General features: G+C 32.1%; 1 protein-coding gene across 1 annotated transcript; it reads right to left on the bottom strand.

The window, feature by feature from the left end:
* Window positions 1-9,646: 9,646 nt before the first annotated feature.
* Window positions 9,647-99,816, bottom strand: LOC118181489 (uncharacterized). Its single transcript, XM_035350644.2, has 7 exons — window positions 99,626-99,816; window positions 49,098-49,164; window positions 36,327-36,364; window positions 23,797-24,065; window positions 20,185-20,442; window positions 17,293-17,890; window positions 9,647-10,748 (listed from the first exon to the last, which is right to left on the bottom strand). The coding sequence occupies exons 2-7, from the start codon at window positions 49,144-49,146 to the stop codon at window positions 10,425-10,427; spliced, it is 1,536 nt and encodes a 511-aa protein (XP_035206535.2). The 5' UTR covers window positions 49,147-49,164; window positions 99,626-99,816; the 3' UTR covers window positions 9,647-10,424.
* Window positions 99,817-108,223: the final 8,407 nt, after the last annotated feature.

Here is a 108,223-nt window from a genome sequence, read left to right as displayed (position 1 = left end):
TTTTTTTTTTCTTTTTTTCTTTTCTTTTTGAAGCATGTCAGCTTGTGTTGTATATGGATGCACAAACAGATTTTCGAAAAAGATTCCTGGGATTATTTTACACGCGTAAGTATTGATTTTTTTTATGTAATTTGATAGCTATGTTAAAAAATATCACAATGTCATGTTTTCTTTCCAGATGTGAAAAAAAAGACTTCATAATAATCAAAATATGTTAAATACATTTTAATGTTTCTGTTTATAGCTGGCATCTTAGTTCCCTAACATACAATGATGTATCCTAGGATTTAAACAGTATAATTTGAACGTTTTAGGTAATTCGTTTGATAATTTCCATGAAAAGTAAGACACCAGTTGTTACTATTTCTATGGGCTCTAGTGTATAATTGGTTGCCTCTTCGATTAACGACAATTTTTTAAAAATTTTGGCGATGAACCCTCACTTCTGGTTACCATGATAATTTTAACTTAGTTTTAGCTTCCTGATTTTATTTAAATGAAAATAGATTAATGTGTACATGGACAAATTTAAGGCAGTGCGCAATGCCTAGTTTGTGCAACTCTAGGATGTTTTTTTAAATGAAAACAGATCGATGTGTACATGGACATAGAGTTTGTGCAATTCTTTGACTTCTTATTTTGATTTTGTGTAGCGGCCATCTTGAAATTGTGCCTTCTTTGCGCCGATCTTGACGTCGGAAAAAAATCGAAAAAAAAAAAGGGGGGGTGCACCCAATTGAAAAATTTTACCTTTTTATAAATGGTAAAGGTATTAAATAAAGTAATGCTTGTCTTTATGTATTAATTATTATTCATTTTTAAGTTTTGTGAACTATTACGAATATAATTTGTGCATTTGATTAAGATAAACTGTTCCGCTGTTAAATTTTTTTTTTTTTTGCATAAACTTAAAAATTTCTGTCCAGTATAGCGATAAAAGAAAGTAAAATATTTACACAATTGAACACATGGAAAGATGTATCCAAAAATTTATACAGGTATATTTTTGTAATTCAGGTTAATTCATGGCAATTTCTTTGAGATTCATAAATATGAAATATGATGATATTTTTTCACTGTTGCATTTTTTATTCAATATCACACAAAGACATTTTCCCATTATGCGTAGAAATTTTCTGATCAGAAAAGCATTAGAAATAAGTCAGAATAGAATTTAAATAAGTTTTTAATTTTTTTAACTTGGAGATGCACTGAGCTGAACAACCATATATACCCACCATCCCTTAATGAGCTGTCGCTTTTGACATGCATAATGCAAATCTATTTCGTGTTTATTTTTATCTCTATTTGTTTAGCATTTTAGATATTTCTGATTCCATGAAGTTATTTCATTTACTGTAGCTTAATCAAAATTAACACTTTTCTCAGGTTTCCACAAAAACAATCTTCCCCTCCCCTAAAATACTTCTAAAAATTGATAAATGGATAAAAGATACAACGTGTTTTTTAATTGAAATTAAGAATTATTTAAATTTTTTAAAGTATGCCAATAAAGCTTTAAAAATGAAATATTATGCATCAAGTACCAGTCTCCTGAAATTAGCTATCACAACAACTGCTATAACTAATAAATAATATTTGAATTTCTGTTTTAGTGTATTACAACTTAAATCTGAAGTATTTAAGCAAACTAAAATAACTTTCTTTTCCCCTAAATAACTTTCTTTTCTTTCCTAGCTCTTAAATTTTGTATATGAAATGATTCTTTAATAAATTATAATAATATTGTGAATAAAACAGAAATATCACTTCTTAAAAGAACAATTGGAAAGTACACTCAACAGGTTGCTAATAAAACCTAAACAAATTCTTGAAATATGGAGAAAACATAATTTTTAAAGGCTTTAATGTTATGCACATGCATTTAGATTTCGAACTATTTCTTAATGAGTTTCTCTACGTAGTAAATTACGAATATTATCTTTACAACTTTAAAACAAAAAATTAACAATAGCGAAGCATTTCATTATAAATTTAACATATTTTTACTGGAAAATACATGCAGGGAACAGCTTAGAAACATGTTCGTTTCACTGCCGTAATGCAATGTTTTGAAGTTACAAACATGGACGCCGCTTGTTCGGTAGAGTTTCATTCCCCGATAGTGGAGGTAACTGCGAACCCTTCCTTCTTCTATTCTAACCTCTTCGAGCGGCGGCGAATGGGGGGGGTGAGTTCAGTGACGTTACAAGATGAAGCAGTGGGTGAAACTGCAAAGTCAATTAACAGTGTGTGATGTTGCGAGGCCCCAACTTGTCCGCAACAGTAGTAGTGACTGCTATGAACTGGAAATTACACAGACTCTTAAGAAGGGTTTAACTCCCATTTTATTTCACTTTAGAAGTCACAGTTGCGTTAACTCGACGCTGACAAACTACACCGACCCGGCAGTTAAACAAAAATAGGAAAGAACAACTAAAAATGAATGACAGGATGAATAACTAACGAAGTCACTATCTACGAGGCTCTATAATTGTAACTATCTTAACCGCGTTCTAAGATACAGCTGAGATTCAGCAAACTTTCTGATTAAGAAGTTGAAAGATTCAACTAACTGCCGAAGTAGGCACACAGGCCGAAATGCGCGGTTCTTAAATTTCTACCAAGCAACCTTCACGCTCGTGAATCAAGAAGCACACTTACAAATCTCGTTTCCCTTCTATTTAACTCAAATTACTTCTGCTAAAATTTGAATACTCTGCGCGTTCTACTAAAATTTACATACTCTGACATTGGCAATTCCAAGGAAAAGTAAAGGCTTGACAGGAAAGATAGCTTAAAATAAATGTTAGTTAAAATAAATATAAACCCTACAAGTGAATAAGTCAATATTGGTTGCATTTCTTATGCGGGTAGGATGTCACAGGGATAACGATGTTTTTCCCTGGGGTGCGGGGAGTGTATGAGAGTGCTAATAAGGCTATTCCTGTGGGACTGTACAGAGTGAAAGAAGTTGACTGCTAAGCGTTTAATATAGTTTTGTATAGGTTCTGTTTGTATGTCTCTATGAATGTGTTTAGAATATATCAAGGGGCAAAAAGTGCAAGATGAACAGAAGGGTCTTTAGTGATGTCTTGAGTATAAATATTAAAAAAAATACCGCGAAAGTGTCGACCCCTGTTTCGTGTGGAATGGGGTAGTGATTTAGGAAAATCTGTATGAAAGTTAAAAGCCCCAAAAAACCGCATAAGATTCAATGAGATTTTAACGTTTTGTGTGATACCTTCATTTATTAAGTACCATGTTCTTCGCACTTAAACCACATAAAATTCCACAGCAATATCAGGAAAAATTTTAAAACAGCATAACTTTAGAATTTCCGATATATATATAATATCGCGCGCTATGATTTTTCCGCACAATGTTGCCGTTGCTGTCTTTCAGATCGTTGAGTGTGTTAATCAGAATTTATTAACGTTTTACAAAATATAAAATAGACAATAAAACAAATTCGAAAATCAAGTGCCCATTTTCCGGTGGAGGATTAAATTATTCAAAATTGGATGGCTTTAGGTACTGTCTTTCTTTCACAATGCGGGAAACATAAAAATTTCATGCAGATTTTCTTTATTTGATATCTTTCCCTTTGGGATAATAAGAACCGCAAAACAGTGCGATGTGTGTTCGCTGAAGTAAAATGAGAACAGCAAAATAATTAGAAAAGAGACTCGATATTTTTTTCTGTGTTGTGTCTCTCGCTGTATTTTAAGTTATATCACATCAAACCTGACCTTTTAAAAATGATTAAGTACAATTGTAGTAATTTTAATTGAACATAATTTTAAAGTGAATGTGTTTTTTATATCTGCAACGTAAATGTAACTTCCCTGTTAGGTTTTCATGTAAGAAGAAAAGACCACTTTCCAGGGAAAATATTATTATTTTATTTGATAAAAAAGTTTATGGATAAGACGACATTTTTGAGTTTATGGGTTTCTGGCCGTAGGGAGTTAAGAAAAAATTAGAGTAGTAGACGAAAATGCCAGTAACAGCAGCTTACTGAGTTTGAAATGGGTCACTTAATAGAGCTATAAGAAGGTGGATGTTCTTTTCGCTATACTGCACAAAGACTCGGAATGGATGTATCCACTCTACATAAATATTGATTATACATTAATACAGTGTTTACTGCGTCAAAAAGGCCGAACTCCAGCCACTCACGTACCACTAGTTACGGAAATCCTCTGTATTCGCCGAATGTAAGTTGCACATCTCATTGAATCTGCAGGAGACATTTTAGCATTTCGCAGCACCAGAGTGACACAGAGAAATGTAACAAATCAATTAACTGAGGTACAGTTTCGAGCCAGACGCCCTGTAGAGGGCGGCCATACCACAAAACTCCAAATCGCTGCCATCTGCGACGTAAACCTATTCGCATGATGACAGAGTATTTAGTTTCCTTTTTGTTTTACCTCAAAGGGCGTTAGCCTAGAAGGGCTATTAATTTTGTTTTGGCATTTTTCGTTGATTCACTATGAATATTGGTTCATTTTTCAAATTGTTGCCATCAAATATTATCTCCCTGTATTATATTTAAAGAAAATAAATCATAAAGAATCTGCATAAATATATCTATGTTTCTCGCATTGTGATAAAACAACGATACCTAGAACTGCCAAATTTTGAATAAAGTACGTTTCAATCCGAATATGGGCATATGAAAGCCCAAATTTGGTATTTAGAATTTGTTTTACTATCTATTTCATATTTTCTAAAACTTTAACAAATTTTTGACTAACAAAATCAACAATTTCAAAGCGAGCAAGTTTAAAACTGTACGGAGAAAAAAAGAAAAGAAAATATATATATATATATATTCAGAGCGCGAGACTGTGTATCGAAAATTATAAAGATATGCTCATTTAAAAATTATTTTGCGATATTGCTGTTGAATTGAATTTTATGGTTTAAGGGGGAAGAACATGATATTTAATAAATAAAGTTAGCACGCAAAACGTTAAAAAAGTCCATTTGTGTGTAATGTAAAATCTGAAAGCTTTCAGATTTTTATAATTATTATTATTATTTCTTTTTTTTATTTCAGACTTGAAATACGAAGTCACAGTCGTCACAATCTATACATTATTTTGCATACTAATGTCTTCTAGCTAGAAAGGTCACATATGCATACGGTTTCTTTCCTTTCTTTCTTTCTTTTTCTTCTTTTAAATAATATATGTAAGAATCCTTTCTCGTTTTTAGAGAAAATTCCCAATTTGGTAAGCGAAACGTAACTCATCGGTTTTGAATATTTTAGACTCTATAGGCAGGACCTGCACCACAAGCAAGCACCACCCAAAAAGGGGCGCTATTTAACATTACTCTGATAAGCATCACTTTTTTAAATATTACATTCAGAATCTGTATGATTCAATGCCAAGACATAAACAGGCTCTCATAACTCAGCGTGACGGACACACAAATTTCTGGTGTTCATTTTTTTGGGGGGTAGGTGGGGGCGTCTTATAAATTTGATCATTTATTTGTATCACTGTCAGTAATACTATGTGGAAAAAATTTCATTCATTTCCGACAATTCCTTTATGGTGTTGCATTTTTCACAAACATTTAGTGTATATATATATATATGCAATATAACGGATGTGAGATATAAAATATGGAAGAAAACTACTAACTTTAATTTAACAATAGTGTTTTATTTCCTCATTTTAATGTGGCTATGTTTCCTTCCTATCTGCGTCATCTGAAAATTAATTCCCATTGCGCCATTATATAAGACTAACATTGGGGATAATTCTTGTCGAATCACCGTTCAAAATTTAAAGAAAGATATCAACTCTATAAATACTGCTTTGCTCAAATACGCACTAACCTTTTCTGCTTTCCTCTGGCTCTGCTAACGTTTGTTGCTTACTTCTCTGTTTCCTTCAGTGTCTCGAGATGAGATCAGATTTACCTACGTATTCAGGGTAAATAATAAGTGGCCCCTGCACTTATACCCAACCTGGCCTATATTAATTTGTAGAGTGCTTGTTGCACCCATAGTGATGTGTAAACAAGAATATGTGTCCTAAAAAATTAGTTTCCAAGGAATGGAATTGTGTCTTGTTATCTATGCCACGTCTGAAAGTTTTTCTTCTCCGTTATAAATCTTAGAAATCTACGCAACGATATTCTCTATGTTCAGTAAAGAAACATCAGATATGTTCAGAATTTACATCGGGAAAAGAGGCTGCGAAGTTAGTAAACAGCGGTATTTGTAGATTTGATTCCTTTGTTTAAATGTTGCAATGCGATTAGATAAAAAAGTATCCACAGTGTTACTCTTTCGTAGTGGAGTAATGCGGATTAATTTTTATATGGCGCACTTTAGATTTATGTATTAGTATTTTTAAGAGGGGAAGGGAACGTAGCCAAATTAAAATGAGTGATTAAAAGGACTATTGCTAAATTAGTTATTAGTTAGTAGTGTTCTTCATGTGTTTCATCACTGCAACAATATGACAGCACCGAGAAGAGTGACGTGAAGAGGTTTTCGTATTTAGACGTCTTTCATTAACTTTAGAAAGGTTTTGACAAACGTTGCAGATAAACTATAATTTATTTCCATTTGCACCAAAATAAAGCAATAACTGCAGAAACAGGGACTGCTCTAACTAATTACCAAACGACATTTTGCATAACTCCAGTTATCCAATGGCAGAATAAATGCAAACAACTTTATGATAAATGGTTTAGTACCAAATAGTTGGTAAGACTCATTAATATGCTGAAACATCTTTTTAAGCGATTTCGACGTTCAATTTAATGCAAGGAAAGAAGTAGTTCAAAAAAATTTTTATTATTAATTTATTTGGCTGAAATTTATTTGCCATCTATAAACCATACAGCGTTTACTAACGCTCTTGGATTAAGATCAGCTGTAGATAAGTCTAGAAAAATATCTAACTTTCCTTATTTTCAAGATCGAAATGCTCATCCTGCAGTCTTAAAACCAGGTTTTATTATATTTCTATATTTTAAAACAAGCTTTCGGTTTTAGGATTCAGTTTAGTTTCAGTTATGTGCAGAATTGTGCAATTTAAAGACTTTCTTCCCCTTGTAGTATTACCTGCATTGCAGTCTCTGTTCGGCACATATGTCAAGTGATTAGTCTTTGTGTGAATGCTAAAAAAACCTCCCTTTAATTAAATAACCGAACACCTGCTTTGTTTTGCCTAATTTTATACTTCAGGGCTCGAAAACGCTTTTTCTCCATATTTTTAATTTGAATGCAGCCATGTTCATATTCTATACTACTTCTTTTTACAGAATAGAAAAGGCTATCTACTCTTACGTTAAGCTTTGAGGTATATGCATTTATGCATATCTCCTTATTTTTTCTAAAAGTATGAGAATGAGTTGTATAGTGCTGAAGTCAAGGAAAGAGAGAGTTGGTGTTTTTTGGAAACCGGTCCCACGATAAAAATTATTTCGGCTTAATAAATTTTAGGTTAAGTTGTAAAGACGTTAGATAATTTTTAAAGCAGGAGCGATGAAAAATATGCAACGGCTTCACCGGAACCGGTGACCTCTGGAATACGCGCCCAGCATGCAGACCACCACACCATGAAGGCACGCGAAGAAGGCGGGAGAAATACCTTATATACTACTCCTTTTAAAGGGCGATTGGGGTTTTTAGGGGACCCAATCGCCAAATCCTGGGTGTGGAGAATCGTCATCCAACACCCTTATAAAGTATTATATCCAAATTTGGAAGAGATCATAAGAAGATTGGACGTATCATATCCATATCTGGGCTGTCGCAAACGCACTTTTTGCATTACAAAAATAATGCAATCGTAGCAGAAACAAAGAGACTCACAGCAATCTTTACGAACAGTTGAATACCAGAATCACCGAGGACTGCTTTGGTGAAATTTTAGCTTGTTGTGAACGCTCGTAATATCCTCAATTTCCTTCATTAGGTTTTAATCTTTCAAATTAAAAATATGCGTAAGAGTTATAAGGTATTTCTCCCACCTTCTTGGCGTGCCTTCGTGGTGTGGTGGTCCACACACTGCGCCGGTATTCCAGAGGTCCGCGGTTCGATTCCCGGCGAAGACTTTGATAATTTTTCATCTTTCCTGCTTCCAAAAAATACCTTATGTCTCTACAGAGTATTTAATTGAAAATATATTGAAAATGGCGTTTTGAATTACTTGGTAATATTTCATTTGATTTCAGTTCCATTTGTTGCGGTGTTATTTACTTACTTTAATAAAAATATACTTCCTTTTCTAAATAGCTTTATTCAAGTCGAATTGTAAAAGCTCACCAAACAAAAATTACTGTTAACTCTTGACTCCAATATATATATATATATATATATATATATACTATATTGGTACTGCTATGTACAAGAGATGGCCATGTAGGTTATAAGCATTATGTTTTTCAGTTTTGTGTGGAAACAGATGAAGTAGTTTGACAGTTAGATTTTGCGTAAGCCACCAAGCTAATTTGGGATAATATTTTACAGGAAGCAGACATGCTTATCTGTGAACAAAACAGATGTTATTATAGATTGTAAATTTTTTAATTTCATGTAATGCTTTTATTCTGTTTATTCTTTTGATAATTTGTTGGAAGAAACATCTTCAAAGCAATATATACATTTCTTTCAAAATACATATTGGTAAACATATGTATTGCTTTCAAAGAGAAAGGAAACTTTCTCTTAGTATTTATTGATAGATTTAAAACTACTAATTTCCAAGATTAAGAAGCGGAATATCTTTAAAAATCATTCGAGGCAATTCTTAATTTCTGCGAAATTTTTGGTACCGATGATAATGATTACCTCTCAAGAAAAAAACACTGAACCAGAAAATTTGTTTTGATAATTATATTCAGCATTTATAAGCGTTTATGTTACAAGCGTTTGTAAAGATCAGTGACTTAGCTCTTCAAACTGCGAATCAGTCTTCTAATAGATCAGGTACTAAAAGTATTCTGAAAACTCCCACATGCTGGCTTAGAATTTGTACCATTACGACACCATTAATTGCTCCAGGTATGATATGAAACTAGAAGTAAAACAGCTGTCGGAATTTATGAGATTTGTAGTTTGCTTTTGAGAAACTATGCAAGAAAATATTGAAATATAAAACATTATTGATATTGTGAAAAATACTGAAAGGCCACTTGCGATAAGTGTTTGTATTCCGCATGTCTTTCAAAGGTAGTAGAAACGTATAACATTAAATAGAAATATATCAGCTTTTATAATCTGTCTACGATCACCATTTCAAATTATATTTATTATATATCACGTAGTATATTTGCTTAAACAAATGATTATATTTTATCTTTAAATAAAAAAGCTCAAGGACATACAGATAACTTCTTATTCATTAAAATTAGTAAATATTTGGTGGAAAGAGTAATAATTTTTGAAAAAAAATTGAATCTTATAATTGAATGAGAAGTTTGCAAATAATGAGACTTCGGCTTCAGAGGGTTCGGCACGTGTTGATTAGAATAAAAAAATGCTCTAAGCTTAAGATACAGGCAAATAGTATCCGTTTATTGGTATAAGGGCTAAATTTGTGTTATATTTTGTATTTTTTTAAAGTAGTCTTATACGACGCTGTGTGATTAAAATAAGAAATAAAAGCCGTTGTTAGCCAACAAAATATTTATTTTCTTTCACAAAAATGTCTCTTTCACAAAACAAATTTTAAAATATCAGAACATTTTTAAAGAAACCTACTGAGGGGATCAGCAAATTCGGTTTTGGCTTCACTTTATTTACATTTATTTTGCAAATTTTCTCCAAAACCTAAAAATATTCAAACAAATAATCAATTTTTAATTCATTTTAGTGTTCTATCCACATATAATGACATCATTTATGTCTTTAAACACAAAAAACAAAATTTTTTATTTCTGCGTACTAATAAATGTCCAAATATAGCACTATATAATTTCCCCATTATGCAATAAAAATATCATTAAATTTGCAATACTTATGCCTGAGATATTAGTAAACGAGAAGTAAATAAGGAATAAAAATAAAGACTTGTTAATTCTTAAAAATGCTTCAGTATTAATAGTATTTCAATGCCAAAATTTCATTATGCTTCAATTCTATTATTCAGAAAAGAAAAAAAAAGAAAAGTGTGCAGATAAACACGTACATTCTTTTGCTTCGTGAAGTGCTATCGTGTTCTAAATTTCGCTTCCACTTTTAGCAAAAGAATTCAAAAATTATTTACAAGGAAGGATCTTACATTCGACTGGCGAATAGCAGTCATTTGGCAACAAATTTTTAACAACGAAATAAACATCGAACTGTTCTTTCGAAGTCCGATACTAATCACTACATTTTAAAGAAAACGTTTCATTAAAATGCAGCGAAACATTTCAACGGTATCGTTAAAATACGCACAGATGCTTTATTCCTCAGCAGGCTTCCGTCTGTTTTTCCTCCTGTTACGTCTCCTCCTATTCCTTCTTCGTTCTTCCTCGTAGTCCTCATCATAATCATACTCATCATCGTAATCGTCATCCTTCGGCGTTGTCCTTCTCTTCTTCGTCGTTGTTTCGGGAGCAAGAGTTGTTGTTTCTTTCCAAAGATCATCATTTCTGTAGTAATATTTCTCGGAGCTTGGACAGTCAACGTTGTTGGCAAATCGGCAAGTGAATGTCGTTTGATCGTACAGAGTATAATTGGCGCATAAGAAATCATACCGAGCTCCAGCAAAACAGTAGTGGAAAAGCTAAAACCAAAAGATTTATTTAATAACATTAGAAGAAAAGTTAAATTTGAAATATTGAAATAATTTTTTAAATATTACAACAATGGGCAAATATACAAATGCAGATATAAAAGCTAATGATATATAAACTATATGGCCTATAAAATAATATATATATATAAACCAATAATTTACAATTAGAATACTTTTATATACCATCTCCAAGAAACAGAAATTTAAAAAAAATTCAGTCAGTATTTTAATTAATATTTAAATTGTTATTTTCTAAACCTCTATTACTTTAAAAACATTAAAAAATTAGTCAGTATTTTAATTAGTATATATGTATATATATAGAATAGCCATAAAAAATTCCGATATATGACCTCCAGCAGCCTATCCTTGCAACCAACAGAAATGATATTTCAGATATTGTTATTTGAAGGTATGTCTCGAGATTGTACTGATTTAAAACATTAGAGCTCTCACAGTTATGGCTACAGTGAAAACATTTCGAGATTTACGACTGGCAGCACCCTTTAATTCCTGAGCAAATTGTTTAGCGTATTGAAAAGTCATAAATGACTTTGGAACGATACACGTATGAAGAAAATTGCAGCGAGAAATCTTTTCAAAAAGACCATTGTAAAGAACGAATGACAACACAGAAAGGAGGTGCACTGACGCATTTTATATAAATCATATGGGCAAACAGTAGAAGCACCAATTACAGAATACCATGTGCAAAGCATTGCTTGGGGAAAACCTTTAATAAGCAGTGTGGGAAGATTGTTTCTTCTAGCAGGTTTTCAAAGTGCTAACAAGATAACTCTTACGGGGAAACAACAAAGTGAATTGATAAAGCTGCTTTTCCGAAAGAGGAAAATGCTGCCGAAGCAGTACGAGTTTGTGGGCAAAAAAAGTGTCGGCTTTGTGAAGTTTTTTTCTCATCAGATATTATAAAGACAGCAGGTGACCGCTGCGGATATTGTGGACATATAAGATGCATTTCTCTTTAATCGGGAACGTAAATTCCAAGAACTGCGTTCATGGGATTGACGAAAATCCTCACGATGTGGCACCAACGCCTTAACGCGAAATTAAAGTGACTGTGTGATGCGGCATTGTAAGCTCGATATCTGAGAATGTTGCAGAATTACACAATTCCAAAATTCCAGCAGCGAAATATCGTTAATAACATTGTATTGATGCAAGATGGTACTCCTACACGCGTCGCCATATGTATTCCGAAAATGTAGCAACAGCACTTTCATCTCCCGTTACATTGCAGTTTCGAGACCACCGGCCTCAATTCGATAGATTTCTGGTTCTGGTATTACTTGAAATCTGAGGCGTACACATTAAATCTAAGAGATTTTTCAGAATTAAAAGATGCCTCAAACGGGAAGTTATGCAGATTCTTCTTGAGATGTTATGTTCGTTGTTGTTGTCAACAATCTGTCACGTGCAATGCGTTATGTCTGAGAATGTAGGCACGTTTGAAAACTTGTAATTCCAATAAAAATTTTTTTCCTCTCCTCTCTTGTGCTGTCGTTGGTCCTTTCCAATGCTGTTTGCAAATGTTTTACACCAGAAATTTTCATCACACATTTATCATTCCAAGGCCATTTATGACTTTTCAATATGCTGAACAATTTTCGCAGGAATGAAAGTGTGTTGCCATTCATAAATAATGTTTTCATTGCAACCGTAACCTTGAGAGGTCTATTGCTTTGAATCATCACAATCTCGAGCACATATCTTTAAATATGAATATCTGAAATTCTATTTTGATTGGTTGAGCGTATAGGCCACTAGAGATTCATACATCAGGGATATTTTTATAACCCCACTGTGTTTTGTTTTACACATAAGTAATCATCTTTCATGCATAACAAAAAGTGTAAACAGTTTTATAAAACAGGAGGATTTTCAATCTTGAATAGAATAATTCATATGCATATTGTGCGGATTTTAATCTTTCGTAACATATTAAGGTTACTCAACTGCTATAAATCGTTTATTTCCAAATATCTTCTGAAAGTCCTTAAAAATTCAGATTCTTTTGAACGAATGGTACTAAATTTTATAATAGTTACATAAGACGAATCAGTATTGTAAAACTCGTAAATGTACTCGAAAGTTTGGTTTAATCTCTTACAGTTATTTTACCTGAAATAAGTTAATGCAAACAAATTTTTAAAATGAACCGATTTTTAATATTAATGTATTTTTTCGATTCTAGGAATCGCTTAGATTCTAGGTATACAATAAAAACGCAAAAAGCTTAGATTCTAGGTATACAACGCACATGAAATAAAAAGCTAAAATATAACTAAGAATTTTTTTTAACAGTAGACTTTGATTCATCAAGAAAAATAGTACATCTATTTAAATTATTAATTTGGCAAGTTGATTGTCTCGGAATAATAAAGAATTCAGGAAACTTTTCAATTCTAGGTTTTAGCTGCTTCTAAGAACCTGCATCGCATTGCATCAGCATATTTATATGAGAAAAGAGGTTTGTCTTAAAATCAAGGAAGTACGGCAATTTCATTATATAAATTTTATAGAGATTTCCTTTAAACTGCGAGGCATTAGTATAAAACAACTCATTTAAACATAAAGATATACATTAAATATTTATTAAACTGTGAAATAGTTAACTTTGTAGAGGCATTAGGTTATTTCGAAGCAGGCGTCATGAAACATGAGCAATGCCCTCGGCGGGACTAGAAACATGGACCTCTCGAATACGCGTCGAGTATGCTGACCATTACACCACGAAAGCATGCTAAGAAGATGGGCGAAATATCTTATATATTTCTTCTTTTAAAGAGCGACTGGGGATTAGGGAACACAATAGCCAAATCCTGGTGGTGGAGAATCATCATCCACTATCCTTTTTAGTTCGGGCGCCACTGTAGAGGCATTACGTATTTTTTTGTTTAAAGCAGAAGAAGTGAAAAATGAGCAATGCTCTCGCCGAGAATCGAACCACGGACCTCTAGAATACACGCCGAGCGTGCTGACTACTACACCACGAAGGTGGGTGAAATACCTTATAACTTATGATAATGAAACATGATTTCAACTGTCAAAACTATTTCAAACTGAGTCAAAACTATTTCAATAATGAGCTTGTTTTGCTGAAATTCGCAAAATCAAAACTACTTCAATAATAAGCTTGTTTTGCTGAAAATACCACTTTTAATAAAAATTAATGATAAAAATTAAGTTGCTTGTGAGAATGCACTATATTTTATAACGGGAAGCTCATTAAGAAAGAAATTCTTGAGAAATAGATTAAATGAGACAATACATATTTATGCTTAAGAACATTTATTTCAAGTTCTTTTTACAAGTTTGTTTCTTAAGACTAGAAAAACTGAAAAATCTTGTTCAATCTAGTTCAAATGAGAAATTGAAAACAAATGGAAAACCGTAATTGTGTTACTAAAACATACAATTACGGTTTTCCATTTGTATACTACATCAATTTAAAAAGAATATTTTTAGGAAAACTGGTGTGTGTGTGATTATGGCAACGCCTCGAGGGCTATCTGCCTAAGAGGAGGAATGCCTTCGTGGAGGACGTTCTAAGGGAACTGGCTCGTATACACGTTACACATGTGGAAAACCACGAAAACGCCCATGCAGCCAGCCCGTTCGCGGGATTCGAACCTCGGACCGAACTACCAGTGTTCAGCGACTTTACCGCTCGGCCGCTGGTGGGCTTTAGGAAAACTGGAAACAGAATATGCGAAGTAGGTGTCGATTATTAAAATTTTTAATGAAAAAGAGTTTTAAAACTCGATGGACTAAATATTCCTTGAACCTAGACCCGTAGCTTCAAGAAAAAATTACGAAAACTTTAATCGAAATTAGGAAAATTAATTTTTCAAATTATGAAATTTTTTTTTTTATCATGTGATGCATCACAAAAGAATATACAAAGTTTGTTGTAGGCATGTATGTCAAATAAGAACATCGTTTCTCGATTAAAATTTGTTTTCAGAATCATATATAAATATTTTTAAAGGTGTTTATACATGTTCATTATTCAATCATGAGTTACTAAAACACACTTTTTACGTTAGAAAAACACTACATACTTTCAAATTTACATTTCTAGAAATTCAAAGTTTCCGAATTTGCAGTTAATATAATTCAGTTTCACGAGATCTTAATAAATCATTCTTTTCGCCAAGTAAATTGTTTTAATTTATACAATTCTGACAATTTTACTGAAGTAGAAATATCTGCATTCTGTTAAAATTTTAAGATTTCTTTAGTAGAACGGAAAACAATTTACGAACTGAAAATTTTGTCACAGAAAGCTCGTATAGAAAATCTGAATACCTTTTATTTTTAATAAAAAATCACATAACCAAAATTTTCATACTAAGAAAGCCTGCTTTATTTCATTCGCTTCTTAAGCTGGGATCATGTGTCTCTGACCGTATGTTATAATAATTGGTCATGTGATCTTTTCAACACACTCTTTAAGTCACGGGTAATATTTCATCTATTTTTAAATAAACTGCTCTAATTATTTTAAGCATGAATCTTTTGCATGCTGATATGCTGCAATCGATTGTGTACGTGAAAGCTAAAGAATATGGGTAAATGAAAATCAAGGCATGTTAGCGCCCACGGGCAGCTTTTAAGAAATGCTGATCATGCATATATTTTACAGATCCTACGAAATACGCTCATTTTAAAATCTTTTATTTCAGATTTTTAATTAATGGAATCATAGGTCAACAAGTTTATAATTCTCATGTAATAGTTTCCGCTCAGTTATTAAATATTACAAAGTAATAATGGGAGTAGTGAAACACGATTTTACAGTTTGAAGAGATATAGTGCCAATTCTTTTTCACTATACAGAATTAAGTACTGAAGACACTTATTCTGTACAGTTAAAAGTTGATTATTAAAACCAACAGATGGCATAAGACCTGCTTTAAAAGAATTTTTTGAGGAGATCTGCTTGCTATCTTTGTTAGAACTTGCTATTTTACCTGCGGTTACATATTTTTGCATTTCCGAGTGTGAATTAGACAATGTAGGCTAAAATCTTTTAAAAATTGAATTCGAAGAAAACGTAAAATAATTTGAAAGTTAAATGCCACTAATCCAGTGGATAGCAAAGTTGAATTTCCGCATGTTATTAGTGATTTAGATTTCTCTTTCTTGTTCTTATTTTAAATTCCACATGGAAAAAATTACACTGTGGGTAAGATTTGGTTATGCAACATCATAATCGGTAAATTTAAATGGAATCATCTATATTTGATAATGAAAGTAATCATATAGTTACAAACATACATTCCACGCTAGCATTCACTTAAGGTTTGGGACAAAGATCAGGCAAGAACAAACGCACACTGGAGGGGGAAAAAAAAAAGACCATAGTTCTCCACATTTTTTTTTTTTTTTTTTTTTTTCATTCTACAGGGCCGATTGACGAAATTCAAATTGCGTTTTTCACGTCTGGAAAGAGCGACTTAGGATATATTTTAAATTGTATATGCAGCATTGATCTAATATAGGATCGGACTTTTTTATGAAATGACATGCTATTTTTTTTTCCATATTTCTATCCTACGACTCAAATTATGCCAAGCTGCAAAGTTTTGTAAAAATTCTCACGATTAGTTTTTAAAAAATTAGCTCGGAAAATTTTAGCTCATCAATGTTAATTTAATTTGATATATATTTATTAATATCTCTTTTTTTATTAAACTTATTTCATTCTTCCTTTCACATTCCGAAATTTAGGTTCATTCCAAATAAAATTCACCCTTATTTATTATTTACCTTTAAAATTTGTATTTTTAAGTAATTTTAATAAATTTTTGGGAAAAAAAATTTGAATTATAACCTAAAAAATTTTTACCGTCATCTTAAAGTAGACGTTTTTCTAAGCATACCAGCAAAAATTAGAGTTTTTTTTATTTAAAATTTCCTAAGGTATACATTAATTTACATCTCTTAACTACAGTAATGCTGAAAAATATTACATTTGAAAAACTAGAATTATTTTTCAAATAAAAGAAGCATGGTTAAAAATCAGGTCATATTTACCGATTGCTTAAAATTAACGGAAGGAATTATAATTTCTTTCTTCTTATGTCAGAAAGTTAAAACTTTCCGAAAATATTTTACATAATTGCTCGTAATCCCTACGTTTTGACATAGTTTACAATCATTTCTTTAATAAAAGTATTTGAAGTATTACATTAGTTTGTAAACGTGATATCAAACTGTGATAAAAATTTAGAAATATAACGCCTCCGAATATTTTCAGAAAAAAAAACATTTTTGTATCATAACATCGTATACAATATTTTAAGAATTTTAGTATGCTGTTTAAGAACACTTTTATGTTTATTACAAATTGAGATTTGATTTTTCAGTCCAATAGACATTCAGCCTTTCTTCCACAAGTATGAAGAATGTAGAACTATAAACAATTATAGTACCTTTTTACTTTGTAGAAATACATAAACATATAAGGAAGAAATTTCTGTTGTAAAACTGTATTTGAGGTACATACCTGACACTTATGTGGCACACTTGCATAGTATCCATCTTTCATGTTTTCGCAGTCGAAATCGATGTCTTCAGGTACTTTAATGTAGAAAGGATAGTCCGTTAAATCAAATCCTTTAAGTTCTCTTGGACGATTTGGGTCTCTCAAGAAGTCAATGAATCGACCATCAGTACGCGGCTTGTATTTGTTCCTCAGGTGTGGAGGTATACCTCCCGGGGGCGCTGCGGTGGTGGTACTAGTAGTGAATTTTTTGGTAGATGAGGGTTCCGAAATGATGTCAATGACATCCTCCGGTGGTGGTGCAAATTGAGATTCAGGGTCGAACTTGATGACAGGCCGAGATGTCGATCTGCTTTTGCCATTTGAAGGACGTCGAGCAAAGGTTGGCCGTTTTGAAAATGCTGGACGGGCAGTAGTTGTCGTAGTGGTGGTAGATGTTGTGGTTGCAATTGGTTCATTTGGATCTTCCTCACTTTCATAATAATAGTAATATTCTTCTTCTAATGGTTTCTCTGTCGTTGTTGTCGTCGTCGTAGTAGTTGTAGTGCTGCTAGTTCTTAATCTAGGCCTTCCTCTGGCTCTCCCACGAGTGTTAGAACTCCTGTGAAAAAGAAAGCCAATCCATGGATTTACAAAATAAATATTTTCGCTCACTAAAAATTTACCATAATGAAAAGGTATACATTAAAAATAGGTTCCGTAAATAATATTTAAAGATCCATCCGAAGCCTTTAAATAATGTCAGTAAATGAGAACTTGCTTTGTTTCAAATTTCAGCATGCACCAAAGTTAAAACTTCGAAAACAGACCACAGATCTTCGAAAATCCAAAAGATTCTCAGATAAAAGTTTCGCTCAGTAAGTTAAATAATAAAAAGACAAAGAAGATTAAATTTAAACACAGAAGAAACATATTTGACGTTAGCAACTGAAATATTAAAATGAATATTAGAATTTCAGATTGCAGCTTAGCATACAAAAACAAAACTTACAATTAGTTGAACAGAGTCTGTTATGTGCATATAAATGGAGACTAACTTACTAGTAAGTTTCTAGGGGTGAATTATAAACAAAAGATTATATCATGTAGATGAAATCAGTATTCATATTGAGGAATCGATAAAATAATTAGAGAACATGATATGATTTATTCAATTTTTTTGCCTGTTATGCAGAAAACTTAATATATAATACAACTTGTACCAGCTTAAGTAAATGAAGTAGTGCACTGCTCTCAAACTCAGATTGAACTTGGATCAAATGTACGATCTGAAAGTAGCTGAAGGGAAGCAATTGTAAGAAAAAAAAGAGAAAAAAATAACAAAATAAAATTTATTATAAATTTTAAAAGTTCGTAATATATATATGTCAAAACATACAAATAAAAATGACGCAAAAAAATTGAAATTTATACTTATTTTCTGCTGAAATTTGAAAGAAAATTTGTGCGCAGTTTGTAATTCAAACGGACTGACAGCTAAATATCAACATTTTCAGACTGACTTCTGTTCAAATAATTAAAATAATGAAGTAATCACTAAATAACTTACTTTTAGCCTAAAACTAAAAGGAAATATAAGAAAATTTCCCAAGGGAAACAAAACTTGAGAATAAATAACTGCAAGCATTCTCTTTCTTTTATTTATTAGATTTTTCTATGACGTATTCAGAAAAAATACATACTCGTATATAAATGATTATAAACCTTTTTGTTTCTACGCATTTCAGCTACAACATCTCATCGTACTGTGATTTTTGTAAAGTTTGTAATTTTCGAGGAAACTTATTAGAAAGTATCTTAATCACAAAATGCTGATATTCATCGACAATCTGTTCTTTTGTAGACTTATTAACTTTCAACTACGGAAAAGAACTGTTTATACGTAAATGTTTTTCCAAACAAAGCGGTTTTTCTTACTGCAAAAATTCTTAATTAAGGATATTTATCTATTAACAAGTATAATAAAAGCTAATGAAATTGCGTTTTGAAATCTTTGAATAAGCTTTATATGGAATGTAAATTAAATAACTTCATTTCTAGTTTTTCCGAAGTGTACTCAAGTTCGATTTCGATAATGAGAATAATGCAAAATTATATACCAAGCCATTACAATCTTATTTTTTTTACCAATTCTTGCCACAATAATGCTAATTGATTTATGGGAAATGTATTCGCGGGCCCCATAACATTGCTTTGAGCCGCATGAGGCACCCTTGCAGATGCTAACTAATTTAACGTCCACGCTCCTAGCAAATAAATTTAATTTTTTCTTGGTACATTTCTATTTGAGTAAATTTAGTAAATACAAGAATTTAGTTCATGTGAAAACTGGCTATTTATATTATTTTCTGTCCCTTTAGACTAAAGACGTTTTACTTTATCTAGGTCAATTTAAATTTATTTATGATCTTTATTATTCTGTAGAAAATAAGTTTTTACTATTGATTTTACAAACCCAAGTTATATTGAAAACAAGTTTAATTGATATCAAATCTGAAAGCCTGTTGATTTTGGCTTATAACGGTAACTCTTTAAAAGATATAAATTAAAATTTTGTATCGTTGAGAGGGAATTATCTGCTTACAATATTAATATAAAAAAATCTTATGGTAATCATTCAGATTTAGCTTAAATAAATTAAATTTAAATTTTTACTTTTCAATGTGTTTAAATTAAAGTCAAATTTTGTATCATATTAATTTATTTGTTGTAATTTGATAACTTTTATTAAAAACTCAAAAATTAAAATCAAAATAAACTTATACTTCCTTAAATTCATTATGAAATACATCAAAAATAAATAAAGTGTTTAATGTAGGCCATGTTCCATTTTGTAAATAGTGTGTTTTATTGTAACTGCTTTATAATAAATCTCTATTTTTAATTATACTTTACCTCCTGGTCGCTGTATCACTGGTTTCAGCTGCTGGCTTCTTGTCTTCGTTCTCGGTTCTTGTAGCAACGACGGTCCGTGCAGACGGTCGAGGAGGTGGAGGCTTGTTAAGAATGTTAGCGACCACATCAAAGCGTTGGCTTTGAGCGGGTGTCGCTGCTCTGAAACGAGGCCTTGATGAGAATGCAGGGGACATTTTAGGTGTTTGAGTTGTGGTAGTGGTAGAGCTTTGAGATCCAAACCTAGGTCTTCCGGCAAATCTATAAAGCAAAATGCAAGTTAAAGAGATAGCTTTTCATTCTATATCACCGTAATAATACTTAAATACAGAGCTGTTCAAAATGATTTATCTTCTTTTAGATACATGTTATTCCTTACCTATTTAAAGTGTTTGAAATTAATATGTATGAAATGAAAAAATTTACGTGTTTTAGAATACCATTAAAAATAACTCTACTACTTCACTATTGATGTATATGGAAGAATCTTTTTAAGAAAATGGCGACTCCACAGCTGAAGTCATCTTCCATACGGTAATATTTTAGATTTAATTTAATAATTATAATTTAACCTCAGTTATATATACAATGCGAAGCTGATCAATATTTCATTAAGAGAATTTACAGATAATATTGTCACTGCGAGTGAAAATACACTGAATACATGAACACCTTGAGTTGTTAACAAAAAATTAAAAGAATAGGACACATTTCCTTTCCAAGGAAAAAAAGCAGATTGTTATAGTCGGAAACAAGGAATTCCGCAGTCGTTATCTGGCATGTTTTGAAAAGCAAATTGCAAATAAAGCGAAGTCAAATATCAGATGCAAGACTAGCAGAAAAACTGAAACAAATTAAATTTCTAGCATTTCATGCGAAATGCTGTGATTTATGCGGAACCTGTTCTTCGAATAAATCCTAAGTTTCAGTTATCACGGATGTACATTTGAAAGAAAATTAATTTGAATGGTCAGATACAAATTTAATCAGGATGTGCTTTGCGGTAATCTAATAAATCCAATACAAATTCAAATAACACTAGTAGAAACTAATAAGACAGAAACTGAATCAATCAGGCGTTTGTAATACGAACTATCAGATCTATATATCATATCAGATCTATATAACTGAAAATAATAATAGAAACTAGTAACAAAGAAATTTAACTATGTTCTTACATATAATTTGATGAGTTGGAAATGATAAGCATACTTTCTCTACAAATCGAACAAAAGAATAGGAATATAATTGTTTGCTAGATAATTCACCAATGACTTAGAGAAAAACGTTGAGGGCGTAATTTACAGCAAATCATATTTCAATCGATGCATTACATACTACATACTTTTCAATTCTTATCAAGCTTATCAGAAAAAGTAATTAATTTATATATTGTCTGATTGTGTGTGCAAATTGTGCCTCATCTGAGATAAGTAAAACAGCGCAAATAAGGCATAAGTTACATATTATTAATAAATATGATATACAGCATTAATATGGCATACAGTCTAGAAACCAAATGTTCCGCATCAGTCTCTCTTATAATGTATTAAATTTGTTCTACAAACCCAGCATCAATATAATGTTGATTTTTTTGTCTAATTTTAAACCCAGCTTCCTTATTGTTATTAATATACCATTCATATGAATTACATTTCTGTATCTGCAGATATTTTTCAAATTGTGTACTTAGTGTTACCATAGTAAAGTGTGTATATACACTGCAAGTTACAGAGATGTAAATAGCATTACAAAGAAGGGACATTCCTGCACGCTCGATGGATGAAAGCAAAGGTGGGCAAACTAAGGAGCAGTTCCTCTTTCTTTTCTCCAAGGCAAGATGGTAGGCGTTGCCCAAGGATGGTTCAATGTACTAGCTTTCGATACTTCTAAGAAGGGCAGAATGAACCAGTTCTTTATTTACCATCTGATAATTCCTTTGGATAGCTATAATATTGTCCAATAAAATATAGTATTAATATCAAAGTATCCTGTCTCGTTTCGTCTTCATGTTAAATTTATTCATGAAAGGTCTTTTAAAAAGTGACTAATTAATCGTCTTGATTTCTTTTGCTAATTATTTCTTAGAATTATGTTACTATATAAGTGAAATACTCCAAAGCCTAGTTATTTCATTTTTAAATTTGTAACTTTGAAGTTCTCTACTTCCTTATCTAATAGTTAAGCTCAAAAAAACGACTTCCATGTCTTATGATACCATTATACTCTTTACTTCGTTACTCAGAATAATGCTTATTATTATTTTTTGCTGGTTGTTTCCATTAAAATACATAACATTATTCTTTAAGCTACAGATAAAGAATAATGTATATGGATAATGTATATAATTAGATATAGATAAAGAATAATGTATATAATTAGTAGTATTTTTTCGCATTAAAATATACGTATGAATTAATATCAAATAAAACTAAAATATTATTGCCAAAATACCATATGAAGCCTGTAAATAGAATGGCTGCTTTTTTATGGGAAGTCAAATAAGTTTTCTTTTTAATTACAAATGCATTTACTTGTGGGATTCTAATGTCCATACATATGAAGATTTTTGATTCCTGCTGTTCAGTAAGAAATTTGCACGATTAAATCTTTTTTCTCCGTTTTAACATGATGTTTTATGCTTGTGAACGAAACAAAAATGGCATAAGAATCACGTGAGAAATGCCATTCTAAGTTCATATCTCAAAGACATTAAAGTTAACAAAATATTAAATACACATAGCTCTGTAGTTGGAAATACTTAAAAAGGATACATCATAACGAAAATAAATCATTCATAAGAATCTTCTCTATATAGGTGTGTACCTACGTAGTATGTATATATAATATCTTTAATGAAAGGAAACGAAGCTTAAGTGTATCTTCAGAAGCTCTTCTGCTTTTTAGGAATTCAAAAATGAAAATTTTTAATTTCAATGCATTTTTTATTTAATAATGTAAGACTTTTCATGAGCGAGTTTGTCATTCGTTCTGACTTTCAAACTTAACGCTAGTGGAAAGTGTAATGGCTATCAAGATACAAGCATAGGATAGGAAATAACAGGAAAAATCAAATCTTTTTAATCCGTGAACTTCTGCTCTTGTCTCGATGATAAAAAAAGCTCGTGGCAGATAATAACAGCTGATATTACGCTTGAAGCAACTAGCTGGTTTGATTTACTAATTGTAGCATTAGATTTGGGTGAAAAGGTTCAGTTTAAATTAACCATCCTGTTTACTGAAAACTGAATGCGTTAATATTTGACATTGTCTGTTAATAAATTTGCAATTAGTATTTCAGTCAATTTTCAAATGAAAGTTAAGAAGCTACTCGGTTTTTGTTAAAATAACTATTAATATTATTATTGTTAAATATAATTTCAGTAAATAGTTTATTTAGTTCGTTACTATATCTTTTCTTACTATTAATATTTAAATGAATAATAAATCACCGCCTTTAAGCAAGGTCAACCTAAGCAGGTTAGCTAGATAGCTGGCTTTATTAAAAATTACCTACAAAACTTCATATGAAATTTCAGCTTTCTTGAAGTTATATGAATACTTAAATAAATAAATATAAAACAGTAAGTTATGCAAAAGGTATATAATCATCACCTATTATTAAAGACTACTGTTCTTGAAGTCGGTCTCTGTGGTGTCGGGGTAGTCGTTTTAGGAGCTTCCGTGAAAGAAAATTCTTCAGAATAGTCTTCTTCGGGTGGAGGTTGCCTTCCACGGAAATGCGAGACTGGTCTTTTCTCTTCTTCTTCACTGTTATCATATTCTTCAATTTCTTCTAATTCTTCAGGAGGGGGAAACTGCCGGCGCCTGGACAGAGGGAATCCTAGTTGTCCCCCTGATCTAGCGGGGACTTGGCGTTTGACCTATGAGAGAGATGATGGAGGTTTCAACCAATTAATAAATAGTAAGAGATCTGATGTAAAATTTTAGATTTTTTATGGAAATTTGTAATATTCTTATCACATAGGCAAAAGTGTATTTAAATGTATCAATGCAGTGAAGTTATTAAAATTTTCTGGCTAGATAGCTGGCTTATTAATATACCATACTTCTGGCCTTATAGAGTGAATATGTTTTTCAAAGAAGAAAAACATGCAATGCTTTCATCAGGACTTGAACTCCGAACATCACACTGCTAACGGGGAGTGCTTCCAGTTACGCCACAAAAATCATACGGCAAGAAGGAAGAAATAGTTTACATACTATTGCAAGAAACGCCAATATAGGCTACTTAGAGAAAGAACTTTTAGACTACTCAATATTTTGAGCCATCCTGAAGAAAGCTAATTAAAATACAGCGTGAAGAGAAAAGGTTTTAAATACAGAGGCCCTTTCATAGGCTGTATTACAAAATTATATAAAATTTCAAAATAATTTTCAGGTACCAAAGAACCTTTGAACAATATCTATTAATTCTTCCGGTAACGGAAAAGTAAGTGTTGATTTAATAACACAAATTGTAGTCGGCAGTTCATCTTTTGAACAGAAAATGTTATGCGAATCTGCTTATTGAAGTCAATGTTTAAATCACATGTTTTTGTAAGAATCTTTAGTCCTTATGTTTTATCGTACCCACCTTAGTAGAAGTCGCCAAATTTTCGGAATCTGACGAACTCTGGCAACCATAATGCCATAATGCGCATAATAATCCTTCAGTGAAGCAACGTTTGCATTTTTGCATATGTTCTTTCTGTTGTATTCCAACGGCTTTTATAAACAAATCGTGATAATTTATGCCTTAATTTTAAAATATGCAAATACGGGAATATTTCGGTGATAGAAGAAACTGCGGTAAATTTCTTCAGAAAAGCAGAATTTTGACGGAAAATCTCTAAAGAGAACAATGAGGAGATACGTTTTGTAGATAGCCAATGGTACCGGAGTTAACGCGATGTTCCGCAGTTCTCTGACTTTTTAAAATGTAAACAGATCGCTGTGTACTTGGGGAGAAGAATAGTACAAAACATTACAGAAATTTTGGGGGAAAATGTATTTTATTTTTTAATGTACAACGAAATATTTATTTAATAGTTAAAATTAACACTTTAAATTACTGAAGGGTGTTTCCTTTTCAAATGTTGATAATTTGCACACGTGCAATACATATCGAAAGTTTGTGAATCTTTTGTAAAAAAAAAAGTAGCGAAAACTACCAACTTGCACTCGGTAAGTAACTTTTACCTTTTCATTAGTAAAAATTCTCCGAACTGCGCTAAGGTGGTTGCGTTAATACGTAAGTACCGACTCTTTTCACTCGCACGAAATATCAAGTGTGAAACAAAATACAAGTGTCTAGAAAATTTCCAATTTTGTTTCTTCCTTTAGAATTTAGAATTCCTTTCATAAAAATATTTTCCTAATTCCTAATAAAATTCCTTTAATGTAGTATTTATACTTTGATAGAGTATAAATTGATAAGGTAGAAATTTGTGAGCCTAAGTATTCACTATAAACTATACGTTCACGGTAAGGTAATATTTAGGCTAAAAAGCTTCATACACTCGGTGGTAATAAAGCTAATAATGGTCAGAATAAGCAAATGTAGTTTTATCATATAAAATTTCAAATGAATACTCCCGATTTAAATATTAGTTTTTAATCATATGACAACTCACTGAACTTTGAAAGGCCTCTCTCGAGACTTCTGGCATCGTAAAATCCGCTGAGAAACATTGGCTTAGGAGGCAAGAAAATATGTATAATTTCATAAATTCAAGTTTTAACAAAATGCATTATTGCTTCCCGATCCACACCACTTGCGCTTTTAAATTTCATGAAATTTCATTAATCATTATCTTGAAAAAATAGAAATTGATTATTTCATTGTCACGTGATTTAGGAATTATGTAACTAATTACAATTAGATAAGTTTTGGAATTCCGAATTATCAAATTATCTCACTTAAATAACAGGTAATTTAAAACTGCAGTAAGTAAGCTGATGGGATTGGAACTCATAATATCAATGGAAAAGTGTAGGCAAAATGCTGGAACATCAGGAAAAGGAAGTTATCATAAAGCAACGTATTTTGCTTTGGAATAATTGACATAAGCTATTCTTTTATAACAAAAGCAGAAACTCATTAAAGAAAGCAGCAGCACATGGTTGCATATAGACATATCGAAATTTGTATAAGAAATATGTCAAAATCCAAGATTAGTGAAGTATCAAAGTGACCTTCCGTGGATCATGTAGAGTTAATATTAGTGACCTCTTCAAAAAAGCGCTAGAATCCTTCAAATAATAATTTGTACTGTAGAGTCATTAAGTTATTTTAAAGAAAACGGGATGTAAAAAAAAAAAACGGGAAATGACCTCGCCGGGACTCAAACCTGGACCTCTCGAATACGCCCGAGTGTGCTAGCGTTTCACCACGAAGGCATGTTAGAAGGAGGAAGAAAATACAAGTGCTAACTAAAAATTTTATGGATAGTTTAAAAAGTAGTGTGTGGGAAAAGCATATAAGAACTATGAATAAAGTTACCAAACTTAGTGTTCATAGCAACAGATTATTTGCCAACCATTTAATTAGGTGAAATTTTGCTGAAATATTACATTTCGAGGTTAATGTATCAAATAATATTCTAGGTTCCATATAACACTTCTGATGTATCATAAAAGTTCACTGAACTGAATGACAAAAGATCCTTTTTGTTGTGGACATAAAGAAAATCATAGTGTCGGTTTTTGGAAAAATCTAAGATGAGAAAACATCTTGAAAATTAGTGTCAATGAATTTAAATTTTATAGCAGTTTATCTCAGACTAAGTGCAGCTAGATCACATATAATCTATAATTTTAAGCAAGGATAAGCTGCGAATTCGTAAAGGTGTGTAAATGAATCAACGAATGCAATTTTTAGATAAGAACATGTGATTTCAGCTCTATTGGCAATCTGAAATAGAAAATTCTCGTCTGATACGTTTTTACTATTGCAATAAATATCAACTGGGTAACAAAACTAAAAAAAAATTATGTGTACACTACATGACTTCCTTGTACAGAATATTTAATTATGCGTATTTTTGCTGCATTTCATTTAAACTTATTTCCTCGAATTTCATTAGAGATATACTTCTCATTCAATTAATTCAATTCTCCCTTTGCGGCAAGGCAAAGATACATAAAACCTCAGAATATCTTTATTAAAAATTGAAAAAAATAGAAAAATCTGAAAAAGCAAATACAGTTAAAACAATTAGAAAATAAAAAAAAAAAAAATCTGAACGCTTTCAGATTTTTTATTACGCCTAAAGAGGCTTTTTTTAACGTTTTGTTTTATTTATTAAATAAAGGTAACACAATACTTCACACAAAACGTTCTTCTAACTTGACACAAAACATTCTTCGAACTTAAACCATAAAATTCATTTCAACAACAATATCAGAAAAAAAAAAAAAAAAAAAAAACCTGAAATTTTTCAGATTTTAAATTACGTCCAAAGGGACGTTTTTTTAACGTTTTGAGTGTTACCTTTATTTATTAAATATCATGTTCTTTGCACTTAAACCATAAAATTCAGTTCAAGAGCAATATCGCAAAATAATGTTAAATTAAGCATATCTTTAGAATTTCCGATATACACAGTCTCGCGAGCTGAAGATAAAAGTATTTTTTTCTATATAACGTTGCCATTTCTCGCTTTTAAAGCATTGAGTTTGTAAATCAAAAATTCGTTAAAGTTTTACAAAATATAAAATCTATAATAAAACAAATTCCAAATTTGGGATTTCAAATGCCCATATTCGCAGTAGGATTTCGTCATTCAAAATTCGATGGCTCTATGTACCATTGTTTTATCACAATGCGAGAAATAGACAATCATTTATGCATATTTTTCATTATTTAATTTCTTCAAATATAATGCAGGACTCTAACATTTTGTGGCAACAGTTTGAAAAGTGAACCGACGTTTATGAGTCCGACGCAAAATGCCAAAACGAAAGCAATAGTCCTTCGGGACTGAAATCTCTTTGGACTAAAAAAATATTATATCACAGTTAAAGAATAACTGTGATTACACAGTTAAAGAATAACCATGTTGTCCAAGTTTTGCTTCCAAGTTTTGCATTTATTCACATCTCATACATAAACATATTAGACTGAAATATAATCTAATTAATCGAGTAATATGAGAAAAAGAATAAAGAGTAAACTAACCTAGTAAGCAAAAAATACTCGTTACATTCCGAATTCTAAATATTAGTTTACATAAACATTTATCGCAAGGCCTGTCGGGAAAAACATATCACACGATTGCGAATGAACGATCACCAGAGATCACATGATCGTTTTATTTTCAATAGTTTCAAAAGTGAATCGACGGAAAATGCCAAAACGAAATTAGTAGCCCTTCTGGGCAAATTGCCCCTTTGGGATAATAATTTTAACAATTAAAATTAGAGTTTCTACGCAAAAAAAGAAGCAATTAGGCCGCCGTGCAAAAAGGCAGATTTTTCGGTGCACAAAACTGAAAGTTTATTTTTGGTCCCATTCGGCAAAAAGACAATGAATGTGCAGAAACTAAACTGCTCTATTACTAACTAAACTATTCTGCTAAATTTCAAATGTAAGCAAATATGGCTGTTATGGTAAAAAAATTAGGCTTAATCTCCCTTAAATAACTTTTAAATTGTTGATAACTCTACAACTATTGCACGCAGATAAAGTAAAGGCATGAAAACCTTAACCTGAAGATAAAAACAACATAATTCAATCACTTTTAATGTACAAAATGCACAATTTACCAACATGTAAGAATAAAATAACTGAGCTCACGGAGCCAAGTAACAGGGTGGGTATATATATATATATATACATATATATGTATATATATGTATATTTTTGGTGCATCTGATTGCAACCAAAAAGGGGGGTTCACAACTACATATTACAGCAGTCCTATGTACAAATTTCAACGTTCTGAACGAAGCAGTATTAGTGAGTTATATACTACTGAAATCTAGGAAAAATCTTAAGCCAAAATTTCATATGAATCTTCATTTTCACATTAAGAAACATTTACTGCCTATAACAAGTATCTTCTTTTGTTCGTTTTTAAAACTGCGTAAAAGAATAATGGCTAAGGATTTCGGAAAATGCGCGTATGAAAATATACAAGAAACAGACGATATCAGTCAAGGAAATGAGTACTTCTCCAATGATAATTGTTTTTCCTATACTGCACTGTATTAATTATAACATAAGATTCTTGACTGTCTTATGTTAGCTATCATTAGCTATCACTAACTGAGACATATTTAAGTACCTCAATTTTTTAAAAAGTAATAAATTAAAACGGATTAAATATAGCAATGGAAGATTTCTTTGAGGAAAATGAGATCGAAGCAGTATCTGAAGCTACTCGTTTTTGAATTATGCGAGATACATACATACATATGTACAAACGTAAAAAAAATCTCTTTTGAATTCATTTAAATCCTTTTTGTTCATTTTTTTGTTTTCATTTTGGAAAAAAAGAGCCTTTTTTTTTTTTTGTCCTTATGTACAGATGTCACAATAAAACATTTTTTCGATTTCGTTCAAAATACAAAAATTTCGATTTCGTACAAAATTTCGTTCGATAACGGTTAAAATGGATATTTTTGTTGAAGTATGATACCCGAAAGTTTTCGCAATTACAATACTCCTTTACATGTACAAGGAAGTAAAAATGAGTGCTGAATTTTTCTCACAGCTTGGTAAGAATTCTTGAACTCTCTTTAGTTTTGAAATGATAATAAATTATTGCTCTATAGGCATTGCTTTGAAATTGAATACGGTAAGCTAAAGATTTTTATTTACTTTGTTTACGACTGTTTCCTAGGAGGTAATTTAATCTTAAGATTTAAACATTTTTAATGAGAAAAATATAAAATTGAAATGAGTTTATGAACATTTATTTCTCTAAAAATGAGGTGATTTTAGTAACTATGATCTCTCATTGAAATAATAATTAATAAATAAGCTAGCATAGTATAAAATTTGTGTTAAAAAGGCAACAATATTTGTAAATGAGTGAGTTTGAAATATTTGCAAATTATTTTTTAACTTGTGCAAATATAAGTATGAAAAGCAAAAGCTCATTTACCAGACTTCGAAAGCCATTAATTAATGAGACATTCATAGTTAGTTACAGATAGAAATATAAAAGCATAGGAACTGAAAGAAAACAAACTGGAAGTAAGAGACGAGTTTAGTAAAATTTTCATTAATATAAATAAAAACTGAAAAAAAAAATACGACAGTGGGTTTAACTAATATTTGCATATCCTCATTAGGCAAATTTGAACAGAACTCAACCTATTAAATTCCATTCCAGAGACTAATACATTTTGGCCAAAAATGGTTAGTGAATGGACTACTTGATGTTTATCTGAAAACTTTCCGGTGAGCGATACAAACTTTCAATATGTTCCGTATGGGCAATCAAGAGGAACAATGAACTGCAAATTATTGAAACAAACATGCTCTGAGCTGGTTAATACTGAAACTTATGTATGCATTATTCAACAATATTTTTCCCTTTTGACAGTTATAGTAAGTTTTCAGGGAAACGTAGAAATAAATGCCACATAAAATTGGATAGCCTTATCATTTCTTTTGTACAGAATAGTCTATGAAAGTAAAAATTTTGACTCTTTTTCTAGTGAGTTATATACTACTGAAATCTAGGAAAAATCTTAAGCCAAAATTTCATATGAATCTTCATTTTCACATTAAGAAACATTTACTGCCTATAACAAGTATCTTCTTTTGTTCGTTTTTAAAACTGCGTAAAAGAATAATGGCTAAGGATTTCGGAAAATGCGCGTATGAAAATATACAAGAAACAGACGATATCAGTCAAGGAAATGAGTACTTCTCCAATGATAATTGTTTTTCCTATACTGCACTGTATTAATTATAACATAAGATTCTTGACTGTCTTATGTTAGCTATCATTAGCTATCACTAACTGAGACATATTTAAGTACCTCAATTTTTTAAAAAGTAATAAATTAAAACGGATTAAATATAGCAATGGAAGATTTCTTTGAGGAAAATGAGATCGAAGCAGTATGTCCTAGTCTGAATTTCTATAACTGATAAATTTAAACACTTGCTTAGGGTTCATTTGAAATGGAAAGGTTAAATGTATTTATTACACTTATTATATGTGATCTCTATTTTTGTTCAGAAGAAAATCATTCTTCGCACTGAATACGTTCACTAAAGTCAGTCATAAAACAGCTGTCTATTCAATATTTCATATCCAGTACGTTTTTAAATATATAAATGAATTGTTTTAAGAACATTTAACGACATTGAATACCTTTCTTTTTTTTTCATAAATTCGTTTACGGAATGAAATCGTTATACTAATTTTACAATTCTAGTCGAGGGTTTTCCTAATTTCTTATCCCTGATGCTGAATATCTTCCTTTTCTTAATCCATTACGGCAAAATGTGCATTTATTTTTGCTTGATTTCTTGAGGGATACCCACCTATGAAAGAGATGCCTTCGTGTAGAATGTTAAGGCAAAGTGACTCCATATTCACGTAAACTTACTTCCAAGGTATTTTAAATTTGCAGCAACTGCAGTAAAATTTGCGTAACATCGAGCATTACGTTAAACAAAAAAATCTGATGTGTACACCACATGACTTCCTTGTACGGAATATTAAATTATACGCATTTTTTCTTGCATTTTATTTAAACTTATTAGATTGAATTAAACTTACTTCGCCGACAGCGCATAAACCACAATAGAATAAATGCATTCTTTAAAATTCACTTTGTTTACCATAGCGACACTCTGGCGCTAGGTTTACTTAATAGTATTATATTTCCTTCATATTATAACTCAGAATGCACAAAATGTATATCATTTAAAGAATTATCTAATCGTTGCCACATGTTCTATTCAAATACTATAATAAAGCTAGAACTAAGTATGAAAGAAATTAAGCAAACAAAACAGAAACAGTTTTTCACAGACGATTGAGTATTTCTCATTTAATTAATTCAGTTCTCACTTTGCGAGAAGGCAAAAATACATAAAAATTCAAAATATCTATATTAAAAATTACGAAGTAAATCTCAAACGCTTATTTCCTTGAAAAAATTACAGAAAGAATTATGCATGATTTAATTGGCAATAATAAATGAATGCGTTATCTTTGTTGCTGCGAAGCTAAGTTTCTCTAGATTGGCAACAAATTCACTAGTCTCCTGTTTCAAACGTAAACATCAATGGCCGCCATTAAAAACAGGCTTAGCGGCAATTAAACAACTTTAAAATTGGTGATAATTCTAAAAATATTGCATACAGAGTTACTAAAGGCATAAAATCCTTAACCGGAAGATAAAAACAACATAATTCAATCATTTTTAAAGCAAAAAATGTACAATTTACAAACATATAAGAGTAAAGAAACTGAGATCACTGAGCCAGGTAATAGAGTGGATATATATATAAATATATTTATATACGTTTGATGCTGCCGATTGCAACTAAAATACGAGGTGCACATCTACATGTTATAGCAGTCCTATATACAAAATTTTAACGTTCTAAGGCTACTCGTTTTTGAGTTATGCGAGATACGTACGTACATACGTTCGTACAGACGCCACGAAAAGTTCTCTTCAGAATTAATTTTAAAGCAGTTTTATAATTTTTTTGAAGGAAAAGAGTATTTTATTCTGTCCTTACGTACAGATATGACGCAAAAACATCGTTAAATTGCATTCGATAGCGGTCAAAATGGATATTTTCGTTGAAATATGCTGCCTGAAACTTTTCGCGATTACAATATTTCCTTTTTACTTCGTACAAGGAAGTAAAAACATCACTGATTTGAAGTGACAGAATGGAAGAATAACTTTTCATTCGAACTTCCATTAACATATACTCTACTTAAGCGGCTATTCCCCATTTAACGGACGTCAAAGGATAAATATACAAAGGATTACTGGACTAAATTTCCTGGTCTCGAAGGTGAGGCTACTGCAGTTCTATTTAGCGAATACTCCGTGGTAATAGATAAAAAGCAGATCCAGCAAATATTCGTTAACAGAAAATTCGACTGCATATCAATGCAGTTCAACAAGGTTCAAAATTATTTCTTATTACATTTATTTATATTTCGAATTCCATAAAAATATTATTTAACATAATTCTTCGAACAAATTTTTATTTCTTGATTTTTTAGTTATATTAACATCTTGTGAAAAAAATAGCATCATTGCCAATGTTTTAAAATTATCCTTTTGTTAGCTGAAGCAAAAATTTTTGTGAGTTTATAAATCATCATTAAAATCACAATTCTTATATTTTTGCTAATATCTGTGCTTACTATATATGTATAATATAAATATGCAATTAAGTTGCGAATTTCAGCTGATTCCTGCTTATATTACCCTTAGATTTTATTAGATGACTGTTGAATACAACAAATAGTTTGATAATTGATAATGGCTAAGAATAAGAGAATCACCTAGGAAGAAATAAAGACGAGATTTTTCGACCACTCAATTCGTATAATATTGTTTTTCCCGCAAAATCAAATGCTGTGAATCAGAGTTTATAGTAAATGATAGATTGTAGACAATTTCATTGCAGTTACAAGTACTGAGCTATTTCAGTATTCATTAACTTACGCCTGATATTGTTCAGTCAGGCATTGCGGCTGTGAATATAATAATTAAGCGATAGAATATCGCCGAATTGCAGAAATTGTAACTGCACAGAAGCGAAAAATCTGAAGAACTCACAGTCCCTCAGTTGGAATTGTCCGCTAAAAGGGATACTAGTTGTACATCTGTATAAGAGTTTGTCAACTACTAATGACATAAATTAATATAAGCTTTTAGTTAACATCATGAAAAATGGTCTTTTGTCTTCTACATCTATAATCTATAGTAGAATAATTTCTTATTCTTCTTAACAATTTCGATACATTCATTTATAGGCATTTCTGTATGATTAAACTAATTACGAAATAATAATAATAAGCCCAACACATACGAACTGACAGCAGATTAAAAATCTTATTTATTTTATAAATGGTAAAAGTCTAAATGTCTTATAAATGGTAAAAGTCTGCATAATAATAATAATTATCATAACGTTAATAATAATAATATTAATAATAATAGTCTTTTTTGTCGAAAACAAAGATTTGAAATATGCAATAACTTCCTGAAACTTCTATATGCAGATTAAGGACATACTCAGTTATTTCGCAATCATATATCTCACCTATATAAATGCAAAATTACTGCTAAAAATTTAAATTCGTGCAAAATTGAATTAGATTTTTTAAGACTAAAAAGAATTGAATTAGATTTCATTGAATCTAATAGAATTGAATTTTTAAGACAATTGAAATTTTAAGAAGAATTGAATTTTTAAGTGTGTGTGTGTGATTATGGCAAAGCCTCGAGGGCTATCTGCCTAAGAGGAGGGATGCCTTCGTGGAGGACTTTCTAAGGGAAACTGGCTCGTATACACGTTACACATGGGGAAAACCACGAAAACGCCCATGCAGCCAGCCCGTTCGCGGGATTCGAACCTCGGACCGAACTACCAGTGTTCAGCGACTTTACCGCTCGGCCGCTGGTGGGCCTGAATTTTTAAGACTCTACTAAAAAGAATTGAATTATAACACTATTAAATTAGATTTTTTAAGACTCTACTGCTACTTTTTATTTTTAAGACTCTGCTAAAAAGAATCCTCATACGTGATTTGATTTGAAAAGATTAACTACAATAGATAATTATTATTCTAAGCGCAAATAACTGAAGGTAAAATTAACTGGTTTTATACATTTCATGACCTTGTATTTGAAACTGATTTACTGTTATTGCTTTCTCATTTTCCTTATGATATCATTTTCAAAACAAAACAAAAAAAAGCCCCATATCACATAAATTTCTTCGAATTTAAGTGTTCGGTTTTAGTGTTTTTAACTTCTATTTATTTCCAAAATTTAGGAGTTACTTAAAAATGCCAGTCACTAATTCAAGATTTTCCCTTTCGTTTAATATTTTATTAAAATTCATCAAAATAGTAATATATCACATTTTTTAAAATTTATGTATTCAATAAAAATTAATAATTATTAATAATTCACATAATTAATTCTCAAACCCGCTATTTATTTATTGTAATAAAATAAAAAAATCTTTAAAGAATTAGTAATGCTATTAATTTTATCTACTGTTTATTACATACATAATTCATAAAATATTAGCTCTGCTTATTTTATGTCATTTCAGTGATAAATTAACGATATTTTACCACAAATAGTAAAAAGGTTGAATTTTTCAAAAATAATTATACAGTTATTTTTGCAAGCGATTTTGTAGTTATCGAAACATGTATATTACTAATATCTTTCTGACATTTAGCATCATTATTAACGAAATTGCTTTTAGTTATAATTAATGGAAGAACATAATTAGTCCAAAGTGGCTTTGTCCCTGAAGGACTATTGTTTTCGTTTTGCGATTTTGCGTTGAATCACTATAAATGTCCGTTTCACTTTTCAAACTGTTGCCACCAAATGTTAGAGTCCTGCATTATATTTGAAGAAATTAAATAATGAAAAATCTGCGTAAATATATGTGTATTTCTCGCATTGTGATAAAAAAAATGGTACATAGAGCCATCGAATTTCGAATGACGTAATCCTCCTACGAATATGGGCATGTGGAAGACCAAATTTGAAATTTGGAATTTGTTTTATTACCGATTTCATATTTTATAAAACTTCAACGAATTTTTAATTAACAAACTCAAGAACTTCAAAGCGGGAAAAATGGCAACACTTTACGGAGGAAAAAAAAAAATCTTTTTATCTCCAGCGCGCGGAACTGTGCATCGGAAATTGTAAAGATATGCTCGTTTTAAAATTATTTTGCGACATTGCTATTGAACTTAATTTTATGGTTTAAGTACAAAGAACATGATATTTAATAAATAAAGGTAACACACAAAACGTTTAAAAAACACCCCTTTAGACGTAATTTAAAATCTGAAACCTTTCAGATTTTTTTTTTTTTTTTTTTTAATATTTATCTCTTATCTACAAAAATTAAAACTCCGTAAATGCGTCAAAAATAAAATTCTTACCCTTTTAAGTGTTCCAGTTTTGTCATCTGCCAAACATGCTGTAAAAAAGGAAAAAAGGTCACTAGTAATAAAAAAACACAATCTTTAAATTCTCCATAACACTGTTAAATAAATTACCTTTTAAAATGAAACATTGTAATTAAGAATCCTTAGCATTTCAGCACTTATTAAACTCAAATAGTGAACAATTACTTCCGAGTTTTAAAATAATAATTTTTTAATTTCCTAAATATACAGAAATTTATTTATATTCCAAATATATATACATTAAATTTGCATAAAAATGTTCTCAGTTATATTTTAGTTGTCTCCCTCTTCCTCCAACCAATTCATGTAATATGTTTTAGAAAAAACTGAAATAGTGATTTATCTATTTTCAGAACATATATTTGCTCAAATTATACTGTTATTTACATTCCTGATGCATTATCAACATACTGATTTATGTTATTGGAATACTATTAGCAATTCTGTGAAGTAATTTCACTAAAGATGCTAAAAACGCTGAGAAATAACTTCATACACCGAAGGAGGACAAAATAAGTTTTTCCATTTGCTATAAAACTTACGCGGCTTAAAAATAGACTTGAAACATATAAGTTCCGATATTTGTTTCTGGTATATTCTGTTCATAAAATGCGTAAGACAAAGAATACTAGGGAATAAAACTAATTTAATGTAAATTCGACCTAAAATTGCTTCAGCATGTTATGCGAAGTTGTTTCCGCATTTTTCTCAAACATAACTACGAATGCCATTCTCTTCTAAGATTCTCAAAGGAAGAAATAATAACTTTATAAACGCTTTCTGCATCTAAATCCCTTACAAATATTTCGATTATCATGGAAAAGTAATTATTTTGCACTGCAATTTTATACCGCAGTTAAAGAAGTTCTGTTCTCTTCTTCCTATGCTGGTTACAGAAATCTAAATAAGTAGCAAAACTGCGATAGCTGATTGGTTGAAAAATATACAAATTGCAATGCTTTTTAAAAAGTAAGAAAAAATGAGCGTTTTCTTGTTCCGGAGATGATTACATGAAGTAGCTACTTGTCTGTCCTGAGTGTGATAAGGACTCGCAAGATTAGTTTCATTTGTGGAATTCAGTTATGGTCCATTTGAGCCAATTAATCAAAAATAAACACATCCAGAACAAATCATAGAATTATAATACTCCTATATTGTATATAGCAGAATATTTCAAATTTCATAATTATAAGCTTTATGGCTGTCAATAATAAAGTAATAAAGCATATTTTTAATCACATTTTCAATGATATTTATTTTATATTTATTACTAATTTTATAGGTATTAGAATCATAAAGTTATTTTAACACATGAAAAATGAGCAATGCCCTCTCAAAGATGCCTCTGGACTCGAACTTGGACCTCTCGAAGTATATTTCCAATTACATCACGAAGGCATGCGAAAAGCAGGGAGAAAATACCTTATATGGTTTAATTTATTTTCGAACGCATATATTTATTGAGGTCTCAGATTGCAGTTATTATTATTCAAATATTTTATTAATTTTTTAACTGTATTTTCTCGAAGATATTTGAATTTTAGATATATTGCATCTTTATTACGCTTATTGGTCTTATTACGTCTTAAGTATTACAGGCAGTTTAATCGAGTATTCAGTCTATTTGTTCTTCCAGAGTTAGAGGTCCAGTTACAATATGGGTAATAGATGTGATGATAGTGCACCGAACAATGCATTAAGAAAATTACATTGTGATAGGAAATATTTTTTTTCTGTTTTAAATCGAAACCTTCTTTTCAAAGTGTAAATTGGATGTTTGTTTGTTTCTTAGCTGTTGATGCAATCATACAAAGCAGAAGCGTGGACTAAGGAAAAGCAGTGGCACAATATCAGTATTTAAAACTTGTTCCCTGGAAAACAATGGCCCAGAATGCTCGTAGAACCTTAGAACCTTGAACTGCGCTCATAAAGTTCTGTCAGCTGCGACATATGAGAGCGGTTCCCATTTTAAAGATGGGGCTCACCATGACCTGATTTCGACAAGACATTTCATATGCGAAAGCTTCATTTTGTATGCGCATCAGTGATCTCTCAGCGAAATGAATTCCGCTTTCAGCGAAATGTCTGTTTGAAATACTCGACTAAAAGAAAACGGGGAGGAATGTGCCGATTAAAAAACGAGTTCCGTTAATTCTCGCAGGGTCTGCCCCAGCACTGTTGTTTTCCAACTTTTAAATGTGTGACCCAAATAAAGTGAGCGGTCCAACCAAATGTCCGAGGGTCATGACTTTCGTTAGGGAATGAATTTCTGCTCACATAATTTTTCCATTAATTCTGTTAATCCTGAGGCCTTCCCAGAGTTGTAATCTTACCAAGGTCTGTTGCAACAATATGATTTAATTAGTTAATAACAACTGAAATTTATTGATAATTATTTTCATGGATATTTAATTTTAGTATAAAATGAATTTAACATGGTAAAGGACGATTAGTTTGTTTATTTTGATTTAAAACTTAGAAATTAAAGGAAAATCCTAATTTAAAAACATATGAAATATCAAATGTGTAATACATGTTTAGTTCACAATAATAAATTGGATACTATAGACGAGAGATGGACTATTAATTATGATATACACACATATATCTATGGACTTACATCTCATGGTAATTATTTATACAAATTGGTAAACGTTTTCCAAATAAAAGTACAGTTAAGATACAACAACACGCTGAACAAATATTAATTTAGAAGTCAAACAACAAAATCAGCGTTACATTTTCAAATTCTAAAAGCACAGTTATTACATAACATTTATACGAATATTCACAGTATATTACATAACATTTATACGAATATTCAAGTCAAAATAAGAACAATTTAGAGGGCAAGTGTTTTTTGAATAACGATATTTTGAAATGTGTTTTCCTCCTTTTATATGCGGCCCACCAAGACTGAGTGGATAAGACAACTAAATAGCAAATAGTTCAGCCGAGATTTGAAACAGGTGAACGGATTGTTTGCACCAACATTTCAGAAGTTTTCTCCATGTATAAAGTGAATGCGGGCCAGTTTCCTCTGGTAAGTTTTCTACGAAGGCAACCCATTCTTGACAAGTCTTACGTGCGTTGCCTTATTAAAAATCAACAATCCAGTTTTTATACACATTTATCTTCATACAGACGCTAAAAATTTTAGAGTTTGCTATAACTTGAAAAATTTACAAACGAACTACATATTTGAAAATGCTGAAAAAGTTACAGAAAAATCTGTTAAAATATAGGTAGATATTAATTAGTTTTATTATTTACCGCCATAAAATATGCTCAAATCTACTACTACAATTCTTCATTTTGATGCCTATACTCTTCATTTGATGTCAAGTATTAGTAATACCTATAAACAGCTACAGAGTTTTGTATCATATTTGATTATGTTAATGTAGGAATTGAGAGATAGACGATCCATTTTATAAGCACAGAACACAAATTAAATTTCGATAATTATACTATTGCATTTTTTGGTGTATTTCGTTTTTCTTATAAATTTATTAACATGTTTACAGTCTTGCAAATGCACATTTTTCTTTTTTATGCATTAATAAAAAGTAAGCTAGAGAAAAGAAATGTTGTGACAATTTAATTCTTACATTTTACTAACAGTTAACTTTTCCATTTAAACCCTGCTCGGTCTTTACTGGCTCATTTCCCATATGTCACTCAAATCGGAAAGTCACACAAATTTAACAACATGCGGTATAGTTTGAAAGTAGGAGGTTAAGCTTAAATGTGCTCTACTGATCGTCCACCGCTGTCTCTTTAAGAATTAGCTCTCGCGGATTTTGTTGAAGGACAAAACATTAATAATAGCTGTGAAGCTGGCATGTGGTTTATGAGATTATCTGTAGTGTAGATCAACCAAGTTTTTATATTTTTAATGATAACTTTGTTTTGTAAATATTTGAAATTTAGTCTCAGGGTACAGCAGCCTATTCGGTACCATACGTTTAATGTAAATTTTGGTTTTAGTTTATGCTGGAATTTTAATTGGAAACCACCAAGAGTAACTTAATAAATATATATTCGGATTTTAATGCGATTTGTTTTTCTGTTTCTGTTCAGGTTATCAGCCTTAACGCAGCTATAAACTTTTAATATATAGGTTTTCAGCCACATTATTAATTTTAATATACAGCTTGTAGCGACTTAATGATATTAGACTAATCAAATTTATTTTCCTTTTCTTTAAGCTAATAAAAAATGCATACAGTAATTTTGAAATTTGAAATATAAAGTACGTACGAAAGATATATATATATATATAACTATCATACACGTTTGAATTTTAATGCAGTGTAATCTTGTCCTTAAAAGAAATTTCCAAACAGAAGCTGGAAAGTTTTCAACCAAAGTCTCAAAGAAACTTTTGCATTGTTTTACACAAAATCTTCTCTTTTCTTCTTATTTTCTATGCACTGTCGATTATCTTTTTCTGATGAACATCCACTGGAACAGAGGAGAATGTTGATATTGCAAATCTCACAGATCCTTTTACGTTATATAATTCACATCTGTGAATACAAATGTAAGACCATATTTTACATATGTCCTGCTTAGTTTTTCTTGTATTAAAATTGAAGCTGAAAGCAAATTATTATTTTTACTACTTTTATTCTACTGCAGACATTTTCTTAGTTCATAGTTCCCAAACAGTTTGCAACATAGAAGAAAGTATTTTCGTACAAAGCGCAGAAGAAATATTTTTGTAGCATTTTATGCGCTGTTTGGTTTTATGTAAGCAAGCGCAGCCAATTTCCATACAGATGGGCTTAGGTTCAAGTCTCAAGTAAGGATAAAAAATCTCTGACGCTTTTGCCCTCTTCTAAGGGCAAAGTCAGTACCAAGGAACACATCTCGGTAACGTTCTCAGAACCTAAAAGGAAAAGTGTCCAACATTAACAGCTGCTTGGACGACCTATCCCGGTTTAAATGCCTAACCACCAAGTTTCAAGCTGTAAAGCTGAGGGAAATTCTATGCATTTTTTGTGGGGTTTGGGTGAGGGTACTTGAATTTCGGTTCTGTTCATAGTTTCTAATTAATTATGTTAGATCAACTTGCAATGGGGATTATTCTAGCCTCATTTTCATACAAATGATAAAATAGCAAACTCTAAATATATCGTATCTGTTTTTAATATTTTAAATATATTAAACATAGTTTTATATGAAATTCTTTTGTTATGAGCTAAGGAAGTTTGCTAACTGCATAAAGTTTTTTGTTGTTTCTTAATTTCTTAGTTATAGCTGTGCTTTGTTTTAATTAAAATTATCCGCTGACAATATATTAAACTACGATTGGTAAAAGTAATATAATTTAACTTGAAACTAAGTTTCTTAATTTTTCTTTGAAAGCAACAAAATAAAAATTTCTTTGAAGAAAAGAGAATGAAAGTGTTACAATTTACTCCAAACTAATAAATACTCTGCCGTTTAAGGAAAACTAGTAAAAAAGTTATTCACGCTCCAGATAACTCTAAATGGATCCTGTACCGATTAATTTTAAATACAAAAGAAAATAAGGGACAAAAATATTTCTCAATAAAAATATTTAAGTACGGAAAAAAGCTTATTCTTCCTTTTCAAATACAATATTTGTAATTTTTTTATTGAAGCAGGTTAAAATCATAATTTGCATTTAAGTATGAAGCTAAACAAGAAAAATATTTGAAAAAGGTGGAAAGTCATCGGCAATATATATTCCTTACACAAGAAAAGTTGGAAATCAGGTTTATAAGGATATATTTATAATTTTAAAGCGCTAAATTAATTTATCGTTTAAACTTTAACCTCAGTTTTCGTTTTCAATTCTCCACCAACCACGTTTAACTAAAAAGAAGGCAAATTTTGTTCAATCATTAAAGAAAATTTTCAGAAACACCCTTCCGCATTCAGGATCTATTCTTATATAATAATAACTGAAGACTTTTTCACCTTTCATTTCTTGTGCAATGCAGCCGGTTATTTTGAAGTTAAACAGGTTGATGTCAACAATTTCAAGTCTTGCTTTCTTTTTGAGTTTACCTGAGTTTCTTTCCTATTGCTGGCGTTTGAAGTAATTGCATTACATCACCTTTCAATCTGAAATATGTTATGCTTCAATTTTTATCGAGTAAAGCCAAGAAAATTCGGAACTTACAGAATATTTTTTAACAGTTTCTCCCTCACTCTCCTTTTTTTTTTTTACAAAAAATCTGTTTTGATATTAGCTGTAAAAATATTTTTAAACTTACTGGGAGAGTAATATTGTTTTCTTTTGTAACGTTAAAAGCATTTTCCATTAACTGAAAAAACTGTGCATGAAAGAAAATTTAAAACCTATTAATAATATTCTCTACCAATAGCTGTATTATTCAAAGTTTTCAAATCAGATTTAGTCTCGCCCTTCTCTAGCTTTTATGCATAGCTTAAAATACTATCAGTGATAGCATTTCTCTAGTTTTTACACTCAGATTAAAAAACTAATATTAACCGCTCTCCACGTATCTTTTTATCCAAATTTAAAAATTTATTATTGATGGAGTTATTCTAATCCTTCCATTCAATTGCAGTTAGCATTTTGTTTATGCAAAAAACGTCACAGAAATTTTTATTGTTATTACTAAACAAACAAGGATAGGAAAATAGTTGTATAGAATTACAAATTTTTCTAGCTGAATACTTCAATTTCGTTTCAAAAAATTGTTCGGTAGAATTGTAGGTTCTATTTTCTACTCAGTCTGAAATCTTTAGATTTTTTGCATTGATTTAGAATAACTACTCAAATTTGAGGATAAAAGCTATCCATACACATTCTGCTTTCATTTCTGCCTTTAAAACAATAGATGGATTTATTTACGTTCGCAGCAATTTATTGAAACGCATAGTTTTTTTTTTTTAACTAGTTTCAAATCTCGGCGAAAGATTCCCACAGAGAACGCTTCTCGAAGGCGTCCCTCCCCTTAGGCAGATACCCCTAGTATGTTTTAATGCAATCCAATATTTACAGAATTTTTTAAACATAAAGTTTAAAGATGTTTTCTCATTCTGAAATTTTGGAGATAATTCTTTATTTTTGTTACTCCATGCTTTTCTCACTACAACAGCCGCATAAGCCTTTGATGATATTTGACATTTGCACGTTACAAATCAAGAGATTAAGCTTTTGTGATTAGTCCCGAGAGCCGCTTTAACAAAGAAGAACCTTTCCGTTTCCATGATTCGCCCATTCGTATGACGCATTAATCTTTTAATAATATTAGAAACAATTAGAAACTATCGAAAGTGTAATACATATATTTTATAAAAAATAATCTTTAACGATTATTTAAATTATTAGTAACTGTGAGTTCAAATTTGCATTTGCTTGTAATTTAAATAAGAGGTTTTTTCCCTTTTGAATCGATACTAATTTTTTTTAAATTCTGTTGCGCCGATTTCACTGCATCCTCGTGTTAACGAAATATGAAAGAATGAAGTGTCCATTTTCGCTTCAATCGTAGGTCACGAATTTCTTCTTTAAATTAAGAAAAATATCTTTTTTTTTTTTTTTTTTTTTTTTTCAAGAAACAAACAACTAATTCTCTTTCCTTCATATTGTTCGCATAATGGATTTAAAAAATGAAATCATATTCTAATCGTGTCAAACGTTTACCGCTCTTAAGATTTCTGTTCTTGTAAATCTGCTAATTAAAAAAACCATTACATTGCATTGTTCGCTAGTGTATTTTCCCACTAGAGAAAATAACAGGAAGCAAATTAGCGTTTCGGTGGCTTCACAGTGGAATATCCAAATAAATTCCGTGTAAATCTATCTTTTCGAAAGAGCTGCTTTTGTTCACTAAAAATATATCTTATTGAAACAAACAAAATACAAAAAATAGTTTGATTCTATGAGCTTATTTAAACAAAGCTTTGTAATAGTGCACTCTTTTCCTGATGAAGTACTCAAGAATTTTACCAAAAGGTGTGTTTATCTGTTTTTTAAAAGATAAATTTTATAAGCTTAATGTGTTATTTTTAATGGCGTCATAGCAGAGTAGTAATTTCTTTCCTTATATGCATTTACACATATAATTGTAGGTATTAATTTCATACTGAATACAAAACAACCCAATATAGCCGAGCTTTTCTTATAACTGAAAGAATGGAGAAAAATAGAATTGAATCTTCGAACTCGAAACCCAGTCATCTCCAGTTTTTCGATTTGCCATTAATGCCTTCTTTAGAATTAAATACGTAGCTTGTTAACGAATGCAAGAGCTATCATTATACTGCATATAAAAATTACCAATAAATCTTTGCTTCTGGTTGAATGAAGTATGCATGGCAGGGGAAAATCTTAAAGATAACCACTTTTATTTTAAATTATGTAAATAAGTATGTGTGATAAGGTATAATAAAATCCTGTAATAAAATAATATAGTTAAAGAAACATTGAGGGCATGTGATGTAACCTATGAGGTGTTATTGCATGGTTACGTGTAAAAATGCCTTAGTAGCGCTACCAGATAAATATTGCATGTTTTTTAACCGAGTATTTTAACATATGTGAATATATTTTAAAATAGGTACGAAAATATTCTGTAATATGGATAGTTCAAATACCGTCTATAGGACTAGCTAGTTACGGTAATCAAAAATTTTATTTTACTAGACAAATTATAAAATTATTATGAAAATTTGATGTGTATTAAAAATAGTTGTTTTTGCTGTTATTATCATTAGTATAGTGCGTGTTTTATTTACTGTATACTGTTCGCATTGCTGTCACTTGAGTAGGCCAGAATTATAACAATTTTTGCATAATTCGTATTATTTTACGTCGTTTTTCTCAGCTGTGGTCTATTTTGGTATAACATGTGCAATTATGTTTTCGTCTGCATTACTTAAATTGTTTGCGAACAGTAAAAGAATGTAAGTTTTAATCATGAACAAGAAAATTAAAATAGTAACATCGAGTCACATTTGTCGTAAACTATTGGCAACGTCAGCTTGATGAAACACCGGAAAAACAATACAAATGTACTAGGAATTTTTGAAAAATAATTTGTTACTCAAATTTATAAAGCGCATATGTAATGACGTGGTCCTCGGCTCGGGTTCTCATTTTTCCCAATTGGTGCTCCTCGAACAGAGATAATCTGAGCCGTTAATATTTCCTGGAAATTTCTACTGTGTTGTACTACCATAAACAATAAACTTCTACAATTTGACTTTAGCTGAATGATTTAACTGTCACATATATTGTCATACCTTTTAATATCCACCAGAATATACTATTTCCTTTTATTTTACAATTTGCACAGTATCTGCTAATAGCCGAGAAATTAAATCATTGAACAGTCCTATCTGAGTACAAATATCGGCTAACTGACTATCTACATGGATGTTTACGTGGTTTTATTAATGTGGCGTATGGTTATAAGACAGTTTCTCTCAGAAAGCTCTTCGAAGAATCTTTCTCTTTTGGAAGATAAAGCTGAAGTTATATGTCTTAATCAATTAAAAATCAGTATAATGTGCAATGGGGATCGTAATATATCTATTTTTTATTTTCAAGTAAAATAAACATACTTCTATAGCATTATAAGATAAAAATTATATACTGATTTTTCAATGTTCAATAATTATGTCTGTCTTTTACTAAGATAAGCTTGCACGAAAATATTATTTTTATTTTCATTACTAGTCTTAAAAATTGCTTTGAGTTATTTAAAATTACTAGCTATCTTGCACAGACATTAGGATTTTTTGAAGCAGGAAAGATAAAAAATGAGCAACGCCTTCGCCGGAACTCGACCCACGGACCTCTCAAATACGCGCCGAGCGTGCTGACCACTACACTACGAAGGCACGCTAAGAAGGCGGGAAAAATACCTTATATACGGCCCCTTTTAAAGGGCGACTGGGGATTAGGGGACTTAATCCCAAATACTGGTGGTGGAGAATCATGATCCACCACCTTTTTTTTAGTTCGGGCGCCACTCCAGACAAATTAAGTTATTTCGAAGCACGAGATGAAAAATGAGCAACGCCTTCGCGGGACTCGAACCACGGACCTCTCGAATACTCGCCGAACCTGTTGACCACTACACTACGAAGTCATGCTAAGAAGGCGGGAGAAATACCTTATAACCTTATTAGCATTCAGTCTATTTACATCGCATAACTAAGATTTTACTGCATACAAATATATTGTGATCTAAGTATATAAATAGATTGTAATGTATATTACTTATGTTTAACAATAATATTATGAGCACTTAGGACTTCAGTTAATGAAAAAATAATTTTTGCAAGTTATCCGGGGGCGAGAACTCTTACTCGAAATGGCATCTCCTCTTTAGTTAGTATTAATGAAGTTCTATTTCCTTTCTAAAATTTTGCTTTGTTTTTAGAATCAAACATCAACGGAGTTATTCCAAAACTAGCTCTTAATGTTTCTGCGAAAAACAGTTTCCGATATTAATTGAAATAGGTCATGGATAGCTAGTTGGGCGTTAGATAGAAACCTATTTTCTTTAGCCCTAAAGAAAACACAAATCTTTTTTATGTTGATCGAATGGAATTCATGGTTTCTTCATTCTAACATATTGCTTGTTTAGAATAACAATGCAGTCTAAGCAATAAAAAGTGCAAAATTTGAAAGCACTGATCCTACATTTTAGAAGTAAAGCAGCGTAGAATACCAAAAAATGGTAAATGTTCTTAAACGAAAAAATATTACTGCCATTGACATCCAACGTTTTTCTTTTTATATTCAACATTTCTTTCTAAAATTCAAGAATTTGCAATTTTTCCTTCCACTTCGTCTCACCAGTAGTCCAGTAGGCTAGATGAATGAACTCTGATCAATTGTCCAAGCCACAGTTTCTAGCAACTGTACTGGATAATTGAATTGAATCGAGGATTACCTGTTTCAAAAGAAATTAACAAAAAAGTTGTTTTCTATATTTTTTTTTATTCTGAAGAAATCATCTGGGCTTTTGACATTTTCTTTGATTAACAGAAACAAAACCTATGAGGATTGGCAACTGTATATTCACAATTCTCTAAGAGTAAAACCCCTTTATTTAGAATTGACACCAAAGATATACTTCGGTGAAACCTTTACTGCTATTCATCGCAGTCATCAGTATTATATACAGAGTATTATCAGCAGTGCTGAAGTCGTAGTATACCTGTAGCAAAAACTGTGGTTCAAATAAAGTGGTCTACTCCTTTACGTATGTCTGATACAGTTTGAGACCAAATGTGATGAAGAGATTCATGCATCTTATTAATTAAATTATAGTCACAGATACTTAAGTGTAGGAAATACTGTGTATGATAGAGCACTTCTCCGCCCTTCTATAGGACAAATGAACCATTAGCTACACTTCATACACTACAGCGTTATTCTGCAAAATAAAGGGAGGATTCTGCAGAAATTGTTGTGACTTATTTTGCAACGCTGGTTGTAGGCTGAAATTCCAAAAATGAAAAGTAAAACTGAACATTGGCAGTCTGTACTAGAGGTACTGTATGAGAAAGGATAACACCATATAATCGTACAAGAGAATCCTCATGGCCTCCCCATTGTTAAAGCTGTTTTGAGCTTTTGATTTTTCTAGTGACCTGCAGTGATCCTACTTGTTTGATTGGCTTTCTAGCTTTGGCTCGCTCGAGCTAGGCCATGTCTTCTTCAGCCTAATGAAATTGTTAGGTAGGATGCCTCGAACTAATGTTTTTAGCACTTCAGTTATGTTTCATCAGTGCCGTATGGTTTTTATCCACTTCTATATTCTCAGTAATTTTGCTGTTCTTGTTCTGTACAGTTTTAGACTATCAATTCTCACTAGATTGCATTCTTGTCACAGCACATATACATTGCGTTAGAACACGTCCGTTTATTGTGAAGTAAGGTAGGTATCGAATTATTAAGTCTTACGTAAGTGAGAACCTTTGGTGGGTTTGTTTCATGCCATGTGTAAAGCAATATTGTCACTTTTAACGGGCTAATTTATGTATTTATAAGAAAATTACACGCATTTATTTAAAAAAAAATTCCGACAATAAATTATTTTTTCAATCATATTTGAAAAACTGTTTATTCCTAAACTTATGCGCAAGAAAGTTCATAACTTTTTAATAAAAAATTGTCTCTGTAGATTAGTAATTTTATAAATTTCAGAAATATTTGTCTTTAATATATGAAGTGTCTGGATGGGATACATGTTAATAATGCAAACGAACCACGGAAAGTACTTTATGCTAAATTTATTTTAATTAATAATAAATACCTTTATATCGAGAAAATATGCCGTATTACCTCTCAGTTAACTCAAAGTAAGGAAACAGATTAACAAGCAAGGAATTAAAGCAAGAAACGTCTTATTAGCATTTTCATAACGTTAACAATAAAATCTGGAATATATACTGCTTGTGACATGGATTTTGTTTTGATAGAAAAGGTCAACAATGACTAGGATGATTCAAAAACTTTTAATTTACGTCGTCAAAATACATTTAACTTCACGAAACTCTATGAAAATCTAAATTATGTGTATTTCTTAAGGTAGAAAAATCTTTAAGAATTCAAAGTTTATTGCCATGTAAAATATCTTACAAATCAGGCATAGTTTTATGCCTTACAAGTAAATACGTGGCACTGAAACTAAACGTAAACAAACTAAAATAATTGTAACAACTTTACTTCTCTAACAGTCTTAAAAATTTACAAGAAGTTTTTTAATATTTACTTACCTAATAACAAAATTGTCAGAACTAAGAATACGTAACATCTACCTTTCATGCCGTTCCAAATACAGACCTAGAAAGAAATAAAATGTGTTAAATTTTTCCACAAATTAAAAGTTATTCTTTAAAAGGCATTACATATTAAACTTACAAAATTTTAATGTATTTTCTTTATGATTTAATATATACCAAAGTTTCATACCATACGAAAATTTTTCGAGATTTTTTAATCTGTCATTCTTTTTAAACATTCCTGATATTGATATTAACCAATATTATAAATGTTCCTTAATATTTTAGCTATATCTTTATGGCATTAAATTTTATTCTTTTCTGCATGCTTTTTATTAATATATTTTTCTTATATAATGTATTTGTTTCATCCTGGAGAGAAAAATTATTTTAATATATCTGCTTTTAAGAAAGCAGCTGGTTGCCAACCATTTTTAGAATTAAACAAAGAAATACAAGGTACATAAATACAGCTGCACGAAAGCATTAAACGCTTTAAAGCTGTTACATATTCATAAATACTGCAGGTTAACAATTAAAGTACGGCAATTAATTTGGTCAAAACGATAGAGAGCTACGTGTAACAAGTTAATGTTCTATAAAAGAGCTTTTAGGAACAATTCTCTTAAATTTATATCACATTACGAGAAAACAGCGAACATTTAATACAATTGCCCTGTTCGGCTTGGAATCAATACTAGAAGGAACCTATCGGTATCTAATGATTTTATCAGTTGGGTCTTTTGTAGACCTTACAGTTCAATTCGAAGGGCATCTCTAATGCTTTCTTAAGAGATTTAACCTAGCATCTTTCATACTTCTTTTGAATTAACAGGCAATTTAGAATGAAACCCATGAAGTGAGGATGTAAGTCTATAAAATAAATTATAAATAATAAATAATTTATAAATCTTTTTACTTTGAAAAAACGAAGAGAAAAAAAAACAGATAAATAAGTAGAGATATAGCAAGGTAACAAAAATTTGGAAAGTAGCATTAAAAGTTTTGTATCTATTTACACTGCTGGCCACCGTAAATGCAACACCCTGAAGGAAGCATGCAAATAGCACGAAATTTACACCATGCATTAGCGGAGGTGAGATATGCAAATGATTAGAATTTCAGCGCAGACGTGCATCACGCGTGCCTGTGGTGCCACTTCAAAGCGCTATTTAAAGCTTGGAGTTTTCGACGATTTAAACAGAATATCACAAGTTCGGCAATTGTGTTTTTCTTGTGGTTTTTTAAAAAAAAATTGATCAATTATGCCTCGTAGTAAACAGCGATCATCGTTTGATCAAATATCCGAGTTCGACAGAGGATAGTGGCCTACCGAGAGTGTGGATTATCTTTCAAGGAAATCGCTACATCTCCGAGGTGTTGCAGCCAGTTGTCCTTCCTTATCTTCAGGGCTTGCCCATAGCCATATATAGGATAATGCGCGACCACACGTGGCACGCATTGTCCAAGGGTTCTTCGTCAATCGCCAGATAGAATTGCTTCCCTGGCCGACTCGTTCTCCGGGTCTTTCGCCGATAGAAAACATGTGGTCCATGGTTGCTGAACGATTGACCCAGATTACATCCCAAGCTGCCACACCAGATCAACTTTGGCAACGTGGGGAAGCTGCTTGGTCTTCTGTACCCCAAGAACACATCCAAAGTCTCTTTGAATCAATGCCGAGGCGTGTGGCAGCGGTGATCTCTAACAATGGCGGCTACTCTGGCTACTAATTCTGGAAGGAACCACACTTCACAGAAGTCTATAGATTTAATCATTTGATACTTGGTCAACATGTTATCTACTAAATAAAATTTGTTGTGATATCTCTTGTCTTTCTTGGTGTTGCAATTTAGGTGGCCAGCAGTGTATTTCACGCAAACGGGATCAGTATTTCACATGCAGCAAGTATATACAAGAGCTGGCTGAAAAGTAACCAAAAATCATTTATCTCTCTTTCCCAATATTAGTTCAATTCTAAGTTGGGTTTTATGAATGATCTACGTAAGTGGATTTGATAACTACTAAAAGTGCTATACAACTGAATATCTTTGGTCACAACATATAAGAAGGAAGCATAGGGAAAAGGAATGGGAGTCCCTCGAAGCCGTCCCCTGGTGTGCTTTCTCTCAAAATTGGGCTGGGGCAAAACTGAGCTAAAGTCCGGCTGTAACTTAATATGGTGCTCAAGGTTCTTACCAGGGACATGTGCATTTGACTTCTTGCTACGATGAATATCGTGGGTGATCATTGTCAGGCAAGTGAGATTGATAACATCAAGAGAAACTGCATTGAAAAATAGAAACCAAAAAAAAAGTACGCTTTTCTTACAAGAACTCCATCTTTAATAAAATAATCAGTGTTAAAACTTTTCAGTCACTCTCAATTTACCTATTAGGAATTTTAACGCTAATTTTAAGTGAACTATTTGTAATACTTATTCTGCAAAGAAAAAGAAAGCTTAATGATTAATATTACAGTTTTTTTAAGTGACATCCTTCTAATTTAAGCCAAGTATCATTATAACTTTAATAATAAGCAGTGAGAAAAATAAGAGACTTTAAATCACGATCACATGAATTCAAATCATGATCACAATCACATTGAAATGCATTTGATCAAAATTCTTTTAACATTGTTAGAAAAGTCAACACAGTAGTGTCTGTTTTTCTTGGTAATTTTCGTAAGCTCAGAAATGAGTGTGTCATAACCAACGTCTTCAGATTCTATTGAAGTAGTTGAAAGAAAATGTAAGTTAAAAGAAGTGATTAATTAAATGCCAATTGCAAGTGGTGTACATGACAGAAATTAATCTGCTTCATATAACATAAATCGTGTTGCTCCCATTGACTTGTTAAACTAGTTACCCTAAAACATTTTAAGAACATAATCAAGCTGGCATAACTATTGCTTTTATACTACAGCGCTTACCATGAAACTTCCTTATGTAGTAAATGGCAATTATTTATGCATATAATAGGGAAGTTACATATTTACAAGAATTATTTCAAACATACTGTTATTTAAATATGGGCCAGCATAAGGTTTAGCTAAACTTCACTAGTAACTGATTGTTAAGACATATTTAATAAAAAAATTTCTTTTTTGTCTTATAAGGTATTTCTCCCACTTTCCTAGCGTCCTTCGTGGTGTAGTGGTTCTGCACGCTGGGCCTGTATTCCAGAGGTCCGTGGTTCGATTCCCGGCGAAGGGGTTTGCTATTTTTCATCTTTTCTGCTTCCAATTAACCTAATGTCTCTACAGTCTTAAATAAGCAAACCGGATCTGTTTTAAAAAATGACCCTTTATAAGGTACTTCTCTCGCCTTCTTGGCATGCCTTCGTGGTATAATGATGATCACGCTCGGCGCGTATTCGACAGGTCCGTGTTTTGGGTCCCGGCGAGGGCATTGCTCATATTTCACCTCTCCTGCTTCGAAATAACCTAATGTCTCTATAACTTTAGTGAATAGGAAATGAATAAAATGAAAGCTGCTGCCTCACTGATGTACGGTTTTAGCGGTTTAACCGAGGAGATACCCGTCAAACTTTGGAGGTGTTCAGATCGATAGACGTTCTGTATTTTACTTAAATTAAGTATTCCAATCCAATTTCTTCATTTATTCATCTCTCAGAGATAATTCCACTACTTCTTTCAATACAACTGTAATAATATTTCTAATTCATTCATTCCATTCTTCTGAAAAACTAATGTACAAGAAAGAATTTACATTTTTAATTTGTTTTTACTTAATTGATTATGGAATATGAGCTTATCTTATTAATTTTAATTTTATTAAACACATTGCTTACTTAAAATAAATTATTTTTAATCCAGAAAACGTCTAAGTATGTAGACTGTAATGTTATCCTTTACGTAAAATTCAAAAGCTGTGTAACAATTTATTTATGATGCAAGTAACCCAAAGAATAACTAGTGTATCTACCGCGAAATATTTCCGTTTTTATCAATTTAAACTGTGCTTACTCTCTGTCATTTTAAATTTTAACAGTAATAACCTATGAAACCTTAAGAGAATTATTTTGCATAAAACGTTTGAAATATTTCCACTGAAAAAATGTTTACTGCGTCAAATATCGCCTTTTCACTTGAAAAAAATAGATTAATGTGTCAAAAAATTTAGACAGTTTCTTATTTGTTATTATCAAAATATGAAGTAAAAACTTCGGTACTGCATGCATATGAAAATTCTGGTACGTAAAAACAATATTTGGAATGTAGAATGTAATACTTAAACATAATATAAAGCTTTTTTTCAGGTATAAAGCACATAACTGCTTGAGAGTAATGTAAATCAAGTAAATAATATTCACATGTGAATAGTTTTAGCACCAACCTGCTTAATACAGAATTTATGAACATTACAAATTACAGCATATTAATAGATTATTGTTATTATTATTGTTTAAAATAAAGCAATCTTAATTTGGGTAAAATTTTACCAAACAACGGCATCACGAAGATTTCTAAAAGTTTGATTGACTGTCAGCGTTTAGATATTAAAAGCTGAGCTTTTAAAATTTCTGGATCAATCCACCCTCACTTCAGTTATATTGTGAAGGAGGAAACAGATCATAACTGCTCTGGTTTCACTAAATCATCCCTGGTATCTACGCAGAACTCGCATTAAAATTTTAGCAGTATTAAGTGTTCGTGTATTTGAGTCATTTTTTTCCTCATATTTTACCGAAAAATAGCTTTGGTTTGTTTCTGTTAATTTGACTCAGTAAAAGCAAACAATTTCTTTCAAATTTAACACGGCTTCAGGAGGTATCTAAAGAGAAAATGAAGCAATAATAATATATATTTTATATTAAAATTTTTATACCTTAAAATGTTAATATAATTTTTATGAATGCATCTGTAGGATTTCCCATCATTCAGCTATTGTGGCCTCAATCCCGTTAAGAATAGGGTTAAAATTGAAAGAAACCTCTTGCTTTTATGAAGGCAAAACATGCTATGCGGAAGAGTCGTCATCAGGTAAAAATTTCCAGTATTCGTTCCCTTTAATCTGTAAACCCAGCTTTAACAGATTATTGTAAGCTAATAATAATAAAAAAATCACAAACCAAATGAACTAATTATCTATAACATAACTTAAGCTTCGGTTTGCATATATTTCATTCAAGAATTATTTTTATGCCTTTTTTTACATTGTCTCGTGTTTCAGGACCAAATTATATTAAGGATGAATGACGCATGACGTCATCAAATCACTAAGTTAAAATGTCTACGTCAGCAAATTTTTTCTACGAAACTACAATTCCTAGTTTTACCTTAATGCAGTGTTATCTGAAACAGAAAAGAGTAAATTATCTGGACGAGGTAAGAAGCCTGGGTTCAAATCCAAGCTAAAACCAACAGAGTACAAAAAATTTCTACTAGGAAACAACCAATTTTTGGAGAAAACAAAGGGTCCTCAACGTATGTCTTCGAATTTAGCACAAGCACATCCTGTCCTGCTCAAAAATGATGAAGCATGAAAAGCACTTTTGATGAGATAAAGGAGTTTAACAGCTCATGGCAACCGATAAAATCCTCCAGTATTGTAATTCTGAGTTTTATCCATACGTAGATGTCTGAAGCCAATAGCGAGCTTAGTTGTCTCAGCGAATATGTGTAATCTGTCTGTAAAGATCGGGTAGTCCCGAGCTCAAAATTTTGCCGGAATGTAGCTGTTTTGCGTAACAACTTCAATTTCTGTTTCCTTAGATATTAAAGGCACCTGCTCTGATTTCTGTAATGTTGCAGTTATCCCAAAACTCTTTTTGTTATATTAAAAAGAAACCTTTTTCACTTCAGTTAAGAAACCATCAGTGTTTTCAACTTTTGAAAAATGTCCATGTAATTAAATTCCAAACTGCAGTTTCAATTAAGAGGCATGTGTATAATATTATATATTAAAGTAATCACGCGTTTTTTTTTTTTTTTTTTTTTTCTGTTAAAGTACGCAGCCAGTTGCCCTTGATTACAGCTCATTATTTCACAACCTATTGCAGTTGCGCCATTAGCCCAAATATAAATCGGATTTTCTTTTTTTATCGTATAAAAATGGCATTTTAAATCAGCTTTTAAAGGAACACGATAATAAATAATCATATACCAATATAATTCAATCCTGAATGTTTCTTTATTATAAAAGAAAACACAAAGTAAATATTTGCACACAACTTCATTAGAATTTTCTCTTTTGTTTAAACTAACCAAAGGATTTTTTTCCTTTCGAAATTTGTTTACTGAAGTATGAATGATTAAATAATGATGTAAAATAGTTTGCATCAAAAATAAACGAAATAATAGGTTATAAAAAATTCATGGCAATAAAAAGAAATTTAATAAAAGGTTTCTCTTTAAATTAAAGTCAGAATTTATTCGCATGGATACTACACTCCTGGGATTATTCAAATCAGTATCAACTACACTACCGTTATGGCAATTAATATAAGTAATTCAAGAAGCACTGAATGTAAGTGTAATAAATTTGTTTCTCGAATTTAGGTTTATTAAGGGAAGTATTCTTTAAAATCACAGTAGTAATATGTGTTATAGGAAATAGAATTAAAAATTTTTTAAGTTTCCTAAAAAATTTAATGATAAAATTTAAAAAATTTTTAAAAACTTTCTTTTTGATAAATTAATTTTCTTTATTTATATTCTATTCATTCATTTCGTTTACTCTTTGAATACATCGGTATAATGCTTGTCTTTTTGCTTTCTTCTACGAAGTAAAGGAAGTATTGTAATCACGAAAAATTCCGGGTACCATATTTCAATGAAAATATACATTTTGACAGCTATCGAAAGCAATTTAATGATGTTTTTGTGTGACATATGTACGTAAGGACAGAATAAAGGACACCTTTTTTCCAGAACGAATAATAAAACTGATTTAAAATGGATTCAGAAGAGATTATTTTCGTGGCGTCTGTACGTACGTACGTATGTATCTCGAATAACTCAAAAACAAATAGCCTCAGAAATTAATTTTGTAATTTTTTGTAACTAAAATTTTGTACATGGGACTGCTATAACATGTAGTTATACACCTCACGTTTTGTTTGCAATCGGCCGCTCCAAAAGTATATATATATATATATATACTCACTCCAGTACTCGGCTCAGTGAGCTGAGATTTTTATTCTTATATGTTGGTAAATTTGGAATTTTTTGCTTTAAAAATGGGTTAAATTAGGTTGTTCCTATCTTCCGTTTAAAATTGACGTAATGAAAAAAAAAAAACTTGTTTGGAGGATATAGTAATTCAATGTTTTTTTCCTCCATTGTTTGTATTAAATAATATTCAATTTAAACGCAATTCTTTAAGCGTATTTCTAGTGTAAATCATTAGTTAATATAAGCTGCTGTTGAAATGTTTCTATTTAAATTTAGAAATAAAGACATATCAAACTATGCCTTCTTTCTTACAAACATTTAGAAAATAACGGAAGTATTTTAATCAAGCCTTGAACTTCATTTGCGAAACTGCAGACTACACAATGATGATGCAGAAGGAAAACTATTTCTGACTGATTTAATGATGATACCAATGTAGATGAAAATAAACAGTAAAGAAGTTAACTTGTGTATTTTTCATTCCTTTTTCGTATGGGTTTGTCATGATCTTTTTTAATGTATTGTTCTAAAATCATTAGGGAATAATTAAGCAGTGGGTAAAGAAAGCAGTACGAATGATGGGCTTAAAATTATGAACTTACTTAAATTTATATGAGCCTGCCAACTTAGTAGTGGCGAATGAAAGATGACTGATGTTAAAAGTGAAGCATGCAAATAATAAACAAAAACTGTTATAGAATGCACTGTCTCCATAAACGTTTATAGAATGCCTGTGTGTAAAATGTGATTATATCCCTTATGCTATAACCATTCACTTGTGTCAAAGAGCCCCTTCCAACTAAGAAGGACTCAGAGCCTATGGTTGGTGACTATCAACTACCCCTTTTCTATGCATTAAGCCTATTCAGTAGTATCTAAACACAATAAATGTAATGGCTAACTTATACGTTCTACATCTTGCGTTTACATTATATTTGTGATAAATTGTAAACTGTACGAATACCCGTTATTATCCATAACAATAGAAAAATTTCCGGTTGGGAAAGTATAATATATTTCACAGGACCAGCAGGACTTCATCTCTAGATTTTACGCCTTCAGTCAATTCAAATTTTGTTTTCCCTCCTGAAGCAGAAGGTCTTGTTTTTTATTGCCTCAAGAGCTGATTCAAAATCTATGCCAAACTCAGAATGCTCTTTTGGCTTAATTTTAAAATTCTGCATTAGAGTGTTTCTGTTCCAAATTGGTAATGAACCTTTCATCTTTGAAGTAACCTTTCATCTACGATCTTGTCTTAAGAAATGATAGTGTTGGTATAAGAATTCGGAAGCTTCTGAATTCTTATTTCAGTTGGAAATCGGCTACACGGTCTACTAGATAAATTTTGAGAAATTATGGAGCTTATAGCTGTTATGCTTAATCAATTTCGAGCTTTCCCTTGGTTCACTAAGCTTTAAAGTTTGGTCGTGGATGTTTACTTAACGTTCCACTAGGAAAAGTTTTCTTTCATATCGCAAAATTAATTACCCATCCAATGTTAAATTTCAAAAACTTTGATTCGAATTATGATTAAAAATGCGGAAACAATCAAGCAAAAATGCAGATTTGCATGTTCACTAAAATTTCACGCCTGATTTCGGTGAACACATATGTAAGTTACACATATGTAAATATTTTGATCGATCTGGTAAAAACCTAAGAAGAACTTTAGTACAGAAAACATTCTCGCCGACACTTATTTAGTTATTAAAAGTACATCTTAATTCAGAATCACTTAACGAGTATCTGAAAGGGAAAAGTCGAATTTAAACTAGATAACTTTACCACAAATTAAAATATATTCCGAGCGAAATTAGGTAACTTCTAGGTTAAGTTCTGAATGTATAGTATATAATTATGCAAAGCGTATTATCTATTGCCAGGGTGAAAGTTGAAAAAATCTTATGCTGAATTTGTGAAATGAAGGTTGATAATTCTAATTTCTATTTTAAACATGTGTATTCATTTCTAATACCAACACTATCATTGGCATAATTAATTTGCATTGCTAGTCATTTCGTTCATAGTGCTTTTTTGTTACTGAGATGTTAATAAAATTAAAATCCAATCTTCCATTTTTTACAATAATTTCTGACGTTAGTATTACCATGCCTAGGTCTACAGTCAAACATGATGATGATGAAGAGGGTCTTCTACAGGGTGATTCTAAATTGTTTTTACAAATCAAGAGGGGTGATAGTACTCTTCCAGATGAGCGATAATTACCATAGAACATAGGGTCGCATTCCCATCTGAGAGGCAGAAAAGAGGAATATTAGAATTCCAACCTGACCTTACAACAGTAGAGAGCGAATCAACGAGACCAAAAGTTGCACGATCACTTTAGTAAAAAACACACAGAGAGTGCACAAAACGGATAAACCGAAAACTCGGCGTTCGAGTATTAACTCGAGCTCGGACTTTGATGGCAAACACTTAAATGCACAACTTCTGTTGGCAAGGACTCAACCTCGCAAGCGATTGCAACAAGTTGATTATCTAATCAAGCGCTGAATATTATCAACTAACTCCAACTTCTGCTGTATGTCTAGATTAGCATGAAAAGTTCATGCTGTGTTCCGGCTGCCAGAACTTCGTGTCCCATAGAAGGACGCTTCAAGTAGAATGAGCGCAGTATAATAAGTCCAGGAGGACAGGATAGGAGATGGCGAAGGGAAAAAAAACTGCTACCTTGATACTTGATTTCAAGGTAGCAGTTTTTTCCCCTTGTTAGATAATTTCCCCCTAATAATTTAATTAATTAACTTGTTGCAATCGTTTGCGAAGTTGAGACCTTACCAACCAAAGATGTGCATTTGAGTGTTTGCAATCAAAGTCTGAGCTCGAATTAACACTCAAAAGCCAAGTTTTCGGTTTCATCTGTTTTGTGCTCTCTCTGTGAGTTTTTCGCTAAACTGATCGTGCAACTTTTGGTCTCGTTCATTCGCTCTTCCAACACTGTTGTAAGTTCAGGTTGGAATTCTAATACTGCCTCTCAGAGTGGAATGCGACCCTATGTACTATGGTAATTATTGCTCATCTGGATGAGTACTATTACTCCTCTTAATTTTCAAACAGAATTTAGAATCACCCTGTATATTAACGGAGGAAAGGAAGTACTGAGTCTCTAAGATACCTAAGAAAAAAAGGAAAATTTCAGAGAAAGCTACAGAGTTTCACTGAATATACCTAAGAATGAGGTATTGTGTGTTTATGAAATTCGTACATTCCCGATGAAGACAAATTAATTTTGTAAGCTATTTCGGTATAATTAATCACTTCAATCAGTTGGTTTGTTGCTTATGAAGAACAAATACTTCATTTAATATAGTCATGCCAAAATTATACTTTCAGTTACATTGCTGTGTTTCGTACCTTTTGAATTCATTCACTTTGAATTTTTTTTTATCAATAGTACGCGTCGTTTTCACTTGATTTCTGATTTTAATTTGAAGAAGGAAACAAGCCCATCATTAATATTAGATAATAAATTAATTATTACTGGGTAGAATGCTGAACTGCATTTAATTCAAACTGCAGTTAAGATACAAAATATCTTAAGGAATACAAAGGGGAAACTTAACATGTTTTTCTTCTCTTTCCCCAAAATGCAATATATATTCCCTCCCTTATTCAAACTTATGATCCACTTAGGCATACTTTTAAAACTACTGTTGAAAAATAAATTACTGAAGAAGAAAAATAAATATTTCTCTTAATATTAAGATAAATTATAAAACAATGAAAAATATTTCAATGAATTTTGAGCCTAAATTTAAAAGAAAGAATAGAATTAAGTTTTAATACAATAAAAGTATAACAGCTTAAGGAAAAGTAGGTCTCTGCTACCGAATGTCCCCAAAAAACAGTTCCCTGATTTGTTGTTGGCATAAAAACATATAGCAGGAGTCAGGTTGACGGGAAATATGTGGAAAAAAAATAAAGCTAATGACGCCAAGAAGTTTATCTACTCGTACTTTCACTTTTACTAGAAATCTCAGCCCATAGCCTGGAGCCGAAAAACGCAGTTATGAGGCAACTTTCTCTCCTGTTGACCCAATCACTGGTATTAAAAAAGAAAGACTGAGACTGAATAAAACAGGCCCTGAGACAGAAATGCAAACAGAATTGAAATATAGTCGCTAACACAAGTTGTATATTAATGTGCAAGAGCTAGGAAATGAGAACTCCTATTTATCGCTTTTTTGATATATTTATCATTTTTTAACAAGTATTTTACTTTCATTAAACATTGAATTTTATATAAATTTATTAAGAAAAGTTGATAAATTAATGCTTTTATTTGTTTCGCTACGCTTGCATAAGGATTACGTACGACTTTTTCAACCTCTTCGAGTGACATTACAAAGCAGTCATTAATTTTCTTTATTTAACTGATATCGGAAGACTGCATCTTTCTTAAGATACAGCGAGTTTTTACAAAACAATATATGACACTACAACTCTGAAAATGAAGCTTTAGAAAATCTGAAGTAAAGAAGGTCAAAATTTTAAACGCTTTCCAAAGAGCTGAGTTAATTTCAAGCTATTTTATGCACCTAATCGTTTTTCTTTGGCAACGTTTTCTCAAAGAAACATTAACTTTCGGGGTATTTGCATGTAAAATTTCATTATAGTTTTTCCATAATAATGCGAGCCATCTATTCGTTGTTGTTGTTATAACTTATCTCACTTGTCTGACAGTAACATCAGAACAAACCCACGAACTACATAAAGGCAAAGAGTGTAAGATTGCGCATGTCGTTGGCAAGAGCCTTGAGCACCATACATTACCACTTGTCTCACATCCAAACCCAGTTTCGATGGAGAGCTTCCCGGGGGCACGGGTCCAATATCCACCAACCCATCTTTTCCTATCACAACTTCTCGAGAGGACCTTCGACTCTTCACATATTTAGAGTTCACCCATTCTGGACAGTTACTATACATTTATGAACATCCATGCCTTCTCCGGTTTCGAGCCCGGTCCCTTCAGTATGGCAATCAGCGTCGCTAACCGCCGTCCTGGTTGGGCGGCACCTACAGGTTATAGTGGTTAATGATATTATTTTGCCTTGCCGATGGGCCTGGGTTCAAATCTTGGAGAAGCCATGGATGTTTGTAAGCGTACAGTATCTTCACAGCAGGGGGACACTCAAAATTAACAGTGATCCCAAAGACTTCTCGAGAGGTTGGTGGTAGAAGGATGGGAGATCCTCGTGCTTCCCCCCGAGATACTCTTCCTCAAAACTGGGGCGGAGCTGCACAGCTAGTTCGGAGGAACTGTACCTGCATGATCAATGGTCCTGTACAATCGTTTTCTCGTTATATATTATTTTTTGTTCCAAGCAAATTGTTACAACATTAAAGCATTTAAAAATTCAATTTCATTATCTAATCAATACATACTTTCAATGTTTGGTGTTCTGAAGTTGCAATAACCCCATACGAACTTTATTTCTTTTAGTATAGTTACACAGGTAATTGTATTTTTTTCTATTGCTCTCTTCATTCATAATTGAAATTACGTACATCGGAGATATTTTCTGCATAACCATTTTCGTTTTACCTTGTGCTTCAAAATTGTCATTCTTCTACGTAAAATAAAAATGCTACTCAGATTGTGTCTTGAATTTCAGACAGCTAATGTAAATAATAAAGTCTCAAAATGATAAAATCTTCCTTTCATTCTTTAGTATCGAACGTTAATGTTGTCATTATTGGTGGAGGGTGATATTTGTGCTCAAGCTTCTCTAAAATACATTTTAATCATAAAAATAATGCGAGAAAATAAAAGTACATCTAATTAAACGTCCTTCCGATTAAATCGCACAGCAAGTTTAATAGAAAAGCAGATTATACACATAATGGTCAATGAATTAGAAATCTTTGAGATTTTCATTTGAATGCCTGCTAGGGATGAAATACGCAAATTTTTTTTATGACAAGGGTCACACATGGTTAGAATGCTAGTATAAGTAAGGTGTAAGAGTGTTTTCACGATGAATGAAGTAAAATAGGAAAAACGACAGATCTTTCATCATTTGAAAAAAGGCTTATTGTTGGTGCCTGTTTAGCAGGGTCCTCGATTTCGAAGACTGAAAATCTCACTGGGTTCTCAAAAGCAGCCATATTAAAGGTTTTAAAAAGTTGGGATCAGAACCCACAGTTCTTTTCTAGAAGACGTAACTGTGGTTTGAGCACAGTTTTCAAAGAGAGGGATCGTCTTCGATGAATTGTACAGTAGAACAGGGACTCTATTGTGCTTCAACTGGCACAGATCGTCAACTAGAGCTCTTCCCAATAGATTTCAGCTCGAACCATGCGCAGAAAATTGCAGAGAATAGGAATGCATAGTTGGGTGCCTGTGACAAAACAACTGCCGGAAGAATTCGTTTGTATTGGTGAAGAAGAACACACTGAACATCTGAGGTTTGGAAACGGGTACTGCGGTCGGATGAAACACTCTACACCTTATTTTGCACTGATGGAAGGCGTCGAATTCGGCGAGAACTTCATAAAACCATGAAGCTATCTTGCTTTACTCGCACTGTGCAAGGATCTGGTGGGAGTATTATGATATAGGGCATGATCTGCTGGCATGGAAGTGGCGGCTGGTGTTCCTCAAACAGCCATGATACCTAGATGTATATATACTGGCAGATCCCAAGTGCACCCTTCAACGTTGTATTTTTATCCTGTTGGTGACGGATACTTCACGGGCGATAATGCAACTGTACTTCGTGCCAGAAGTCTTCAAAATTGATTCGCTAAACATGAGTCTGACTTCCAACACCTTCTCTGACCACGGCATAGCCCGGATCGTAACCCCATAGGAAATGTATGGGATATGGTGAAAAGACGCATCTGACAGCATTCTCTTTCATCTACTTTAGAAGATCTAAAAAACTGCATAGCCAATGCATGGTATTCTCTGTACGTAAATGCACTCCAGTACGAATGGAGACTCGATGCCCGAACGAATCAGAACAGTTATTCTTGCAAAACGTAGTCCAATATAATACTAATCTTGGGTTTCTAATTCATTGGCCAGTGGGTGTATTTTTCAAGTATGAGAATGTAAATGTCTGCTTCGGTAGTGTATTTGTAGCCTGCCACTGCGCGGCCAGTCCCGGATATGAGCTCCATTAATGCTCAGACTTTATAAGTTTTCATCTTTAATTCACATTTTTCGTTATAACTTCCATGTAAGGAAAATTTCACTTATAGATCCTTTTCTATCGAAATTTTGGGTTTAATCTAAAGTTTTTATTGACCGCAAAAATACATAATTATGTGATTTTCCACTTATTTTTCATAAAGAAATAGAAAGGCTTAAATTGTTATTAAAGAGTTTCTTATTTTTAATAAAATCTAGTTCAGCTTCAATAGCTTCACAGTATCAATTTCAATCAAACCTTGACATCCAAAAGCAAGTCATAATTAGAAATCAATAAATAAAAGTGATTAAGAAAACAGGGGCAGGAATCAAAGACTAGGAAAGGCAGAATATTGCTAATTTATAAGGTAGCAGTTTCTTTACAAATTTAGCGTTTGATTAAGAAATTGGTTCTGCAACATGAATACAGTAGATTAAAGTATTTAAATAGTCAACAGACAGATTAATCTGTAATTTAAATACTTTAGTTAGTTATAAATTTTATTCGATTTTTATCTGGAGTAATAGATATATATCTATACACATTTCAGGAAAATAAGCCCTTGTTCTGTCGAATAATATTTCCTCTGAAATTTTGTTTGAGAAATAACTTTACACCGAATCATATACGTCCCAATTTCCTTTCTCTCTTGCAGAGTACGAGAAGTTGAATTTCAAGGAAACACCCATCTGTGATGATCCAAGGTGGAAAGTAGATAATTAAGGGCGTTGGCAAGCCTGGATTTCAGGCTAAGAGAAAGAGTTAGGAAAATGAATGCCACTAATAATAAGAGAAAGAGTTAGGAGCCAATAAGAGAAAGAGTTAGGAAACAGAAATGCAAATAAAAATGAAAAAACCATTCATAAAAGATTTGGATCTTGCCAAATCAAAGTATACATCTTTGGTAAAGATATTAAAAACTCAAAATTAACTAACATATATTCTAAAGTTTAACATATATTTTAAAGTTTTATTAAATACTCTCGCCTTGTAAGCTTGGAAATCCTCTTTAGGTTTCGTGAAATTGCATAATTTAGTTGTAATCTAATGGGTATTCTTATCTAGGAATGAGAGACATGTTTTCATAACTGACCTCAATTTTCTGCAGCTATTAGATCTTTATTATGATTCATTCTTTCCATTGAAATCTTTATTGATAATATGATTCTGGTTGGTTATAAAGCTTTTTTTAATAATTCATAATTTTCATAATTTACTACTTGAAGGTGCTCCTCGAAAATATAATTCTATACTTAGTTATTTTTAAATGGACTTTAAAAACAATTTTTAATGGTTATATAAAACTCAACCTGCAGTTTTGAATCTTTCGAAATACTCTCTCTTCTATCATGAAAACTTTAAAATACAGTTAAATTTGTAGATTACATAATCCTTCAGGCCACCAATGGCTGTTTAGATCGCCATATTTAGGGAAGTGGTGCGAAATAAGGCTAAAAATTGCAAAAACTTTAGCGTACAACTAGCACATTTTACAGATTATAATGTTTTTATACAGAAACGGAAATTAATGTAAGGAAACGTATCAAATATGTCGCATAGCATTGCACTTTTTTCTGACGATAACCTCTCAAGAGTCGGACACAAGTTCCAAAAGCATAAATTGGACAAAATATAATTTGAGAAGTGATGTTCATAAAGAAATCAGAAGACAGAGTACGATATTTTGTGTTTTATCAGTAAGGATGAAAATTATTTCCCGATATCAATTTAAATACATTACAAGTAAAATAAATGAAATCTGGAAAAGTAAAAGTAAAGGAAAATGTTAATTTATTTTGATCAAAATAAAAGAATATACTTAAGATACGAAACCTGCGAATACCACCGGAGTACTATAATGGATACTGAAATAACGCGCTCTATACCTGAAGCAAATAGTCCTACAAAGAGGCAATACATAATTATTGTGAATATTATGCTTATAGCGGATTAAAAATTGTGTCTGTAGTCGTCCCTTCCTAGGCAGATAGCCTTTGAGTGCTTTTCCATATTTAATTATCCACTTATTTATTCAACTGCACATACAGACGTGTATAAATATATATACATATATGTATGTGTGTAATAAATTGGAGCAGGTTTATTGCGTAGATAGAATGATGACTCGTTAGCACAACTTCGATATGTTGGTGGCGTCGTAACTAGAAGACGGATTCATAAAACAGTAGAGACTTGTAGAGGGGACTAATTTAAATAATATTTCTTTTATTGTAATTAAACATTCCGCAGCCGCAAATATCTTGTTGTAATTTCCATGCTTATTCCAGAATACAGCATTTACATTTTTGAGATTGTTGCAATAAAAGGAAGCAACCTAGCAGCTGCCTAGCTAGGGTGGGAGAGGAAAGAATACAGAAGGGAAATACCCAAATTAAAATGAAGAATTAAGAGGACTACTGCTAATTAAATATATTTATTTCTTACATATATGTGAGATATAAAATATGGAAGAAAATTACTGTCTTTATTTTAGAAACAGTCCTTTTCATCCCTGATTCTATTTTGGCTATGTCCCCTTTCTTGAATCTAATATTTACCCTATCTGAAAACTAATCTGCGTTATGCCATCTTATCCCTCTGCATTGCGGATGGCTCACATCCAGTCACAAAGCTAAAAATTTATGCAAGGAATTCAAGTCTTTAAATAACGCTCTTACCATTGCGCAGCTCGTTTATCTTCTACTCCGCTCTCTGCTGCTTACACGTGTTGTTTAGTCTCTGCTAGTTACTGTTTTGAAAAATGTAAGCGGTATAAAATTGTGGGGGTGCATCACGCACCCATAAATGATGTTGTGTAAAATCTGTTTATGCGTATCACGGCTTGCTATGTTACGAAAATAAAATTATGATTTCAAATCAGTGCCTACATCTGAAAGCTTTTCTTCTCTGCTGTGTTATCCGTTTATCTACGCATCTGTTTTTCATAATCCTCAAGTCATCTACACCAAATTTTCACAATTAAAAATTCAATTAGATCATGAAAGGTATGTGACAGACCATCATTTGGTCACATGAATCACCTCTGAAGTTATTATTCAGAGCAGGGCATGCTTATCTTTGGAGAATGTCTAAAGATGCATATGACCCGCATTGTTTCAACTGTCAAGCATGGAATCGGATCTATCCAGCCATCTTTCACTTTTCTACGGACTTTTTAATCTTAAAAAATGAATTATATTATGACTATATTTTAGCCAAAGAAGAAATTCCTGTAATGCAAACAATGTTCTTCATGAGATGACATCTTCAGTGTGCTCTTACCGATGAAGCTAGATGTGACCGTTCGTAGTATGAAGAACATGAAAATAAAGTAAAATATCTTCTCATTCAACAAAAAATAGTTTGACCACACTAATGTTGAGTCACTGTGATCTGTTTAAGAAATTAAAATTTGTAAATCAATTTTGGACTCTCAAAGTTTATTTTCGTTTAACAGATCCCAATGACTCGATAACAGATTCATTAGCATCTCTGCAGGAACTTCATAAATGCGTGGTCATTGTGATTCGTCAAACCGTTTAGTCTGTGAAAGGATGTTATTCCTTTGAAGATAGATGCAATATTTCCTTAGCCATTATTTGCAATTTACATTTACTATCCCCAGTAAATTTCAGGTTATAATGCATATAAAAGGCGCTTCTCATCCCTATTAATTGAAAAATTTTCAGTTGAAGCTTAATTTTAATTCTTGATATTTCCTTTTAATCATTGTACGTAATAACTGTGTATACATGGATGTGAAACATATTAGAACGTAAGCAGAGACAAGTGTTTTGAATCGAAAGCCCTTTTTACAAATGGTTGTTTCAATATTAAAATAATTACACAGGAATAATAAAAAATATAATCATAATAGAAAACGAGTCAGCTTCATCAGCTAGAAAAGTAAAAAAGAAGCTTATGCTACCTCCTAAGCAGGTGATTTTTGCCGTGTGTTACATAAATATGGGCAATTTACTTTGCAAATTTTAATTAAAATATATCTCCTAAAGCTAATTGTCCTCCAGCGCTTTGGCATGATCTATCCATCTATTCTCTAAGAAGCATGAACAATATTTTATATAAAACAAAATATTGCATTAGAAGCAAATCAGTCATTTTTAGCGTCTGGTGAGAAAAGGATACTGTGATATAAAAGTAATCAAAATTCAGCACTGAAGAAGTATTTGTTTTACAGAAAGGTTCTTCAAGTTTTGAAGCGGCTGCAAGTCTCTTTTACTATAACATTCCTCGAAGAAAAGAGACGCAGTGATGCTGAAAAACAGAAGTGCTTTTGCATAAACACTCAACTGTAACAGAACCTGAAAGCAAATGAACAGAAACTTTTGCGAAGTGTGTTCTAGAATGCTCTACAAATTTAGGCTTTGTATTGCGAATTAAAATGGTAATAATAATAATAATAACTGGCACTGATAGTGATACCTTAGAGGTAATTTACTGAGGGGCAAAAATTTTATAAATTCATTGTTGAGATCCACAAATTTCGAGGGCGCCCAGACGGTATAGTAGCTAGGGAAGTCTACTGGAGTACCAAAGGATCCGGATCCGAATCCCGGAGGAGGCATGGATGTTTGTAAATTTATAGTGTCTTTGCGGCATGGGGGCACTCTAAATGTATGACGAGTCCTCTCGTGTGGTTTGGTGGTAGAGGAGAGGGTGCGAGACCCTCGGACCACCTCTTCCGGATACTGTTCGTTAAAACTGGGCTGGAAGTAGAAGTCCAATCTCCTTCAGGCTCTGGCAACCATTCTTCCATGAAATACATGGACAAGACAACAACAGCAACAACAACAGATTTCAAAAATACACCAACTTGTGCTTTTGTGTATTCGTGTATAATACCAATGCCATTCTTCTCGGAAATACATAGAATTCCTTTTAAGAGATCATCAAAGTAGATTATCGCCCATTTTCAAGTTTAACTGTAAATTTTCCTCCATATGCAATTACATAATCTTTATACCTCCACTACGGATAAATATGTAGTACTTACAAGGATAGGGAATTTTTCTTCATGTCTAGAAATAATTGTAACTACAAAAATCTTTCCTCGCTTCATTTTTCTGTTTAAACTAATCCAAGTTAATAATAAAATTTTCTATGCGTATTTAATGTTTTATTACAGCAATAAACCTGAAGACCATTCGATTCAGAGATGAACTATATTGATGGAATAGAAAGTTCTGTCACAGATCTTACATTTATTTCCTTTCATTCTTTTTCAGAAAATGCTTGCTGCTGTGAAATTAAGAAGAAAAAAATCCTTCATGGCATGCATGGTTGCATATCATTTCTCGAAGGTTTGAAAAATTTCCGCGAAGGTACGTATGTGGTTGACCGCCATAGCGAAACCGTTCCTATGTGACCTCAATCTCTAAGTTTCTTTTCTGTTTTTCTTTTGTGTTCTGAGGGAAAATAATTCGAAACCTGTTGCTGACAGCATGATATTAACATCCGCTTCTTTTCAGAATGGATGTTCTGTGATTTCTTCCGCTACTGAGGCCGGCCGATGTCTCGACAGACTGGTTAGCCGCCTGGTTGGTTAACTCTGCCGACTTTTAAATTTTTGACTTCGTTAGCACGTTTCAGTGATAATCGGATCTGAATAAAGTTGACGGGTGCATGACAGCTGTCGCATCTGACATCTTTAGATTTAAATTTGTTTAGATTAACATGTTTATATTCTCAAGCCTTCATAATACTGCTTTAAGATAAAGTGTTCTTTACCTCTCGTGCGACAAACCATAACTTTTGAAATGTTCATTTTAATTTGGCGGAAGTTAATTCCTAGATGAAAAAATGTGGAGAAGGACTGCTATTGTGATGAAAATACAGAGAAGGGATGCTATTAAGGGCACGCATTATGTACCTTATCAGTATAACCTTATAAATATGTAACTCAAGTTTATGATAATTTATGATATCTATTAAAGAAAACGTTATCATAACATTAACATAAATGGTGTGACATATGCTACAGACAAACCACCGTTTGTAACGATGCAAATTAAGTAATAACAGTTAATTAAATTCAGAGGAGGGTAACGTAATCTAAGTCTACACATTTAATAAAATAAGCTATAAGTTGGCTGGATATTTTACATTTAAGGCGTAAGTTTAAAGCAAGTGCTAGCGTGAGAATGCCAATGCTGGAATATCACTTTTAAATATAGCTGATATGGAATTCTAACAGCACGGCGCTATTGCCAGTCTCTCTCTCTCTATATATATACGATCCTAAACTCTCAGTTTACACACTGTCAAAGCTAATTTGCATTCTGGTGAGGAATAAGGATGGAAGAGGTTATAGTAAAGGTCAAAATATTAACTGATTCATTAACATAAGAACGTTGTAAATATAATAAATAAACTGAGAGCTGTTTATTTCAAAATTTATATCAAAGTAGCATTGAAATATCGAAACAGAAATGTAAAAACAATTATTTTATTATGAAAAAAGCATTGTTCTTGTTTCACTGCTTCTTGTAATATACGCCTTTTGTTTTTATTTGGTACCATTATGACATTTTCAGATAAAATACTAATATAATATTTGTATTTTTACTCTGTAGAGAGATTAGGTATTTTTTTGAAGCAGGAAGATGAAAGCTGAGCAATGCCTTCACCGGGAATTGAAACATGGACCTTTGGAATACGCGCCCACAGTGCTGACCACCACACCACGAAGGCATGAAAAGAAGGCAGGAGACATATCTTATATACTCCCCCTTTTAAAGGGCGACTGGAGTTTTTAGGGGATCCAGTCGCCAAATCCTCGGTGGGGAGAATCATAGTCTACCACCCATTTTAGTTCGGGCACCACTGTAGAGGCATTAGGTTATTTCGAAGCTGGAAAGATGAAAAATAAGCAACGCCTTCGCCGGGAATCGAAGCGCGGACCTCTCAATTACGCGCTGAGCGTGCAGACCACTTCACCACGAAGGCGGGAGAAATACCTTATAACTGTTATTGCGCCTTTGCACCCTTTTTGTTAAATTCTCATAGGTTAAAATTTCATATTACTCGTTTACTTATGTTTAACGTTTATCATCAGAGGCATTTAACACACTTTGAGAAATTTGTTATTATCATATAATTCCTTGGAGCATGCAAATCCACGAGGGCTCTCTGCTTAAAAGGAGGGATACATTCGTGGAGGACGTTTTGAGGAAAACTGGAACCTGTTCTCGTTACGCAAGGGGAAAACCAACCATGCAGCCAACTCGTTCACTTGGGGTTGAACGCAAGGCGGGTCGAACTACGGGTATTCAGCGGTCTTATTAATTATTAAAAATTAGACTAAACCTCTAAGAGTAATCATCTAACCAAGATACAACATTTGTGCATTTAACCGAAACTGTCTTTGCTGATGATTCAATTCAGCATTTAATTTTCTCTGCATTATCAAAGTCGACATTCCGCTTCTGTGGATCTTACTATGTTGTTCCGTAATTTTTTATTAATAAACTTTTAAAAAGATATTTTTTCGCTCATACACATTACACATATATGTACATATATGCGTATTTAAATGAAGATGAAATAATAAAAGTAAATGCATAAAATTATAAAAATGCTTCGCTTCCTTTAATTTTAATTTGAAAATTTTACTTCACTTCGGGCGGGGGGGGGGCTGGAGGTCTTGATTTTCAATTTTTTAGGTATCCACTTAAATTAATATCAATATTTGTCTTAAATTTATTTTATATGTAATTATACTTCAAATCCTTTATTTTTTCTTTCTAAAAAGCAACATTTTGAACGTTTTAATACATATCCTGTCATTCTATTTTCATGACGGTTAAATCCATACACACATATATATATATATATATATATTGTGTGATCCAAAAATATCAGAAAAGTAAAAATTCAGTAATTAGAAAACTATAAACCAAAAGCATATTTTTTTTAATAACGAAAACCTTTATCGTTGGAATTTTCACTGACAGATAGCAATATAAAACCCCGGTGAACTGGGATTTCAAACTACACGGTGTTGTGACGAACACTCAGGATTATCTTGAAGATGTGTCTTTAAATCATTTAACACATACAGTACTGAATCTAACCGATTTCCAGAGACGTCATGAATTTGCAAATTGAGCTCTTGAAAAGGTGAAAAACAATGCGGAATAGTAGTCGAACATCCTACGCAGTAAGGAGGCACACTTTTCTCTTAACGGAGGTATAAATATCCCCATCTGCCCCATTTAGGTGAGCGAGAATCCACATGGGATTTCAGAAATCCCTTTCCATCTGCCAAAGATGAAAGTGTGCTTTAAGATCATTGCATCGTTCATTATAAGCCCCTTTTTCTCTTAGAAAGTCCACAGCGGCACACTTAAAACGGTTTCTGTCACAGTCGTGTGTTATGCAGGTACAAGTGAGTGGAACACCAGAAATTCGTCATAGATTGTACAGGTATAGCCCCGCTCCACTAGAAGTTTTTAAGAGAAAGCATCATTATTTCCTTGCATGAGAGATACGTATTCTATAGTGTAACATTCATGCAGGATACAGCGCCTCCGCATAGATCCTTCCACCACGTACTACAATCGGAATTGGGTGATGACTGTGTCTTCAACCGTTCTTTCTCGTACGAATTGCTTCAAAGGTCTCCAGACTCATATTCACTATCGCCAGAAAATACTCGCCATGTTTAGGTAGAAATTTGAACTGAAATCTCTTCAATGACGTGCAGAGTATCGTGTCTCGTCTGACAGCCATTCTTATGAATGACAGCATCAGAAGTAGCATTTGCAGTTTTAGTAACTTTGAAAAGAGTTCTGCGTCACTGTATAAATTTCTGGTCCAACTGAAGCAACGCCAATTGGTGAAAAATTTAACTATTCGGGCAAGAAAATTCTTTCGCTATAAATCCAAAAAAATATTTTAAATAAATAAATTAGCAAAAAGAAGTAACTAAATAACTAAATTTCCCATTAATGTTAAAAACCAAAAAATTAAATCACATAAAATAAAATCTTGAACAACACAGTGCTTTAAAAGCTAAAGTAAATTTTGTAATAATAATAATAATATAAATATAATGAACAAATACATAATCTTTCCGCGCCCTACGACTGTCCTAGTAATTTAGACTTGGAATTCGCCCTCGAGTTCGATCTCAGGCGAAAGGGTTAGCTGCGTGGTTACATCTGCGTTTTTACCCATGTGTAATACGAGTCGGTTTCTCTTAAAGTCTTTCAGGAAAGCATCGCTGCTCTTAAGACAGATAATAAGATATATGGCTTTTGCCATATTCCAATGACCAATAACTGTAAAGTTTTCAGGACAGCAAGAACTCAGGATTGCGGAAAAGAAAACACAAGAAAGAACAATGTAAAAGAATCAATGGCAAAAACAAAGTTTAACAACTCTTATAACATCGCTTCAGGGAATTGGTGCAACGAGAATATCACACAGGATAATCACATTTCTAAAAAACACAATAAATAATTTAATAAACCCAAAAAAATATTTTAAAGAAAGAAATTAAACAAATATATGCACACGCACAAATTATATTTATGTGCACAAATACACATGTCGCTATTACTCTTTCTGTTTATATGTATGGGAAGGAATTTCTCATCCGCCTTTAGTATGACCGTGACTAATTTTGTTTCCTCTTTTTTATGCGAAAACATTTATAATTACCACTGATATAGTTATAAATATCTATAACAGTTATTTATAACTATATCAGTTATGAGCAGTTAATGTGTTATAAGTAACTATAATAGTGTTAATTACAAATGATAATGAAGCCAATATATATAAAGAGCAGATATTTTACCAACAGTCCCTAAAGCAATGACAAGCATAAAAACATTTACATGGCAGAGATAAATTATATATATATATTGTTGCAAGTTGAAAAGATCTATTAACAATGTCATGATAACAATGCAATAATTCATGGACTGCTAATGTTACTTTTTATTCGCTTATTTTTTTATTCTATTGCAAAAATATTTATACTTATGATATAAATCTTATTATTTTGTACATTGAGAATGTGGGTATACAAATTAGGTGTTTTACAACTGCGGCGGCTAAACACCAGAATCATATTCTAGTACCAACGTACATAAAACGTGTACTATGAAAATATTGAGGGAAATGTGTGTCGACATGTATTTAAGGTACATTTTGCAGCAAGTAAAAAAATCTAGTAGTAGTCGTCGCAGAGTATTATCGTATTAGAAAGAAAATGATGATATTGTGCCATTTATTCACATGGGATGCCTACTCTGGATGAGGAGTAGGAATCTGGATTGGAAATGAGCTGTCAAATCCGTGCTCAGCCAGTGACTTGTTCAGTGAAACTTAACAAAATAATTAAGCTGCAGTCGTGTTTCATCTGTAAACATCATGTCAGCCAAGAATGCGGGATTTATGACCATTTTTCGCAGTGAATATAGCTTAAGATTTAGCAATGCTGGGTAAGTAACAATGCTGACTTTAGTATGCTTTGCATGTGGAAAGAGTGCAGTTGTAAGAAAATGGGCCTTGCGAAGGTTCTAACGAAATAAATGCTCAATGTTACTTGCTTGATGCTTCTCCCACTTTATGGCAAGACCAGTTTTAAAACTATAAGCTGTAGTTATAAAATTAATTTTATTTATGATACTTAAAAGTAGAACACGAGATTTTATTTTGTAAGCATTTTTCTTTCATCATAAACCTAAAAGTAAAACAGGAAATATATTTTTTTCTCAGGAGAAAGGAAATTTTTGCTTACCGCCTCATTATACTAGCCATCTTTAGTGAAATTAAAGGAAAGCACTAGCATTTTTCTAAAATTCATGCATTTTACGTTAAGCAATGAAGTGAGTTCAAAATGTCATTATGTTTACTAACCAATCAACCATAGAGAAAAATCTCATTTCCTGTAGTTTTAACTAAGTTGCCTTAAAAACAAACTTCGTCTCATCAGTCATCCACACAAATCACAAGAACTTCAAGATTTAAAGAATCGGTGTTTTCCCCAAAATAAGTCAAAGCATAAATTAGTTTTACTTTAATTTGCGCTTTCAGCATTTAAAGGCCAGCTAATGCATATCACTAAACGCATTACTAAAACATGTAACTGAAAGCTGCTGATTAATCTAATTAGAACCATTTAGAAACAAAACTAATTTAATAACGTAACTCTCAACAATTGATAGTTCAACTCGGGTTCGAATTCAGGCCAACTGGCTGGATGCAAAGCAGTTTTCATAATTTCCTTTTAAGTATAGGGTAATATGAAACAGTTTCCCTTAAATCGTCCTCCATAAAATTATCCCTTTCATAGTTAGATAGACCTTGTGTGCTCTGTCATACTCTAAATATATTGAGCTAGTTAAACTTTCTTATCAGTAGTTGAAAGAATACATCAGTTAAATATAAAAAATTTTTCACTTAGTGGCAGGTTTAATTCGGTTGAAAAATTCTGTTTTTTTTTTTTGCAGATGTTTCACTACTTTGCACACGCATAGGATAAATACAGTCTGGTTTCTCCTAAATTTTCCATGAAATGTACGTTTTTATATCCACTCAGGACATATTCAACAAATGAATCAGCTTGTATTATTTCATACCAACAACTGAACCAACTCGCACACTACTTTTTAACCTTCATGGATGCTTATACGCTTGCTTTCTTCTACTAAAGCGATTGAGAAATTCTTTATATAAAATGTATCGAAAAAATTTTCTATGGTTTTGTAATTAGCAATAAAAATATTAATTATCTATATTTTTTTAAATCTTGAAATTTAATCTTGAGCTTTGACTACTCATTTTATAGTACTTAGTTCCGGTTAGTCTCGCAAGCAATGTTATGTATTTCTACATATATCTTGAAATACGATAAAATTTCATACATCACTGGAGCAAAAATTGTTCGAGTCTTATTATTATCTAATTTTATGATATATCTTTATCAATTAAAAAAATTAAAACGAAGTTTAAAACACATTGAGAGATTTTTCTCTTGGAGAGGAAAGTAAACTATAAAAAGGTGAAAACACAAATCTTTTTTTTTTTTTTTTTTTTTTTTTTTTTTTTGTAATAGTTTCCTCTGTCCTTGTAAAGGCAAGCTTAAATCATTGGAGATTTCAGGCTTCAGCGGTTGACAACAGTGTTACAACAAAAATCCCTCAGAATTGTAATGCAAATGTTATTGTTCTTATAACACAAGCTTAAGCTCTATTTTTAAAAATTAAATGTGTGCGTAGCAAAGGAATCTGTGCCTTCAAAAAGTATGATAATAATAGCTATGAAAAACTTCCAATTTTAAACTTTGTAACAATGAAAACTATTGACATTTTTATTGCGATCTTACAATTTGTACAACAGTCTTTGCAACTTCATTTGGTAGGAAAATACTAACTTGGTAGTATGCACCCTAAGTCCTTTCTTATTTGCATAAGCATAAAAAGCAAATAAAAATTAATTAATGATACTAAATATTAATTTTATAACTTAATTAAACTATTATATTAAACAAAAGTAAATTTCTACCATAATGCCTTATATTCTCAAGAGCTGGCTGAAAATTTTAAGGAAAAGATATTCCCTCTTAACTAAATTGGATTAATCTCATACTTCAAATTCTCTGTCAGTAGATAGTCCCAGCTAATTTACTTTCGTCATCAAAAAGGTAGTAAAACAAAAACAAAAAACAAAAACTGTGATTGAAACAAAAGTATTATCCTGCATTAGACTAATATAATACACGCAAAAATTAGATTGCAATTTATCAGCGGGAAGGAAATGTTTTAACTCTGTCAACGCTCAGGCAGTTTTCATTTCCACTTGTCAGTTTTAAAGTAACATTGTGAGTCACCAAGATATATGTCATCACTACATAAACAGGATTATTGTAATTTCTTATGAAAGCCTTGCGAAGCGCCATCCATTGATCCAATTCTTTCGGAACTTTATAAGAATAAATTAGGAAGTTGTGTCTGAAGGGGAATATACCGCTTCAAAATGCATTGCCACGGTTAACGTAAATATCAAATACATGAAATTTGTTTATAACTTAATTCGGTAGATGCCAGGAGTATTAGAGGATTGTCATGGATTTCTGCTTATACGCTCATTGCTAAACTACTAAATTTATACGTTTTTTTAATTAATCCTTTAATACGTTCAATACTTTTTAATACGTTTAATACTTTTTAAATTGTTTCTCCTTTTCCTTGTTTAAATAATACAATAGTCTAACCTTCAACAGCATAAATCTTTAGTAAAACTTGTAGAGGTTTTTCAGAATTTTTCGAAGTCAGGAAACTGAAAATATCCGCAGTGCCTTCGTCGGTATTCGAACTTCAAGCTTTAAGAATACGCTTCGACCTTGGCTTTTTGCTGCTGTAGACGTGAAAAGTATGCAATGGCCTCGCCGGGAATCAAACTCGGATTTCCCGATTACGCGTTGAGTGTGCTTCTAGTTATATCACACAGACATGTGGAAAGAAGGAAGAAAATATCTTATATACTCCCCCTTTTAAAGGGCGATTGGGGATTAGGGGAACCCAATCGCCCGAATCCTGGTGGTGACAAATAATCATCTACCACCTTTTAGTTCGGGGGCCAATTTTAAGTACATGTAGAATTTTTCGATATCAGGAGACTGAAGAAGTAATCCGCAGTGCTCTGGCCGGAATCCGAACTCCAAACCTTCCGAATACGCACCGGATGCCCTTCAGCTACACCATGAAGGGATGGGGAGGAAGAAAATATCTTATAAGCTGAACTATGAAAACAATTGCAACAATGCTGTTGTATTCCTCCAGTTTCGTCACCTGAACAACGAAATAAATAAAAACTGGTGAGTGATAGATTTACGTTTTAAAAATACTTTTGGTAAATTAGACCTTGCTAAGGTAGCACTGAAGTATCGAACCAGACAGTTCATGTATGAATAAAGTTGTTATGCAAACGCTGTTAGTGATTTCATTCGCATATTTTGTTCGCTGTATACGCGAAAGTGAAACAAATTGCTAATTCCCTCAGCTCATGTACTGCAAAGATGAACTCAGCAAATTATCTCGAAAAATTTTGCGCAAATTTCTCCATTATTACGATTCAAGGCAATCCGAATGTTACATGATATACCGAGTAATTGACGTTTATTGAAGGAAAAGTCCATTCCTTGCTCGAAGTGCGGATAGATACTGCTTGGCTGTGCATGATGTACATGAAATTCACTTTCGTCTGAGCGGAACTGTAAGTTAACCTTAGGTGCCAGGAATGAGCTAAGCAAAACCTGCAGGCGTTCTAATAAATTTATTCATAAAGACAGGAGAATTTATAAGCCGCAGATTTCAATCAAAGCTCTTATTTTAAATTTCATTTGCTCAATAGTTGATCAAAATATTTTTGAAATACTCAAGTGGAAGACCGGCATCAGATATTCACATTCATTCTTTGCTCGTTAGTTAAGGAATGTCGTAAATTTAAAAAATTCAAAAATCTCCTAAATTAGCAAAAAATGGTATATCCATTGTTTGATTTACATATTAAATAGTCATTTCATTAAACTCGACGGTTAACTTACTTTGTAATATACAGCATCAAATAAATTTGTATACAGTCAAGCATTGTATTACAGCATCAAATATATTTGTATATAGTCAAGCAGTAGAACAAATATAAATAGCATCAGATGAGATCAAAGAAGATCAAAAATAAAATATTGTCTTTTCGAAATTCAGAATTTTTCATGATTCTTTATGTTTTGTACTTAACAAATGAAATGCTACATCCTTGGTGTATCAAGAAACGTATAATATATGGTATATCATGAAAGATGGCTATAATTTTAAAAAGTGGTATAATATATGGTGTATCATGAAAGATGGCTTATTTTTCTTTAAAGATTTCTATAAATCTTTAAAGAAATCTCTTTTAATGAGAAATTTGGAAATAATTTCTTTTAAATGAGCTCTGTCTTCAGTTTTGTAAACTATATTTTAGCTAAGAATTTTATGTGAAAAATATTCTACTGCTCATTAATCTGAAGAAAGTGACGTAATTGAAAATTTTAACATACATTAAGCGGCATGGACTAAAAAGAAGGAAATTTCTTATCAAGGCGCCGTCATCGGAAGGTTTACTTAAACATAATTTCAGCACACGTCAAAATCGAAAACTTTCGTAATACGATGGGTAGTAGAAACATAGTGAACGCCGAAAGTGAACAGAAGTGAACGCCGAAACACAGTAAGAATGGAAAGTATGGAAAATGAAAATTTGTTTTCTGGGATATTTTTAAGACATGGTATTTTTTATTTATGAGAAGGGTTAAAATAAATGACCACCAACTACAATGTATGTATCAGAAGTACACTATTTTCCTTCAGCAAAGTCTTCTCTAATTTACCTGAAGTCGTTCCAGCAAATGTTCATGCACAGATGTGGCTCAAGCACAGTGCAGCTTCTCTATTTAACAGATGTGCGAAATTACACAAATAACCAGTTTTATGACTGATAGATCGGGCGTGATGGATTCATGCTTTGATCTCCAGATATCCGAAACCCTCTTGCCTCAATTTCTTTCCTTGAGAAAGTCTGAAAAGACTTATTTACAAGACGCACATTGACGCTCCTGAAGAACTTTTTTGTCAGCATTAGTATTTTCGCTTCAGAAGTGCATGACATATCGCGTATCTTTCCATGGTGCATTCATCATATCATCGCCGTTGTCATGCATATACATGGGGGTTATAATTAAAGTTTCAATTTGAAATTGTCATAAAAGGAAAACTACCGGACCAAATGTTATCAAACTTGCGAATCGTGTAAAGGAGGTTATGGGAATTTATTTTCCGCGGAAAAAAAAGAGTTCAAAAACTCACCACCAGGGGCAAAATGGCGCTGTATACAATATTGTTAAATGAAATAAGACACGAAAATATCTGTTTAAAATGTGTTTAATATTTTCCGAAACGTGTTACAAAGCATGTTCAATGTAGCGTCCAGCATTTTCCGAAAGTAAGTTAAATCTCAACAGCAGCTCTTAGCATATCAGGGGGGATGTTACGGACATGTCAGCGTATCACATTTTTCATTTCTGCCAAATTGTTTAGATTATCACCATAAAGAGTGCTTTTGAGATAATCCCATAGCCAAAAGTCACAGAGGTTGAGGTCTGGTGGGAAGAGGTGAAGTGTTGGCTTATAAGACGTTCATTCGTGAAATGTTGCCTAAGTAACTGTGCGACACACGTGAGGTGGGGCCCAGCCCTGCATAAAAATCGTAGCATCTAAAATGCCACGTTACTGCAGTTCATGTATCACGAAACATTTTAACATTGACTCTAAGTGAGCTGCAATCACAGTGGTCCACCTGTCGACTGCTCTTCAGAGGAAAATGGTTCAGTTATAAAACTAGCTATTCAACACTAAACGGTGTGGAATGACTGCTATGCAATCGAATGCAGTAGGAGAATGCAATGGAACTAGACAGATAACATGAGGGATTTCTTTGGCCCAAATCGATTAAAAGCGTTTTGAATCAGTATCTTCATGTTTTAGTGCCGAATTCAGGCTTCAAAAATTACAAATTAGCGATCTGTAAGAAAATGATTTACAGATTGTACGCACTTGTGCGAGTGATTTGCGATCTCACATTTTCTAATCGTCCGTGGTTCTCACGGACGAATTTCTCACTTAAACGGATGGCGCACTCGACTTTTATCGAATTTAACGCCTTTAAATGGTAATTTGCCTACTTCAAAGTTTCTTAAGGGTATACAACATATTAAACCCGTGTAACAAAAGGTTAAGTTAGATTCCGACCCATATTTCGTTTAACAATATTGCATACAGCGCCATTTACCCCCTGGTGGTGAGGTTTAGAACTTTCTTTTTTTCGCGGAAAATAAATTCCCATGACATCCTTTCACGATTACAAAGTTTGATAACATTTGATTCAGTAGTTTTCCTTTTATGGGCGTTTCAAAGTGAAACTTTAATTATAACCACCCTGTATATTGCAACTGGTAGCCGTTTATTCGAAAAATTCATATAAATATAAAGCATTATTTCTTGTAAATACGGGTGATTAAACTAGTTTCCTTTCTCCATGTTCTTCATACCTACTCGCACTGTGTTTTCGCTTCCACATTTCACATTCCACTACACAGTGTATCATGCAAATCGTTCTTTTTGCCATCTTCTATCATCCTTTAAAGTTGTAACTATCTTTCCTGCCATACTCAGTATATTTCAGTTTCGCTGGTTCTTTATTTTAGGATCAACTTATAAGTGTAACTTTATTTACAGTTTCTTTTTAGTAACAGTTTTAGGATCAAAGAAACATCATAACCATTATAAAATCTTTAAAGAAATCTCTTTTAATGAGAAATTAGGAAGTAATTTCTTTTAAATGAGCTCTGTGATCTATGTTTTACCCAAGAATTTTATGGGGAAAATATTCTAATGCTCATTGATCTGAAGAAAGTGACGTAATTGAAAATTTTAACATACATTAAACGGCATGGAATAAAAAAATGTAATAAAAGAAGGAAATTTCTTATCAAGGCGCCGTCATCGGAAGGATTACTTAAACCTGATTTTAGCAATTAGTGCACGAACTCTCTCTTCTCATGGCCCAAGGTGTAATGTCGTCTGCTAAGAACTTTCGAATTAGGTCGCCGAGCATCATTCTTTAACAAGTTTTACTGCTTCCTAAAATTTGCTACTTTTTTCTTATGCTTCTTCTTTTCGTTTAGCGTGCTAGTTTCTGGCAACTGCACGAATTCCTAGAAAAAAGGAAATAAAACCCGACTTCATCGACCGACATTTAGACACAGATGGTTTTGAAAGTATCAAAGCTACTGTAAAAGGGGCCTTCGCATACTAAATTTTGTGCTACATGACAAAAAATAAAAGTTTTCAATATAACTGTAAAGCACATGATGTGAAAAATAAAAGTAAATTTACATTCTTTTATTAACTGATAGCACTTATCTAATTCTTTTTCTTTGATTTATAAATTAATGTAAGATCTCTGGATAAACATGAGTTACATACATAACTGTTCAACAAAATCTTTATTTTATAATTTTGTTTTTTAAATTAACACTAGTAATATCTACATTGAAAGCTATCTACCTTTTGAGACTGTTACATTATGCTACAAGACTACTTCTCATTTACGCTACCAGGCCATTTATCCAAGCTACCTGGCAGATGATGCCACTACAAGAGACATCAATCATCAGGAAGTTCAGATATACGTGACTAATCAGAAGTATAAATTTCGACTATTATTTAAATTCCCATATCGTTTTAGTTATGCATGAATCATTGTAAAATTTACATGAGATTTTTTAAAAGACTATAAATATTTAAATGCTTCTTGGCTCCTAAATTATTTTACAGTACCATTTTAAACATGAACATTTTTTTCTAAACAGATATTTTTAAGTGCACTCGACATCATATCATGAATGAAAAGTATTTCTCATAATTTAGGAAACTTATTTTGATTTTTATTACTATAATTAAAGCCTATATAGAAAAGGAACTCTCAGTTTTATTCATCATTTACTCATACATTTCAAAACCCTAAATGACAATGTACAAGATAGTTCAAAAGTCATATAAAGGTTCGTTTAACGGAAGGTCACTAATTTTGAGCAATAATAAAATTTCATGCCTATTTTCATTTCATATGTCATAGCTTTTTCCCAAAGCGTATTAAAACAAGAAAAAAGATTGTTTTCAGAGAAATAAAGCAAACGAAATGCGCTCTTTAAAATTCACTATACTTGATTACCATAGCGACACTCTGGAGCTAGGTTCACTTAACAGCGTTCTATTTCATTCATATTCTAACTCAGAATGCACAAAATTTATATCATTTGAAGAATTATCTAATAGTTGTCACATGTTATATTTCATTCATAACTCAGAATGTACAAAATTTATATCATTTGAAGAATTATCTAATCGTTGCCACATGTTCTATTCAAATACTATAATAAATCTAGAATGATGTATAAAAGAAATTAAGCAAACAAAACAAAAAAGAAACAATTTTTCACAGACGATCCAATATTCCTCATTCAATTAATTCAGTTCTCACTTCGTGACAACGCAAAAATACATAAAAACTCAAAATATCTACATTAAAAACTACGAAGTAAATCTTAAACACTTATTTCCTCGAAAAAATTCCAGAATGGATTAAGCATGATTTAATTCATAATAATAAAAGAAGGCGTTACCTTTGTTGTTGCGAAGCTACGTTTCTCTAGATTGGCAAAAAATCCGCTATTCTTCCAAGTTTCAAATGTAAACAAACATGTCCGCCATTGCAAAAACAATTAGGATTAGCCGCACTGAAACAACTTTTAAATTGTTGATAACTGTATAAATATCGCACGCAGATTTACTAAAGGCATAAAAACCTTAACTGGAAGATAAGAACAACATAATGCAATCATTTTTAAAGCAAAAAATCAAGAATTTACAAACATATAAGAGTAAAGAAACTGAGATTCCTATGCCGGGTAACAGAGTAGATATATATATTTATATACGTTTGGTGCGGCCGATTGCAACCAAAATACGAGGGGCATATCTACATGTTATAGCAGTCCTATATACAAAATGTCAACGTTCTGAGGCTACTCGTTTTTGAGTTATTCGAGATGCATACGTACATACGTACGTACAGACACCACAAAAAATTCTCTTCAGAATTCATTTTAAAGCAGTTTTATAATTTTTTGGAGGAAAACTTTTATTCTGTTTTTACAGATGTCACGCAAAAACATCGATAAATTGCTGTTAATCGATAAATTGATAGCGGTGAAAATGGATATTTGCGTTGAAACATGCTACCTGAAACTTTTCGCGATTACAATACTTCCTTTTTACTTCATACAAGGAAGTAAAGACATAAAATTAATAACTTTAATAAGGTTAAACCCCCGAACTGCAGAATATTTTCATTACTATGATGATATGCAAAGATTACTTTTTGTAATTAGAAGTGACGAAGCCCTATGGAAGGCTATCAGGACAGATGAAGAAAAATAAATAAACAAAATAATTCGTTTACTGGAATTCGAGCCCATTTCGATTTACCAGTTATTCAGAAACTTTTGGACTGATGGGAAACAGAGTAGTTAGAAGATGCACATCCTCCCTAAGATAAGTGTTCGCTGAGAAAAGGAAAGATTTAGTTTCTACCTTATCAGGTTCAATGTTTCTTCTAACCTTCTTCGGAAACATACAATGACCTGACTAGAACAGAGAGCTTACTAAAGCTATGTTCACTAATTGTAGTAAGTAGACAGGATACAGACGAAGGGTATACAAAACCCTTTATTTTTCTTTATATACAATGACTTCCGTACTTCGGAATACAATGACCCTCCACTCGGGGTCTAATGTAAAAGATATCAAAATAAAACTAAACTCTAATTTAACTTTAGAATAAGATTGGCCTTATAATAACAGGAAGCGTATGTAGCACAGAGACTGTGAACACTACAATACGTTTAATTTATCAAGAGGATTAAAACCTCTGGCCTGGAAGGCAAAGTAGCAACTGCGTAACTTCTAAGGTAAGCGGCCTGCTTCGAACTCACGGCTTCCTCTCTTCTGCTTGGCAAAAAGGCCACACTTAAATACTTGGCGTTCGCCAGACAACTTTGCATAAACTCCTTCACGCTTATAATTCTGGCCGGAAGTAGAAAATAAGAAGTGATAGTAAAGATTTAAAATAAAATAAACGTTAGTAAAACTTAAGATCCTTACAACCTCTCCGTCTAGTTTCACATATATTGTGTGCATATTTATACTACTTTTGACGTGCTGTCTTACAGAATATTTTTTTTAATGAAGAACCTGAAGGAAAGAAATTTGCATTTTCTTGAAGTTACTTTGACGTTTTCTTTCCAACAGAACAAAATCTTATAATGAGATTATTTCTAGTAGTAATAATATTTAACAAGCATAAGAAATCTCATGAAAACGTACTGTGATTTTGAACATTTAGATAACAAAGAACTGATCATTCTTTAAGCATAGAGAAGGAAACATCAGATGACTGCAGAAACGTAAGGTTAAAGAAATTACAGTTATTTTGAAAATATTAATTAATGTAGCCCATTTCTGGGTAATACGAATACAATTAAAATTTATAGCGATTTTGATAGTTCATTAGAAAGAACCATAGTTATAGTGTTGTTTGAACTTTTAACTATTTATGATGATCTTTTAATATTTAAATGCGTACTCCGCTTTTGAGGTATATCTCCCACAGTTGTTAATAAAAAGCACATTAGAAGCATCCAAAGCACCTATGTCATACGCCATTTTATTTGTACGTCGTGTTTAAGTATGGGAAGTTTCATTAAGGTACGGTTTCAGAAGTTGCTGAATCTATCATTATTCTACCTATGTAAGAGATTTCAGAGCTTAATCCAGTATGACACTTCCAAATCATAGAAATAATCTTAAATATTCATTACATACACTGTAATCCTAAACAATCCTTTGTAGTACATTATAAATTTAATATTTAATTAGTTGATTTGTCCATATAAGTCGGCGCATCTATTTGAGCATTTAAACTGAATCTTCTGGAAGTGTTTACTTTAAAATATGTATTTTTAGTGCCTTGCTGCAAGTACATGTCAACCATTAGAAAATTATTGAAATAATTTCAATTGTGATATTTATTTAGAATAATAATAACTTTTATTTGTGATTTATATTTAACGTAAATAAAGCTCTTTCTTACAATATGATTACATCAAATATAACATTTGTGGTTTTTTTCTTGAACGGACATCAATCACTATCTTTCTATTGATGAATTTTCATAAAGAGACATTAGAACTCAATCAACAAATATCGCCAAGGATATCTTCGCTGCGATCAAAGATTTCGATCATTATCTTTCTTACTTCGTAGAAAAATCAAAACTATCGATCCCAATCTTTTCAAATCCGATTTAACCCTTTGTCTTTTTTTTATTTTAATATCTGATTTCTGAGTAATATAAGCTTTTTTGATTTACGTTATCATTTAAGCTGAAAGATAACAGTTACGCCAAGTGACTCACGTATATGACCCTGTTGCTGAAATTTGTGAATGCAATTATTTTGCTGAAATCTGTGAATGCAATTATCTGTGAATGCAGTTCTCTGCAGAATGTATTAGTTACATGAGTGTTTCCATTATTGTTCCCTTTCGTGATATATATATCAGAGCCATATTTTCAGAAAATTTTCCAGGAAGTTTCCTTTCAGAAAGCAGTTAGGTCTAATGGGTTTTGCCGTAAACAATAGTTTAAACGGACCCAATAAATATTTTGTCATAAATTTAGACACCCGTTCGGTGAGATTATATATATTCAGAGATATAAATTCTAATAATTTTAATAATGAAGGAAATGATGAAGATATATATATATATATAGAGAGAGAGAGATACGATTAAGATAAATACAGAATGAAATGATGAATATATATATAGATAATAAAATTTTAACAAAAGTATATTTTTAGTTATTTTGTAGGGTTTCCCTTATTTTATATAACAAATTATTTTAAGTTTTGTATTCCTAAACCTCTCAGTTTACCCTCGCATTTCCAGGATGCAAATTTAAAGTTAAGTGAAGTGGGTATAAAGTCAGACGAATCATGTAGTTTATTCAGAGCGTGATTTCGCTAGAGAATGCACATTACTATTTGTCCTTGCTGTTACGCTGAGTTTCTGATACGTCTTGTGGCTATTTAATAAGTATATAACCGGGTAGGTTGCTGAGTCAGCCTAGTTAGCCTTAAAATTGAATTGTTAATCCAGCACAAATCTTTATCTCTGAAATTATTTGTAAACTGTTCTTAAGTTCCACCAAAAGTCGTCGGTGTTATTATAAGCACGAAGTGCGCGCATTTGTGTTAAGAGTTTTGACGAATAATAAAAAGTTATTTTACCCATCTTTTGTGCTGGTATTCTTTTACTCCTGTGCGAGAAGTCGCCCGGTTCCCTCGTAAGATCATTTTAACCGTGTGTTAGCTAAGAAGGTAAGATCTTACAATTTCGTTTCGATTAATTAATTACAGAGTAATAACACGTAGCCTAAAACCGTAAACAAGCATTTTCTAGAAAGCATTCGTATGTTAAATAACAATCAGTCGTGTGAAGAAACTCGAAGCCACGATTTTATAAAATGCGTACAGAATTTTAATTTCCATTTCTTGGCACATGTGCATGTTGTTACTACCATAATGTATGTTTTCCACAGAAGAGGGAAAATAACAGTATAAGCCATAATAATATAATTATAAAATTGTTAAAAACTGGGTAAAAAGATTATGAGCATAAGCATCCTTTTAATGCAAATTGCTCCTATGTATTTTGACCATTTTTAGTCTAATGTTTCTGCATATATTAATTTCGGCAAATTTTTTATTAGTGGTTTTGCAAATGTACAAATGATTCTGCTAAAAAAATTTAGATCTATTTTAGTTTGTAGACTAACCGGCATGCAAGTGCTTAATTAAATTATCATTAAGATCTACTTTAAACTAGGATTTTCCTCACAGTGCTTTTTAAATTACCTTATGACCTTTTATGACAGTTTATCTAATATAAATTTATATATAAGCTTCTCATATTTCTTAAATGTTTTTATTATAATTTCATAAACACAACCTCGTCCATTTTGTTTTTTGTGTGTGTGTGTGTGTGTGTGATTATGGCAAAGCCTCGAGGGCTATCTGCCTAAGGGGAGGGATGCCTTCGTGGAGGACTTTCTAAGGGAAACTGACTCGTATACATGTTACACATGGGGAAAACCACGAAAACGCCCATGCAGCCAGCCCGTTCGCGGGATTCGAACCTCGGACCGAACTACCAGTGTTCAGCGACTTTACCGCTCGGCCGCTGGTGGGCCTCCATTTTGTTTTGAGAATAGGATTTAGGACTATAGAAATTATATTAATATTTAACCATTTTTATACAACTGTATTAGGAGAAAGTCTTATAATTAGGCTACGCAAATATTAGTTATATTCGAAGAGAAGTTTTTACAAAGATAAATTACGTTTTGACCAAAATGCTACAGACGAGCTACTAAAGAAAACAAAAATTTAGCATTTTAAAACTCAGATTATTATATCAAACGCATTATTATATAGAAAGAACCAAGCACAGAATACTTTGCAAATTCTAAAATAAAATGCGAGTACGGGTTTTACTTTGTTTATGCACAGAACTGAAGATATGAATACAAAAGCTATCACTTTGCTGAGGAAGCTGTAAGCCAGAACGTCGTAATTTATATCTTCCTGCAGCTCGGATATTTTTACAGTAATTTAGCATAAAAACAATTCAAAATGATATTAAATATTGATTATTTGAATGAAGTCATCTAAAAAATGTAATAAAATTGTAACTATTAAATCGGAAGAAGTCATCCTTCGCTCCCTGCCAAAGGGTTAACAGAATTTATGCCTATTGTTGAGCAGTGACTTAAATATGCGAAAATTTTGGTATTTTTGACCATCTTAGTGGAATTTTCAGAACCCGATATTTTCATTAAAAAAATTAATAAATAAAGGTTTATTTGCTGAAACTTGTAGTAACATCTCTAGAATTAACGAATTCCTTCCTTCGCATATGCGAGCAAATGGATGTTTATCTTGTACTGCATGCTAAACCTTATCATTTAAGAACACAAATATTTTGCTAAAAATTGTAGTCAAATGGCATTTGAAATTTTTATGAGGGCAGTTTCATTTCGATCTCGATATTATTCTACCTGACAAACTCTTTTCAAAGATAGTTTGAAATAAATATAAATATTAGCTTTAGGGCTAGTAATCCGGGACGATTAAGTTCGCCTTTATCATTCCGGGAGATACTTCTAGCATAAATTTATAACATTATACTTTAAGGAGGATGGCTTCAACACATCTTAAATTGTCCTTTGACTTTTAAGCATCACCTAAATAAATTACTACATTTACATTATTTTCAGTACTACAGGGAAAAACAGATACGAAATAACGTTTTCAAAGATTTACATCACTTCTAATCGCATATACTTTATTATCTACAAATTAAAATATTTCCACTCTGTGTGTTTTGAGTGAAAGGCCATTCGATACTATAATTAATTAAAAATTCTCTACGATCAATGATGCTCATTGAAAGAAAAATGCATCTGCTCTCCCAGGAAATAATAAAAGTAAAGGCAAACATTTATTTTGCTTACTTTTTTTTGATAAGTATCACTTTAATTGACTCTCATTTTGAAGAATATATCACAATACTTACAATAATAGTTTACATACTTGAAATAAAATACCAATAACAAATATTCAGTTCCGGTAATTTTTAAACGCAGTTATTTCAAAAATAGAAATCCTGTCGCAATATTGACAGTGGCAAATAAAATTGAATTGTGACATAAAAAAACCTGTTTCGATAACCAGTCAAGTTGTACCTAATCTTGTCGTTTGATTCTAAAATGAATTCTAGGTCGTACTCGCTCTTAGACAGTAAATGCAATTTATAATCTTCTATAAAATGATGTTATTAGTTTTGAACTCAATATTAATTTTTCTCCATACCTTAATAATGACGCAATTGCAATACGTCAGTAAATAAGTAAAGTTTTTCTTATTTACTAAATAATGTGCTCTCGAATAAGAAATAACTTCCTGCCACTAAATACTTTCATTTAAAATTTTAAATTTACTTTCAAATTTTAAAATAATTCTATGATTTTTTTAAAAAATTAGCAAAATGTTTAAAAGAGGATTAATATCCTTCAGGGTAACTTTTGTAACTCTTTTATAATAAATTTTGTCTATGCGTTTGTATTCCAATTCGCACTTAGTCATTGCACCGCTAATCATACGAGAGGCATTTCATCCAATAGATTTTGCTTTTCTTTATTGCGTTTAGACATGAACAACACAAGCATCCAAGCCTTACCAAGGATTTGATCTTAAATCTAATGGCATGTCTTCCTCTACAAAAATTGGCCGAGAATGATAAGAAGGATGAAATCATGCTCATATAAGATATTATTAACAAATTAAAAAAAACAGCTTTTTTTAATAATCAGTCTATAAGAACCTGGCCAAAACTGTCATTACTGAGAATGTAGATCTTCATTCGACCAGCGGCCATATGAATAAAACCCTGTATCTCCAATTCAAATTTTGCACAGGATTTACATAGCCTATGAGAATTTCTAAGCTTCTAAAGTGATTATGTGGGTTCCACCAATCTCGAAATATTGAATAACCAAACATGAAGAAAATTTTTATAATTTTATTAAACTTAACAAACTTTTATATTATAATATTTATATATTTATATATAAACTTAACAATATTTACTTTTCTAGTTTTTAATATACTTTTGTAAATAGTAATTCCATTTCATATATAAAGTACTAAGCCACAATGTTCATGTCCTATCTCAAATCAGATAAAAAATTATTTATTAGATTCATTTTGAAACTTAAAATGTTTATCATATGCATTTAGTTTATATAAATCCATCTATAGCACATTTTACTTTAACATTTATACTTGAGTTACATTTAATTTCTAACCAATCAGTACGGATTTAGTTTTCCAATATAAATTAAATTTTTAATCATCTGTAAATTTTTAATTTTGTATGTTGCAATCACAGCCATGTGCATAATTTAAGAATTCGAAACACTTCGTAGAGAATATATTACCGCAGAATTGCTCTATTTCCTTTGCAGTTTCTAACATATTTGTAAGAATATTTTAAAGGACTTGAACGTATTTTTGGAAAATCGAATCTTTCACATAAAACTTAGATTTAAACATCCTAAATGATTTATTGCACTATATACCATTAATTTTTCTCTTATACCAGATTCGAAAGTCGTCTTCTTTCGATTGAAAAGAAAGAATTGATTTCTTTAGGCAATAAAAATCAAGGAGCGTAAACTTTCTGAACACTTTCTGTGGCCTTGTAAAACAGAAATAGTGCATTCAATTGGGCCGAATAATTTGCCCCTAGCAAAAGAAGAACACTTGGATTTGCTCCCGTTAACCAAGTAACGACGAGCTCATAATAATCGCAGCAATTAATATCCCGTAGTTCCCGTTCCGTTAAGAAAGGGTGAGAAACGGATGCAGCACTAAAGATCCATTCCTCGCGTGTAACATAAGCATTTTGCTACAGTTTTCCATTTGTTGTTGGTAAACATGAAATGCTCATTGAATCTCGAAATATAAGAAAGCTGTTGAAGGTTGCGTAGCTTCCAAAGTGTTCCTTTCGTTCTTCAAACAGAAGATCGTGGGATCTTACATGGATTGCAGATATTTTCTGTTCCTGAGAGTCCATAAGTTTTTATTTCTGACTGATAAATCCTATTTTAAACACTGAAGGAGAAATATCCGCCTCCAGCCACAGATAACATACAAAAATTTAACAAAGTGTGAAAGCACCATCTCTCACAAGTAGAAATTAAGAAAAGAAAAGTAAGTATAATAGAGTCCACTAGAGAATAAACAGTCCGCTGCTAATGCAGAATGAGATGTTTCAGAATTGCTTCTTTACGCTATAAACTAAAAACAGTAACAGGATTGATGAAAGTCTAAGGCAGAAAGAAATTCTGAACTCATTTGAGTCATGGGGTCACTTTCTCCTCAACTCACGCAGACTTCACTAATTAACTGAAACCAACAACCGTCATTACTACGCAACCATTACTCGGTGCATTGACTTAGTTACAAGTCTGCTTCGTCTGTTTTACGTGCACCTACTGGCTACTATATTCACTCTAAATTTCAGATCTTTTCTCAGAAACCGAACAGGCTTTCTCTTTACAATAAAAACGATATTGCATTAAACGTTGGTCTTAGCAAAAAAGTAATATTGCATTAAACAATAATACGTTCACAATTACCCAATTTCAATACGGTGGGTAGTTACAAAAATAAACTACAATAAAATATGAATTTTAATAATCGAAGCCTTAAAGAAATTGTTATTTTCCTTGATTTATAAAGAATCATACTTCAAGTTTGTTGAAATAAATTCCCAAAACTGCTGAAAATTTTACTGAAAATTAAATGCAATCAGAGTGTTGTAGTTTTAGATCAGAATAATAAATTACACTGTAGAGACATTAGGTATTTTTGGAAGCCGGCAAATGAAAAATGAGCAGCGCCTTCGCCGGGAATCGAACCGTAGACCTTTGGAATATGAGCCCAGCGTGCAGACCACTACACCACGAAGGCACGCTAAGAAATAGGGAGAAATACCTTATAACACCTGCAAGAAATATGAGTTACCCTGCCAGTACTTAACACAATTAGATTGCGGCTGTTATCATCACTCGCACACAAAATTTTAAACTTTATATTCTCACAATGAACCAGCTGTAAATATTTTCATATTGTAATTTGAACTCTTAAACCAACTAGTAATATGTATTTACATTTGACTTCCGCTGATTGCAGTAAGTAAAGAGGGGCAGTTTCTGCAACTTCAAAACATCATGTGTTCCTCTATGTTTCTACATTTTCTCCCATTTAAATGCACACCTAGTAAAACTCATAAATATAGCTTAAAACTGAAACTTATATATCAAGAAGAGAATATTTTATTAATTTAACGAATTCAGAAAAAATTATAAATGAGACTTTAAACAATTACATACTTTTGCCACTATTTATGATTTAGCCAAAATATGTTTTCACTGTCTAGATATACTGCTTGGTAGATGAAAATAAGTTACTGATTTTTTTTAAATGACAAATTTCTTTCTTTCTACTGTAAAAGAGGAAAAGTCATCGCGCATATATTCGAATGATTTACAACTAGGTCAACAAAAAATAGAAATATCGGGGCAAAATAAATAAATCATGTACAAATAATATAATGCATTACTATTACATGCAATTATAGAGGTAAATTATAGTAATAAAATTGGTATATACTTGAAACAGATAATACTTTTTATTAATTTCAATTTCATTTTAGCTTTTAACATAAATATTATTTCAAAGTTTATATTACATATTCCCTCATTGTGATGAACTATATCAAATAAACGAGGCACAACGCTGTCTCTTAAAAATCTGAATGAGAGACACAAGGAAATTCTCCTAACTAAATTCGAGTACAATTAAACAGGTTAATGTTTATTCTAATCTTATTTTCTGCCAGTTATTATGAATAGAGTTAAGCTCTTAGCAGATTTGTGTACTCTTCATTTTGTTTATGAATTCATTTGATAAACTCAGAAGATCGTTTAACCATCAATAATGAATCTTTCTATTATTGTTATTAAATATAAGAAACAGAGGTTTTTAATTTCAATTTATAACATGAAATGACAGTGTAGTTGATTAGACGTGGCTGTCATCGATAATCTCGTTTCCAGTAAAATGAAAGACTGATCTCACGAAGAATCATATGTGGATCAGGTTATTCACAAGACTTAAAAACCAGTAAAAATTGCTGTTTTACTCAGTTATGTCCCAAATTTGATCGTGAATATCCCGTGAAATATGAATTTGATCGTGAATAAGATGAATTGAGGAAATCTTGTGCTTCCCTTCCTCTCTCGGAAATCTCTCAAGGCAACTTGAAATTCGATGTATTTTAAGTTCTCACAATCTTCGAAAGTGCTAAAACCATTGCCTTGCCTTAATGAACTGAATTCATTTGACATGTGATACGTCTTGTCTAACAATTATACTCTTCTCGATGTTATCAATTCTATTGTTCCTATAAAAGCTTATTTGTTTCTAGTTGAGGAGCATGTCAGAATGATTTTACTCCTGAAGTAGAGAGACCTGTGTCTGATCTTTCTCGGAATCGATAGAGTTTTATTTAAAATATACGCCAAAAGAAAGCTAATTTTGCCTAATTTTAAGCATGTACTCATTAAATTTAGTATATTATACGCATATACTTTACTCCAAAAACAAAAACAAAAAAAAGAACCTCTCAACAGAGCGACATATATTTGACTACGCATCAAAGTAGTGTTTACTGTTGGATGAAATTTTCATCCTTTAACTCAGTTTATTAAAATAAAAGCTAAAATATTACGTGCAATTAGAGAATAAATTATGTCTGTTATTTTTACGCCTTTCTCTCTTTCGCTTCAAGGTTAAATTCTTAAATTTATTTAGATGTGAGCTCACTTTGCCTTTCTTTATCACTTGGTATTAAATTAGACTAAAATTTCCTTTTTCAATAAATCCTTTCCCAATGATGCTCAATTTATTTTCAATCACATTTAAATAATAATTTGTTGACACTGTAATTTTCTTATTTTGAATCGCAATATGTTGCAATAAAAATGAGGAAATAAAGACAATGCTCATAAGATTGTGTGCGTGCCGAGAATCTCCTAAAACAAGGAAGTAGCTGTTATTACAAAGTCTAATTTTTCGCTCAAAACAATGCAAATTCTTTTTAATTTAAAGGGAAAACTTCGCTCGTTAGTTATACTGCTTGAACAAGTAAATTAAACTTTAACTTGAAAAGTGTTTAGTTATGAAGGTCATGCTACTTCGCTTACTTTTTAAAACAATTATATTAATTTATAAAACTGGAAGTAAAGCACAATAAAATTCATAAAACAAAGCATTGAGATGACACTTGAAGTAATTTTTTAACCCCCAAAACCTAGAACTTTAGAATTACTCATCCGCCAAAATGATTGATTCTCTCCCTTACTAAAACGGTGTTCGTTAACTGACAATAGTTCTAGTATTATTGTACTGATGGGTCAATCAGCAGCCTTAATATTAAGATAAAAAGTATATTAACACAAAATATGTGCATTATATATTTTATATGCTGCATTTTTATGATGAATTTATAAGGAATTATTGTTTTCCCCCAGAGTGCTTTTATTGCAGGAGGTTCAGTTATTTGGAAAATCCGGGGTTTTGGAAGTCCTGGGGAAGAGATAGTTGACTTTTTGTGTTTCTTTCAATTGTCTGATTATAAAATCTGAAAAGAAAACTCTTTAAAATAGAAATATCTGTGTAAGTACTGGTATTTTCCCCCTTTTGAGTTAAAGAGCTATTAATAACAACATATAATATACAAGTTAAAGTATTGAAAGGCTAGGTTTTAAATTATTATTAATTTTGTTTTGAGTTGCAGTAACACGGCAAAATACATTTGCTTTTACAAAATTTATTAAAAAAAATAAAAGTAATGTAAAGAAAAGAGAAAAGAATCATTCCATATGTCACAATTAATATTTAATTGAAAACATTAATATTATTACTCTTATTATTATCACACTGTGATATTTATATTAATCAGTTACACTTCTGATTAAGAAAATGTATGGTAAAAATAAATTTGCAGTGTCATTAATGATCTAAAAATTAGCTTCAAGTGAATTTCTGTTATTGCAGGCCGTTCGAATACCAAGCAGGAATGTATGACTCTAATCTGACAAAAATGTTTTCAGTATGTCAAGTGAACAACATGACACAGATTAATATCTCTGTAATTCTGTCAGATTTGAAGGGCCTTTCTCCTTATTTGGAAGATAACGTCATACCTCTTTCCTGTTCAATTTTCCCTTCGTTTAAGGCCTGATTTTTTATACGTATTCTTCAATGGAATATAGGTTGCAACAGCATTTTTACGCATTCTAAGATGGCAGTGTTGCTTAACATTTCAGATATATTTATACACAAGGAAATTTATCGCTTCTGATAAAAGACCAGTGCAGAAACATCTTAATTTTCGTGAATAGGTAATAAAAACTCATTCTGCAGTTTAACTAATGAGGAGTTGAACGAATTTATCTTCTAACTGTGAGTCAAAGAATAATATTTCTTTTAGACCTATGCCCCAAAAGACCAAAATTTATACGTCTATCCTATATTAACAGCACAGAAGAGAAGGAAATAATATAAAATAAAACCTTTCCTGTGGTTTTAATCATTTCACTAGTGGTTCCTTATAGAACACCTATAACCAACCGTTCTGAAGTAAGATTCGAGTAATATAGTCATCTAGATTTAAAACTGCTGTTAAAGAATTCTGAAGAACAGTGCATGTTAGAAACTTCTGGAACTCAGAAGAGCAAATATAAATTCGCCATTTGTTTTGGAAATTAACTGTAATTTTCTTCGAAAAGCATATTGGAAATGAAAAAAACATTCTGTCTTATTAATGTCAGATACCTTTACAATATTGTAAATTGTGCCTAACTGTAACTGAAGAGCCTGGAATGCTGTTTTTGGAAAATCTAAGAAAATGCCTCTCATTTTGAATACTTTTCTAGCACATTATTACAATAAACTAAGGAAATATGCAACAAATCATTTTTTAAAAGTCTGTACCGAAATGCGTAATATTAGGCGTTAGAAATATGTTTTGTTAATTAAAGCAATAGTGTAAATGTTTTTAGATGTCAATCAGATGTATTATAAATTAAATGCGATCTAAATTGCATTAACTGACGATGAAATAAAACAAATATTTTAATTATTAACAACTGCATTTAAATTACTCAGTTTATTAAGCAATAAATTAAAAGAAAAGGAAATTGTTGCTTGTTTTTCTCTTAATTGTTACGACATATAAATTCAACTATGCGCATTTTATTATTCGATAATATTAATCCTAAAGTAATTTTCCCTTAAAAGAGATAAGCTTGGCAGAGAAAGCAATAAAACAAGTTAAAAACATCCATATTCGTGTTTCACGTTTAGTAGGTTTTTTTCTCGGACCAGAATTTCCAAAAACTTTAGCAGGTATTGCACTATTGATGTTTTCACGTATAAAATAAGACATCACAATCATTGCGTGCTTTAAATTTAATCCATTTTATTAATAAAGTCTTGAGCATTAGATATAAAATAAACACTTTAATTCGTATTAATAAAGTTTCCAGCTCTTTGATACGTAAAATAATAGCAAATGTTTGAAACAATTATATTAATTTTAATAGAATAGTATGAACATCAATACGTGCAGTCAAGTATGCACATTTAGCTGTATTGGAGAAATAGTCGAAGGATACTGGAATTCTTTTTTCGTGGAGACAATGAAATAGTTGATGGATTAATTGTCTACCTCTTTAATATTTTCCCACCTATGTTACTTGTCTGACAATCACATTCGAACAAATCCACGAATTTTATCAGGGCAATGAACATGTTATTGCGCTGCTCTTGGCATGAACTTTGGACTTCTTATAAGTGACAGCACGTCTTTACTCAGCTCCGTTCCAATTTTGCAAACGGCTTGCTGCCCCTTTTTCCTATCACTAAACCACCAGACGTTCTGCTTGCTGTGTACTTAAAAAGCTTCCTACAGCCGCAAAACACTACAGGCTTACAAACATCCAAGCTTTCTCAAGAATTCGAGCCCAAGGCCAAAGATTCTCTAGCCAGCATCACTAACCACTTAACGATTAGGGTGGCATGGCAATATTTGAATTTAATGTTTTTGATGTACCTATAATGGTCTTATTTGTTGTAAACCTGAAGCATCATAATACAATACAGGGCCACTTGGGGTTCAAGAGAGGCAGACAGTTCCCGACAAATAAACAATAAATTTTCAATACAGTTGCATAATAAAAGTTGCAGATTTTCCATTTAAAACTACTTATTAACCACACTATCTGGATTAATTTAGTTTTAACACTTGTTTTTAGGAGAAAATTACTGGGCATTAATTACTTTGCACGTTGTTCGCAAAGACAAAGCAATTTTCATACTTCCCCTTGACGAAGAATACAAGTTTTTCCTCAGATTTGGTAATCAAGAAAAAATATATGATCACATTTTATAGATGTCTCTAAAGAAAACAAAATTCCACATGAAGAAGCTGCTTCTGTATATGAATGGAAACCGTGTAGAAAACTTGTATGTTTCATAAATTTATCCTTGTTTAGTAAACGTTAAAAGTATTTTGAAAGTATAACAAAGGTGTTTTGCGCAATATGTAGCCGATGAGAAATATAAGCAAATAACTTACTAGCAAAGAAGCTAGCTTTTTTTGTCATAGGTTCGCCTTTTTTTCGCTTTTACTTATTGCCAGTACGCCACCAGATGATATATCTAACGTAAAATATCTTCTGCGTTAAAAAATATACCACGCTCACCTAAAATTGCTCTATCGTCATGAATCGTAGCAATAGCAATTAGCAAATAAAAATGAAGCTTTTAAAACTGGATAGCAATCAATCCATTTATTGAATAAACATGTAGCTACAGAAACATTCGTGTCTTTCCAAGATAGACAGTTTAATGTCGTTTGCTGTTCCGCGAGATGTGTTGCCATAGATTACACAGTTCATCAATAAGTTCACCAACTGAAAGCAAGATTGTGATGTTGCATACATATCCCTTGTAAACAACTATCTTATGCGGAAAACATCCTCTTGTTGAAGTTGATAGACGTGACAGCATTTACAACATGATACAACGAAGTAATATCTGTCGCAGTGAGAAAACCAGCAGAATACATGGATAAGAGCATTTTCATCTTCTAGTGCAAACAACATTACAGCACACACAGTCTCAATTCGCACGGTATTCGGGAAATGTAACTTGCACTTATATTTTGGTGCATATTTTCCTCTTGCCTGTTATATGTCGGGAATTTTCTATGATTCGCATGCTTGGCTGAGCGATCTTTGCATATTATGGGTGGACATTATCAGACGATTTTTCTAAATGCGTGGAATTTTAGATACAATCTATGGTACCAGTTTCTTATAGAATTCTATGTTTTAGCGAATGAGACTGATTATTTTTAATAAGCTGTTTTCAAAGGTAAGCGATTATTTTTCAGCAGGAGATGTATATAATCGCAATGTATCTATTACTGACTGAGCAGAGAAACTTGCAGATATATTAAAGATCTAAGCAGAGCTTTAATAATAAGAACCCGCTATTTGCTTTGGTGTGTTGTAAAATGAATATAAAGTTTACATTCATAACTAAATTTGATTCGTGGATATTTCATCTTCATCTGAATTATTTATTTTATCATAACTTTAAATAAAAGTGTTTTAGACTATCTTAATTCATAATTATGCTATATTAAATGAAAAATAAATATAAGTTAAAATATTAGTATACACTCAGTTGAATGAATCTAATTTTCTCCAAAAGTGAAGCTTTATATATTATCACAAATAATATATAAACGATGTAATAAGAGTTAAAAATTGTATAGTAAATTGAAAGAGGAAGAAAATAATTCATATACTATTAAATACTAACTATAATAAAGCAAGATAATTTTGAAATATATAAAAATAACGCGTGCTGTAAAAAAGTAATGTTAATGTAGATACTTTATGTTGGTTAAATTACCGTATTTGACGGCATATAAGACGCACTTTTTTTCCTAAATTTGGTCTCAAAAAAGTTACCTGCGTCTTATACGTGAAGGTAATTGCATTCAATAATTGTTTATTTGGCTTTTACGAAACGTGAGAACTAAAAGAAACCACGCTATTGAAACTTTTTTTCTTTGTGTGTGGCCGTCTAAATAAGGATGCGTCTTATATGCCAGCGCGTCTTATATGCCGTCAAATGCGGTATTAGCAAGCAGAACAAGGACCTGATATCAAAGCATTTTAATTAAGAAAAAATAAAAAAATCAGCCCGATTTCAATGCATCTCATGATGAATAATATCATTAAAAAAATCCTTCTAAAGCTACTGAAACAATTACTTTTAAAACGCATCATCCTAAATCCCCGGTAAAGATGCCACCTAATTCTTAAACAAAACCTGTTATTTTAATCTGTGCTGAAAACAGAAGATAATAACCTGATTTCCTTTGCTGTTCTTGTTTTCAAAATGTTGTTTATTTAAATCAAATCTTGAATAATACATACCCTTATAAATATATAGAAGTTTTTTAGTCTTTGATTACTCAAACAAAACAATCAATAAATATATTTATTAAAATTAAACAGTTTTATAATACTTATAAATATAAATTGCCGGAACATTTTTCAATTCTAATTAATGTTTTTTTTTTTTTTTTTTTTTTTTTCCCCCGCAAGGAAAACGTTATACAGAAAATATTGTTATTTAAGCTACATTCGAAATAAATGACTGTAATTTATAGCTTAAAATAAATTCTTTTGGGCATATAAATTGCGTTTAAATAAACCGGCTTTCATCTAAATTTGGGGAAGTGCAAAACAGTAATAACTCACCTGACCGCAAAATTGAAACCCTTCTAGTTGGGAAAAAGTTATCCACTTCCGAAATCACACATGCGAGTTGTTCTCCGGCGTTCCGACTGTCTCGAGAAAGGCAGAACTCGTTGAGTGGCTCGAGTCTCGTTTGCGTGTCCGGCACGCGCGCTCCCCAAAACTGGGTTAGCTGGTTTCTCCGCGGTGGTGCGTCACGGCAATAAGAGCCAATAGTGGAAGCTCTGAACCGCGTCTATGCTGGCCGTCGACCTTCGCTCTCCACCCGGAATGTCGCGCAGGAGGGCCACGAAGGATTTTTCTGAAACAACAACCTCCTGTTCCACCAGCCACAAAAGCACGAAATTCCGGTGTCGTCTGGCCTCGAATTGTTTTAAACAGCACAATGTTTCAGGTACCGTAAACGAAGGCACAGTAATCGAAAGGAATTTCTACATAATTTCAATAGGTGAATGCATAAACATGTTGAGCAATGCAGAACACAAAGAATAAAAAGAGTTATACAGCATAACCGGATGGCATCAAATGCATTCCTTGTTCGTATTGGACAGTCTTCTAATCTGGCACATATGGTATTTTATCTGGTTCTCAATGCCATCACAATGTGATTAACGAAAACTTCCGAAATTTGGTTAGTTAACCTTTTAATGATAAGACATTTGCGGTTGTTGTGATAGGACAATGTCATGGTAGGATAACCATGACAGTTATGATAGGACAATTCGTGATAAGATCATCGTGGTAACAAACAGAAAACTTTGAGAGCATTACTAGATTATGAGACGCTGCTTCCATATGTTCTGTATTTACAACTCAGCATAGCCAGTTAAGAACTCGAATTGTACTCCAGACAGGAATATAGGTGCAAGAACATTCTTCATGATAACTAATAGGAAAACTGATGACTCTAAAACAACGCCCTATATAACTTTAATAACGATTACTCTATACTGCCTTAATTTGCCCGACTAGTCTTGCCTCTTCTCTAGTAATCCTTTAAATGCGGAGGGTATGTAATGAGAAATTCCGAACATTCTTCTAAGTATTCTTATGATGTAATGAACAATATATCCATCTGGCAAGCTGAAGATCTTTGACTTGATTCCTGACCAAAACACGGTTGATTTTACAAGATTACTGATGACAAAAGAACTTGATGACTCTATAGCAGGGGAGCCAATCTTTTTGGAAAGAGGGACACTATCTGAAGAGAAATTATGCGTGCTAAATCCAACTTTTCGAGCATAATAAAAGTATGAAAAGAGGAAATAATTTTATTTATAGGCTGATTATGGGATTTTTATGCACAGAGCACATTTTTTTTCATATAAGTCTGAGTAATGGAAATTAAAAAAATAACATAATAAATAAAACACAAGTATACACAGGTTTTATTGCTAATAAACATTCTAAAGTTTCAGTCAGGTTATGTATAAAATAAAAATGAAAAATGAAGAACTTCAAATATTGTTACAAATATTTCATTCTAAATAATTATTAAGCAGTCGGTACTTAATCCACTTTTGAATCTGTATTTTTTTTTTACTAAGTCATCTATATTATGATTAGTTCTTGAAGATGCTAACAAAATCAGGTGTTTTTGGTATATATCGGATAATTTTGAATTACATTTTCATTTTATTATGTTCATGATAGTTCAAACATTTATTCACAAATTTACGTTGATCCAAACCTACAACAATATCTGAAAGCCAAATCGTGCAAATTGGGAAAAACTGCTTGTTGTTACAAATATCCAAAATTCAATATTATTTGAATCACTTGCTGTTGAAATAAGTTCAGTATATTTTCTTTTCAGAATAGTCTGATGGTGTAGGTCAACAATGGATTTCAGTTGGGTAACAATTAACGTCTTGCAGAGAAATTAAAAAAGGACTTAACGAAAAGATCAGCATTTTTTATGATCTTGAAAATCATAAAACCTAGAACTGATTGAATCCTACAAAACGGACCTTAAATTTTTAAATCTATCATCGTTTGGAGCATTACTGTCTTTGGTAACTAGTGCCTGCATTAATGGGAAATGTGTTAGTTTTTTCTGTCTAAAATCGAATTTAAAATGCAAAGTTTTTTTTTTCACAAAAGTAGATATGTGACCACCTAAAGTAGGATTTTACAATCTTTTCCCTGTAATCTTAAATTTAAATTATTTAGGTGTCCTATTATATCGGTGAGAAAAGCTAAATTTCATAGTCAATCTTCATTCTTGAGTAGCAAGCATTCACTGGGTAGTTCCTTGCTTTCTTCCAGATATTTTTAAAACACTCTCTTAAATTCCAAAATCCTGCGAGTACACTCACTTCCTTTAGAAAGCCAGCGCACACTACTCTGAAGAATTCCAAAATCCTGCGACATCTTGGCAACATCTTGGCCCATCTTGGCCTATCGATACGACGATGGTGTTTCTAGACAAAGTTATTTTATCAACCACATTTTTGACGCTTACATCACTGACATTTTGAGCAAATATTAAAAGGCTACTCTTGATTGTGTCCTCTCAGCCAGAATAGGGTTTTTTTCTTGCAGGGCTAAACAACAGGAAAAGTTCATAAGAAACCTTCACCATATTTTCTATTTGGTCATTTCTCTTCTGAAACAAGAATTATTGGCTAAATAAAGATTTCTTTTAATATTATTATTATTATTGATAAATTCCTTTCGCAAGTGAGATCCGACGGGCTGTTTGCTGTTGAAATCACTATGCAGTTGATTAAAATGCCGGTCCAGGTTAAAAGTTTCCGCACTGCAACACAAATTTCGCAAATAACCAAACAGGCTTGGAAGTATTTTGATATGTAAAAAAAAAAAAAATTCTTCTCAGGTTATTTTAAAAGCACGAATTGCAATATCCCTTTCATATTTTCTTTTCAATGCCGAAAGTTTATCCGTGCACATAGTGAAAATAAAATTTGTAAAACAACCACGATTGACACTAAAATTTGAAAATGGTTCAATAATACTTGACGCCTTGCTCGGCAGTTTAAACTGAACCAGACAGCCGGAATGTAGCACACGTTCTCGCTCGACAACGAGCCAAAGCAAGGCAACTCAAATCACTGAGCTCGTCTCATTACCACGCTGTCTTATCGCTGTACTGGTGTCAAGCAGTGCCGTTTCCAGCGCTGTTTTATTTAGTGGCTTATGAGTAGAATTTTTATTAATTTTGACAAAGTTCCCAAAGACAAGCATTATTATTTTCTCAATTTTTTAAATTTTTCAATAAGTTTTAATGTGCCACTGTTAAAACTCCACCGTGCTACACTGTTGCATGCTTGCCGCGTGTTGCCCATCCATGCTCTAAAGCAGATTTTCTTAAACATTTTGGTGTGAGGACCCCATAATATTTACGAAACTTTTGTGGGACCCCATAAGCATTACGCAAATCTTACATAAGCGTGGGTGAAACTGTCAGTTTCTTCAAATGTACTGCAATATATACTACAGCAGTTTTAGGCCATTAACTTAATTTAAAAAATTCATTTTATAATTTACTAAAGTAAGACATACAATGTGAAAATTTTAAGTAAGTAACAAACTTTAAAATATAATACATATAATACAATAATAAAAATAATACTTGGGTAAATTCAAGTATTAATTATAGTCTGTCTATTAAATGTAGCCACTTGTAAGGTCACTTCTGAGAAAAACCTCTTACTTCTAACAGCACATACGTGAGGAATAAATATGAATGGGAAGAGTATGCTTGTTTATTTTTTACTCTGTTATCAGATCTTGGCAAAGTAGTCGACACCGCAGACGAAGCACTTCTTCAGTATTCTTTACATTTAATCGACACTTTGATTTTATTGTGATTCAAGACGAAAGTGTCTCTTTACATACGTCATAGAAAAAGGTAAAAGAAATTTTATGGCAGTTACAGAAATCGTTGGAAATTCTTTTGCGACTCCTAGTCAAATATCTTCTAAAAGCTTCGTATTAAAATCCATATTCAATCCCGAATCATATGAGAACTCGGCAAATTCTTCTTGTGATGCTAATGGCAGATGAGTAACATTTTCCACATTAATTTCGAATAGTTTCACAATCCATATTAGTTCTTCGGCACTAAACTTTGAAGGGAAATATTTCTCAAAGTTTTTCTCAAGACACCGAAGATGTTCATTTATCACTTTTAACAACTCATCTTTTTGAGAATCTGTTTCATCATTTTCACGAAAAAATTCACTAATTGCGACAAACATTTCATAAAATCAGCAATTTTTGATTTGAATATGAATACGTTGCAACTTTTTCGTTGAATCGACAAATTTAGCTCATTTAGTTTTTCAAATATATCACAGAAATAATATAGTTTTTGTAGTCACAACTAATTCTGGAATAAATTCGCAAAATCCTATTTTTGTTCAGTTACAAAGAGAAGAACTTTATCTTTTAATTTCAATAACCTTTTTAAACTGCAGCTTCTTGATAGTCACCTTATCTCTGCGTGTAAAAAAAAAAGCTTTTTAATTCAAAACCCATGTCTTTACAAAGATTTGAACACAAACAGAGTACGACTTTTAATAAAACTGACCACTTCAACACTACCTCAAAGCATAATATCTAACTCCGCTGATATGTTTTTGACCACTAGGACCTCTCGATATATCTTGCAATGAGTAAATGTTATGTGTTGGTTCCGACTTCCCTTTACTTTGGCTAGAAATCCAAGTTTTTTCACCGATCATTGCTTTATCACCGTATGTGTAAATTCCAACACAATTTTTCATTGCAAATTTTCTTCAATGAAAAATTCATTTAATTTGACAAATTGTCCTTCTCTTATGCGTTCATCCAAAGAGAGAGAAAACAAAAATTCCTCTTGAATACATCCTTCAAAAATATATTTAACATACACTAATAATTGAGCCAAGTTGGTAATATCAGTTGATTCATCCAATTGGATTGCAAACTTGAGACTCATTTTGCGTCTAGCTATTAGCTGCTGATATTAATTTCCAAAATTCGCTTTGAAACAGCATTGTTGGATAACAGAGTTTTACGAATTTCATCCTCTTTTTTTATTTTATTTATTTATTTATTTTTATTTATAATTTTTTTTTGCCATGAACTATTTCGGACATCTTAATAGTAGCCGGAAATATCAGATTTTATCTAACTGAATAGGCCTATTTATTTTTTATTTTTATTAGCCAATTTTTTGCTGATTTGGTGATTGTAAAAGGTCGTTCAAAGCAGCGGTTCTCAATCTTTTGACTAACGCGTACCACCTAAACAAAAACTGAAAACCTTTTGTACCACCACTACAACCACCACCCCTCTTGAACAAAGTACTACTGTAAGGATCTTAAGTTTTACTAACGTTTATTTTATTTTAAATCTTTACTATCACTTCTTATTTTCTACTTCCGGCCAGAATTATAAGCGTGAAGGTTTTTATGCAAAGTTTGTCTGGCGAACGCCAAGTATTTAAGTGTGGCCTTTTTGCCAAGCGAAAGAGAGAGGAAGCAGTGAGTTCGAAGCAGGCCGCTTACCTTAGAAGTTACGCAGTTGCTATTTGCCTTCCAGGCCAGAGGTTTTAATCCTCTTGATAAATTAAACGTATTGTAGTGTTCACAGTCTCTGTGCTACATACGCTTCCTGTTATTATAAGGCCAATCTTATTCTAAAGTTAAATTAGAGTTTAGTTTTATTTTGATATCTTTTACATTAGACCCCGAGTGGAGGGTCATTGTATTCCGAAGTACGGAAGTCATTGTATATAAAGAAAAATAAAGGGTTTTGTATACCCTTCGTCTGTATCCTGTCTACTTACTACAATTAGTGAACATAGCTTTAGTAAGCTCTCTGTTCCTAGTCAGGTCCTTGTATGTTTCCGAAGAAGGTTAGAAAAAACATTGAACCTGATAGTGGCGCCCGACGAAGAAGAATAACCATGGCCGAGTTTCAAGAAGAACCTGTGCTGCCTGCAGAAACGGCTCAGAATCCAGAAATGCCAGCTGCCGCCCTGGAAGGATTTGGGTACATCGTCCAGACCATGCGCGCTTCGATGAAACCAGAAGCAACATTTAACGGAAACTCACCGGTAACCAGTTTTTTGGAAAAATTGGATGACCACTTCATGCTCTACCCCGTGCACGAGTTTCAGAAAGTTACCTTAGCTACCAGCGCTTTGAGGGGCCAAGCGCTTAACTGGTTCAAATGTATCGGCAGAAGTCTCTTGGGTCAAGCAGGAAGTCCCACCTATACTTACGAAAATTTCAAGACTGCCCTACTAAAAGCCTTCCCTGTTGTAAGGGATCGTGCGAAATTAGAAACAGAACTTTTCAGTATATATCAACAAAGAATGGAAAACCTCTCGAGCTTTATTTTAAGAAAAATTCACGTTGTCAAGCTCTTGTATGGAAACCGTCCGGATCCTGAAATAATTCAAGTGATTTTGCCGAGGTTACTACCCCAAGTGCAAGACTTTATTGAATTACGAAATCCGACTACACTGGAAAAGTTATTTGAGCTAGCAATCCAGTTTGAAAGTAGAAGAACGGCGGACGTCGAAAGAAGACGCCAATATCAACAGCGAAACCAATTTGGTACGCCAAGACTACAGCAAACTCAAGCATATGGCTACGGAGAAAAAGCGAATCAGTGGGCAAGGAAATCCGAGCATTCAAAAACAGCCGGCGAACGTCGACAGTTCAATAGCAATCCAGGAAAAAAGTCTCAAGGCCAGGGGAAAAAGAAGGAAAGCACGGAAAGGAAAAATAATTTAAACTAAAACGGATTTCTGCTGACGAGAGGGTGCGGAAATCCGAAGGCCACGAAAATCCCTCTTCCTACAAGTTAAATACAGTAATGGTGAAAAATTTAACTCTTCCGAAGATTGAAGTCTTGGTAAATAATATCCCGGCCACCGCACTCCTGGATACCGGCGCGCAGTGTTCCTGTGTGGCAGAAGTCTTTTTTAGAAAGTATTTTCGCAAATGCCGCATATATAATGCGGATAATACGATAGTATTAGCGGCGCAAGGAGAAGAATGTAAGTGCGTAGGTAAAGTACCTTTATATATCCGTATCAAGGACGAACAAGTAAAGGTGATGTTTTTTATAGTAAAGAATTTGCAAGCACATTTAATCCTAGGAATAGACTTTCTTTCAGACGCACAAGCTACACTGGATTTTAATGAAGCGTCCCTTAGGCTGACAATGAAACCAGTGCGTGTAGAAAAGGTTGAACCGCCAAGGTTAAATCTTGACCACCTGCCTAATGACGAGCAAGATAGAATCCGACAAGTGGTAAGTGAATTTGCTTCCTTATTTAGTGATATTCCAGGATTTACTCAGATTACTAACCATAGTATTGACACCGGAGATGCATTGCCGGTTCGTCAAAAACCATACCGGTATGATAAGAATAAGGAAAAAATTATAGAATGGCATATTACCGATATGCTACGTAAAAAGATCATAACGCCCATCTCAAGTAGTTATGCTAGCCCGGTGGTTTTATGTAAGAAAAATAATGATTATCCTTTGGAGCATCCAAAAAGGTGGAGATTCGCTATTGATTACCGTAAATTAAATTCCATAACGAAATATCCGGTATATCCGTTACCGATCATAGAAGAAAATTTAAGGAACATAAAATCAACCAAATTTATGACGACTTTAGACTTAACGAATGGTTATTTTCAAATAGGGGTCAGGCCTGAGGACGTGCCTAAGACTGCTTTTATAACCAAGTCTGGCACTTATGCATTTTTGCGTATGCCGTTTGGCCTTTCTGGGGCCCCAGCAACATTTCAGCGATGCATGGACATTGTGTTAAGACCTGTTCTTGGAAAGTCCACATTTATCTATTTAGATGATATCATTATTACTAGTGATAATCTCGACCAACATATACAGGATTTAAGACAGGTGTTTTCTTTATTAAATGAGGCCGGTCTAAAAGTTAATGTCGAAAAGTGCAAATTTGCAGCCCCTGAATTAAAATATTTAGGTTACAAAATATCGCAAAAAGGGATCGAGACAGATGAATCAAAAATAATCGCTGTACAAAAGTATCCGACTCCAAACACGGCAAAGAAGCTCTCTTCTTTTCTAGGACTTTGTTCATATTATAGGTCCTTTATAAAAGATTTTGCGGCTATCGCTGAGCCATTGTTAAAATTAAAAAGGAAAAAGGCAAGATTCTCGTGGACGGCCGAAGCCAATAGTGCTTTCGAAAAATTAAAACAAGCATTAACGCAAGCCCCTGTGTTGAAATTTCCTGAAAAGGATGGAAATTTAGAAATTTCAGCGGATGCTTCGGATTATGCGGTAGGAGCGGTACTTTCGCAAAATCAGCAGCCCGTGGCATTTTTTAGCCGAACTTTAAATCAAACACAAAGAAACTATTCCGCGACCGAGAGAGAGGCACTTGCAGTTCTGTTAGCAGTGCAAAAGTTCCGAGTCTATTTTGGAAAGGCGCCGATAACAGTATATTCTGATCATGCGGCGGTAACTAGATTGTACTCAGGGAAAAATTTATCCCCAAGGTTAATAAGATGGGCACTCAAGCTGCAAGAATATAATCTGGTAATCAAGCATACCCCCGGAAAGGAAAATATCGTAGCA

The sequence above is a fragment of the Stegodyphus dumicola genome, chromosome 1, assembly GCF_044657685.1.
Source record: "Stegodyphus dumicola isolate Sdum_Otavi_A_Nest chromosome 1, ASM4465768v1".
NCBI classification, from domain to species: domain Eukaryota; kingdom Metazoa; phylum Arthropoda; class Arachnida; order Araneae; family Eresidae; genus Stegodyphus; species Stegodyphus dumicola.
This window is presented reverse-complemented; position numbering and strand designations above follow the sequence as displayed.

What these genes read in the sequence shown, in the direction of transcription:
- LOC118181489 (XM_035350644.2), bottom strand. Translation starts at nt 49,146, where the DNA reads ATGAAAGGTAGATGTTACGTATTCTTAGTTCTGACAATTTTGTTATTA. An exon ending in TCTGACAATTTTGTTATTAG is followed by an intron (nt 36,365 to 49,097) that starts GTAAGTAAATAT and finishes CCTTTTTTACAG; the next exon opens with CATGTTTGGCAGATGACAAA. An exon ending in GTGTGCCACATAAGTGTCAG is followed by an intron (nt 10,749 to 17,292) that starts GTATGTACCTCA and finishes TTTTGGTTTTAG; the next exon opens with CTTTTCCACTACTGTTTTGC.